A 125,838-nucleotide genomic window follows, 5' to 3' on the forward strand; every position below is an offset into this window, starting at 1 on the left:
TTTTTATTTTCCCTGAGGTTAAGCATCCGGGCTATGGATTTGGTATGACCTAGATGCTTTATTTTCTCTTCTTTTCACTTGGAGAAAATAATCTAAAGAAAAATTCTACAAAAAGAAGGTTCTACTATATAGCACAGAGAACTATTTTCAGTATCCTATGATAAACCATAATGGAAAAGAATATTTTAAAAAAGAATGTATATATAGGTATAACTGAATCACTTTGCTGTACAGCAGAAATTAACACAACATTGTAAATCAACTATACTCCAATAAAAACACAATATTGACCAAGAAAAAAGAAAAAGAAACAAAAAGAAAAATTCTACAAAAAGAGATTCCTTTGCTCTGGCCCTCTGAGACACACACACTTTCTCTCTCTCTCCCTCTCTTCTTCTCTCCCTCCCTCTCTCTCTCTCTCTCTCTCTCTCACACACACACACACACACACACACACACACACACACACACATACACACACACCCCTAGTGGCACACAGGCCTGTGGCCCGCCCCCAGGCAGCTGTGGGTAATCCCAGCTGCTCTGACTCACCCCTGCTCTCAGGGCTGGGTGACTCACTGCATCAGTGAGGCTAATGGGATGTCTGTCTGTCTGTCTGCACTGGTGAGTTCCTGTGGAAGGGATTATGCCATCAGAAGGAGATTTTGCTGGATCCAGAGAGATAGAATCATGTGAGAGGCTTTGAAAAGTACAGAGCAGTGTTTATTCAGGTTTTAAAAACTGAACCTTGTCCAGTGGCGGGTGTAGTCATCATGATGGGTAACTATAAGTAAATATGAGTAGCTCAGGACCACCAAGTTCCTTTGTGAGCAGAGTCCTGTGTGCAGAGGCCCTGAAGGCTGACGAATCATCGGCCAGGACTGCAGAGAAGAGGGTGTGGCCCGGGCCAGAGGATGGTACTCCTGGGTGACGAGGGGGTTCCTCTGTGAAGGGCTGCAGGAAGCTTCTGTTACGGCTGGTTTGCCTTTGTCGCCCAAAGGCCTGGGAAGGGGAACCTCAGCCACCTGCCTGGGAGGAGGTGCTTTTCCAGGATGGGCTGTCCTCCAGCAGACCGGCTGGAGGAGAAATCTGCCCACTCTGATGCTGGACGGGTGGACAAGCTTTCTCCCAAGAGCCCCCGGGGGCACAGTGGCCCAGCAGTGAAGGAAATTAACAGCTTCCAGGAAGGGTTGTCTCTTTCCTCTGCTCTCAACTGGGATGGTTTCGTAAAACACTTGCACCAGAAACCTGTGACTTAGGAATGAGTGCCTGTGTCCCCCATTTCATCCAAGGGTACAGAAAGCAGAGCCTGGTGGTGGCAGTGGTACCCGTCCATCGGGCAGTGCCAACTGGAGATGGAGGATGTCAGGTAAAAACACATCCAGACTTAGGTGGGGAAGACTTCTATCAGAAAGAAAGACTGTTGCAACAGGGGGAACTCTCAGGTCTCAGAAAGCTGCAAGGATCTCAAAATCAAAAAAAGAAAACACAGAACAACAATTTGTTTTTTAATAGGGTAAAGGAGGGGCGACAGAAATAAGCAGACTCTTTGGAGGGGAAGCTGGACAAACAAGGGGAAACGAATGGGGTCTGATGGGAAAAGGTCATGCTGGGGGTCAGGAGATTTCCCGGGAGAAGCTGATAAGCGGGACCTGGTCTGCTTTTTCTGTGTTTGCTCAGACTTGGAGGCAAGAGAGAAACCTGACTAAAGTTTGGCCAAGCAGAGTGTAAGAAATGGACACGTGAACACCTGGTCAAGGACAAGATAGATTGAGGGAGGAGGAATAAAATTGGTGAATACAAAACCAAACACAAATGGAGGCTGTTTCCATGGAAATGGAGTGCCTGGGAATTCCACTCCTGAAGCTCTTGGTCCAAAGGGCTCCGTTCTTAAATGTGAATAAATACTCGTGGCAGCCAATGCAATTCGAAAATCCTATGAAATCCGGGAAATTTAGAAAGTGGGGAGTAATAGGCAATCCCGCAAAGATTCTGAGGGACAGAGTAGTTCCTTCATATGCAAACCACTCCCCCCCACTTATAGAATGGGTGTATGGCCCTCATGAACAAGAGCAGTGCTGACTTTAAAGCTAGGAGGAGGCTGGCACCCTGATGACGATTGTAAGGCCAACTGGCCCGAGGCAGGGGAACACAATCAGATTCACAGGTTGCATCAGACCGAATTCTCCGGACCACCCAGTTCCAGAAACTGCCCTGGAGACACTCCGGACCACCCAGTTCCAGAAACTGACCTGGGGACTTTGAACCCGGCCCAGCCTTCCCGCCTTTCGCCTTTCGCAGGGCAGGACAAACCCTCCCCCAGGATACCCGAAAAGACCCCCGAATAAGGAATACCCTGCGCCCTCCCAGATTCACCACACCCCTTTCCCTTCTTCCCCTATAAAATCTTGCCCAACCCTCGCCCAGGTGCGACTTCTCTGGCCCCTTTCTCTCGGAGCAGTGAACCTCGCCCGGGAGCGCTCCCCAATAAAGCTCACTTGAAGCTTTCCTCGGTTTCGTGGTGCCCGTTTGTTAAGATCCGACCTTACAACGATGGAAAAGTACCTGCAGGGCTGGCTCATACCATCTGCCTGCAAACCTTGAGGCCATGGAATCTCTGGCTATGAAAGAATCCCGGTCACCAGCCCCTATCTCTGCAGCCCCTCCAGCAGAAGGACCCCCATCTGGCTGGCCCTCAATCATTAAAGACCGAACACTTTGTGACCCCAGGTGATTCTGATACTCAGCCGAGTTGGGGAACCCCTGACCCCCTGAACACAGCCAGTGCTGCTGGAAGCTCTGCGTCACAAGCCACTATTTAATTAGTTTTTATGTTGAATTAAAATCTGTGCCCCTTTAAGTCGATCACTAGTTCCACTTCTCCCTCTGGAGCAACACAGAAGGAATACACTTCCTCTTCTCCAGGACTATCCTGTAAACACTTGAAGTTAGCGCATCGAGTGCCCAATATCCATCTCTTATCCAAGAAAAATGCCTCTATTTCACTTGAATATTTCTCACCCATTTTATTTATTTCTCCATCATTTATTAAGAGGCGATAATGTGCACATGACATAACAGAGCCTGTCCACAAAGTGTCTGTTAAAAGAGTAAATAATGGGGGCTTCCCTGGTGGCGCAGTGGTTGAGAGTCTGCCTGCCGATGCAGGGGACACGGGTTTGCGCCCCGGTCCGGGAAGATCCCACATGCCGCGGAGCGGCTATGCCCGTGAGCCATGGCCGCTGAGCCTGCGCGTCCGGAGCCTGTGCTCTGCTACGGGAGAGGCCACAACAGTGAGAGTCCCGCGTACCACACACACACACAAAAAGAGTAAATAATGACTCTCATACAAATATAAAATAACTACATGTCAAAGATTTGATTTAACTCATGAATAAATGAGGGAACCAGTAGATATTAAAAAAAATAGTTTAAAGGAGAATGCAAAAGAACAATTAGGAATGCTGAATGGAATTTGTTAATAGATGCAAAACTGAGGGAGGGAATCCGTTTGATTGTGCTTCTACCCAAAGAAGTTCATTTGCATATACATGGACAATCATTATTTGCATTACTATCGATTTCTACAATGCACAGAGTAGTAAAATACCCTGAAGACTGTGAAAGGCACAGACCGCTGCAGATCTGACCTCTGGCAGGGTGATTAGTCTTCACCTAATTCCATAGAACACCAGGAATACTTTGTAATTCCAAAGACTTTTCAGTTTTTCCTGACAGATCATTGTTTCACTAAAAAATCCTGAATATTCAAATCTCAAACTGTCCTTCAAGATTGACTAAAATGCCACTTTATCTGGTCTTCCTCAGACTAAAAGATAATTAAAAAAAATAAAAGGTAAAATCATGACTCACATACGGATATAAAAGGAACAAGTTTTAAAGATTTTATTTAACTTATTAATTAAATGAGGCAACTAAGCATACGTTATGACTGATTCAAAGGAAAAGTCAAAGAGGCACAGATTTATATGAAGTAAAGAATAAAGAATATTGAAATGAATGTGCAAACGGACTCAACTGGCTTCTCCACGGTGGGGAGGGAGATCCTCCGCCCCACACTGAACAGAATTAATTTGCATGTAGAGAAAAATTATTTTGCACTGTTACTGTTATCTACAACTTTGGTTGTAAAATGACTCAAAAACAGTGAAAAGCTGGAATCAGATAACTTGGGAGGAGGTGCTCTAAACCAGACTTTCTCAGCCTCGGCATTACTGACATCTTGGGTGCTGACTAACAATTGTCACTTCCCATCTGGTTCTCAAAGTTGCTGACCTTCAACACCCGCTGAAAGGAGTTCAGGGTGGAGATCAGGAATGAGGCGCTCTGTGCTCTGAGAAAAACTGGCAGAACAGGCCTTTAGATAGTTAGATATTTTCAGGAGAAGATTTTATGAGCCCAATTTCTTGCACCTTCTCACATCTAGGAAAGCACTAAAACCATTCATGGAGACATCTCCTTGTGACTAGCTGCAGCCTTCTGCCAAGATGTGAGCTTGACTGTATGTATCCCCCGTCACCAAAATCACATGTGTACTGTCCTCCCACCTCTTCGGAGCAGTTCCTCAGAGCTGATAGGCTGTCTCCCAGGCTATAATTCTCATTTTGCCCCCAAAAAACTTAACTCACAGCTCTCACGTTGTGTTTTTTTCTTTCTTTTTTTCAGTCGACATGGACCACGTAATTCTTTGTTTTGTGGGGAGCCATCCTAGACGTCCAAGATGTTTAGCAGCATCCCTGGCTTCTACCCAATAGAGGCCAGTAGCACCCCATCATAACAAAAATTATCTCCAGACATTGCCAAGTGTCACCCAAGGCCGGGAGGAGGGGGCAAATTCACCCTCAGTTAAGAAATACTGCTCTAGGGCTTCCCTGGTGGCACAGTGGTTAAGAATCCGCCCGCCAATGCAGGGGACGTGGGTTTGAGCCCTGGTCCGGGAAGATCCCACATGCCACGGACCAACTAAGCCCATGTGCCACAACTACTGAGCCTGCACTCTAGAGCCCGCGAGCCACAACTACTAAGCCCACGCACCACAACTACTAAGCCCACGCACCACAACTACTGAAACCCGCACGCCTAGAGCCCGTGCTCCACAACAAGAGAAGCCCACACACCGCAATGAAGAGTAGCCCCCGCTCGCCACAACTAGAGAAATGCCACGCGCAGCAATGAGGACACAACGCAGCCAAAAATAAGTAAATAAATTTAAAAAAAATATTAAAAAAAGAAGTACTGTTCTAAACAGTGCATAGCTTTCCACTGAAACACGAATTCTTCCATATTAGCACAGAGCTGGAGAGGAAGGGACGACCGCACTCCATTCTTGTGTATGAGCCAAGAATCTCACGCTACCTCTTCAACGAGCAGAATGGTCACAATGGCCCCTAACACAGGCAGTGTTCTAAAGGCTTTACCAATATGGACTCCGTCCTCCCAGTTAAAAGTGAGTTTCAGATAAATAGCAATTAGAGAAGAAGAAATTTTCTTCCACCCTTCTATGTTCTTCCGGCTGGTCTAAAAATTAAAGTGACATGAGGCAGGTTAACAAGAGAAAATCAAATAAAAGTTTAATACCACGTATACATGGGAGAGAGCCAGAAAAACTGAGTAACTCGCCAAACTGGCTGAAGCCCTCTCCTTAAACACCATCTTCAGCTAAAGACAAATGAGGATGTTGGTGGTAGGGGTTTGGGACTTCAAAGGGGCAGAAGACAATTGACTTGGAGATGGAAAAGCAAATGTTTGGTAAACAGATGTTTGCTGGGCCAGGTGGAGACAATGGGACACAGGGAGGAATCTGGTCTCTAGGCCAGTCTTCCCCACCACAGTGAGCCCACATTCTTTGCACACATCTCTGGTGATGGCTCTCTTCTGAAAAGAGGCCCTTTATCTAAATTCTTTAGGCAGTTACCGGGAAGGTCAAAGCTTCTTCCTGCGTCTTTTGGGCCTTGACTGTTTTCAGCTCAAAAAAATCCACATGCCAGAGAGATATTTTGGGGTGGCAAATTTTGCTCCCCTACGTAGGAAATAATTTTTTAGTTTAAGTATGCCCCCGTGCAATATTTGGGATATACTTATACTAAAAATCATTAGTGTTTACCTGAAAATCAAATTTAACTGGGTGCGTTACCAAACGCAAGTTCATGTGCCTGACACACAGCGAGACCAAACAAACCGAAACAGAGTTTGGAGCAGAGAAAGATTTGTTGCAGGGCTATGCAAGAAGGCTGTCTCATGCTTAAAATGCCCCCAACTTCTCCAAGAAGTTCAGCAAAGCATTTTTAAAGGCAAGATGAGGGAGGGGCATGGTTGGTTGTTGCAAACTTCTTGGTGTTGGAATCCTTCCTTCTTGTAGCTGTTCATGTTGGTCAGGTGAAGATGTTCCTGTAAACCTCCAATGAAACAAAAGTTATTCTCTGTTTTGCAACTTTTTATCTCTATATGAATGTACTCTTAAAGGTCAGGGCCCTGAGAATAGGCTATCCTGTATATTTCAGGCTGTAGATAACATTCTTTTACAAAAGGTTCGGAGCCAGCATGACTAAACACAGGCAACAAAACAGGTCTAATATGGAGTCAGATTTGTTCTTTCCTATTACAGGTGGATGTATTTTTATTTGCCAAATCTAGCCACCCTATCTGTGATCATATAGCTAACCAGTAGCAGTGTGTAGCTACTGGTCATGATTGTAACATGCCTCTGGTGACTTAGAATTCCTGTTCTGCCTCTAATTAGTTGTGCAACATTGGATGATGTCATTGAACCTCTCTGATGCTCAGTTCTCCCATCTGCCAATTGGGACTATAGCGGAGGGACAACCTTCTCACAGAGCTAATTTAGTCCCCTGGAGCTCTCTCCCCGATCTTCTGACTCACAGGGTGTGTCCTGGAGAGTCAGGACAGCCCCAGCCTCGCGTTTCGCCCAGGGTTGGGTTTGAATCCCCACTTTTCCACCAGGACGCCCAGGTGCACGGCGCGAGCCGGCTCGTCCATCCCAGGCGCCGGCCGCAGGTAGCAGCACCGGACCCGTGGGCCGCCGCCGCCGTCCTCCCGCCGGCGCTGTGCAGGCGGCCGGCCGGCAGGGTCTAGGGCCGCGCGCCGAGCTGGCGGGGAGCGGCCAGGCCACGCCCCGACGCGCGGAGTGCGCTGCCCTGCCGGGTGAATCATCACCCGCGGCGGCCGCTCCCAGTCCCGCTGCCGCGCGCCGAACCCTGGCCGCGCCCCTGCGGAGCGACGCGCAGAGCAGCCGCTGAGACTCTCGCTCGCGCAGCGCGGACACCGGGCCGACCATGGCGGGCATCGCGGTCAAGCTGGCGAGGGACCGGGAGGCGGCCGAGGGGCTGGGCTCGCACGAGAGGGCCATCAAGTACCTCAACCAGGACTACGCGGCGCTGCGGGACGAGTGCCTGGAGGCCGGGGCGCTCTTCCAGGACCCGTCCTTCCCGGCCCTCCCGTCTTCCCTGGGCTTCAAGGAGTTGGGACCCTACTCCAGCAAGACCCGGGGCATCGAGTGGAAGCGGCCCACGGTAGGCAGCGGGCCCGCGGCGGGATGCGGGGCGGGCGGGGCGCGGAGACCGGAGGCGCAGCGACCGGGCCTCGCGGCAGCCGAGAACCAGGCCCAGCGCGCGGGGAGCCCGGGGAGCGCGCAGAGCCGAGCCCCGCAGCCGGGAGCCCCGTCCCCGCGCTGCCCAGCCGGGGACTCTGCAGGCGCGGGTCGGGGGAAGCTCCGCGGTCGCCCGTGTCCCCTCTGCCACCCACGGCGCCCGCAGGACGGGCCGAAATGCACGCTGCCCGTAAATCCCACTAGCAGTCCCGCCAAAAAAAACTCACAAAAACTGGGTTGATATAGGGGGAACCTGGAGAAAACTTGTTGGACTCCGGTGGGGAGAGAGTCTGCGGAGAAGGGAGGCAGGGTGCCGGGGGTGGGGTGGGGGTGGGGTGAGTGAGACACTATCCAACCGGGAAAAGTCGGTCTCTAACTCGGTTAGGCTGCTTCAGGAAGGGAGAAACTCCACGCCTGGCCTGGTCCTTTGTGACTAAGGATTGCCTCATGCAGCCACGGTTAGATTTATCCAGTCGGAGTTTCCTGTTTATTTTTCCAAATGGGGGCCGACCTCCCTGTAACATTTACCCTGGGGATTATCAAAAGGACAGGGGAGATGCAGCCAGGAGCCAGTTCCTGCACCTTACTCACCCTCCCAGAATCCTCACCCCTGCATCTCAAGGGCCCCTCGGTGTTCCCTTATCCCGCCCCGCTGGGTCTCTGTCCTCCTTGCCCTGGCAGGCCTTGGAACAGTTTCCTTCCTGATTAGTTTGTCCATCCTATTTCCCCTGGAACCCCTCCTGACCCCATGTCCTATGGGACACCTCACCGATCTTCCCCCACCAAACCTCAAGGAGGCTTCCTGGGAAATACAGGCTCCAGACTCCTGTTAGGGAAATAAACATTCCCGCTCTGCTCCCACTTCTCTGAGCCCCTCACCCCCACCCGCTAGTCACCTTCTGTTACTCCAAACCCAGCCCGTAGGCAGCAAGTTCAGTAGGAAGTGTCCTTGGCCTGGAGCACTTGAGTTCATTTCTTGCTAACCTGCGTGAGCCGTTTAACCTCCCTGCCTCCGTTTCTTCGTCTAAAAGAAGAGGCGATGCCTACATAGTTTCCTCTCCCCACTGGTGCACCAGGCCCAGCACCTTTTAGTTTCTCAAGGGCACCCATCTCTTTCCTGCCTCACCTGCCAGGGATGCTCTTTCCTGGTTTTCTGGGGTCTGGCTCACTTACTCTTTGGGACTTAGTTAGATGTCACCTCCCCAAAGAGATCTTTCCTGACCATTCTTAGCAGCCCCCTTCTCATCTTGTTATTCTTTATCACTGAACCCTGCTAATTTCCTTCATAGCATTTTCACAACTTATAAATGTAATTACATATATTTGTTTGTCCTTCCTAGTGAACTGCAGGGACCATGTGTGTATTGTGCACCAGTCTATCCCCAGTGCATTCAGAGTATGCATTCATTCGTTCATTCATTCATTTAACAATACTTATCGAGTGCCTGTTATATGTCAGGCAGTGTCTTAAATGATTGGGATACATCTGTGAACAAAGACTGACTATTTGTGGAATGAGTGAATGCAAGACTAATTAGCTTCAAACAGAATTACAGCTGTGAAAGTGATAAACGAGAATGTATTCGCCTTACATTTGTATAGCACTTTACAGTTTACAAAGTGAATTTACATACTTCTTTGCTTATTCTTTCATTCACTCAATAAGCGTATCTTGAACACCTACTGAATGCCAGGCACAGTGCATATGGTTTCTGCCCCTGAAGGCTTTAGGAGCTAGTGAGGGGACCACAGACAGGTCACCCAACAGTTGGAAATGCCTGTAGGACTTCCAGATGGGGAAATAGAGATCCGAGACCATTTTAGGGCCCCAGATTAGGGCGGGACAGGGTGTGCACTGCACACCCAAGGGGGAGGGTAGCTGTTATTGTCCCATTCAGCAGTTGAAGAAATTGAGGCCGGGGGAGGTTAGCTATTCGCTCATACAGGTGTCTGGGGTGGAGCCAGGACTGTGTCCAGCCTATGGGTGTCCGAGAGCCACAGCTCACAGCCGCCCTCTCTGCCTTCTCCAACACCACTGTGGTTCGGGTCAGGCAAGGCGAACAGACACGTGTCCACTGGATCTAGATGGAAGCAAGTCATTGGTAACTGTAACAGAGCAATTGCAGTGGCATAGAATTGCAATGGGGTAGAAGCCGGATGGCTGTAGACCCCAAAGTAAGGAACCGGAAATGAAGAGCGTGCCCAGCTAATTCCAGAAGGGGACCTGTGAAAGGAGAGGAGGAAAAGTGTCAGGGAGAGTGGGACCTGGGGCTTGAGAGGCTGGTTTTCAGATGAGAGCAATTGGAATGTGTTATATGTCGGGTCCCAGAGAGAAAAGCAGCGGGGAGACGGTGAAACGGAGCCACCAGGAAGTGAGAGTAGGGTTGCAGGAGGGAGGCAGGGGAGCAGGCCAGCCCTGGAGCGGGGGCTGCTCCTCTGGCCACAGAGGGCTGGGGGCTGGGAAGGAGGCTGAGGAGCACAGGGCTGCAGTCCCTGTGGCTGACGCAGAGGCACAGCGAGGAAAAAGCCGGCACCACCAGTCGGGTGGGAGCGAGGGCAGGTGTGTGAGTCCCCACCTTACCCTGAAACATCTAAGGCTTCTGAGTGGTTTATGATTTGTTTATACTCAGCTGGCTGAACTTAGCCTCACACCTGCATCTCCTGCCTCAAGTTCAGTGATTATGATCAACTCCTCCAGTAATAATTAATAGTAGGTGACTTTTATAGAGCTCTTACCAAGGCATGTGGACATAGTCATCTCATTTAACCCTCAGAACAACCTGATGTGGTAGGTACACTTGTCAGCGCCATCCCCATTATACAGATGAGGAAACTGAGGCTTAAAGAGGTGAAGTAACTTGCCAGGGTCATAGAACCCATATAAGAAGTGACAGAGCCAGAATTCAAACCCAGGTTGTCTGACTCCAAGGCCCAAGCCCTCAACCCCTTTCCTGGGACTGTTAAGTTCCGTATTTAATTCCATGCCCTTCGTGTTGTGGACAAGTTTCAATTTCCTGAAGCATCTCTAAGGGCCACTCTAAACTTTTCCTTCTTTGGAGAGGGTGCCAAAGGTGTGAGGAAGTTTCTCAAATATAGTGGAAAAATCCTTCTAGGGTAAGTGCCTGGCACACTGAAGATTGTCAGTATGATTTTTGGGCTCCCAGCACCAAACCCAGTCTCTTCCATCAGCAGGATAAGTGTTTGGCTGGCAGGCCTTGGGCCAAGCTGGCTTCATTTGCCTCCGCAGAAAAGCATTCTCACTGTCCCTGTCATTCCCCCAAACAGCCCAACCTTAACAGGGAAGGGACAGTGCAGAGGTGTGAAAGGAGTGTGTTCTGCTGCGGATTCCAAAAGAGCCTACAGCCTAAGCTGGGATGGCCAGGGTCTAGATCCAGGCCTCACCCAAGAAAAGCTGCTGCCTGACAGGGAGGGGGGTGGGGGGATGGGTACAGGGGGCTGGGCGCTCTGGGGTGGAGCTCTTACCAACCAAGGGGTCCCGGCCGAGGGAAGCCCAGATTCATGCCCTGACTTCCTCTGTGGTTTTGGGGTGGGGCTCTTCAGAATCAGGAAGCATACTCAGAGGGGGCTGCAGAAGGGCCAGCACTGTTCAGGGTTAGGTTCCAGCAGGCGACTTGTGGGACAGCCCTTGGAGGCTTGTTAGTAATCCATTAGGGGCAGGGCAGGAGGGAAAGAATATATGGTTTACACCGGTGAGTTCAAATCCCAGTGCCATCTGCAGCTTACGAGCAGTGTATCTTGGGATATGTGGCTTTATCTCTTAGCCTGTCTCCCCACCTGTGAAATGGTGTCGGTGTCCATCTGTGCTCCCGGAAGGGCTGCCTGAGATAAAGTACCACACACAGTATTGACACACAGCAGGCTCACGGTATGTGGACCCCCCAAGTATCATGGCCTGTGGACGAATCCAGAAGGCTAGATACCTTCCCCTGCCCTCAAGAAGCGTGTGAGTGTTAGGAAGACAGACTGGTACCCAGCACCACCACATAGCACACAACTAGCTGCTAAATTGCAGAGTACACATACTCTGGGATTCAGGATCAGAAGGATGGGTGAGGGCTGGACTGTGAAGGAGAGCTTCGTGGAGTTGGTGGCAGTGGGTCTTGAGATATGGTAAGATGTGGAAAAGGAGAGAAGAGCGTGGGAGAGGGAGGAATTCCATGCAGGAACAGAGGAGAGGGACCGGCATAGCGGGCAGGGCAGCTCCAGAGCGTGGACCGTCTCGAGGTCCCCAGAGGAGGCTGGACTTGGCACTGCCCTGGCCCTGGGAAGGTAGCGTGATGAAGTGGGCTGTAGGCAGTGTGGAGCGTTGGGGTCCCGTGGCAGTCTAACTGTAACTGCATAGCTTTCCCTAGAGGGGAGGGGAAGGGGCGGAGGGGGTCCGATGCACCTTCTGGGAACCGAGGTGTCCTGACTACAGAAGCACGTGGCAGGTGGGTTGACAGCACTTTGTGGGTCTCGTTTCCAGGAGATCTGCGATGATCCACAATTTATTACTGGAGGGGCCACTCGCACAGACATCTGCCAAGGAGCCCTGGGTAAGTGATGGCATCTCAAACAGGCTACGGGAGCTTGTCTGAAAGGCTGTGGGTAGAAGGCGTGAGGGATGATCTATGGCTCCGCTCCCTTGCCAGAGAGTTTGGCAATTTCCAGTTCTAGAAGCTTCCTGGAATGTCTTGTCCCCTGAGGACCCGGTGCTGCGGCGGACAAATGCACAGATGTGCGGTGAGGCCTCCTGGGTCCCCTGCCCTGGGCTAGTTGTTGAAGTTACAAAGACACTCCCACTAGAAGACGGAGGAGCTTCTGCATCTCAGCCACCTTTGGTGTCTGTATGTCCCGGGGCCCGTGTTGCTAGTGGCCCACGGAACAGTCAGGCTCTGGGCTGAGGGCCAGGTGGGAGGCCTAGCCCAGGCCCGGTTGCAGCACTGAGACATCAGTTCTCTGGGGTTCAGGGGTGGGATGGTGACTCAGTGTGTGGAGGAAGAGGAAACCCTCACACTCACTGCTGGGAGGAAGTTAACGTACCAGGGCATTCTCAGTGTTTGCAGGACGAGCTCACCATGGTATCACAACAGTGAATGTGGGCGCTTATTGTCACAGAGGCAACTGAAATGTTCATTTAAGTAAGTTCAACTGGAGTGGCTGAATCGTGAGGGTCTGAAACTTTGCCCTCTGTAGCTGAGCTCTGATTTTCTGGACATAGTGCCTGCTGAGATTGGAACCTGCTCCAGCTTTGGCATGAAAGCCCCCAAGTTTTCTTTTTTTTTTCTTTAATTTATTTCATTGAAGTAAAGTTGATTTACAGTGTTGTGTTAATTTCGGCTGTACAGCAAAGTGATTCCATTATACATATATTCTTTTTCATATTCTTTTCCATCATGGTTTATCATAAGATATTGAATATAGTTCCCTGTGCTATACAGGAGGACCTTGTTGTTTATTGCTGTACAGGACCCGAGGGTTCTGCAAAGAAGTCTTAACGATGGGGCCTGGGACCACTATTTAAGATTCTCATAGAATCCACGCTCATTTTTTTTACTCATAATAGATACGGGCCTATGATCGCTGGAGGATATTGTTTGCTGCGAATAACCAAACACTTGTTTCGAGCCATCAGCTCCAACTTGCTTTCCAGACCAGTCTATCAGTAACAAAATTAATCATCTTGAATTGTACCTTCTTTCCTGGCCCACCCAGCAGAGGTTCTGTCCTGGGAGTGACTTGTTTGAGGTCATCCAACAGCTGAAGTGAGGGCCTGGAATGCAAATGCAGAGCGTCTGCGTGTTTAACCCCTGAGCTAGGCTGGGAGTGACTTGTTTGAGGTCATCCAACAGCTGAAGTGAGGGCCTGGAATGCAAATGCAGAGTCTGTGTGTTTAACCCCTGAGCTAGGCTCCCCAGAAGGGGCATGGAAAGTTTTCAGTCTCTGAGGGATGTCAGGGCATTTGTGTGAATCGTTAGGACAGGCAACTGGGAGCCCCTTGTGAAATGGGTCTCCGAGAGCATGACCCAGGGCTGGGCGTGCAAACACCGCTCTCTGAGCTCAGCCTCTGTGTGCAAATTCCTGAGATGCCAGAGCACATTCTTACCCACAGAAAACATACCTCCCATTTCCCACCTTCTCTCCCCCACAAAAGAGAGATGCCCAGGGGGCCAAGGGCACCTAGGTGGGTGCTCCCGGAAAATCCATTGGTTAGAGAAAATGGAAGTTAACAGGGCTAGAAGTTGATGGAGACTTTGACCAACCATGGGGGCTTTAGGAAATCTGGAAAAAAAAGGACAACTGTTATACCCGGGCTAAATTCCACACCTCGACTAAACATCTACTTTAAAGTTTAATGACATCTTAAGGGCCAAATTGCAAGATTTAAGTCCTGGTTAAATACTGTCAGGCCATTTGGAGAGGAGACTCTCGCAAAGCTTACACTCCCTGGGGTAGAAATCCCCATGATATGCACCAAATCAAATAGAAACAAGATTAAGTGTAAGTCCTTTAAAACATTTCTCAGTAATCAGATCTGTGATTTCTAAGGGTTTTTTTACACCACATTGGCCGTTTTGTCCTCTTGGCCTTTTATTTTGGAGGATCTGGATTTGATTACGATCTGTGAAGTGTGGTGGACTGAACTCTCTCTGATTCTGGCATCCGGACACAGGGTGGGCATGGGGTGGTGACTGTCACCAGGTCCCAGCAGGTTCAGAAGCATCAGGAACGGGGGCTGCGGCAGTGACACCTGGCCACACAACCAGAGATATGAGTCAAGGCTCAGCTCTTAGTTGGCAGACGTTGGACACGTCATCACTTGGAACCTCAGTCTCTTCTGAAAATGGGAGGGAGGGGGAGAGTCAACAGGGTGACCTCCGAGATCCCCTACGACGGGGCAGTCAGCTATTCTAGAGTCGTTCCTCATGCCTGACACCGAGTGTAAATCTTGTGCTGGAGAATCAAAGCACCGAGGGCAGATCTCTTATCTCAGAGCAGGAACGATAACAGCCCCTATCACTGTATAACAGTATGCAACTCATGGGGCATTTTCATTGCATTGTCTCATGTAATCATCCAAGTAAATATTTCCATCTCCACTCTGCAGATAAGAAAACTTATCTTATCTGGAGGCAGGGGGTGGGGAGCCCATGCAAGGCCACAAAGCTAAAAATTGCCAAAGGAAAGAACCCTGATCTGATTGTAAAGCTTTCCACACTCTTCTCACTCCCATCACAAGTGGCCATGAGGCTATGTTGAGGGATTTTGGAGGTAAAATTCTCAAAGCAAAATTTATTTTCCTACCTGTACTTTCTACCCTGAGACTCACTCAGTTCACCAGTGAACCTGGGCGGGGCCCATCCTGGGACTTGTACATTTCTCAGCCTCCTGCCTCCCTTCACAGGGCTGCCCAGCAATGGTTAATCCACCAGCTCCCACCCACTTTCCCAGAGGGTAAGCTGGAAGCCCCACCAAAGTAATTCCAACCGTGGTTGCAGAACTGCTCTGATGTGAGCCATCTGCTTTGCAGACCCTGGTTGGGCTCAGCACTGAGTCAGTGAGGAAAAATCTGCCCATCTGGAGGAAGGGCTGGAGACCCAGGCTGAACCTCGGCCAGGCTGGCCCTACAGCTAAATACGGCTCTGGAGTTGCTGCTTTCAGCCTCTTCTTACAGGTGATGGCCGTGGAGTGGCCCCAGGAGCCCAGGAGGTCCCAGAGATGAGCTCCTCCTACCTTTGGTTTTCACTGGGCCACTGCTGGGCTTTAACCACTGCCCCCTCAGAGCCCCCCATGGGCCCCAGAGCCTTCAAAGCTCTCAGAGGAAGGTAGCTGCCCTGGCCAGGTTCCCCCATAGGCCCTCGGCTTCCTGGGGGAAGGCTCGAGGCTGCCAGCGCTGTCAGAGCTGTTGAAACCGCACAGCCCCGTGTCTTTGTAACCTGGCCCCTCAGAGGTGGATCACCCTGCCTCTACCCCTAAAAGTCACGTGGGCCCCCAAACACTAGGAGATGCTTGGCTACGGGGTGCCCCTCCCCACAGCCCGGCTCAGCAGAGAGTGGGGAAGGGCAGGGCCAGTGGGAAAAGCGTGCAGGAAGGAGGTTTCCAGTTCCTGCTTCCTCCCCTGCTTACTAGCCTGGGTGACTTTGGGCAGGTTACCCAAGCTCTCTGAGCTTCAGTTTCCTCTTCTATAAAATGGGAATAATGATAATACTCCTTTCCCAGGGCTGTGATGAAAAATGCGATTAATATAGGCAAACACATTGGCAAATTGTAGAGTCCTGAACAAATTCAACCTCTCCCTATTTTCCCATTTTTAAATACTGTAAATAACTTTTTAAATTATATATTTTTCTCAGTGTCTACAATCCATTTTATTTTAATATAATCTAAACACATACCATTTAGAAAATACCAAGAAAAATTTATGTACAAGAGTTGATGCGGTTGCATTGGGATAAAGCTGGCACGTTCTTGCTACTAGCATAGCCCAGGAAACACCACCGAGGAAACCTAATATATTGGAATAGACGTTGCGGTGTTTGGCCCACAGTTTGATAGCTCTCAGGGTTAACCTGAAGTTGTCAGTGTTTGGTACTAGATGTACAATTTCATCGGTTACCCTGCAACCATTAAGACTTCTTACGCATCTTATATTTAAATTTTTAAGCAGGCTGTCATCTCTTAAGCCCAAGTCTCCTGGAATAGTCTGCAGTGCTAATCATGCAAACAAAATATCAATCTCTATCCCATCAGAACACAGTCTGATAACTGGTACAAATGCTTCTTCAACAGCTCTTCAATCTTTTACTTCTTCCTGTAATTTCAACTTATCATAGAATGAGGTGAAAAAATCACTTCGATCAACGTGTCTTGGTGCGACACACACAACACACAACGCATTAATATCGGCACCTTTTGTACGTACTCGTAATCTCTAAGATCCAAATGTAAAACTTTTTCCACCACCATTTTCAGTTACAGATTGTGGAAGATTCTTGCTTTCACTGATTTCTCGTATCCACTCATTTATCAGGTTATTTAATTTTCCCCAAATTAAAAAATCCTGCGCTGCAGTTCCCCTTCCTCTTCAAAAACGCCAAAGGGCTTCAGAGTCTCAATTAGTTTCTGTGTAAGCAGGCAGTCAGTCTCCTTGGGGGCTGCTAAGCTGATGGGAGAGGTAATGCCATAGTGCTTCTGCGGCAGCTGTGTTTGCTGTGATCCCTGCGTTGTAACTGGAAACCGCATGGTCTCCTGCGCGGACACTGCCCAGTCATCTGCCTCCCCCGCTGCCGCCCTGGGCATGACCCACTGAGACGGGGGTGAGGGGTGCCTGCCTCAGCCCTGGATCCAACCCCCTTAAATTATAATTTTTAAAAGCCATTTTAATAGGTGCCTTTTAAACATTTTAATAGACTTTGTTAGAACAGTTTTAGGTTTACAGAAAAATTGAGATGATAGTACAGAGAATTCCAAACACACCAGCCCAGTTTCCCCTACTGGTAACTTCTTACATTATTAAGTGTGGGACATTTGCTACAGTTAATGAACCAGTATTGATACATTATCGTTAACTAAAGTCCATACTTTAGCTTTCTTTAGTTTTTACTTAAGGTCCTTTTTCTGTCCCAGGATCCCATCCAGGACCCCACATTACATTTAGTTGTCATGTCTCCTAAGGCTCTTCTTGGCTGTGACAGTTTCTCAGCCTGTTTTGGTTGACCTTGTCACTTTTCAGGAGTACTGGTCTGGGATTTTGTAGGATGCCCCTCTATTGGAATTTGTAGGTGCCTTTTTAAAAAAAGAGTGCTTGTAGTTAAAAAAAAAAAAAAAAAAAGAACTAGAAAATAAGTGTTGGCTGGTTTGGTGGGGAAAATAAACATATTTTTTCCTGTTTCTTAAAACAATGGCTTCACCGCCAGCCCCAGCACTGCCCTCACTGTCCCCGACCCCAGTGGCTTCCCCCAGCTCCTGGGGCAGATGTGTGCGGTCCGTGAGTCCTCCTGTCCTCTCCCCGGCAGCTCTTCTGGTTACAAATGCTTTTTCACAGCTTTTCTCCCCTGTGGCTGCTGCCTGGGCTCCCAGCTTCCTTTCCTGCTGCACCTGAGACAGGCCCATAAACGCGCCAGGGATGAATCTCCCGGCGGCCCCGTCCAGCCCTGGCTGCCCCAGCCTTGGCAGTCACACAGCGGGGTTCCTGCCTCATCCGAGGCCTAAAGTTGGGCACATCTCTCCTTGGCTGTCCCTGACCTCCTCTCCCCAGGGAGGAGAGGCAGTGGGAATCCTCCCCAAAGAATCCCCCCTCCCATTGTCATGTACATGTTCCTCCGAAGCCAGAGGAAACTTGCAAAGAGTTAACACGGTTCCTTGGCTCCCCGTGGGCCTGTGGGTCAGAGTGTGACTTTGCGCTTGTTCAGGTGCTGCCTGAGCCAGGCCGCATCCCCGTGTGGACTCTGCTCCGTTTCCGAGTTGAGGGGATTGGATCCTAGTTCCGTAAGGTCTCACTACTTCTGACGTTCTGTGACTTCCACTGGCAGTCCCCACTCTCCACCACACCCCGCCGGCACCAGGCTGCAGATCGTGTTTGTTGAGCAGTAACATCTCCACCCCAGGGCCTGAGACCCTTGCTCAGATCGTCCCCCACAGGATGAGCCACAGAGAGGCCCCCATCCAGGGGATTTCAGAAATAAGGGCCGTGTGTTCTGTGAGGCCTAGTGGGGTCCTGGGCAGCAACTGTGGGGCGAGGAAGCCCCAGGAGGAGGGCGGTCTGCTCTGGCTGGGCCAACGTTGGGTGGCCTGTGTGCAGTGGGGCAGGCTCTAGACCAGCACTGTCCACCAGCACTTTGAGCCGTGATGCGAACGTTCTACACTATCAATACGGTAGCTGCAAGCCACGTGTGGAGCATTTGAAGTGTGACTAATGCAACCAAGGGACTGAAGTTTTAATTTTCTTCAGTTTGGACGTGAAAAGCCACGTGTGCGTTATGGCCACTGCAGCGCTGGGATCCGGCCTCCCATCCTTGACTTTCCGGAGTGGGATGGTCTCCACACAGAGACAAGCAAGCCACGTACATCAGTAAGCATCTGTAAATGGCAAGGTCCAGAGTGAGGACTTGGGTGTCCGTCAGTTAGAGGCTGGCCTCGTGGTTCTGCCGCTTCCTGGCTCTATCACATGGGGTAAATCACGGTCCTCGTTAAGCCTCGGTTTCCTCATCCATAACATGGGGATGATAGTAGTATCTACCTCAGAGGGCTGTGAGGATGAAATTAAATAATGCATGGAAAGCTCAGAGTGCCAGAGGCTGACACTTAGAAGGGTTTAATCACTGCAAATTGCAAGTTACCTTTGGGGAGAGTGTGGCTTGAAGGGAGTACGGAAATGAGGCTGGGGAGGGGAGATGGAGCATGCCCTGCTGTGTCTTGAACAACCGATGGGGTCCGTCTCTAGCACTTGGCATTAGGAGGTGACCAAGGCGCTGATGTTTGGAGAAAAGTTCAAGAGACTCGGTGAAGTCTCCTGCTCCAGCTTTCAGGGCTCGTGCAATGGCCATTGCTCCCTGATGTTTCCCAAAAGGCCAGGAGGCTCCTCACTGCCACCACACTTGGGCTCTCTCCTCTCCCAGCACTCGCTTTGCCTGTAGCGCGCCTGCTATTTTCAGTCTCAAGCCTCTACTTACCCACCTGTGAAATGGGAACAAGGTGACATGTCTGTCCTTTCCTTTTCCCATGAGGCGGAGAACCTTAAGGCTGTATGACTGATGGTTTCTCTCTCTCTGGGGATCAGGACCAGAGTGAGAAAACCTCTAACGTTCACTCTTACCGCAATCCCCGACGTGATCTCTCCCCTGTGTTTTGCTGCCCCAGCTGCATTGAGACTTTACCTTTCGTTCAACACTGTGAAGGCCCCCAGGAAACCAGGAAAGTAGATCCTCACCCTCTGGTTCCTCCGGGAGGTGAGGAAGGAATTCTGAGGAGTAGGAATCGCAGATGGGGTTGGCTCCACCTCCTTGCCTGCTGGGGCCTCTGGGCACAGAGGGGTTGGGGAGGAAGGCGAGGTTGTGGATGTGGATGGCAGGAAGACACAGGGCTACGGTGAGCTGGCTGGTAACTCTGCCATCTGGTAGTGACCGCAGCGTCCACGGTCGCGGGGAGCTGGGGGGCAGAGTCGACACCTACGACCGGGAGGCTGTGTCCTCCCGGTCCAGGGCAGCCGAGGGCGGCACGGGGCAGGGCCTCCCTTCCGAGAGTCTGGTTCGTCCATGCAAGTTCGGTGTGCGACAGTGTGACCCTGAGGCCTCGGCGTCCTCGTCCGCCTGCATCCTCCCTTCTCCTTCTCCCTTTCAGGGCCCCGCTCCTCAGGAGCGGCAGGGGGAAGGGAGGGAGAGGGCACACATGTGGTTCGGATCATTTGTTCTGGCCACAGTCGCACTTGCAGCTCACGGAAGGAGGCTGAAGCCCCGTGTTTACCAGGGTTGGGATGTGAGCAGGACGGAGCACCTCCACCTCCCCCCGACAGTGCCGATATAATGAGACGTGATTGTGTGTAGGGGGTCATTCCGCTTTGGGGGTGCCCTTCTCTGGGCTGCTCCAGACAGCGAAGCAGTCACGGAAGGGATGGCCCCGTGGGACGCGTCGGCCGCCGTCGTGCAGGGCCGGGCACTGGCAGGGTGTGCACTTCCTCTGGGGAGCACCAGCAGCCCCGGGGTTGGGGGAGCGCCTGTTGGCTCCCAAGGACTTCCTTCCAAAGCTGAGACGCCCCAGGCTGCCTAGGCCAGGAGACAGTTATTCTGTCAGCAGGGTCTGCTGGAGACTGCTAAATACCAGTGTCTCGGGAAGGGTCAAGTTTCGCCAGAAGTAGCCTCAGTATCTTGGTCCCTTTATCATTTATCTGGCTGTCACCATGGAAAAAAGCAAAGGCACAGAGCCCTGCAGGGATGAAACACAGGACAAGCAGGACTTGAGAGGGAGAAGGGTTTCCCCGACCTCGGCCCTGCTGGTGGTCGCGGCCGGCTCATTCTCCGTCATGGGGGTGTCCCAAGGGCTGCGGCACGCGTGGCAGCGTTCCCAGCCTCTGCCCATTAGATGCACTGGCAGCCCTCCCCAAGCATGACAACCCAAGATGTCTCCACACAGAGCCAAAAATCCCTTGGGGGTAAGGGGAGCAAAAACGGTCCTGGGGGGCAACCCGTGGTAGATCCGGGGAGAGAAGGAGGCTATGGACACAGTAAGTACCACGGGGCAGGCGGAGGGCAGTCATTGGGCACCCAGGGTGTGATGCCTGTTCTGGCAGCTGGTGAAGACCAGCCCCACACACGTCCAGAATCACCTCCCCTAAGCCAGCCACAGTTGGCAGTAAGCGTCGTCCTGGGGAAGGAGGAAACATGGAGCTGCAGTCAGGGCGGCATGGCTGGGATGTTTGACCCCATGGAGAGGAGCTGCTGCAGCAAAGGAGGAGATCGGCCCCCTCTACGTCTCGGGACGCTCCCCTTGGCAGGCCGTCCGTCTCATCAGCTTCCCGGAGCAGGCATGTGTGGTGCATCTCAGGTCCTGGGGTGCCCCGGGGACCGCAGAGTGATTGGGTGTCTGGGCAGGCACGTCCCCCCCCCCCAGGGGCAGACTCTGTCAGCTGGCAGGGGCCTCTTACTGCCCCTGGCCAGGCACAGATTTCAGGAAGGTCCTGGTCTCCTTGCACCTGTATCTACTGCGTGGCAATCTGCCCCACCATCAAAGGCTTGAAACAACAGCAATCATTTTCTCATTCTCTCCTGTGGTTCTGAAGGATAGATAGCTGGGCTTAGCAGGGGGGACTCTCTCAGGGTCCCTCGTGGGGTTGCAGTCAGATGGGGACGGGCTCAGGTCACCCGAAGGCCCCCCACTCATGTGTTTGGTGCCTGGGCTGGAGGCTCGTCAGCTGAATCTCTGGGGTCTTCCTGCATCCTGTGTGGTCTCTTCCATGGAGGCTTTAAGGGAGCTCCACTTCTTACACAGAAGTTACAGAGAGAGAGCCTCAGAAGTCACAGAGCATCACTTCTGCCATATCTATTCACTGAGACAGACAGAGGCCCCACCAGGTTCAAGGGGAGGGATGCAGATTCCACCCCCTGGTGGGGAAGGGCAAGGTCCTAGAAGAACAGGTGAAACCGGAAATATCGTGGCTGCCGTTTTGGGAAGATGCCACAGTTCCTCCCCTTTGAATAATGGTCACCAGTGGTGACCCAAGGCTGCTCGGACACTAGCCCATCGTGGTTGGGGCAGGTGAGTCCTCTGTTCTCTGGGACTTCCCAGTACGCAGGGCGGAGGGGCACTCAGCGGGCTGGGCTGGTGGTGCTGAGCTTTCCTGAGACACCCTGCGGGCCCCGAGGCCCTTTCTGCTTCCACTCGGCCATTGGGTGCCTGTGACCGAAAGGGCAGTGGGCTGCGACTTTAGGCAGAAGACAAAAAACACCACGGCCCTTTCTCTGCACCAGACTCGTCTTGTCTCCAGCTCCTTCTCCCACATCCATCTGGTCCTCCCTGTTCTGGGTCCTTAATCCCTCGTCACGCCTCTCCCAGCCTCTCTACCTACCAAGCCCCCATTACTCCAGGTGGGCCCTAGTTCTCACCTGGATTCCTGCTCTGGGTACCTGCCTGTCACCGGTCCATTCTGACGTTACTGCCAGAGGCCCTGTCATCAGGGAAGTGACGGCCAGTGGGGGAAACTGTTAAACGGACAAATTAAATATAAATTCTGATCATGCTATAGTAGGGGTCAGCTGGGATGCAGTGTGAGGACACAGGAGGGGAACGGCAAGGGATGGGACAGTCCCCAAGGACGACTAAGGAGAGAGGCGGAGGGAAGGTGTGGGACAGAGGAAGCAGAGCAAAGTGTGTGCTTCCCCAGCAGGAAGAAGCCCATTCTGGAAAGTGCAAGTGGTATCTTCTTGTGCCTGGAAGGTCTGTGCACAAGAAGAAAGGGTGAAAGGGACCCTTCGTTTAAATTCCCTCGGGGTCAGTTCAGACTCTGCAGAAGTGTAACCCATCTCCAGACTCTGCCCTCCCTAGACCCCCAGGGTCCTCGCACCCCCTCTGCCCTGCTCCCCACCCTCCTGGACGGTGCCACGCCACCCCCCATACCTTCGGGTGCCTGCACTTGACCTTCTCTCTCCCTGCAAGCGCTTCCCACCCCACCTCCACCTCGCTCTCAGGACCAGTCCAAGCTGCCCTCTTCGAACCCCATGGCCCTACAGTCTGTGTGACCCGTTTGGACTTGAGTCCTGGGGCTCACCCCCGTCTTCTCTGATGGTGTTTCCACATTGTTCCCCATGCCAGCTGGTGAGCCCAAGCGTGAGAAGCATCCTTCACTAGACCCGGCTCAGGAGGGACGTCTGAGACCAGGTGGGAGGCAGAGGAAGCACGTAGGCCAGTCAGGTGCTCAGAGGCTCTCGGGGCGGCTGGTGTGCCCCAGGAGCCACGGGAAGCAGCAGCGAGGGGTGCTGAGGCCGGGCTGGGGGTGCAGAGCCCTACGAGGCTGGCCCTGGGCTTCATGTTCTGTCCACTCTTTCTCCTCCGAGATGAAGAGCTTCCTCGGCCTGTGTTGCTTCATGGAGCACGTGCTCCGCGTTGGCAGCGTCCCTGCCCTCACAGAGCTTGCCTCCTCCTGGGACTGTCAGCAGGCACCATGCCCTAGAGTGATGGAGCTGCAGCGGGACAGATGGGCCGGCAGCCAGCATCTCCCGGGTCCTCTGCTCCGCTTCCCGGTGGGTGGAGGAAAGACAGTGATGGTGGGAGGGAAAGGAGCAGAACACACACAACGAATATCACGCTCCCCTCTTGGGAAAACTTCCAGCAGCCACCAGTGTAATCCTCATCACCATTCCAGCCCCATTCCACCCCTCCCCAGTACAATGGGCCCCAGGCGTCCTCGGCCTGTGCTCAGCGCTGACCCTCGGGACTGGACACAGAGGCCCGGGGAGCACAGCTCTGGAAATGTATCGACGTGACTCTGCATGAATTTATCTTTTTAGAGGAGGGCTCCGGAGCTTAAAGGAGCTATTCATGAGGTCTGTCCGTGGGTGCTGTGTGCTCAGAGGGTGGGGATCTGGGCGTGCCGAGTGTGTGCAGTGGAGGGAAGCCTGTGTGTACATGGTCACGGTCACAGCGAGGCTGCAGAGGAGCCGGACAAGGGCAGCCCAGCTGGGGACAGTTAAACTTTTATCCAGGTAGCCTGGGTGCCCGAGTCCAGGAGGGTGAGGCAGCTGTGCTTAACGAACAAACCAAGATCCTGCTCAAGCCTCCTTTTCCCAAGCAGATTAGAAGGGGAGGGGGAGGTCTGAACTACGAGGGGGTTCCCTGAGGTCCCTTGAGAAAAGTGGCTTAAGTGATCTCAGCAGGTGCCCAAGGGTGGGCCAGAGAGAACGACACTACATAGGCATTGAACAAGTGAATAAATTCAGAATTAATGCATGAACGCTCTTCTGCCGTAGGCACAAAATACAGTAAACTTTTGTGTGAAAACCCACAGGAAAGGCCTGCGGGGAGAGAAAGTGAGTATCAGACTGCAGAGACGGGGGAGGCAGTTTGCTTGTTAAAGGAGCCTCTTGCCTTGTCTTCTGTGAGGGGACAGAGCAGAGTCCGCGAAGCCATCCTCAGCCCAGGGGGCGGGTATCGGGGCCCCTGGTCCTGCGCTGGGGTGGGGGTGGGCGTAGGGGGCAAAGGCCACAGTCCCGGGTGAGGCACGGGCAGGGGTGAAGGTGAGGGGCTCCATCACTGCAGGGGCCCTTCTTGGGTTTTGAGTAAATGCGTTCGCGTCTACATCCTCGTCAGTGCGCATCCTTTACCTTTATTTACCGTCCCCCCACCCCCTGCTTGCTTCTGAAGATTCGGCAGGGGCTCAAGATGATGAGACAGGCCCCCAAAGCACTCAGCAGGTCACAGTCCTCCCCGGTCTCACTCCCTCCTCCTTCCCACCTACGCGCACCCCCATCCTGAGCTGTCTCCCTTTCCGAAACAGGGCGTAACTCATCCTCAGTCGAGACTTCACCTCTTCTGGGCCTCAGTTTTCTCCCTTATAAACTTAGAAGATAAAAAGAGCAGACCCTCAGAGACAGTGTTCTAAATGCTTGACTTTTTTCCTCCCATTTAATTCTCAACTCTGTGAGGCCATTTCCTATCATGAAACCCATTGTATGTATGAGGAAATGAGCACAGAAAGAGTAGTTTGCCCTGAGTCAGAGCCGGAATTTGAACTCCATGTTCTGGCTCTGTTGTTTCTTAATTTTGGGGGTGTGAGGGGGGAAGGAAACCTGACTCCTCCCTACAAAATGCATATGTTTGCATACATACAAAATGTGCACACAGTGTTTTCGGGTTCCAGATCTCTGAAGCCCATCCAGGACCCCCAGTTTCCCTTTTTCATCTGATCCTAACAACCCTTTGAGGATATGTGTGTATTATCCCCCTTCCACAGCTGAGAGAACATGGGCTCAGAGAAATTAAGAAATGTGTCCAAGATTACACAATCTTAAGCGGCGGGGTCAGGATTCAAATCCGGGTCAGTCCTCCTAGCTCTATCCAGGGGATCTTTCCTTTCTGGTTGGGGGGTCACCTGGAGGCCCCGCGGGGCTGTGGGTGCCTGTGCAGCCCCTGCCCTGTGCCTGGGATCCGGGAAGGCCAGCCAAGGCGCACCTCCCCCTCTCACCTCCGTGGTGGGTCAGCACATCAGCCCAGCCGCAGCCTTCCTTGGGACCCGTCGGCACCCAGGCTGACGGCACCCAGGTTCTCATCCAGCGGGCCAGCGCTCCCGGTGGGCAGGCACCCTGCAGCGGGCTTGTGGACCTCCCTCTAGCTCAGTGCTGGCAGCGAGAGCCCCAGGACAACGTGGACTGGACTCGTAGAGGGGGTTGTGCAGGAAGGGTGATCCCTAGGGCCTGGGCTGGAAGGACAAACTCGGCCAAAGGGGACTGACAGGGCGGCCGAGAGCCAGCCTCTGAGGAACCCAGAGAGCGTGGAGTTGGTGCAGGGGCCTCCTGGTGCCAGGAGGCAGCAAGGTGCATGGAAAGGTGAGAGAATGGGTGCGAAGCAAGATGAGAAGGGCAGTTCTTTAAGGGAATGGGCAGGAACACAGCCTCCAGCAGGATACGCCTTTTATAGGGATCCAGAGGTCCCCCCTGGGGAGGGCAGGGAACCTCTGCGCCCACCCAAGTCCAAGTTCAAGGGGCAGGTCTGGCATGAGGTCCTGGACCGCCCCCGCCCCGGCCTCGGCTGGTTTCCTTTCTCTCGTGCTTTTTATTTGCTCCACCCCTACCCCGGCTCCAGACTCCCAGAACCCTACCTCTCCCTTTTCCCCACTAAGCTGCTCTCGGTCATTTTCATGTTAGGGCATGTAAATGCACGGGTCCCTTTCCCTCGGTACTTGCGTTTGAGGTCCCACCTCAGTGCAGGGTGAGGACTGTTCTGTCCGGGGAGTTTCGTCTGCACGTGATGCAGATGTGCAGAGGAAGGGGGCTGCGGGCTCCTGTAGGGAGGGGCACCCAGGTGGGCTTCTAGGATAGGCAGCAGGGCAGAAGGTCCCCAGCCTCACAGGCCTGTACTGGCCGAGCGTCTCCCAGGACAGAAAGGAGGGGCAGAAGCTTAGCTGTCGGGGGAGCCCAGATGTGGGAGCAGTCAGCCTGTCGAGCCTGCTGGCAGGCCTTCAGGGTGGTTCAGGAACCCCTGGGCAGGGCCCTGTGTGCTGCCTCAGTGATGGGCGGGGCCAGCAGCCACCTGCTGAAAGGAAATGTCGCAGGGAGCCAGGGTGGTCAAGGACCTCTAGTGACCCAGCTCTGACACTTGTCCCTGCTTGTGTGCAGGGCTCTGGACAGACCGAGGCAGGTATCAGGCTCCCAGAATGAGAAAGGCAGATGACAGGTGGTGAGTCAGAAGATGTTAAGTGTTTAGATACGCCTCGCCTCATTCCTCAGAAATTGTTTTGGCCTAAACGCCCCCCCAAGAAAAGGCATACAATGAAACCATGTATTACAAAGAAAAATAATCAGTTCTATAGACAGGACTTCCCTGGTGGCACAGTGGTTTAAGAATCCGCCTGCCAATGCAGGGGACATGGGTTCAAGCCCTGGTCCGGGAAGATCCCACATGCTGCGGAGCAGCTAAGCCTGTGTGCCACAACTACTGAGCCTGAGCTCTAGAGCCCATGCGCCACAAATACTGAGCCTGTACTCTAGAGCCCGTGAGCCACAACTACTGAAGCCTGCGTGCCACAACTACTGAGCCTGAGCTCTAGAGCCCATGCGCCACAAATACTGAGCCTGTACTCTAGAGCCCGCGAGCCACAACTACTGAAGCCTGCATGCTACAACTACTGAGCCTGCGCTCTAGAGCCCGCGAGCCACAACTACTGAGCCTGCATGCCACAACTACTGAGCCTGTGCTCTAGAGCCCGCGAGCCACAACTACTGAAGCCCGCGCGCCTAGAGCCCATGCTCCGCAACAAGAGAAGCCACCGCAATGAGAAGCCCGCGCACTGCAACGAAGAGTAGCCCCCGCTCACCGCAACTAGAGAAAGCCCACGCGCAGCAACGAAGACCCAAAGCCTTTAGCCAAAAATAAATTAAATTAATTTAAATTAATAAATAAAGTATAGACAATCCAGAAAGAAGAGGATGTCAAAACCTGGAGAGAGGAAAAAGCACACGGGTGCTGTCAGAAGGACCTCAGCCACTAGAGGTGAGCCCTGCAGCTAGTGTTGATGCCTGACAGCCGCTCACTGGGCCCCCAGGGAAGATCTGGTTCTGAGCAGCCCAGCTCCTGGAGCACCTCCCAGGGTGAGCCAGCGGCTCCTGTGCCCTCACAAGGTAAGCCAGCATCTCCAGTGAGCTCCATGGTCCCTGCCTATGTGAGATGTCAACAGCAAGGGTTCCAGGGTCAAATAAATTTGGGTAACATTCATATTATACCCCACTCCCCTTACCCCTGGGAAGGTCACAGTGTGTAATTATTGAAAGGCTCTGAGATGTCTCCACACTTGACCTAGTTAGCTTTGCATTTCCCAAACTTACTTGACCACAGAACCCATTTCTCAAGGAGCATCTGTTAACCCCAAGGAACTAGTTTCTACACAACACACTTTAGGGGACACAGGAATAAGTGACTTGATTGGTGGTTTGTTCTTACTGACTAGAGACCAATTATTATGGAAGACTTTACCAAAAAATAATCATTTTCATTTAGAAGACCTGATATTAAGCTACTTTTTTTTTTTTTGCTGCAAATACTGACATAACCAATTATCTATTGAAGGCAATAAACTAGAGTTTCTGGTAATAAAACTACGATTTAAGCACATAGGACACACGTTCTATATAATAAATCATCCAAAAATAACTTCAGTTTGTGAAGATATGAATTACAGAAGGGGAGCCAATACTATGTTCGCCCAGTTTTTCTTTTTTCTGTTTCCCCTTTTTTGTTGTTGCTGTTCTGTACCTTTTGCTTTGTTTCACTTGACACATCTTGGAGATTATTCCGTATCAACAGAAGCCATCTTCGTTTCTTTTCAGGGCTGCACAGAATATTGTCGTAGAGGGAGCATAGTTTGTTTCACCTGTTCTCTGTGGATGAACATTTACCTTTAGTCTTTTCTGTTGCAACCAATGCTGCAATAAATAACCTTACACATGCATTATTTTCACACATGAGTATGTCTGTAGGAAGATTACTACATGTGGAATTGCTGGAGCATATTGACGATATCCTCAAATTGCCTTTGTCGGGATTGAGCATGTACATTCCCCCACAGCCTCTCCAAATGATCATGCTTTGACCTTTGCAATCCGAAAGGTGAAAAATGGTATCTTAGTATAGTTTTACTTTATGTTTCTTTTATGATGAGTGAGGATAAATGCCTTTTACTATGTGTAAGAGACATTAATTTTTCCTTTTTCCATTAACTGTGTTTATATCTTTGCCCATTTTTCTTTTCTTTCTCTTTTTTTTTGGCGGTACGCGGGCCTCTCACTGCTGTGGGCTCTTCCGCTGCGGAGCACAGGCTCCGGACGCGCAGGCTCAGCGGCCATGGCTCACGGACCCAGCCGCTCCGCGGCATGTGGGATCCTCCCGGACCGGGGCACGAACCCGTGTCCCCTGCATCGGCAGGCGGACTCTCAACCACTGCGCCACCAGGGAAGCCCCCATATTTCTATTGAACTTTCATTTTTTTCCTTTTAAATACTAGGAAGATTTATATATCACTTGTGGTCTGGGAGCTGAATAACAGATATTTTTCCCTATTAATTTTTAGTTTGACCTTGCTTATTGTGATTTTTTTTTACCATGCAAATTTTCTTTACTTTAATGTAAAGTTTATCATTTAAAATTTTTATGGCTTCTAGGTTACAATTTGATAGCCTATCACCACTCTAAGATTATAATAGAATTCTCCCATTGTCTCTTCTAGGATATATAGATTTATAAATATATTATATTTATAATGTGAACATATTAAAATATAAATACATAAGCAATAAATATGTAAATAATACAAATGGCTAGATTTATATATAACATATAAATAATATAAAGTACATTGTTAAGATATATAATGTTATGTTTATGTAAATATTATTCCATTTACAATTTATCCCCATGACAAGATGAGCTATAACTTGATTTTTTTCTAGATGGCTACTCAGTTGTTCGAGTTCCAGTTGTGAATAATTTATCTTTACTAAATTCCTATGTTTGGAACTATTTCTGGACTTTCTATTTTGTGCCATTTATGTCTCTCTGTATACTCTTGCACAAGTTCTGTCCTATTTTAAATATGTTAGCTCTATATGTGTTTTAATAGCTAATAGAGGTAGACTCCGCTCCCTTTAGATTTTTTTCTGGCTAGCCTTTATGTTTACTTTTTCCTTGTAAATTTTAGGATCAGCTAAGTTCCAATTTTTAAAAAATCCTCTTGCTATTTTTATTGGGATTGCATTCAACTTACAGACTGACTTAAGAGGAAGCGCCAATTTTATGATGAATCTTTCTAGCCAAGAATGCGGGCCGCCTTTTGAATGGAGTAAATGACTGTCTACGCCTCTCCAGGCAGGATGGTGTCCTGGATGGATGACTAACTCACTCCAGGATGGAGTTAGCTATAAGGGTGAACAGCCGGTGGAGGACAGACCACAGTAGCCAGAGAAGTCTTGAACACTGTTGGATATAAACGGCGTGGCTGGAAGCCTCTGTAATCAAATGAGGAAGCATGACCATCCCTCCCAGAAGAGAGCCCTGATGTGAGTCGGAGGCAGTTGTCAGGATTCTAGAACTGGGTCGTGTACAGATGCCACCTTGAAGGAACAGTGCCTACAGCCAAGGGACGTAGCTCGAGCCGAGCTCACAAAGAAGGAGCCAGGGAAGAAATACACTAACCTCACTTTCCTCCCTCCCTCTGGTCTTTAGGGCTCCCTGCTGGCCAAACCCTCCCAGCAGCCAGAGGTCCCGGGAGCCCAGTTTCATCCACCGAGGTCAGCTCTGGGGCAGAGGGCAGGATGGAAAAGGGTGTAGGCTGGATGTGGGGAGGCAACCGGAAGGTACCCATCCTCACCTCCAGCTCACACAGTCCGGCATTCAGGCCCCCAAGACAGTTGTTTCTGCTCTGAGATAAATGGAGTAAATAAAGATCAGAAGGGGCTTCCCTGGTGGCGCAGTGGTTGAGAGTCCGCCTTCCGATGCAGGGGACGGGTTTGTGCCCCGGTCCGGGAAGATCCCACATGCCGCGGAGCGGCTGGGCCCGTGGCCGCTGAGCCTGCGCGTCCGGAGCCTGTGCTCCGCAACGGGAGGGGTTGCAACAGTGAGAGGCCTGTGTACCGCAAAAAAAAAAGAAAGATCAGAAGGTTATCACCTCCTTCTGCTCCTTCTAAAAGGACTTTGTACCTGGGCAGGAAGGCTAAAATCATGTAACAACTGGAAAACCCACCAGGAAGGGAAGGCAGGAGTTTCGTGGTGCACTGTTCAGTGACACATCCCCTGAGCAGTCTGGGCGGCCACCCTCACCCCTGCCAAAATATCTTCTTGTGTGACTGGAGAGCAGAGCCAAACAGACAAAACAAGTGAGCACGAGGAAGAAATACTTGCTAAAGTCCAGGGTCTCTTATAGATATATAATTTAAACACCCGTAGAAAACTACACACCGGATCTTTCTTTTTCAAGCCCCAACCACGTGGCAACATTCCAGGAGAGGCCTTGGTCACTGGCAGGCACCCTCTCAAACCAGTTTGCGCCACAAGTGGTCTGGAGCCTCGGAGGTCAATGGGTTGCCTTGCCCGGCCCGTACCATCTGGCCTGGTTTTTATCCAGACCAGGATGTGACTGACCCAAACAGGCTGTGCCAGGAGGAGACTCCAGTGACTTCTCCAACCAGGTCACCTCTACAGAAGCAGATCACCATGGGATTACCGGGAAGAGATGGGTTTTCATAAATCATTCTCAGCCCGGAGGAGTGGCACTGTGTGAGGCTACAGCTAATGAGGGTGTAGAACAGGTTTCCACGTGGGGAGAAAACCCTCAGGCAGACGTGGCCATCCAGGCGGAGCGAGCAGGAAGCTAGAGAGAGAACACTGTGCAGCCCAAACACTGAAACATAATGGAGTCACCTCTCAAGGACGAAAGCCCCTAAGACCATGTTTTGTGAACTGGGTGAATTAGAAACTGACACCTACTTGTAAAGGAGACTGTTCAGATTATACATTAAAAGCATGTGCTTTGCTCAGGCACGTCGGACAGCCACTCATTAGCTGGGATCTTGGGGTGAGCCACCCAATCTCCTTACAGAGGGTGGTAATAGTACGCATCTACCCCAAATTGTTTTGTGGCGAGGAAATGAGATAACTTCATGATAACTTTCGACTGAAAAAAACGCACCACCTAAAAGTTGCGAGTTACGTTTTATTCGGGGACCTATCTGGGGACTATAGCCTGGGAGACAGCCTCCCTGGTAGCTCTGAGGGACTGTTCCAAAGAGGTAAGGGAGGAGCAAGGTATATAGGAGTTTTTACTAAAAAAAATCACGTAGTGGACATCAAAAGATTACTGCTAATCACAAAACAGACATCTCAAGTTAATGACTTCAGTGTTTTTCTATGTATGGGAGGATCCAGGAGTCTGGACTCATTGAAATTATTCCCTAGATATCATATGCATCTTAACTATCTAGGACCAGTTTTTCTCCATCCTGAATCCCCTCAGGGTGCACTGTTTGGGTGGCTGCCATGGCTGATGGCTTGATGGCAGCAACATTGTTGTTTCCTGCAATGAGAGGCAATATTTTGTTGTTGTTGTTTGCAAGGCATGTAAAGCATTTCAGCACAGGGCCTGGCACACAGTAAGTCACATCTCCGTGAGTGTAAACTGCGATAACCGTTGTCTTCAGATCTTGTAACTGAGAAAGCTTATATGAGCAGATATTAAATAAACTTTAAAAATGGGCTCTACATAAGGGAGCTTCCCAACTTAGTTAAAAATATTTTGCTGCGTGGGGTGAGGGAGAAAGTTAAGAAATCAGAATAATACAATAGGATTTCAAAGCTTCCACCTTATTAGACATCAAGATGTTCTTCTAAGTGGCTCTAAGTCTCCCTCAACTCCAGAATTTGGAGACCTGATAAAAAAACTTTGAACCTTTGACTGTAAAATGCATCTAACTCTTGTTTCTTCTTGCTTGTGCTGTGATCTTAGTGCCAGGGTCTTGGCTGTGCAGTGACAGGCCATCCTCCTGTTGCTGTAAGGAATTGCACTGCATTGAATGGGTGATACGTTTTTTTGTTTGTTTGTTTTTTGTTTTGTTTTTGTTTTGTTTTTTCTTTTTTTGCCGTATGCAGGCCTCTCACTGCCGCGGCCCCTCCCGCTGCGGAGCACAGGCTCCGGACGCACAGGCCCAGCGGCCATGGCTCACGGGCCCAGCCGCTTCGCGGCACATGGGATCCTCCCGGACTGGGGCACGAAGCCACGTCCCCTGTATTGGCAGGCGGACTCCCAACCACTGCGCCACCAGGGAAGCCCGGGTGATACGTTTTAATATTTCTGAGCCAAGGATATTGGGGTATTAAGATACAATATAGGATTTCAGGAAGCTGCCAACTTGTTACCCCTTAGTTTTAAATTTGAATTGCAGTTGGATTTTCCTAGTTAGAAGTGGGGTCTTTCCCTAGTTAGAAGAATCAGATACTCTTAACCATAGGAAATCTTCAGCAAGGTATGGTTTTTAAACAAAACCCAGGATTTGTATTCAGAGGATTTACATGTTAAGACCTGCTAACTGTGTAGAACACAGACTCCTGAGCTTCGTCCAAAAAAGGTGATAATAATTAGGATAATCATAAGATTTCTGTAAGGATCAAATAAGATGTGGACCATGTTCTTTGTAATTGCAGAGTATTATACACAATGTTAACTACTTGTTACTTCTTTCATTCCTTCTGGCGGAAGGAGCACAGACCAGAAGTTAAGAGCCTAGATTCCTGTCCCTGCACAGGTCCCCCTTTCCAGGACCTGTGACCTCAAGAAAGTAACTTAATCTCTCTCTCTTTTTTTTTGTTTGGCCACACTGTACAGCTCGAGGGATCTTAATTCTCTGACCAGGGATTGAACCTGGGCCCCAGCAGTGAAAGCGCAGAGTCCTAACCACTGGACCACCAGGGAATTCCCTTTTTTTTTTTGTAACTTAATCTCTAAAAGGTACAGTTTTGTGGTCTAGGAGACATTCTAGGATTATGAATCCTTTCAGAGGAAACATGTTAGATTGGAATAGGAAGGGATGAAGAAAGCAATCCTCTCTGAAGGGCAGGGGGAGATGAGGCCTTGCTCCTCTCAGGATGACCAGGAAAAATACTTCTGGGACACGAAGGAAAAAAACAGGGAGCCGTGAAACTCTCCCGTGAAACAGGGAGCCGTGGCCACTGATTTCTGGGATGTCGCAAGAACGTCCAGGTCTGGTGGTGAGCGGTAATCTGAGACACATGTACGGTCAGCACTGACCTAGATGTATGACCCACAAAAAGAAAAAAAAAAAGGAAAAGGCATCACTACCTGAATTCAGTCACTGTCCCACAAATAGCACAGTCAGCCGTGACCTCCAACGCTAAAAAGCAACCGACAGGTCCTGCAGACACACACTCGTGTGTTGCCTACACACATGCACAAGGTAAAGGCATCGACTCTTGGCACCAAGGGAAAGAGAACCAGGAGGGCGTTAGAATGGCCCTCCCAGAGTCAGACAGAGTGGGCAGCTCTTCCGAGGATTTGACAGAAGAGCTACAGGAACCATGGGAATAACTGGTTTCAGGACAAATGTCGCTGAAGTTCCTACACTTGGGCCCACTTTATCCACACGCCTGTCTGCCTCCATGTATTGACAGACCCAAGTCATTTTCCAAGATTCCTAGAAAATCTCAAATAACCTCAAGGAAAATAGAATCACAGTCATCTCCAGGTTCTCAAAGAAGGACTAAAGTCAGGAGAAGATCTGAAGTTGGAGGAAGGGGAATAGATTGAAAAGGAGGATCTCATGACTCGAAGAGCAGCTGTCACTTGGTGTAGTCATCCTCCAGGGCAGACAGCATGATAAGGTCTAAGTGAGAGGGGGGTGGGTGCTCAGAAAAGGCCTGAATGTCGTCTGTTTCAATGACAGTGTGGTTCCTACAAGGCAGCGTACGGAATCAAGCCGGGAAGAGCTCCTCTACATAGATTTCCATCCTCACCAACCGGGGGCTGCTTCCGCAGGGCCAGTGCTTAAAACCCTCACTGCCAAGTTTCTCTGCAAGCTCCTATTCTCACTGTGTCAAAGAGTGTGTCTCTAGTTTGGTTTATATAAAGATCTAGTTGACCCAGAAGGTTGTCTCTGAGATCTGACAAACACCACACCTTTTAAACTCTTCCTTGCAGTGTTTTACTGTTGGCAGTGCACTTAACCTCCTAAGCCTTGTCATTCTCAGCTTTTAACATGGAGATGGTCATAGCACCATCCTCATAGAGCTGTTGTGAGAAATAAATGAAATGATGAACCTGCAGCTCCTAGGACAGTGGCTGGCACATAGGAAGGCCTCATCAGTCATGGCTATTGCCCAAGCTCCCCTAGCAGTCAGGAGGCAGGAACTGGTAGCCCTGGCTAATGGGTCAGGAAATAGGGACTTGACCAGTTCTTGGAACTGAGAAGTTCAAGGCAGGTGTGGCTTCAGGTACAGCTTGATACAGGGACTCAAGTAATGACACCAGGACATGGTTTCTCTCTCTCCAGCTCTCAGGCCCTCTCCCTCTGAGTTGGCTGCAAGACGGCTTCAGCAGTAGGCCGCCCCTCATTGTAGAGCCAATGCAGTAGAAGAGGGCACCTGTCCACTCTCTCTGAAGCCCCAGGAGTGGTCTCCTCGCACCTCCCTGGCTCTGGCTGGATGGCAGAACCTTCCCCAAGTGAACCACTGAAACCAGAGAACATGCAGCCCAGCTTGCTGAAGATCCACCTCTGGAACTGGGGGCAGGGCCAGCGCTACCCAAACCTCTCAGGCAGGGAGACTTGCTTCCCGGAGGGTCACTGGTGGCGCCAGGAGGGAAGAGATGGCCGCTGAGTGGAAAACTGCGGTGAACCCACAGCGGCCGCCCAACCTAAGGAGCAAAGGGATTTAACTTCCTTTGGCTACTGACTGGCTGGTTAGGGAGAGGTGTGCTTCCACTTCCCACAGGGCCGGCTTGAGCACCTAGAGGCCTCAGAGCTGTTCCCCCGTCATTGCTAAGTGTTAGCAGGTCAGTCGGTTCAGCAACTCTCAGGACACCAACTAGTCCACAGAATTCAAAGATTGCGGTGAATTTCAGTAACACTCTTTAAAAAGAGTTGACATTTAAAAAAATATTTTTTAACTTATTTTTATTTATTTATTTTTGTCTGCGTTGGGTCTTCGTTGCTGCGCACGGGCTTTCTCTAGTTGCGGCGAGAGGGGGCTACTCTTCGTTGCGGTGCGTGGGCTTCTCATTGCAGTGGCTTCTCTTGTTGCGGAGCATGGGCTCCAGTAGTTGTGGCTCACAGGCTCAGTAGTTGTGGCTCGCAGGCTTCAGAGCACAGGCTTGGTAGTTGTGGCGCATGGATTTAGTTGCTCCGCGGCATGTGGGATCTTCCCAGATCGCGGCTCAAACCTGTGTCCCCTGCATTGGCAGGCGGATTCTTAACCACTGCGCCACCAGGGAAGTCCTTCAGTAACACTTTTAATAGACCTGCCAATTACCCAGCCATGGAAATCAAACTCATCTGAGGCTATTTCCTATTCTTGTCATGGGAAATTGTAGGAAAGTGCACATTCCTTAAGAATGGAGTAAACTGGGCTTCCCTGCTGGCGCAGTGGTTGAGAGTCCGCCTGCCGATGCAGGGGACACGGGTTCGTGCCCCGGTCCGGGAAGATCCCACGTGCCGCGGAGCGGCTGGGCCCGTGAGCCATGGCCGCTGAGCCTGCGTGTCTGGAGCCTGTGCTCCGCAACAGGAGAGGCCACAGCAGTGAGAGGCCACGTACCAAAAAAAAAGAAAAAAAAAGAATGGAGTAAACTTCCTCATCCTCGTCCCAGAACGCCCCCATCAGTCGGGCCTTTTATCTCGTGGCAAACATGACCCCTCCCCGCCACCAGCTTGCTTCTGACCCCCTGAAATGGGTGTGTGCTTTACACACATGCTCTCGTCACACCTCCCAGTTACTCAACGTGTCGCAGAGGAGGGCACCGAGGCTAAGGGGAGGCCAGGCTGCCAGACAGCTGACCATCTGACTGTCCCCATCTTTGACTCCCACGTGTGGTACCCACACACCCGCCCAGAGGTGTTCCTCGCCCGTCCTCAGGGAGATAGCCCAGGGTGCCTCCTCAGATTCTGGCTCTTGCATTTGCGTCCATGGGGCTGCCTGCCGGTGTCTTCTTCCTCTCCCTCAAACTCGCCCACTTTTAAACCCTGTGTTGTCAGAAGCCTCTGCTGCTGAGTTGGAGTCCTCACTCCACACATGATCGCTGCCATGCACCTTCAGTGGACCAGGCCCAGAGCCGGCTGTGAGGACACAGTCCAGCCATCACCGGGTTCTGGGTTCTTCAGGGAATGAATTCTCCCATCTCAACTATCACAGCAAAAACATTTCTCCCTCAGCATTCCCTCAAAGCATCACCCCAGCCCTCCTCCATAGCCCTCGTGTGAGGACCGGGGGGGAACATCTGTGCCGGGCTCACCTTAGGCCTCAAGTGCCAGAGGTGGGCACAAGAGGTTTAGCATCCTCCCGGCACTGAACCTGTCTGATGAGAGCTCCTTACACCGTGTTCACAGGTGACTGCTGGCTACTGGCAGCCATTGCCTCCCTCACCTTGAATGAAGAAGTCCTGGCCCGAGTCGTCCCCTTGGACCAGAGCTTCCAGGAGAACTACGCGGGGATCTTCCACTTCCAGGTAACTTAAGAGTTGGCTCGAGCTTCTCCTGAGCAGGTCCTGAGGGCTAGGAGCAGGTGCTGGGGGCCAGGCAAGGACACTGAGAGACAGCAGGAAGCTGCCTGGCCTGTCGTCGCCCTGGGACCCTGTAAGGACAGCAATGCGGAGGAGGGCGGTAGGGCAGGGCACTCAGGAAGTAATTCCCACATTTCTTTAAGAAAGTTGACCATTTGGGGTCTGAGACAAAATGTTAAGGTACCGCTCGCTGTTCTCCTTTTATGCCGGTAAAGGAGAAATAGCATTTTGAAAAGCGTAAGGCTGGAGGGGCAGGTGTGGCCTGGGAGGGAAGGGCAGGTGCCTCTGCGCTCGTTTCTCAGCGAGGCTGTACCTGCAGGAGGAGGGCTAGAGGGGAGCGTCTCCTCGGGGATGCGATGGGCTTGGGGAACCGGCGCCCAGGGGCCGGGCAGGGAGGAGCCAGCTGCAGCTGAGGCTCACGACCCCCCGCACACTGCCGCCACCTCCCCCTCCTGCAGTTCTGGCAGTACGGCGAATGGGTGGAGGTGGTGGTGGACGACAGGCTGCCCACCAAGGACGGGGAGCTGCTCTTCGTGCACTCGGTAGAGGGCAGTGAGTTCTGGAGCGCGCTGCTGGAGAAGGCCTACGCCAAGTAAGTGCCTGCCGTGCCCGTCCCCCCGCAGCCTGCCCCCAGCTGCCCTGCATTCTGGGAAGCAACACGGGACTTAGGCGAGGGCTGTCCCGAAGAGAAGTCCTCTGGTACAGAAGGACTACTTTGGACAAGATTGGGCTCTCAATTCTAGGAGATAACGCACCCAGCTCTTGCCGTTTTTAACCAAATGCACAGGAACAAGTCATGGTACTGATCGTGCTGGCCTTGAGAAGGGCCTCTGCTTCCTTGGCAGGTCATGTTACATTTTTGTCAGCTAAATACAGCAAAGAGTTGCTGCCCGTGGGCAAAACTATCCACTGCAGAGGTATGAAAATGATGCAGACTTGCCCACAGTACATAATACGCTGAGTAAAACTGGTTTCCCCAGCCGGGCCCCCGCCCCCCCCAGGCTGCCCGGAGTCGAGCCTGTCCAGCGCTCAGCACTGCCCGTTCTCAGCGGGACGCCCACGTCGGCCCCCCTCCAGAGTGGCCGGGTCCTGGCCCTGCTGTCTGGGCTCCCTCTGGGAAAATGACCGGCTCTCAGGCATCAGGAGGATTTCTGTTCCTTCCAGCCCCTGCCAGGGAGGAGGGCCAGGAGTCACACACCCAGCTGTGAGAATCTGGGGCCTGAGATGCTACTAAGTCTTATGCTTTAACAGTAGAGTTAGGGAAGCCACAGGGCGCCAACATCGCCATGGGGAGAGACCAGCCCCTCCTAACACAGCACACGGAAGCTGCTTTCATTACTGAACTGTTTTCTTTTAAGCTATAAATGCCAAACAGCCAATTTAGCAGACCTCCCCTTTCCTGCCAGGATGTAGAAAGAATCAATACAGGAGGTTGGGCCAGATAAACACCGAGGTCCTTCCTAACTCTTAAGGTTCTGTGAGATTTTTCCAAAACCTTCACCAAGTACCAGGCAGTGGTAGCTTTGGCGACAGTCACTGGCCCTCGTGGGCACCCGGAGGTGGAGACAAACCAAGGCAAGACCGAGCAGGGGGTCCCTGCAGCATCCAACAAAAGAGGCGTGGGGGGAGGGGCACTCTGAGAAGAGAAGTGTCCGCACCAGGTGGCAGCGGCATCTGTCCCCTCCCTGCAGGATCAATGGGTGTTACGAAGCACTCTCCGGGGGTGCCACCACTGAGGGCTTCGAGGACTTCACCGGAGGCATCGCCGAGTGGTATGAGTTAAGGAAGGCCCCTCCCAACCTGTTCAGGATCATCCAGAAAGCTCTGCAGAAAGGCTCTCTGCTTGGCTGCTCTATCGATGTAAGTCCAGGCCTCCCTCCCTGGCCGCACCCCCATCTGCTCTAGCTGAAGGGAGCCTCCGCCAACAGTGACCAAAGAGACCCACTGCCCTCATTCCCCACACGGTTGGCGCATCCTTTGTCCACCATAGTGCACCTCACCCAGAGCCCAGGGGCGGCTAGGCAACCACCCGGCTGGCTGGGGTACAGCCGCTGGGGCGATGGTGACCCCAGCCTTTCCTTCTCCCACCTGCTTACAACCCTCAGCCTCCTCGGACTCACCACCCCGGACCACAGCTTCCCTGAGAGTCCCCTGCCCTCTGCTGGGCCCAAGGCAGGACCATTCTAGACACCTTCTGCCCCACCTGCGGGGCCTATGACCGCAGGGAGCCCAGCAGCCTTCCCTCCACTGCTGCAGGGTTAAGGGGCCCGTGGCAAGACTTCAGAAGGCACAGGAAGGAACCATTCCCACGTGCCACCCTTGCTGGTGAACGTCACCAGAGGAAGGGAGGTGGGCACAACCCCTGTCCCCAAGGAGCCTCCAGGCTTTGCCTGTGCCCGGCACTGGAGCCCTGTCCTAGCTCTGGTCCCTGTGGGGACAGGGGTAAGAAGTGTGGCTCTGGGGGCCCAAGTCTCTGTCTGACTCTAGGCAGGGATTCTCAGACTTTCTCTGCAAACCATGTTTGCATGGCAGAGACCCTTTCTACTCCGACACAGCCCTTCTCATTGACCCAGACAAAAATAACAACCTCCATCAGAACAGATGGGGAAGGAATGACTGGGGAAGTTCTAGTAGAACAGAAGCCAATTCTGAAGTCAGGCAGAAACGAACGGCTGTCCTAGTGTAAACCCTGCAGTGGGTGGGGCAGCCCTCGCAGTTTCAGGGGACTCAGCGCACCTGGGCCGCCGATGCCGTCCAGGTGTGTGTCCTGAGTCCCCTCCACGGTGTGCCCTTTCCTGCGGGAATTTGTGACCGCGCCGGGCACACACGAGTGCAAGCGCTGCTCTCCCAGAGGGCTGCCCTCGGCCTCTTCTCTGGTTGTGAATAGCCGGGCAGCGCCTCAAAGAAGTAGTAGGTGGGCCTCCAGGCGGGAGCGAGAGCCCTCCACCCGGGCCAAGGCCCTGCTGAGCCCTGAGCGACAGAGGGAGGGAGGGAGGGAGGGAGGGAGGGAGGCGGCCGGCCTGGGACTGATTCTCCCACATTTCCAGATCACCAGTGCTGCAGACTCGGAGGCCATCACCTTCCAGAAGCTGGTGAAAGGGCACGCGTACTCGGTCACTGGCGCCGAGGAGGTAACGCCTGGCAGGCATTTTCGGGGGTCTTTCTCTTGTTCGCCCGATGGCGAAAGCCATTTTTGCTGCTTGCTGAGGGTGGGGCCCGTGTTCCCCAGTTCTCGCTGCAATTCAGGGCCAAGGGGATGGGCCGGCCCTCTCCAGCCCCTGCCGGCCACGTGCTGCCCTCTGCTGGCCACAGGTTGGTCCAGGCCCTCTGTGCCACTGAGTTCCAGAATTGTCTCGCTCTTCTGGACCAGGTAAGATAATACAACAACACTGCATCTGTGTAGTGTTCCGTCCTCTTCAAAGTGCTTTCATGAGACTTCCGGGAAGATGGCAGAAGAGTAAGACGCGGAGATCACCTTCCTCCCCACAGATACACCAGAAATACATCTACACGTGGAACAACTCCTACAGAACACCTAATGAACGCTGGCAGAAGACCTCAGACCTCCCCAAAGGCAAGAAACCCCCCACGTACCTGGGTAGGGCAAAAGAAAAAAGAATAGACAGAGACAAAAGGATAGGGACAGGTCCTGCACAAGCTGGAGGGAGCTGTGAAGGAGGAAAAGTGTCCACACACTAGGAAGCCCCTTCGTGGGCAGAGACTGCGGGTGGCTGAGGGGGAAGCTTCGGAGCCGCGGAGGAGAGCACAGCAGCAGGGGTGCGGAGGGCAAAGCGGGGAGATTCCTGCACAGAGGATTGGTGCCGACCGGCACTCACCAGCCGAGAGGCCGGGGTGGGCGGGGCTGGGAGCTGAGGCTCGGGCTTCAGTCGGAGCGCAGGGAGAGGACTGGGGTTGGCGGTGTGAACACAGCCTGCAGGGCGTTAGTGTGCCACGGCTAGCCGGGAGGGAGTCCGGGGAAAAGTCTGGACCTGCCGAAGAGACAAGAAACTTTTTCTTACCTCTTTGTTTCCTGGTGCGCGAGGAGAGGGGATTAAGAGCGCTGCTTAAAGGAGCTCCAGAGACGAGCGCGAGCCGCGGCTAACAGCACGGACCCCAGAGACGGGCATGAGACGCTAAGGCCACTGCTGCCCCCACCAAGAAGCCTGTGTGCGAACACAGGTCACTATCCACAACCCCTTCTGGGAGCCTGAGCAGCCCGCCACTGTCAGGGTCCCGGGATCCAGGGACAACCTCCCGGGAGAACGCACGGCACGCCTCAGGCTGGTGCAACGTCACGCTGGCCTCTGCCGCTGCAGGCTCGCCCTGCACTCCGTGCCCCTCCCTCGCCCCGGCCTGAGTGAGCCAGAGCCTCCGAATCAGCGGCTCCTTTAACCCTGTCCTGTCTGAGCAAAGAACAGACGCTCTCCGGCGACCTACACGCACAGGCGGGTCCAAATCCAAAGCTGAGCCCCTGGGAGCTGTGAGAACAAAGAAAAGAAAGGGAAATCTCTCCCAGCAGCCACAGAAGCAGCGGATTAAAGCTCCACAATCAACTTGATGTACCCTGCATCTGTGGAATACCTGAATAGACAACGAATCATCCCAAATTAAGGAGGTGGACTTTGAGAGCAAGATTTATGACTTTTTCCTCTTTTCCTCTTTTTCTGAGTGTGTATGTGTATGCTTCTGTGTGAGATTTTGTCTGTATAGCTTTGCTTCCACCATTTGTTCCGGGTTCTATCCATCCGTTTTTTTGTTTTGTTTTTTTTCCTCTTAATAATTATTTCTTTATTTTAATAACTTCATTATATTTTATCTTTATTTTATTTTACTTTGTCTTCTTTCTTTTTTTCCTTCCTTCCCTCCTTCCTTTCTTGCTCCCTCCCTCCCTCCTTTCTTTCTTTCTACTTCTACTAATTCTTTCTTTCTACTTTTTCTCCCTTTTCTTCTGAGCCGTGTGGATGAAAGGCTCTTGGTGCTGCAGCCAGGAGTTAGTGCTGTGCCTCTGAGGTGGGAGAGCCAACTTCAAGACACTGGTCCACAAGAGGCCTCCCAGCTCCACATAATATCAAACGGTGAAAATATCCCAGAGATCTCCATCTCAATGCCAGCACCCAGCTTCACTCAACAACCAGCAAGCTACAGTGCTGGACATCCTATGCCAAACAACTAGCAAGACAGGAACACAACCCCACCCATTAGCAGAGAGGCTGCCCAAAATCATAATAAGTCTACAGACACCCCAAAACACACCACCAGACGTGGACCTGCCCACCAGAAAGACAAGATCCAGCCTCATCCACCAGAACACAGGCACTAGTACCCTCCACCAGGAAGGCTACACAACTCACTGAACCAACCTTAGCCACTGGGGACAGACACCAAAAACAACAGTAACTACGAACCTTCAGCCTGCAAAAAGGAGACCCCAAACACAGTAAGATAAGCAAAATGAAAAGACAGAAAAACACACAGCAGATGAAGGAGCAAGATAAAAACCCACCACACCTAACAAATGAAGAGGAAATAGGCAGTCTACCTGAAAAAGAATTCAGAATAATGATAGTAAAGATGATAAAAAATCTTGGAAATAGAATAGAGAAAATGCAAGAAACAGTTAACAAGGACCTAGAAGAACTAAAGATGAAACAATGATGAACAACACAATAAATGAAATGAAAAATACTCTAGATGGGATCAATAGCAGAAGGCAGAAGAACGGATAAGTGACCTGGAAGATAAAATAGTGGAAATAACTACTACAGAGCAGAATAAAGAAAAAAGAATGAAAAGAACTGAGGACAGTCTCAGAGACCTCTGGGACAACATTAAACGCACCAACATTCGAATTACAGGGGTTCCAGAAGAAGAAGAGAAAAAGAAAGGGACTGAGAAAATATTTGAAGAGATTATAGTTGAAAACTTCCCTAATATGGGAAAGGAAATAGTTAATCAAGTCCAGGAAGCATAGAGAGTCCCATACAGGATAAATCCAAGGAGAAATACGCCAAGACACATATTAATCAAACTGTCAAAAATTAAATACAAAGAAAACATATTAAAAGCAGCAAGGGAAAAACAACAAATAACACACAAGGGAATCCCCATAAGGTTAACAGCTGATCTTTCAGCAGAAACTCCGCAAGCCAGAAGGGAGTGGCAGGACATATTGAAAGTGATGAAGGAGAAAAACCTGCAACCAAGATAACTCTACCCAGCAAGGATCTCATTCAGATTTGATGGAGAAATTAAAACCTTTACAGAGAAGCAAAAGCTGAGAGAGTTCAGCACCACCAAACCAGCTCTACAACAACTGCTAAAGGAACTTCTCTAGGCAAGAAACAGAAGAGAAGGAAAAGACCTACAATAACGAACCCAAAACAATTAAGAAAATGGGAATAGGAACATACATATCGATAATTACCTTAAATGTAAATGGACTGAATGCTCCCACCAAAAGACACAGATTGGCTGAATGGATACAAAAACAAGATGCATATATTTGCTGTCTAGAAGAGACCCACTTCAGACCTAGAGACACATACAGACTGAAAGGGGATGGAAAAAGGTATTTCATGCAAAAGGAAACCAAAAGAAAGCTGGAGTAGCAATTCTCGTATCAGACAAAATAGACTTTAAAATATAGGCTATTAGAAGAGACAAAGAAGGACACTACATAATGATCAAGGGATCGATCCAAGAAGATGATATAACAATTGTAAATATTTATGCACCCAACATAGGAGCACCTCAATACATAAGGCAAATACTAACAGCCATAAAAGGGGAAATCGACACAAACACTTTCATAGTAGGGGACTTTAACACCCCACTTTCACCAATGGACAGATCATCCAAAATGAAAATAAATAAGGAAACACAAGCTTTAAATGATACATTAAACAAGATGGACTTAATTGATATTTATAGGACATTCCATCCAAAAACAACAGAATACCCATTTTTCTCAAGTGCTCATGGAACATTCTCCAGGATAGATCATATCTTGGGTCACAAATCAAGCCTTGGTAAATTTAAGAAAACTGAAATTGTATCAAGTATCTTTTCCGACCACAACGCTATGAGACTAGATATCAATTACAGGAAAAGATCTGTAAAAAATACAAACACATGGAGGCTAAACAATACACTACTTAATAACGAAGTGATCACGGAAGAAATCAAAGAGGAAATCAAAAAATACCAAGAAACAAATGACAATGGAGACACGACGACTCAAAATCTATGGGATGCAGCAAAAGCAGTTCTAAGAGGGAAGTTTATAGCAATACAATCCTACTTAAGAAACAGGAAACATCTCGAATAAACAACCTAACCTTGCACCTAAAGCAATTAGAGAAAGAAGAACAAAAAAAACCCCAAAGTTAGCAGAAGGAAAGAAATCATAAAGATCACATCAGAAATAAATGAAAAAGAAATGAAAGAAACGATAGCAAAGATCAATAAAACTGAAAGCTGGTTCTTTGAAAGGATAAACAAAATTGATAAACCATTAGCCAGACTCATCAAGAAAAAAAGGGAGAAGACTCAAATCAATAGAATTAGAAATGAAAAAGGAGAAGTAACAACTGACACTGCAGAAATACAAAAGATCATGAGAGATGACTACAAGCAACTCTATGCCAATAAAATGGACAACCTGGAAGAAATGGACAAGTTCTTAGAAAGGCACAACCTGCCAAGACTGAATCAGGAAGAAATAGAAAATATGAACAGACCAATCACAAGCACTGAAATTGAAACTGTGATTAAAAATCTTCCAACAAACAAAAGCCCAGGACCAGATGGCTTCACAGGCGAATTCTATCAAACATTTGTAGAAGAGCTATCACCTATCCTTCTCAAACTCATCCAAAATATAGCAGAGGGAGGAACCCTCCCCAACTCATTCTACGAGGCCACCATCACCCTGATACCAAAACCAGACAAGGATGTCACAAAGAAAGAAAACTACAGGCCAATATCACTGATGAACATAGATGCAAAAATCCTCAACAAAATACTACCAAACAGAATCCAACAGCACATTAAACGGATCATACCCCATGATCAAGTGGGGTTTATTCCAGGAATGCAAGGGTTCTTCAATATACGCAAATCAATCAACGTGATACACCATATTAACAAATTGAAGGAGAAAAAACATGATCATCTCAATAGATGCAGAGAAAGCTTTTGACAAAATTCAACACCCATTTATGATAAAAACCCTGCAGAAAGTAGGCATAGAGGGAACTTTCCTCAACATAATAAAGGCCATATATGACAAACCCACAGCCAACATCGTCCTCAGTGGTGAAAAACTGAAAGCATTTCCACTAAGATCAGGAACAAGACAAGGTTGCCCACTCTCACCACTCTTATTCAACATAGTTTTGGAAGTTTTAGCCACATCAATCAGAGAAGAAAAGGAAATAAAAGGAATCCAAACTGGAAAAGAAGAAGTAAAGCTGTCACTATTTGCAGATGACATGATACTATACATAGAGAATCCTAAAGATGCTACCAGAAAACTACTAGAGCTAATCAATGAATTTGGTAAAGTAGCAGAATTCAAAATTAATGCACAGAAATCTCTTGCATTCCTATACACTAAGGATGAAAAATCTGAAAGTGAAATCAACAAAACACTCCCATTTACCATTGCAACAAAAAGAATAAAATATCTAGGAATAAGCCTACCTAAGGAGACAAAAGACCTGTATGCAGAAAACTATAAGACACTGATGAAAGAAATTAAAGATGATACAAATAGATGGACAGATATACCATGTTCTTGGATTGGAAGAATCAACATTGTGAAAATGACTCTACTACCCAAAGCAATCTACAGATTCAATGCAATCCCTATCAAACTACCACTAGCATTTTTCACAGAACTAGAACAAAAAATTTCACAATTTGTATGGAAACACAAAAGACCCCGAATAGCCAAAGCAATCTTGAGAACGAAAAACGGAGCTGGAAGAATCAGGCTTCCTGACTTCAGACTATACTACAAAGCTACAGTAATCAAGACAGTATGGTACTGGCACAAAAACAGAAATATAGATCACTGGAACAGGATAGAAAGCCCAGAGATAAACCCACGCACATATGGTCACCATATCTATGATAAAGGAGGCAGGAATGTACAGTGGAGAAAGGACAGCCTCTTCAATAAGTGGTGCTGGGAAAACTGGACAGCTACATGTAAAAGTATGAGATTGTATCACTCCCTAACACCCTGCACAAAGATAAGCTCAAGGTGGATTAAAGACCTAAATGTAAGGCCAGAAACTATCAAACTCTTAGAGGAAAACATAGGCAGGACACTCTATGACATAAATCACAGCAAGGTCCTTTTTGACCCACCTCCTAGAGAAATGGAAATTAAAAACAAAAATAAACAAATGGGACCTAATGAAACTTAAAAGCTTTTGCGCAGCAAAGGAAACCATAAACAAGACCAAAAGACAACCCTCAGAATGGGAGAAAATAATTGCAAATGAAGCAACTGACAAAGGATTAATCTCCAAAATTTATAAGCAGCTCATGCAGCTTAATAACAAAAAAACAAACAACCCAATCCAAAAATGGGCAGAAGACCTAAATAGACATTTCTCCAAAGATATACAGACTGCCAACAAACACATGAAAGAATGCTCAACATCACTAATCATTAGAGAAATGCAAATCAAAACTACAATGAGGTATCATCTCACACCAGTCAGAATGGCCATCATCAAAAAATCTAGAAACAATAAATTCTGGAGAGGGTGTGGAGAAAAGGGAACCCTCTTACACTGTTGGTGGGAATGTAAATTGATACAGCCACTGTGGAGAACAGTATGGAGGTTCCTTTAAAAACTACAAATAGAACTACCATATGACCCAGCCATCCCACTACTGGGCATATACCCTGAGAAAACCATAATTCAAAAAGAGTCATGTACGAAAATGTTCATTGCAGCTCTGTTTACAATAGCCCGGAGATGGAAACAACCTAAATGTCCATCATCGGATGAATGGATAAAGAAGATGTGGCACATATATACAATTGAATATTACTGAGCCATAAAAAGAAACGAAATTGAGCTATTTGTAATGAGGTGGATAGACCCAGAGTCTGTCATACAGAGTGAAGTACGTCAGAAGGAGAGAGACAAATACCGTATGCTAACACATATATATGGAATTTAAAGAAAAAAAATGACATGAAGAACCTAGGGGTGAAACAGGAATAAAGACACAGACTTACTAGAGAATGGACTTGAGGATATGGGGAGGGGGAAGGGTAAACTGTGACAAAGCGAGAGAGAGGCATGGACATATATACACTACCAAACGTAAGGTAGATAGCTAGTGGGAAGCAGCCGCATAGCACAGGGAGATGAGCTCGGTGCTTTGTGACCGCCTGGAGGGGTGGGATAGGGAGGGTGGGAGGGAGGGAGACGCAAGCGGGAAGAGATATGGGAACATATGTATATATATAACTGATTCATTTTGTTGTGAAGCTGAAACTAACAAAAAAAACAAACAAACAAAGTGCTTTCACATTTGATCTCACAGAAGCATTGGTGCCCCATTACTGTAGTGGTCAAATCTGACTCTGCTTGCCAGCTGTGTGGCCTTGGGCAGTTATTTAAGCTCTCTTCTGCCCCCTAGTTTCCTCAGATTTAAATTAGAAACAGTAATAATAATATCCATTGTAGGGACTTCCCTGGTGGTGCAGTGGTTAAGAATCCGCCTGCCAGTGCAGGGAACACGGGTTCGAGCCCTGGTCCGGGAAGATGCCATATGCTGTGGAGCAACTAAGCCCGTGCGCCACAAGTACTGAGCCTGCGCTCTAGAGCCCGTGAGCCACAACTACTGAGCCCACGTGCCACAACTACTGAAGCCTGTACGCCTAGAGCCCGTGCTCCACAACAAGAGAAGCCACTGCAATGAGAAGCCCACGCACTGCAACAAAGAGTAGCCCCCGCTCGCCGCAACTAGAGAAAGCCCACGCACAGCAACGAAGACCCAACGCAGCCAAAAATTGATTAATTAATTAATTAAAAAAAAATAACATCCATTGCAGGTTGTTGAGGTGATTCAAACAAGTTAATATATGTAAAGCACTCAGACTGCACCTGACACATTGTGTCCAAGCAGGTCGCTGTCCTGGATTTTGCTGGCGGTTTTTGTTTGTTTGTTTTTATACTATAAGGTAGCCACCATCCACTGTTAATTACAAAACCCGGACTAGATCCCAGGTCTTCTGACATGTGCAGTGCCCTCTCTCTCTCTCTTTTTTTTTTTAACACCACCGCATATATCTTTTTATTTCGAAAAATTTCAAGTCTACAGAAAAGTTGACAGAATAGTATAATAAACATCCAAATGCTATTTCTCCAGATTCAACAGTGGTTGAAATTTTCCACATCTGTTTTGTCTCTATGTATGTGTACTTCCTTTCTGAACCATTTGGAAGTAAATTGCAGATGTCACAACAGACGCTTCACTCCTGAATACTTCAGCATTTATCTCCTACCCATAAGGACACTCTCTTACATAATCCCAGTACTATTTTCATGCTGAAGAAATAAACATTAATTCAATAGCATGATCTAATATATAGTCCATGTAAACATTTTCCCAGTTGCTCCAAAATGTCCTTTAGAGTACCCTCAATGCCCCCAGTCCAGGGTTCAATCAAGATTCATGCACTGCATTTGCTTGTCATCACCAGTGTTCATTTGATGGAGCTCCCGTGACTAAAGTACATGCTATTATAGTTAGTTAAACTAAGGTTCAGAGGTGACGTGCCAATTCAGCATCTAGAACAAGCACATTTGTGCCTCAGACTCAGGATAGAGGTTAAAGAGCCCTGGTCCTTGTGGCTTCCCTGGTGGCGCAGTGGTTGAGAGTCCGCCTGCCGATGCAGGGGACACGGGTTCGCGCCCCGGTCCGCGAAGATTCCCACATGCCGCGGAGCGGCTGGGCCCGTGAGCCATGGCCGCTGAGCCTGCGCGTCCGGAGCTTGTGCTCCGCAACGGGAGAGGCCACAGCAGCGAGAGGCCCGCGTGCCGCAAAAAAAAAAAAAGAGCCCTGGTCCTCCAAGGGCCAGACCCTGGGAGCTGACCAAGACGAGCAGCAGCGAGGGTCTGGGAGTCAAGGCCCTCTCCCTTTTGCGATCCCCCTTATTACATGGACTTGACGCCTCCTGCCCCTGGCTCATGGAGAAAAAGGGGCTTTGGGCCGGAGAACCTCCAGGCCTGGCTTGAACTCAACATCTCTCTCCTCTCCTTCCCCCACCCCTCCTGCAGGTGGAAAGCAGAGGAAGCCTGCAGAAGCTGATCCGCATCCGGAATCCCTGGGGAGAGGTGGAGTGGACCGGGCAGTGGAACGACAAGTGAGTAGGGCAGGTTCGGGAGCCGGCGTGCGGGCACTCTTTCCAGGGGTCTCTGGGGAGCTGAGGAGGGGGGGCATGGTAGCCGTGCTGAGAATAAATCCCCGAGAGCACAGGCCACCCCGAGTGGGACCCCGGGGGCTGGTGGCCCTCTAGGCTCTTAAGCAGTGCACTCCAGCCGTCTGGGTGCCTTTACAAGGGCTCCTGGGATGCTCATCCTTTCATCACCTCATGGTTCCTCCCTTCCCTAGCTCGGCGTCACCTTGCTATTGGATCTTCAGGGAAAAAATACACCCTTCCTCCCCTAAGCACTCGTTCTATCCCAAGGATGTGAACGTTGTGCCTGTGACCAGAGAGAAGTCCTTCTGTTGATGTCCAGGGTTCCTGGTAGGCCTGTTAGACCTTCGACTCTCTGGGGTGAACTCTGTGAGCCCCTCTCATGGTCTTCCTCTGCTCCCGTCTCCCCGTGCCCCTCCACAGCCCAGCACCCACGGTTCTTCACCTTTTCCCTGGCAGCCTCTGCCATGGCATAGAGACGCCTGCCCGGGACTGCAGGCCAGCCACAGAGACCAAGATGAGCGCCCCTCCCCTACATCGAATTTCCAATCGCCCCTTAAAAGAGCTGACAGGCCCATCTCAGTTTGGGCCACTGATGCTACTTCATGTCTCTCTGATGGGCTGTGTTCATCTTCTGGAATCTTCCTTGCCACCATCTTCCAGGACAATGTATCCTCTCACCTTGCTGCCCTGTACCTCTCAGCCACCCGTGTGTTACTTCCCTCCCTTACTGGGGTCTGAGCCCTCAGGTGGGAGACCATGTCCCCGGTCCTCAACTTTGGGGCATCTTGGGGAGAAGTCATCGTCCCACACTAGTTTCTAATGCCTCTCCCATTGCTTGGTTTTCCAGCTGCCCAAACTGGACCACTATTGACCCAGAGGAGAGGGAAAGGCTGACCAGGCGGCAGGAGGATGGGGAATTCTGGTAAGATTCTTAGGCGTTAGGGAAAGAGGTGTCTGATCTTTACTAGAAAATGAGTGAGATTATCGTGTTGAGGGAGCAGGGGCGTGGGATCCTGGTTTTGTTGTTGTTTTAAATTCACTATAAGACCTTGAACAAAACAATTCTTGAACCTCTTCAGTTTGTCCATCTCAGCAGTAGGGTTTCAAAGCTGAGCAGCTCAGCAGAGAAGGCTAAGAATTCCTGCAGGCATGTTCAGGTCCCAAGAGAAAAGAGGGGGAAGGTGGGCCTTTCTCCCAACCAGTTCCTAGAGATTCATCCCGAGGCCTCAAGAAATGGCTCCCTTGGAGAGTAGCAGTGGGGCCCACGCGGCTGTGTCTGTGCTACTCTGGGACCACCTACGTCTGCACAGTACTGGCGTTTTACCAAATGAGCAGCCGTATTTTGTCTCATTTGATGCACGTGGCCCCCATTTTTACAGATGAGGGTTCTGAGTTTCACAGAGGCTTAAGTAACTTGCTGAAGGTCACCTGGCTAGAAGGGGGTAGCACCAGGACTAGAATTGGCGCCTTCCAGTGGCGGACCTGGTGGCCATGTGGCCCTGAGGTGCTGTCTCCTAGCAGCTCTGCCTGGCCCTGACTGGGTGCTAGTCTGGCCTTGGGCGGAAGGTCCAGGCTTATCATCGTGTCCTCCGGCAACCTGGGTGCTGCGTCCCTGCTTTTGCAGGATGTCTTTCAACGACTTCCTGAGGCACTATTCCCGCCTGGAGATCTGCAACCTGACCCCTGACACGCTGACCAGTGACACCTACAAGAAGTGGAAACTCACCAAGATGGATGGGAACTGGAGGCGGGGCTCCACCGCGGGCGGCTGCAGGAACTACCCGAGTGAGCACCCTGCCACCGTCCCACCCTGGTGTGCTGCACCCCATCCTGGCCGCTCCTACCCTCCAGGACCCTCTGCCTCTTCTCCCTGAGTCTCCACCTCAACACCCTTCTTGTCCCCTCAGCCCCTTGCCTTCTGCACTCACTTGTCTCCCTGCCCACGCAGAACCCAAGACGTGCTGTTTCTGTGATTCCTCTCCAGCTTCCCTGATGCCACGGCCTCGCCCACTGAGGCAGCGTCAATCCCACTTCATACCCATGGGCAACTTTTTTTGTTGTTTTTTTTTGTGGTACGCGGGCCTCTCACTGTTGTGGCCTCTCCTGTTGCGGAGCACAGGCTCCGGACGCGCAGGCTCAGCGGCCATGGCTCACGGGCCCAGCCGCTCCGCGGCATGTGGGATCTTCCTGGACTGGGGCACGAACCTGTGTCCCCTGCATCAGCAGGCGGACTCTCAACCAGTGCACCACCAGGGAAACCCCCATGGGCTACTTTATCCACACGAAGCCCACGCGGCCTAGCCCAGCAGGGGGACCTCACCCACTGGACCTCTGCACATCCAGACCCTGGTTGTTGCCTGGCAATCCTCTTGTGCCCAATTCACTCAGCAGATGTTGATGGGGTCCTGCTCAGATGGGGGCAAGGACTCCTCCTCTGGTTTATCGTTTGTTTATTCCCCTGACCCTTCTGCCTCAATGGCCCAGTCCTCCCCTGCCCTCTCCCACTCAGAAATTGTCCCATCATGATGACATTTGCCAATTATGAAACATACATTGGGTGCTAGGATTTATTGTGCTAAGTGATTTATTAATATATTTACTCCATTTAATCCTCACAACAGCCTTCTGAGGCAGGCACTTTATTATCATCTCCATCTTTAAGATGAGGGGACTGAGGCTTGGAGAGGTTAAGTGACTTGCCCAAGGCCTCACAGCCTTCACTGTGCCTGGGATTTGAACCCGAGCAGTCTGACTGTGGAGTCAGTCTTTAAGTACTGCAATGGCAATTCATGGTCATATATTGATTCTCTTGTTGCAGATGAGGAAACCAAGGCTCTCAGTGGCATACCTGGGCCACAGAGCAAGTAGTCAGACTGGGACTAGCAGATTGGTGCCTCTAGCTCTGGTGCTTTTTTTTTTTGGCTGCATTGGGTCTTTGTTGCTGTGTGCAGGCTTTCTCTAGTTGTGGCGAGCGGGGGCTACTCTTCCTTGCGGTGCGCAGGCTTCTCATTGCGGTGGCTTCTCTGGTTGCGGAGCATGGGCTCTAGGCACGCAGGCTTCAGTAATTGTGGCTCTAGAGCACAGGCTCAGTAGTTGTGGCACACGGGCTTAGTTGTTCTGTGGCATGTGGGATCTTCCCGGACCAGGGATCGAACCTGGGTCCCCTGCATTGGCAGGCAGATTCTTATCCATTGCACCACCAGGGAAGCCCAGCTCTGGTGCTTTTAATCCTTCATCTCATGTATGCAGCCACCAAGCAAGTTCCAGAGGTGCTGGGATGGTCCTCTGCCTCAGATAAGACTATGTCTCCTACCCACTAGATCAGGGGTTGGCAGACTCTCTCTTAAGGGCCAGAGAGTTGACCCTTTAGGCTCTGTGGGCCATCTAGTCTCTATGGCAACTATTCAAATGTTGCTGTAGCCCGAAGGCAGCCATACTTAAATGAACAGATAGGATGACTGTGTTCTAATAAAACTTTACTTGTAAAAACAGGCAGCCAGCAGCCCATAGAGCCATAGTTGGCCAAACCCTACACTAGATACCTTTATCTCCACAAGTAGAATGTTAGTAGGTAAAGGAAGGAGATCACATTAATTATCCTTAAGATGAATGAATCTCGGCTCCTTCCTGCAAGTTGGTTTTGAAAGTTGGGAGGGCAGAGACACCATGGGAGTGGGCAAGGGGACAGGCCCAGGAGGACGGGGACACAGAACAAGAGGCTGAGACGGGGCACAGGATGTTCCTGGCCCCTGGGTTCATTGAGGGGGGTGCAAACCTAGTCCCCAAGTCCCCCCAGCCAGGCCAGCTGGGCCATCTCTAACCCCCGAGTTAGAGCCTGGTGAGAAGATACCACGGGGAGATATCACAGCTGAGCCAAAGGAGATCTGGGCCTCAGCTCTGACCACCCTGTTCCAGGATGCCTCCAAGCCCAGCCAGCCTGAGGGCGAGCGAGAGAGAACTGCAAAGGGGAGTTTCTAATTTAGGTTCCCGTGAGGTTCAGACAAACCCCCAGCCCTCCACTGCTCATGGCCTGTTGCCACCCGGACGGGCTGCCAGCCAGCCCTGGTCTCTGGTTCCTCTGCCCTGCCATACCCCCACCTGCCCATCCTCACCCCTCTCCCAGCAGCCTCCAACCCCTGCGACCAGCGCAGCCTCGTCCCCTCGTCCCCCCATGCACACCTGTTCACGCTGGGCTCCTGCGGTCTGAGTGACTGATCCCCGCCCCTTCTGGCTACAGATACCTTCTGGATGAACCCTCAGTACCTGATCAAGCTGGAGGAGGAGGACGAAGACCAGGAGGATGGGGAGAACGGCTGCACCTTCCTGGTGGGTCTCATCCAGAAGCACCGGCGGCGGCAGAGGAAGATGGGCGAGGACATGCACACCATTGGCTTTGGCATCTATGAGGTATGGGAGGGGCGTCCACAGGGCTGGGGCTCCTCCTTCCCTTCCACCTTGGCTCGTGTCAGCCCCTGCGAGGAAGGCCAACCCCAGAGGCAGACCTGGAGATGGGACCCCAGGCCGGGAGCTTGGCCAAGGAAAAGCAAAGCCATGGGCCGGGCCAGTCCTAAGAGACTCATGCAGGGAGGTCCCTGCAATTGGTCTGGGTCACCAGGAGCCCCCGCCCCCCTTCCCCTGCAGCCAGCTTCCGGAGAGTCCCGCTCTTTCAAGTGGCCTCCGTGTCCCTTCTCACTTCCCCCAGGCCTGGCACTCTGGCTGGCCACCAATCTCCAAAGGACAGAACAGATGTAAGGCGAGGACAGAGTGTGCTGGACCATGTCCGGAGCCACTGTGAGGGCAGGAACTGAGCCAGCAGGTCCCGTCCCGCTGGGCAGAGCCCGTGCTCGGGGCAGGGGAGCAGTTGGTCCTCTGCCCCCACCAGGGCTCAGCCGGCTAGAGCCCCACGCCCAACACAGGCGCTCTCACTGCCCCCATGTCCTTTCATTCCGAACCAACTGACCCAACACGCTGGGCCCGGTCCCTTCCCCTCTCCCTTCTCCCGCACAGAGAAGAGCTGCTCCTGGCCTGGGGTGAGCAGTGGGAGAAGCGGGGTGCAGGAAGACTTCAGAGCCGCTCAAGTGGGGTGCACTTTGGTGTGATGGGCGGGCCGCAGTGATGTGCTGGAACCGGCCCACTCTTCCCAGCCTGACATTCAGTGAGGTCACGTGGGCAGCCTGAAGACAGCCACGGCAGGGAGGGGGCAGTATGTACAGCATGGAAATTAGCAAATACTACACATCAGGTCTCCCACCGAACCCTGAGAGCCGGGCTCCCAGCACGGCGCGTAGGAGTCAGACACAGTGTCGGGGAGAAGGCTGTCTGCTCACTTCACCCAGCAGGGAAACGCGGCTGCCGCCCGTGGGGCGACGATCTGCCTGCTCACCCACCAACAGGTGGAGCTGGGCAAGCACCATCATTTCTAAAAATGCACATAAGGGCTTCCCTGGTGGCGCAGTGGTTGAGAGTCTGTCTGCCGATGCAGGGGACACGGGTTCGTGCCCCGATCCGGGAAGATCCCACGTGCCGCGGAGCGGCTGGGCCCGTGAGCCATTCCGCTGAGCCTGCGCGTCCGGAGCCTGTGCTCCGCAACGGGAGAGGCCAAAACTGAGAGGCCTGTGTACCGCAAAAAAAAAAAAAAAGCACATAATTCCAAGCTTCTCAGTCTCTGAAGTAGGAGCTGAGGACTTCAGATCTAGGACAGAATAGCTGCAAGAAAAATGCAGACTGAATTGTGACACACAGCCCGGACTTGGAAATCCAGCCATGGGCTTTCAGAGCCAAGAAGCACCTGTCCCATTTTAGAGATAAGGAAACTGAGGCCAGAGAAGGGAAGCGACTTGCTTGAGGAAATACAGATGGATGTGGCCGGCAGCAGCTTCGAACCAGCACCTGCTGGCCCCCAGCCCCGGGGGGCAGCTGTGTCCCTGTGCTGCTTCCTCCAGCCCTGCTTTCCCTGGCGGCGAGGGTGGGGTGTGGGCTTTGCTACAGGCAGCTGGGTGACCTCAGCCAGGTCAGCCAGGTCACTTCACAGCTCCAGGCCTCGGTTTCTTGCTCTATAAGTTAAGCACGGTGCTAAGGGCTCATGTACATTATCGCCGGCTCATAAGATTTTTTTTTTTTTAAGGGAATTCCTTTATTTTTATTTTTTACTTATTTATTTGTGGCTGTGTTGGGTCTTCGTTTCTGTGCAAGGGCTTTCTCTAGTTGCGGCATGCGGGGGCCACTCTTCATCGCGGTGCGCGGGCCTCTCACTGCTGTGGCCTCTCCCGTTGCGGAGCACAGGCTCCGGACACGCAGGCTCAGCGGCCATGGCTCACGGGCCCAGCCGCTCCGCGGCATGTGGGATCTTCCCAGACCAGGGCTCGAACACCGTGTCCCCTGCATCGGCAGGCGGACTCCCGACCACTGCGCCACCAGGGAAGCCCAAGATTTTTTTTAAAATGTGGGAATACGTTGCGTTCCTTGGGAAATAATTACTGGGTTGATTTAGTTCCTATTGGTAAAGCTACAGAGAAAGGGGGGTAGCAAAGGAGACCATCTCAGTGGTGACATTTCTTTCTGGAGCTTTTCCAGAGTCTGAATTCAGCGTGTTCTCCTTTATTTGCAGATTCCAGAGGAGGTACGTCTGGCTCACGTCAGCCGCTGTCCCTGCGGGCTCAGGTTCACCAACAAGGAAGAGGCTTAGACTGCTGGCTCGGGGGTCTTGTGAAGCCTGGGCAGGGGCTGGTGGCGATGAAGGATGAGTCCCCAGCCCCTCTGGGCTGCAGTGAGGTTGCTCAGGTCCTAGATCCCAGGGTCTAAGCACAGGGTAAGGCAGCTGGGGCAGTTGCCACGGGGCGTGCTGTCTCCCCAGACCTGGCAAAGCCGCTGCACACATTTAGTCCCGGGTGGAGGGTCCGTGGTCCAGGGGCTGCAGGAGACTCTTCCTGGAGTCCTGTAGTGCTCTTAAAACAGGCCTAAAGGGAAATGATGAGCCCTGCGGTGGTATTATAAGATGGGGGAGCACAGAAAGAGGCCTGGACCCCATTCCCAGCTCTGCCATTTGCAAGCTGTGTGACCTTGAGCAATTAACCTGTCCTCTCTGGACTTCAGTTTCTTCGTCAGTAAAACTGGTCAACCATCTACCTTGCCAGACTATTGGGATGCGCGGTGATATGTGAGAGCACTTAGTAGGCCCACAGTTAGGCTTAACCGAGCTGGTGAGACACACAGTCGCAGTGTGTGTTTTTAAAGGCCACAGTTATTCAAGTCGACACACAGGACAGGGCAGTTGGTGGCGTGCTGGGCCTTTGTGGATGCCGTGGTCAGACTGACACCCCACATTTGAGAGCTGGGCCCCCTCCTCGCCGCGGTCCTGGCTGCTTGCGTCAGTGTGTCTATACCACACAGAACTGAGTGGATCCCGGCCGAGGGCACTTTAATGCCCCTGAGTCATAAGGGGAAGGCTGAGGACCTCTGTCCTCCGAGTGGAGAGATAGGGCATCTGAAGACGGGGTGAATGTGGGTCTCCTGCTGTGTGTGCCTCTGAGCTCGTGTTTGGGGTAGAAAGTTAGCTTTTCATCTAAGATGATGCAGAGTTGTCGCCGTGAGCTTCTTGTCTCGATGAGTGGAGAGGACGGTGCTTGGAGCCCTTTCCACCCTCCACTCCGTCTTGCTCCTGTTTCTTCACCAGTTGACAGGACAGAACAACGTCCACCTCAGCAAGAGCTTCTTCCTGACTCACCGAGCGAGGGAGCGGTCGGACACCTTCATCAACCTGCGGGAGGTGCTCAACCGCTTCAAGCTGCCCCCGGGGGAGTACATCCTGGTGCCGTCCACCTTCGAGCCCAACAAGGACGGGGACTTCTGCATCCGGGTCTTTTCCGAGAAGAAAGCTGACTACCAGTAGGTCGTTCAATCCTCCTCGTCCCCACGCCTTGTTCCTGCCCCGCCTGGACCCCCGCGTCAGCTTCTTTTTCTGTAGTACCCGCCCGCTTCGAAGGCTTAGCGTGAGGACTTGAGGTATCGAAGAACGTTAGTGCTGTCCTCGGGTCAGCAAAGAAAATAGACACTCGGGATCTTTCTGATGAGAAAGGGATGGTTGTAGAGCAAATTGCAAATGCCTGTCATTTGGGGCAGTGCTGGTAGAATCCCTGCGTCCCCAGCCCACCAGCCTGGCAGAGCCGAGGGTCTAAGTGCCAATCCCAGCGGTCCCTCAGATGTCTCCAGGCGCTCCCCCGTCCTCACTGGAGCCCCGCCGTTCAGGGACCATTTTTGGCTCAATTCACAATGGCTGCTGGCTTAACCGTGTCTGTTCAGCTGGGCCCTTGACTGCGTGAGATGTAATCAGCCTTGGGCAACTTAAGCACAAGATTTACTGGAAGGCCCTGGAGACCCTCTAGAACTGATAGGAGGCTGGACGCCAGAGGACCAGGGTGTGGGAAGAGGGGGTGTGGCAGCTGCCATGTCCCCCTCTGACCTTGGGCCACATGCTCAGATCCATGTGGGATGGAGGGGGGCGGGCAGTGGGCGGGAGGGGCAGGGATCGCCGGGCTCCAAGACCATGCACAGCAGAGAAGGAATTTCCCTCTCTGTGGAGCAGAAGGACCCAGCCCTGCACACAGGACTGTGTGTGGGATAAACTAGCCAGGGCCTGAGCTTCAGCTGAAATCTTACCCAGGCCTCCCTGCCTTCTCCCACCCTCGGCAGAGCAAGTAGGCAGCAGGGTACACTGCAGGATTCTCAGTGTGAAGATTTATGACGGCAAAGGGCGTTTCAGAGGGAGCCTAAAAGCTGTCCCTCCAGGCCAGAGCGCCAGCACCGTAGAGCCTGGGAAGCCTGTGCTCTTCGATGAAGACTGAAAACTAGCAAACAAAACAGTTCTGACTCTCAAGTTGTTTTAGCCAGGACACTTCCTTGGATCATCTCTAACTGTAATTTCTGCTGTAGGGGATGTGTTGTCACAGAAACTTGGGATGCAGAAAAAACCCCTGTGCCCACCCCATGCTGGGTTTAACGGCGCAGTTTCATTTTAGCCGGGATTTCTGCAACGCTCCCTTTTCAGTGACACGTAGTTTCCTTCTGTTTCCAGAGTTGTCGACGACGAAATCGAGGCCAACCTTGAAGAGGTACCGTACTGTTTGAGCTTCACCCGCTCTGTCCTGAACAACCCAGGAGCGGTGGAGCAGAAAATAACCCCAAGGGTTCAGGAGGCCCCTAGGATTTCACGAGCAGAGCTTGAAACTAGGGTGCAGCCCTGGCCTGGGAGTCCGAGAGCGCCTCCTGCACCGGCTGTGGCCGCTGCGTGGGGCTGGACGGTCCCCTGGATGTAGCCCACACGCACGGGGTGCCTGGAGGATGGGACACCAGGCTGCTCTGAGCAGTGGGCGGTCTTGTCACTCCCCTTTCTGGCCCTCAGTTTTCTCATCAACAAAATGAAAACGTTGCATGACAAGATTTCTCAGGTTCCCTAGAGTTCTGGGAGTTGTGATTCAGTGGTAAATCCTGAGGGCTTTGAGGACTGCAACTCAGGAATTCCAGACCCAACCTAAGCGTCCAGATTTGAGGAAGGATAGCACACAGATGGGAAGGAGCGCTCTTCCCCCTGTCCTGGTGCCCGCAGCGGCCTGATGATGGTTATTCCTCAGCTGCTGAAGCTCCGTGTACTCAGTGAGACGTGGAGCCATTTCCAAGGGCCTCACGGCTGTGCTCTCGCCACGTTCAGAGTCGTTCGAGACCCCGCCAGCTCGTCTTTACACTTCTGAGTCCCCATTACTTAGATCATAAAAGGCCGTTTTGGTGGAATGTTGGAGAAGACGCCTATGTGAGAAATTAGAGTGTAACTCCTTCCCACATAGTTTATTGTCCCTCTTATGTGTTTTAACTGGAAAAAAAACTCCTTCCTCACACTGTCCTATGTCTCAATCCCAGTAACCTTAGAATTCAGGCCTGAGAGGGAGAGAGGGTAACTGAGGTGGCGGTGGAGGCCACCTCGGAAGGGAGAGCAGGCGCCCGCTGGTCACTGCGTCTCACTTCTGTGCCTCACCTTCCAGATTGATGTCAGCGAGGACGACATCGATGATGGATTCAGGAGGCTGTTTGCCCAGTTGGCAGGAGAGGTAAGTGCTCCCCAAACCTCTGTGCTGTGCGCCCTGCTTGACGCAAAGGAAGAGACCATCTTTGCCCTCAAGGAGACTTCAGTCTAAGGGGGGGAAAGGAAACAAACTGAACAAAAAGCAAAGAGGAATTACAAACATAACTGGGATTTCCGCTCAGATTCCTTACCCAAGGCCTCCCCAGGGCCTCTGCACGTCAGTCGCCAGGGGCTTCTGCCGTCGGGGGTCGGCTCTGGCTGTGATCCTCCTGCCTGAGGACTCTGGGCCTCTCCTTGTGGCTGTTTTGTTTGCTCTGTGCCGCTGCAGCTGAGACGTGGAACTCAACCCCTTCTCTTTGATTGCCACGAAAATATTTGGGGACTTGGAGGGTTTTCAAGTCTCAAGGATGCAAGCAACAGAGAGAGTGTCAGCCTTCCCTGTCCTTAAAAAAGAAATCCCTCAGGCATCTAGGCTTCCGTCCGCTACAAAGTTAGCAGGCCTCTTCCTCCAACGACTCCAAACAAAGTCATTCTCCTCCATATATGGAGCACACTAGCTCTCTCGAGTGTCCACCATCGGCTTACCTGGGCCTCCTCATCAGAGTTGAAGCAGGTGCCACCTGCCCCATGCCTCCGCCCGCCTGTCTGCCTCCCTCCCTCCCTCCTGGTTTCTAAGGGAAGGGGCATCGTAGAGACATACTTCCCCACTGATTGAAACACACACGCACACACACACACCCCAAGAACGCACAATGTCAGTCTTGGTCTTAAATAATGGGGCTTGTCCCCCAGTTACACAATATGTGTAAGTGAACAGAGGTACCCGCACCACTTCTGAGGAGCTGTGACATCAAGGGCCACAGAAAAAGTGCTGGGCCAATTCTTGGAGACAGCCGGTCCCAGCCAGCTTTGCAGGAAGCCAGATCTGGGTTTTAAAGGGAGAGGAAGGCATGCTGGGTGCGAGGAAGGGTATAGAGAACTGAGTCAAAAGACCACAAACATGGGTAGAATGGAGAATTTATTCTTCATATTCTCTACAGCAGAGCAATGGCGAACGAACTCTGCCTGGAGCACGCTGTGTATTAAAACACTATCAGAAACTTGGGCTGTGGCTGTGCTCCTTGTGCGGCCTGGGGGGTGGTGGCAGCAGCGTATCCCGGGGACTTGTTAGAAATGCACGCCCACAGACCCCTCCCCGCCCCAGCTCTAATGCACCTCGCGGGCTCAGCCAGAGTGGACACCCGTTACACGTCCGCTGCTCCGCGCTTCACGCAGCCCCAAGGGAGCCAATAATGACGCTCTGGTTGCATCTCCACAGGATGCAGAGATCTCTGCCTTTGAGTTGCAGACAATCCTGAGAAGAGTTCTGGCAAGGCGTAAGTACCCACCCCTCGCACATCCCTCATCCTGCTTCTGCAACGTGAGGGGACACGGTGACCCTTCCCCTTCCCCGGCTCAGCGGCTGTGGCTGAACCGTCACCCCCACTCCTGCTTAAACGCCACCGTCACCACCAAGGAACCGGATGAAGGAGGTTCTCCCCGATGTGATAAAAAAGGGCGGAGGTTTCTGGAGTCTAGAGGTCAATGATCACATCCGGGTTTCCACCACTTACTAGCTCTGTTAGATAATCTCCCTGACTCTTGCTTCCTTATCTGCAAAATAGGCATATTATTACTTAACCTCTTCAGAGTGGTTGAATGTCTTAAGTGAGATGATGTGTAGGAACAAAGCCTGGGCTCTGTATATACGGTGACTCTTATGATGATTAATTGCTAAGAAAAAGCGTGATGGGAGCCAGAAAGCATCCCCTCCCTGGATTCCCGGCCGTATTTAGTGGGGAACCACTGACAGAGTGACGACAGCTCACTGATGAGCCAGAATGGAAAAATAAGGGGTCCGTCTTCCACTCCAGCTAAGGGGGTGGCATTAAAAAGGCTCATCTCCCAAATGTGTGTTTAAGGGAGCCTGGTCGAGCCAGTTCTTGATGGGAGAAATGTCACTTCCGTTGAGCCAGTGGGCCAGGCAAGTGGCTTCAAGGCTCCAGAAGTGACGGCCCTCAGCCCAGGCCGATGGGCGTCTATACAGAACGGACAGAACTGGGTGGAGACTTGAGAAGGAGCTGGAGAGCCATGGTCCTCACGCACCTTTTCAGGTGAAACTGTTTCTTAAGCAAAAAATATCAAAGGATGGACCGTCCACCTCCCCAGTGTTGATCACCGCTGCAGGGGGTGGGGAGAAAGCACCCCCACACACTGCTCTTCTCCCCCTCGAGTTAGCACCAGAACTGTGCTGCTGTGATAAGACAGCAGTCCACTGAGCAGGGGTCTGTACGGTATCAGTTCTCAGCCTGGATCCGAAACCAGAGCGTATGTCGTCAGGGCCGAGCGTCAGCCTGGGATCGTCTCCAGAAGTCCCGTGGACTTCACTCTGGCCCAACCCCAAGAGATAAAAATCCTCCTCTTGAAGCCAAAGAAGGATCCAGGCCAGTGGGGTCTTCCATCACAGTGCACGTGAACGACACGCATGTGGTCCCTCACAGGAACCACGTGTGACCGATCCATGCCCGGGGGCCTCCAAACAAAAGGCTGCCTTTGAGCTTCTTCGCAGAGCTGCAGCCAGGGGGTCCAGCGGCCAGGGTGGGGCTTCCCCAAGGCGGACCCTGGTCCTCGGCGCCCCTCCTCCAATCTGGGGGTGATGAGAAGATGGTGTTTACCCTCGAGGCCACCAGGCACGAGTGAGGTCACAGCCTGTTAAGCTGTGTGGTTGTCATGAACCCAGGGACACTGAGCCCCATTGTTTCTGCACAGATGCGGGGAGGGGGAGGGGAGGGATCGGGCCACGCTGGGATTCTGTTGCTGCTTGTTGGGGGCGCGGCAGTAGCCTCACCCGAGCCCCGGAGCTCGGTACCCTTCCCCGCTCCACACCCAGTGACGACTCCTGCCCGAGGGCCCCAGGCACAGCCCACACCCACACCCCAGACGGGATCAGAGCCCAGAACAGCAGCTCTGAGACAGGTTACGTCCTAACCTTCCACAAGGACATGATGAAAAGGGTGGGCTCCCCTGAAGGCTGTGGGGACAGACTCACATCTGTGACAAGGCTCTCACGCCACCTGTCGACCACCAACTAGACGGGACTCAACCAGTGAGTGACTCGCCTAGGAGAGCACAGGCTGCGGACAGGCTCTGGCCCTCTGGCTAACCCAGCTGGGGACACAGAGGTCCCCTGAATGCCTGCAGACAGGCAGTTAAGTAAACCTCTTCCTCTCTCAGGGCCCTGCCTAGAATAAACACGCGGGGCGCCCGCTAGCTCCACAGGTGACTCTGCATCTTATGAACACTTCAAGGCCCAGACTCTTAGCATTCTCTTACTTATTTAAAAAGCACTTATTATAACTCCGTATGCCCATGGCCAATATACAGAGAAGTCAGGCAGATGTCACACAGCCTCTGCACTGTCCCAGTATGGTGGCCACCTGCCTCGTGCAGCTATTTAAAACAATTTAAGTGGCTCCCACATGGGAGGGTGCAGATGCGGAATATTCTGCCATCGTAGAAGGTTGTATTGGACAGTACTGCTCTAGAAGATGTTCCTGTCACACTTATTTTTGTCTCCTAGGCCAAGATATCAAGTCAGACGGCTTCAGCATAGAGACCTGCAAAATCATGGTTGACATGCTCGACGTATCCTTTAATGGGCCCCGCAGGACAGAGGCTGGGAGAGTTTGAAACTTCACTCCGGGAAGATACAAACACAGGCCTCCTCCCCTGCACAGCGGCCAGCTGTCCCTACTGGCCGAGGCGTAGGACCGTTGTCAGCGCTGACCTCCCTTAGTAGGGAATTCGAGGGACTTCAGCTGAGGGAATGTGAGATGCCACAGGCGGAGGGGTTCCTGCAGGGAATTCCTGACAGCATGCCCGCTGTTCTCTGCCCAGCGCAGCTTGGATGTGTTACCTCTAGGGAAATAGTCCCTAAACCATGATACTTTTTTTTTTTTTTAATTTATTTATTTTTGGCTGTGTTGGGTCTTCGTTGCTGTGCATGGGCTTTCTCTAGTTGCGGCGAGCAGGGGCTACTCTTCGTTGCGGTGCACGGGCTTCTCATTGCAGTGCTTCTTCTGGGCTATAGGCGCGCGGGCTTCAGCAGTTGTGGCACGTGGGCTCAGTAGTTGTGGCTCGCGGGCTCTAGGCACACGGGCTCGGTAGTCGTGGCGCACGGGCTTAGTTGCTCTGCGGCATGTGGGATCTTCCCGGACCGGGGTTCAAACCCGTGTCCCCTGCATTGGCAGATGGATTCTTAACCACTGTGCCACCAGGGAAGTCCCTACCATGATACTTCTGATGTGAATGCTTTCCCCAGTCATGATTTTCTTCCTGATTCATAAGATAGGGGCCTACCCTCCAAGAGCACTCTCCTTCCTCTTGCTCTGGCTCCTTCCCAGGCCACCACCTGGCCCTGAGGCCGACTCATCGTCCATCTGCTGTCCCTGCTGCTTACTGAGAGGTGCTGGGCAAGGATGGCCTGGATGGCTTAAGCTTCTATGAAGTTTCATCTGGTGGGCTCATGGCACCTGCTGTGTAGCTCCCCTCACAGAAGGCCTCTTAGAAATAATGATACTCCCTAAATGGGCAAGGGCGCAGCCATTAGAAGCCATCTGAAGCCTCTGCATATCCTCCAACAGCTCCTTCTTAGCAGGAACTGGGGCCAGCTGCATAGCACCCCCAGACCCATCAGCACACAGTGTCGGGGAACCAGCAGGTCTCTATTGGGCCCTTCCACCAGCCCTCAGATGGAGGTCTAGCCAGTGTGAAGAGCAGGAAAAGGGTCCTTCTGCGAGAGCTTCTCGTGATTGAACTGTGGTTACCAGATGCTCCAGGGGAGAGGACAAACCAGGTGCCACGGCCCACGTGAACCCAGACTCTGGGAGCTTTCCTTAACTGCAGGCAGTCGGATGGGAGTGGCAAGCTGGGTCTGAAGGAGTTCTACATTCTTTGGACCAAGATTCAGAAATACCAAGTGAGAGCCCAGGAGGGCCGGGCGGCAGGGGCGGTGGGTCTGTGTGGGCAACGCGCCATGCACGTACTTTTGGACGCAGCAGCTCTTTAGGACGGTGGAGGAGCATCTCCAAGCAGAGGGGATTGTACTCATAACGGAGCTCAGAATGGGTGAAGACAGGGCTGGGCAAATGCAAACAGGAAAAACAAAGACTTCGCAAGTGACGTGGTTTACTCCCTGCCTTACTGACCGGAAAGGGGGTCATCTAAAAGCCACCATCAAGTGTCCTGAAAAGGCCATGTAGCCGCTTGTAGTTGGGGTTTTTGACAGCTAAAGTACAAAAATTACAGAGGATAATAACAGGGGCTTATGTAGTTGGCTAGGTGATTTGATGGGCGTATTTATAAACTAGCTCATGGAGAGACAAAATACTCTTTAAGGCAGAAACATGGGTGATGCTTCCAAGGCCAAACTAGAGGCATGGAGCTGGAAGAACTTCAGCCCCACTTAGCACACAGCACAGAGAGGTAACTTGCCACCTTCTGGGTCATGGTTTTCTAACTATTTTGCATGTTTCAGAAAATTTACCGGGAGATCGACGTGGACAGGTCCGGAACCATGAACTCCTATGAGATGCGGAAAGCATTAGAAGAAGCAGGTAACACTTCCTAACTGTATTTTCTTTCTTTTATCTGTAGAATATGTGAAAACTTATTCTATACGATACAAAGTTTGGTAAGCTATGAAATAGAGTAGGTGCTGGTTCAGTACAAACACATCCTTTTCATTCGCCTTTTAAAGACTAATTGGTAAAATGAAATGGAGTCCAGGACGCTCTGCCCTCTAAGCCGTCTGGAATCTCAGTTTCCCTCCAAGGGCCCCAGCGGGTCGCAGGCAAAGCCAGTTTTCAGCAGACCCACACACCCTGCCCTCGTCCGTTCGGGTGCAGGGCTGGTCAGGCAGAAGTGCGATGTCCAGTTCCACCCTTGGGTGAGTCCTTAGCAGCATGTGATGTCAGTAAAAGGGACACCAGCTGTGGGAGACCAGCAGAGTGGGAGACTGGTGTGCTTAGGGGACAAATATGACAGTATGAGGTTGTCCATTCGTTGGGATGTAATGCTGCAGCAGAGACCCCAAATAAGTGGTTTAAACAAGATACACCTTCCTCTCACATAACGATTCAAGCTCAAGCCATCCAAGGCCAGACGGTGTCTCCTGCTGTCAGGGACCCAGGCTCCTTCTCTCATACTGTGTCACCAGCCCTTAGATCGTCACCCGTATCTGCAGGACGGGGACAGCTTGTCACCACAACCACGTTCTAGCAATGGGCTGACAGAAGGAGGGAAAGAGGGGCTCCTTGCCTTTAAGGGCACATGTCACTCTGTACACAAATCCCAGTGCCAGGACTTAGTCACAAGGCTTCAGAGGGCTGCCAGGGAAGCTGGGAAAGGCAGCCTTGATTCTAGGCAGCCATGGCCTGTTAAAAATTCTACAACTATGGAAAAAGGGAGAATTCATATTAGTTTAGCATGAACAGTTTCTGCCACATACATCCAGGAAGAATCTAGTCTCCAAGGTGATTCAGAGAGAGACAGACAGAAAAGGAGATAGGATCGATAGCATGAAATAGCCTGACCATGAAAGTAGGAACAGGCAAGGAAAGTCTTACGTGTTAGTAAGGAGACGGGACTTCCTGATGGTCCAGTAGGTAAGACTCCGCGCTCCCAATGCAGGGGGTCTGGGTTCGATCCCTGTTCGGGGAACCAGATCTCACACACATGCCGCAACTAAGACCCGGCGCAGCCTAAATAAATAATATATAAATATTAAAATGCAAAAAAAAAACCAAAAAGGAGAGAGGCAGGGTGGAGGTGAACAGTGTGGAAACAGAAGCAATGGCAGAAGGCACTGGCTTTGCAAAATAAAGTCTCACAGCAGAGCAGCCAGGGGACCAAAGCCATCATAACTCTCATCTTCCGGGTCCAGAGCCCATGAACAGAGCCCCAGGGTGCAGTCGAACACTTGGCAATTGGTCTGCATGTCCATTTAACTGCAGGTTTCAAGATGCCCTGTCAGCTCCACCAAGTCATCGTTGCTCGGTTCGCAGATGACCAGCTCGTCATCGATTTTGACAATTTTGTTAGGTGTTTGTTTCGACTGGAAACACTATTCAGTAAGTGCCCACTTGGGTAAAGGCCCATTTCAGTTCTCTCGGTACGAAAGCAGCCTGCCTTTCCCCACGGGTGAAACCATCCTCACGGGTGAGCCAGAGACGTGTCTGTCCAGTTGAGAATGAAAATCCTTCTTTAATTTGGGGACAGAGGGAAGGAATCGTAACTTGTGTCATTCAGTGAACTCAGCTGCCAGGCTGGGGAAAAGGATAATGTGACCTCTGTTGCAGCTCACTTATATGACATCCTGTTTCTGCCTCCACAGGGATATTTAAGCGGCTGGACCCCGAGGATACTGGTATGATCCAGCTTGACCTTATCTCTGTAAGTCAGCAGCTTCCCAGCCCCTACTCCTAGGGGACGGAGGGGAGAAGGGCTGCAACTTGGGCGACAGAGATCTGTGGCTTTTGGTCTGTCAGGGTCAGGCTGTAAATTGTTGTAAGATCCCAGAGTGCACCTCTACTGGCAGTCATTTCCCAACTACCCATTGGTTCTCGAGTCCAAGAAAACACACCTGGTCCCTCCTCCCAGAAGCTTTGCCTTGAGAATAGCACAAGGTTAAAAGAAGAAGAGGGTGGCTGCAGAATCCCTCTTAGAAAAATGACCTGCTAATTCGCATGCATGGGAGAAGATGCTTATTATGCAAAGAAACCCTGTGGATGAAATGTAAGTGGGTCTTGGGAAGAGCTGTCATTCTTAGATCTACTTAAAATACTTTCTGCACAAATTACTCTTCTCTACTTCCTCCACCTTTAAAATAAAATAACAATAGTAGATAAGCTTACCATATATAATGATTGTGCTCATGTGTCTGGAACCCCAGCAATGGGCACCTCTGAAACGATCACTCGAAATTCAGTTGGCATGCTAATTCCACAGAAAGCAAAGCGCAAAAATGTTCTCTTGTCATCTGAAGACAGAAAGTTCTCTCACTTCAAAGAAGGAAGCCAGCTGGGCTTACTTTTCATCCTTGCCCGGCTCCAGCTTGCATTTCCTCTGTCCAAGGGGGAACTGAGCTTGGAGCAACACAGGCTACAGAGACTGGGGTTGGGTGGCCAGTGCTGGGTAGGAACGACCAAGTCCCAGGGACCAGAGAGGAGCAGAGTGGTAAGAAGGACGAGGGTGAGGGACTGGCGCCGCCTTCCATTGAATTTCGAACTCTGGAGGAAGCCAGCAACTAAATAGCTCTTTCACTCTGGTATCAATGCATTTTAAAGTAACGCGAGCCAACTGCAAAATACGTTTTAGCTGCTTCCAAAGAACACTAACTTGCTTAAAACTCTGTGTAGCTCAGGAAATAACCCTCCCCTGAGACTGCAGTCTAAGGTAGAGGCAATACAATTGGGACCTAAACATGCCACGTGTGAAGTTTGGGAAACTGCAGCCCCCTTTATCCTTCTGGCTGGAAATCTCATTCCTCCCACTATTTTATGCGGCCAGCCTACTCAGACCATCCTCCCATTTCCTCTGAGAAACATCTCACCCACCGGCTTTCCCTCCTTTCCTAAGCCTCGCCTTTCACAGGTCCCTGGAGTTCCCCACACTCAACTCTCTTTTCGCTGAGGCTGCGACAGAAGAAGACCTCTCCTTCAGTTTGCAGCGATTGTTAGCCTGGCCTGCAGCTTGCAGTCCTGGGGAGCTTCGCAGAAGTCCTGATGTCCAGGCCCATCCCAGACTAATTTCATTAGAGTCTGATTTAAAGTTCGCAGATTACTCCAGTAGAGAACCGAGGTTGAAAACCACTAGTTTAAGGGCTATCCAAACTACCCTCTGATGTGACACTGAGGCAGGGATACAGAAATGCTAATTCGTGTTTTCCACGTTTCACGTGTTTCAGTCAACCCTGTAATACGATTCATGACCACCTAATTCAGATTTACGATCCTGTAAAAAGCTAGACTCTAGAAATCAGGTAGAAAAAATGTGAGTTAATACTCTGATATCTTAACCCTTGATCAGCTTTTCTCGTACAACAGTCAATCTTCCAGAATAATCTGTAGGTACTCAGATAGCCTTTTAATTCTAAGAATGCTCACTGAACTGATTTGGTTTTTTTCCTTCCCCACAGTGGCTGTGTTTTTCAGTACTTTGAGGTTATAACTGATCTGCCTGAAGACTTCTCATGAAAGAATCAGCCACGGACTAAGCCTCCACAGAGAAACTTTTTATCTGGATCTTGAACTTATGGGAACATTTACTTAAACTGATGATTAGAGCTGAAAATGATGATACTATCTGCTTGAGAAAGCAGAACTTTCAGATATCAATGTAAAAGATTTGCATATAATCGTACTAAATGCAAGCGAGTCACTTAACCCTTGAAAAACTTAGAGAAAACCTTCAATCTGTACATAGGATACACTTTACTTTTACACACTTTCCTGTTTATAACAATATTAAATCAGGAAAAAAATGCAGGGAGGTATTTAACAGCTGAGCTTAATTTAACATTCAGTCAAACCTTAAAGGACATAAGGTCCTTGCCGGCAATATTTAAAGCAACTTTGAGTTTAAAAATACAGTTGTGACATGTACCAAAGAGCTGTCCAGGGGTTACCATTTCCCTTGAGTAAAATGGAAAAATATGCTGCATCACGAAGGCACCTGAAGAGGCCAGGTGAGAAGCACATCTCTCATTTGGGCTAAATAAGAGACAGATTTTATATAAAACTGATTGGTTAACAGTGTGTCTGTCTCAAGTCCTCGCACACGTCTGGTCTTATAAACTGAGCGTTACGATACTGAAGGGACGCTCCTGTTGCTCAGCTGAAGTGATGACCCAAACCGGGGGTCCCGTCTGCAAGCCCACGGTGACGGAAGACAGCAGAGCTGTTCGCCGCCTGCCTCGAACCTTCCCAGACTTCACCGCTAGCGTTCGTGCATGGATTGGGGGGGACGCCCGTGGAAACCACATGAACGTGTTTCCTGGCTTCACCTTGGGTAAATGCTAGCGACACTGTACAGATACTGCCTTGTTGCCTTATCTTCTTGCAAATGTACTGTTCAATAAAGAGTCGCTCAGGCAATCGCACGTGGGTGCCGCTCTTCCTGAGGGCCCAGCGGTGAGCACACCCAGTTACATCCCGTCCCACTCTAGCCAGGCGCGCTCCCTCCCTCCCTAAATGCCGGTATTGAGAGGAAAGGGCAGCTGGCCTCCATTTCAGTGTGGAACTATAGAGCTTTTAAAAAATCCAATTCAGAAGCTTTGATAATGGACCAGAAAGTCAGCTCCAATTTCTACTGCTGCTTGGTCTCTGAAAGAGGTACCGGCAAGTCTGTGCTCCACCTGCCACCTGCCTGTCACTTTGGTGGAGGGGACAAGAGAGAGCCAGGAAGACATGCAGCTAAACCACAGGTCGGCTGCTGGGGAATCCTTGAGGAATCGCAGGAGGGAAAGATGTCAGACGACTAGAGAGAGGCAAATGGCAGCCTGCTATCTCATGAAACGATAGGAAGATGGATTTCCCAAATTCAACTCGCAGGAGTTTAAGTTTTCCTGCTTGCGGAGCATCTCAGGGCCCAGAGGAAGCGGGAACCAAGAACAGGCAGCACTTCCCCTGGTGGGGGGTGGGTGGTGATTTTCTCCATTCAGTAGAACTGGGTTTGGGAGGGCTGGATGCTCCCAGTGACATGGGATTGCTATGGGAGGGGTGGGGTGGGGGGAGGGTAGGCTGACCACTGGAAGGGGAGAGGAGGGTGCTAAGACGGTTGAAATACAGGAGTGGTAGAAATTGGGAGGGGAAGGGCAGGCAGGCTCCCCCCAGTCCACCCAGGCTGCTCCAAACCTTTCCCACTGTTCCGGGTGCTCTGCCCCTCCCGGTGCACTTTGACCTGCCGCGCTGCCTGAAGCTGGAGTTCACAACTTCACTTTTAGTCACAGGATAAGAAATAATGCTTAAAAAAAAAAAAAAAGATATGTTATATGCTTATCGTAGCAAATTTAGAAAAGATTTAAGAGAAGGGGAGAGATTTCACGGGGGGAGAGAACCAGATGATAAAGTAAATGCCCCCCAGACTTCTGCCCCGAGGAAGTCACCCTAATCTAATCCCCCATTGCTCCCTTCCCTCCAGTCCAAAAGAAAAGCCCTCCCCGTCTCTGCTCTGAACTGCAGTCTCAGCCTATCAGCTGGCCCCTCTCTTCACACTCTCTTTCAGGTGCCTTAGGCCTGCCACCTGGTAACACACAGACCACCCACCTCCTCCCCGCCTCCCCTCCTTCCCCCAGAGCCAGGCTTCCCCAGCAGCTACGCCCCTGCATCTTTCTGGGACTCCTTTACCTTCTGCGATCTGGCTAATGGCCTGACCACTCTCCTGAAACTGCTTTTGATGATCACCACTTACCTCCCAAAGCCAAAAGCTATGAACACGTATCTGTCATCACCCTCCCCGACTTTGTGCTGCCGTCCCTGCCGTCCCCTCTCCCTCTCGGAAACCCCTGCTCGCCTGCCTCCCTGGCTGACTCCCGTACTCCCCTGGTTAAAACCCCTCGGTGGCTCCACTGCCTTTAGACTCCGAGCACAGCTAGAGTTTACACCCTACCCTCCTTAGCAAGGCCCATTCTCCAGTTGCTTTATCCCCACTTGTTTTTTCAACAATCTAAAAATTCTGCTCCCATAAAGATGTGAGCGCAGCATCGATGATAACACAAGCGAAAGGCAGCCACGCGTTCAACACAAACGACTGGATGAATGACGTGGTGGAATACTACACCACCATTAAAAATCATGCATGTGATGCAACGTGAAGCATAGAACAGGACAATACAGAATTGCTTAAACAGTGTGCTCTCAACTATGTGAAGAGAAAATCATAAGCAAGAATAGAAAGAAACAGGCCCGAATGTTAGTTATGGTTGGCTCCATAGTGGTCTTTTCCCCCCTGGCTTCATAACCTTTTTCTATACTTTTAAGGAGCTTTTTTTTTTTTTTTTCCGGCTATGCCGCGTGGAGTCTTAATCACTGGACTGCCAGGGAATCCCCTATAGGGAGCTTTAATATACGGATATTCTGATAATAAAACAAGCAAGTAAAAACACCCCGAAAGGGAGAATAAAAACAAATGATGCTCTAAGTTTCGGACTAAGGAAATAAAAGTGAGATGATCACGTTTTCCCAAATTTTCCCATCTTCCCTTTTCATACATTGGCGCAATTTGTTGCGGGTTTCCAGGTACCTACACGTATAGTACTTAGTATGGTTTCCCTCGACCCCATCTCAGATTATACACACAAGGCTGAGTGTCCCGGGCAAGGTCACAGGATGGATGAGTTAAGTGCACCAGCCCAGGATGAGAATCCATTGTTTTTTTGGCTCCTGTGCTGCTGTAACATGTTAGCACAAACTTGGTGGCTTGAAGAACACCCACCATCTCCCAGTTCTGTAGGTTAAAGTCCAACACCTCTCTTATTGGGTGACGCATTCTTGCTGGAGACTGGAGGAGGATCTGTTTCCAGGCCCACTCAGGTTGGCAGAATTCAGGTCCATGTCGTTGTAAAAACCGCGGTCGCTGTTTCCTTGCTGGCTGTCAGCCAGGGGTTTCCTCAGTTTCCACATTCCCTGGCTCATGACCCCTTCACCTTCAAAGCCAGCAATGGCAGGTCGAATCCCTTCACTTCAAATCTCGCTGACCTCCCCTTCGGCCTCATCTCTCCTGCTTTGAAGGGCTCAAGTTGGGCCCATCTGGGATGGGCCCAGGATAATCCCCCTATGGTCAGGTCAGTTGATTAGTAAATTTAATTTAAATCTGAAAAATCCTTCACGGCAGTACCTGGATTAGTGCTTGATTAAATAACCAGGTGTCTCAGTCCGCTCAAGCTGCTGTAACAAAATACCACAGGCTGTGTGGCTTAAATAACATTCTCGTGATTCTGGAAGCTGGGAAGTCCAGGATCAAGGTGCCAGCAGGTTCAGTGTCTGGTGAGAGTGGCAGCCTTCCTGGGGTGTCCTCACACAGTGCACCAGACTCCTCCTCTTATGAGAACACTAACCTCATCATGCAGACCCACCCTCAGGACCTCACCTAAACCTAATCACCTCCCAAGGGCCCCACCTCCAAATACTATCACACTGGGGGTTAGGGCGTCAACATGAATTTTAGGGGGACACAGACAGTCAGTCCACAGCACCACAGGACAGGAATATGAGGGGCTGGAGGGGCATCTTTAGAATTCTGTCTACCACACAGGTCTTCTGATGTTTCATCCATGTTGTCACTACTTCTGCATGACTCTGAAAGGCATCATATGTTCTGTCATTCATCTATCTTCCTTTTTTGCTGGAAGTTAGCTACTCATAAAAATGTATAAGGAAAAGGGACCACGGGTTTTTCTCACCTGTATCTTCTATTAAATGAAACAGTTTCACTAAGCAAAATGAGTTCCCCCAAAATTCACAAACTTGGTAACATATTAATAAAACGACGTGCAGACTGTTTCCACCTAAGTTTTCATCCCGTAAATGTATATAACTCTAAGAAGAATCTGAAATAAAACGAGGACACTGAAACAGCCTATCAGAAGCTCTAGGTAAAGGTACAAGTTTGGCCTCTAGGATCTTTAAAAAGCGTCTTAATTCTATAACGAAGACCGCCACGAAACTCACAAATTGCAAAACTGAGCAAAGAAATACTTACGTTTAATCACATGGCTGGTAAAGAAGAAAATTCTTATTATTTTTCAGCAGGGTACGATATTCCAATGGCTTAGGAACGTTAAACAAGGCTGTTAACGTGACATAAAAAAACTAAAGCCGGTAAAAAGCTTAGAGTCAAAAAGTTTAACTTTATTACAATTGTTTTTAAAGTCAGCTATGATCTTGACAAATATCACGGGTAAGTCTATATAGCAAGTCTCTAATTTCCGAGATACAAAAGACAATAAATATAGATTCAAACTTCGGCCTAAAAACAAAAGTCTAAATCTAATTACCTGTAGTGTAGTGTGGTTTCAATATTTTGAATACATGACGCTACAAGAACTCATACCATAAAGTTATTGCTCACTGACAACCAACAAACAGTTCTTCACAGACGACACGCAAGTGTGCGGCACCTTCGAGCCTCCATGTGAGTCCCCCACGGGCCTGCTGGTGCTGGGGGACAATCTGAGATGGCATCATGATGGCACTGCTCCTTCCGGTGGGAGGGCAGGGACAGGGGCAGGCAATGAAAAACGCCCATTTAAGCAGGCCCCGCAGCTGATCTCCCAGGAGCCCAATAAGTGGTCCCGTTTCCTGCAGAGAACAGGACGGTCACCGTGTATCTTTCGGAGTGTGACACGGAGTACCTGTATCCAGCGCAGAGTGGTCAGCTTCCTGCCAAGCTCCGTTCATTCCGTCGTGCTGAGTATCCTCCACCAACAGTGGCTCTGCTCCAAGCCTTCATTTGCTTCCAGAGCCCGATCTTCATTGCTTTCAAGTTAGTTTGTCATTAAAATAAGTCTTACAAAATTTTTGCCACAAACAATCATATTATTTCTTCTTATTGGTAACAGATTAATTCTTCATTAACTAAAAGTGTGCAAAGTTTCAAGCCAAGCTCCTTTGTCTTGGTTTAATTCTTGGGTATAGCTGTAAAAAAGAATTTTAAAAATATTTACATACCGCACAGACGTGGGAGTATAACACATTTTCAAGAAATATGGGGGGTAGGGACGGGTGCTGATGTCACAGGAAAGAAATTAAACCAAAGAAAGAACTCCCTGCCATGTGAAACACCCAGAGCTGCCCAAAGATTCATATTTACCAACTCTTGTACAAAGGACATTCAAAGGTCACAGGGGTTCCCTCAACAGGGACAACGCCATGGTGCAGTGATATAAAATCCAGGATGCGGGCTTCCCTGGCAGCGCAGTGGTTGACAGTCCGCCTGCAGATGCAGGGGACACGGGTTCGTGCCCCGGTCCGGGAAGATCCCATATGCCGCGGAGCGGCTGGGCCCGTGAGCCGTGGCCGCTGAGCCTGCGCGTCTGGAGCCTGTGCTCCGCGACGGGAGAGGCCACAGCAGTGAGAGGCCTGCGTATCGCAAAAAAAAAAAATCCAAGATGCTCTGAGCATTAACTCCATCTACACAGCCTACTGAACCGTAAATCAAGTCCAACAAGGACCACAAAGGACTAGAGGTGATTTGCAATACGCTATAAGCTCCAATGCTGGGCGCTTCCATTCCACGGGAAAAGATAAGAGGTTAAAAAGTCTCTATTATAACTTTATTTCACAATGGACGTCACACAGACTTGAGGCTATCAGGAACCAAATGCCACAGACTAAAAGTCTACAGATTTGAGGAAGGATAAGTGGAGTTTTTTGTTTTAGGATTTGGTGGTTTTGTGTTTTCCATAACAAGAGCTGGCAAGGAGGGTGTTCAGGAAGCCAAGAGCAACTCAAACTAGTCATTCAACTGGCAAACAGAACAAAACCCTCCTCCCCCTCCCCTAGACAAAGGGAAAAAAGGGTTTACTGAAACAAAGTCAAGCCAGACTTCCAGCCCAAACTGCAAAGTTAACTGAGGGATCAATGTTGTATCAAGGGCTGTTCTTCTCTGTGAGGAAAGATATTTTAGCCAATATAATTTTCTACACTTGTATGTGAGCCTCTGACTAAAACATTTATGCAATTTCCTTTTTTAAAAAAAAACCTCAAAAGGAACCCAAAGAAGTTGTGTAGAGGCCACTTCTACCCAGGAAAGATCTCCAAAGAACCGAGAATATTTAAATGTCCGATTAAAATGAAAATCTGCAATCCAGTCCGCTGATTACAGAACCTCTGAAAGCCACCCAGGAGGCAGAGCTTGGTCTCTGACCAGCTGCTTCCACACTTGGGAACAAATCATTCTCCCCATGTTTCATTCACCACTGGACCTCTTTGTCAGAAAACTAAAGTTAAGACTCAAATAAGCAACTACTTCTAAGAGGTAGAGCTTTTCCCAGATAAGAAACTACAAAAAGCAGAAGTGCGTGCCTGTTTGCTCTCGGTGTTCATTAAAGAAGGAAAGAGGCTGCACGCAAGAGATTATGCTTCTCTGGCGCTAAAGACTTTGTAGAAGCAAACAGGAGGGCTCAAAAGAGAACTACCTTTACGTTTCTGCTTTCGTCTGGTAATTGGAAAGATTTTTTTAACGGGCTCCATGGCTTAATTGTTTTTTTCAGTTTCACTACTCTTTATCGTTTATAGTATGATCACACGAATGAATACTGTCCAAACCCCAAATGCTTATCTAATAGTAAATTTTGCTACCAGGAAGACAGCAGTCAGGATATATGATGTCATTTACACTGCACATCAAACCACAAAGGAGAAGAGTCAGGAGGAGGAGATACAGGCCAGAATCCAAGCTCCAGGTCTCAACACCGGGGTCATTTTAACGAGCTCCACAGAGAGTAATGTCCGGACAGCGGGATGATTCCAGACAGAGCCCTGGTTCAGGGCCTCGAGTGGGACAGAAGCTCTCTGCGGACACAGACCATGTCTGTCTGACAGCTGATGAAAATACAGTGAAAATATCTCCCATTTTTTGTATATTAGACTCTGTCCAACTATACTAGCCTTTCCCTGAAAATACTCCCCCCACCAAGAATGTCTGCCCACTGACAGCAGTCCCTTCAGACTAATACAGACATGTTATTGGATTACATGTGCTGATATGGTTTGATTATTTTCTTGGTTTTTATGAAACTTAAAATCCAAAGGTAGAGAAAGAACAAAGAATCTTGTCTCTGGTGCCCTGTTCAAGTTCCCTAGCAGATCCGGAAATCCTGACTTAAACAAATCCAGGGACTTCCCTGGTGACGCAGTGGTTAAGAATCCGCCTGCCAATGCAGCGCCCTGGTTCGAGCCCTGGTCCGGGAAGATCCCACATGCCGCAGAGCAACTAGGCCCATGCGCCACAACTACTGAGCCTGCGCTCTAGAGCCCGCGCGCCACAACTACTGAGCCTGCGCTCTAGAGCCCGCGAGCCACAGCTACTGAGCCCACGTGCCACAACTACTGAAGTTCACGCGCCTAGAGCCCGTGCTCCACAACAAGAGAAGCCACTGCAATAAGAAGCCCATGTACCGCAACAAAAAGTAGCCCCCGCTCGCCCCAACTAGAGAAAAGCCCGCGCATAGCAACGAAGACCCAATGCAGCCAAAAATAAACAAATAAATAACATAAAATAGATACAACATTAAAGAAATAAAAATTGTTTTTAAAAAAACATCCTTCACTTACTCCCAGCAAATTGCGTGGAACGTATCCCTCCTTGTCATTCAGGCGGGCCCACCACCATTCAATCTCATCTTCGTCCTCCCTGCGGATGATTGTCATGCAGTCTCCTTCTTTCATGGGTAGCTCGTCGTCATTCTGAGGTTCATAGTCCCAAAGGGCATAAATGACCCCTTTATTCATTATGCCCATCTTCTCCTGAACTCCTGAAATCATGTAAGATACAGAACAGAATATATGTAACTCAGAGGATACCACGCTCAGAACCTGTCACTCTATAAAACCAAATGAGAAGAAATCGGGACCTGCTGGAATGGTAGAACTACTACATTAAACATTCAATAAATAAACTTCCCGGGGCCAGGGGGAGCAGAGGAAGGCCAGCCGTGTAGAGGGAACATATAAAAGACAAGTTAACATATGCTATCATCTCTAAACCAGCTCTAAAAACTAACCAACACCTTATAAGCAGCTCTCAAAACTTCTCTTACTCAGAATACAAAACGATTACAAACCCAGGAATAAAAAAGAACTGTTCCAGTCTAGGATATTAAAAAAGTTAATGAAACATCTGTCCAATTTTAGCCTATTCACTAAGTGTAATGACCAAGGAGTTCTGGAATCATTTTCGTTCTTTACCTAAAACTTAAAGCAGACAGAGAAAAATGACCAGAGTGTTGTGCCTATTAAAGTGGTCTCTATCAATTTCCAAATGTGGAAAGATAAAAGAAAAAAAATTATAAAATGTTAGAATATAGAAATATGGCCAGGTATATTAGACAGGATATAGAAGTCCACACAGAGTCAACTCTAAAATGATGAGAATCAGAATTCTAAAAGATACTGAAATCCACAAACTGGGGAAGGAAAACAAATCCCCAAATGTCCACTTCTTACCAGAGTTAATAACAGATTTGCAAATGAACTACGACCTTAGGTTGTACCTTTCTCCATTTATACCTTCCTATCCTATAAGGCGACGCTAACAAGCGGTCACAATCGTCAACGGGCAGGCAACATGGGGAAAGGGGAGGAAGAATTAGACAACAACGTCCTGGGCAAGTCAGAGGTCATTATTATCGTCACCGTTTTAGAAAAGCCAGGAAAATACCTGCTTGCCTGTGAACAGTTGGGTTTCTCAACTTATGCGAACCTAAATTATTATGAACTTATTTTTCCTGTGTCAATTAATATGACATAGCACACACTACCTCTCACTCTGGGCAAAACAAGAAAGTAAATCGTTCTTTTCCAAAAGAAGGCTCTACCTATCTAAATGGTCAGGTTTCTACTCATGGGGACAAGTAAATTTCCAACTTTCAAGTTATATTTGATAGAACTGTAACTCCACCAAGTTTTAAAGCACGCCAGACTCGTCATCTGGTTGGGATCAGAATGGTGCACTCAACATGACAACTTGAGTCTCATTTCCAGGAAACCATTAGGCATGGAAGACAATTTCTCATTATTTTGCTATTTACCAAACTAAGAGTTATGAATCAACAATTTTCAAACGTTTCTGAGGGTCCTAAAAACATGCTCCATCTCACTGGCAGTTTGGGAAATGCAAACTAAAGGCACAGTGAGACAGGCTTCCACATCCACCAAAGGTCAAAGAGAACACAGAGCAAAAGGTACTCTCTGCTTGACGTATATTCCTGTGACCTGGCTATTCTACTTCTAGAGAGACACCAGAAGATGAGGACAAAAATGGTGGCCGAAGCCATGTTTATAATTGAATGCATGAATGGATAAATAAATAAAGGAAATAACTCAACATCTGCCAGAAGTAGAATGGAAAGATAAACTGTAGTAGAGTCCCCAAATGGAAGAGCAGCGCAGTGAAAAGAAACAACAGCTACATGCAACAACACAGATGCATCTCAAAAACTATGGGGAATGAAAACAGCAAGCCACAGAATCACCAGTATGGTTTATTTAATATGAAGGTCAAAAACGGGCAGAACTAAACAATATCAGTTGTAGGATTCATGCAGAGGTGATATACCTATTTTTATAAATTCAAGGGGGCAGTCACCACAGATGTGAGAGGAGCTACAACAGGGCAGGGCCCCTGCTGACGGCAGACAGAGCTCATGGTCTGTTTCCCAAGCTGGATATCTGGATGTTTCACTGTGTTAATCTAGGATCATCATTACTTAAACTGCACATCTATGTCAGAAATGCTCTCGGTATCCACGATATATTTCATAAATTTAAAAAATCTGATCAAAGGTCCCTAAATGTTTTTTAAAAAATCATATCCCATACTTACATATAGCTCGATCGCCAATACGTTTAATGTAACAAAATACATACTAATATAACATACTGATTTCAAAATGTGTCCATATGTCAAAATTATTCTTTGATGTAAAGTTGAGAACATAAACAGAGAGTGATCATAAATATCAACGATAAAAACTAAGAGTTGAGAGATGAAGAAGAGAACCTGCAGTCTGTGGTTCTCCCTCTGACCCCTCTCCCTTCTCTCCGAGAGCCTGAAAACAGGCCTAGTGAGACTTGGAAAACAGTCAAACAGAGAAGACGTTTCACCTCAGGCATCTTTCCATGCCTGATGCTTGAGTGGTCTGGGGTCCTGGGACGTACCTCCTCATTTGTCTCTGTCTTTTCCCCTTCTCCACTTCTCTCAAGCCAGACTAAAAAGAAACATTAACCTCAACTTCTAAGACTTGTAAATAAAAAAAATTTCCCTTGTAAATAACTGTGCCAATCAACATATATCCATCTAAAACTTCAAGTCCCTTTTTCTCTAGGGACAGAGCTGATGGGATGCATCAGAATCATAAACTCAAAAACAAGAGAACAAAAGAGTAAAAAAAATCAGTTCTAAAATATGGTGTTGCCTTTCTTTTCCTCTGCGACAAGTTCGATTTAGCAGGAAACCTTGGATCTGTGGATTCTTATTCCAACCCTGCATTTCTCTTGATCATCTTGCGGGGGGGGGGGGGGGGTTTGTTTACTTATTTGCACAGATACAGCATCACTCGCTAAGTACTGAAGTCTTACTAGAGGATCTTTCGATGGTCAAAAGCTATTAACCCTGCTAGGTCCAAGGCTGCATCACTGTCTTTTGTCTTTGAAGATGTCCCTGATAACAGCCGCTTCTAGGCACACACAAAAGCTGCATTCATGTTTGTGATCGAGGCTGCCTTATCTTCAATGCCCAGGACTATGTACAACACAAAATGCATTCCCAAATAATAAAAACCCTTTGGAACGATCCCCTAGAGATAAAGGATAAATGAACGCAGTAATCAGTGCACGTAAATCGAACTGTTCCGTACCGTAAAGAAACTGCGAGCACTGGGTGTAGCCTTCCTCCGTTTCCTCACATTTATCCGCAGCCGTCTGCATGTCACTGTAGGTCATGGCAAACACAGCGGCTCCGGACTCCACCAAAAACTTACACACCTGGACGCTGTTACAGGACGCAGCGCAATGCAGCGGGGTCCTGCGGACAAGGGCACAGCAAGGACTGGGGGTGCCTTCCTACCCGGGACGACACCTGCCGCAACACGGCATCCGCAGGGAGAGCTCTCCAGCCTGTCACCCACCAGGCCCTTTCTCCTGAAAACCGCTCTCACAGATTTTTAAAAATGAGTTAAACATAGATGCTTAAGCCCATCCGAGAATTCCAGCCACAAAGAAAAATGTCGGGACGGCACTGGGGCCAGGGCAGCACCGCGGGTGAGAGGGATCAAGGACAGGAGTGAAAGGACATGCAATTTGTATACTGATCTAAAGCAAGATAGAATATATTTAGTTCCATGTTCTGGAGCATCCAGCCTGATTATTTCCGCCAGGATGGAGGACCTAACGTCTTTAAATGATAGGCCCCCCCCTCAAAACACGTGCCTGGGCTTCCCTGGTGGTGCAGTGGCTGGGACTCCGCCTGCCGACACAGGGGACGCGGGTTCGTGCCCCGGTCCGGGAGGATCCCACATGCAGCGGAGCGGCTGGGCCCGTGGGCCATGGCCTCTGGGCCTGCGAGTCCGGAGCCTGTGCTCCGCGGTGGGGGTGCCACGGCGGTGAGAAGCCCGCGTACCGCAAAAAAAAAAACCAAAAAAAAACCCATGTGCCTGTAAATGTTCCTTTATCACCACCAATTTTGAAGGAATTAAGTTGCACATAAAGAACTACCTTTACCCAACATTTTTTTTAATCCTAATTCAATTTTAATTGGAAAAAAAAATTGCCAATTCAATTCAGACCAGAAAAATGACTGGAAAATACACATTTCAATCTATATTAGCAACCGGTTAGCAGGAACTTAGGAATACCATGACAAAGAATCTTCTCCACCATCTCAAATGTTTCATAGTGTATTATAAATGACTCCAGATTCATGGTAAAGGTGGAAGAGCCGGGACCACTGCCCAAACTCAGAAGATGGGCTGGAGGATGTTAATCAAGCCCTGAAGTACATGAGATTTCTTTACCCTTTTCTTCCCTCCCCTTTTCATGTTATTCCACTTGGGTCTTTCACAAAAGAAATTTATTTCCCACCCCCCATATCCCCAACACTATCACTAATAATTTGGTGAATATTACTACAGACTTTTTAACTGCATGGCTTTTTAAGTTTTTTAATAGTAAAAAATTATAATCTAAACTCCCAATATTAGGAAACAAAGACATTGTGACACATTAAGAGTTTGTTCTGCTTATGCTGTGAAGGTAAACTAAAAAAGTAGGCATCAAAAAGGCCAATACTGTTTGTTATCACTTATATGTAGAATCTGAAAAATAAAACAAATGAATGAAGAGAACAAAACATGCAGACTCACAGGTGCAGAGGACAAATCAGAGGTTACCAGTGGGGAAAGCCAAGCGAGGAAGAGATCAAGACGGGGATCGGGGACTAAGAGGTACAAACTATTATGTATAAAATAAATAAGCTACAAGGATATTTTGTACAGCACAGGCAATGTAGCCGATATTTTAATAACTTTAAATGGAGTATAACCTATGAAAATTTTGACCCTGTGTTATACACCCGAAACTAGTATAATATTGTAACTCACCTATACCTCAACTTAAAAAAAAAACCTATTGAGAGCTAAACTAAAAAAAATATATAGGCATAAAAAATTATACATATAGGGCTTCCCTGGTGGCACAGTGGTTGAGAGTCCGCCTGCCGATGCGGGGGACATGGGTTCGTGCCCCGGTCCGGGAAGATCCCACATGCCGCGGAGCGGCTGGGCCCGTGAGCCATGGCCGCTGAGCCTGCGCGTCCGGAGCCTGTGCTCCGCAACGGGAGAGGCCACAACAGTGAGAGGCCCGCATACCACAAAAAATAAATAAATAAATAAATAAATAAAAATAAAAATTATACATATATACACATACATAAATGAGCTTGAAGGAAACATATTAAAATATTGATGGTGCTTACTTCTAGATTGTAGGATACAAATGGCTTGTTTTCCTCTTATTTCTCTATTTTGTACGTTTTCCACAATGGGCTCACATTACTTTTATAAATACAATTTTTTTAAAGTGCAACCAAAAATGCTTCTCCAAGAATTATTTATAACAAAGAATTGGAAAGCAATCTAAATGTCTAGCAAGAAGGAGACAGCCACAATGAATGAGTCACAGCCATGTGGTAAGAGATGAGGCTTTTTCAAACCTATGCATATGGGTGTCTGCAACTTATATGTGTATACATGTAAATTTGATATTACAATTATTTCCATATTGAGAGAAATACAGGCTATAAAATTTAAATACTTGCATAAATACAGTGTGATTATAACTTTTTTTTTTTCATATAGAAAGAAGTAAATCTTTCCTAGGAATCATTATTAATCATTAAATCATAATTTAATTAATAATCATAATCATTAAATCATCATCCCAGGAATAATAATATTCGTCATTTACAATAATATCTCCTGGGTTTTAGCCACACACCAGTTCCACAAGATGCTCCATGAAAAATGGATTCCACGGTCAAAACTATTGGGAGAAGTTTACAAATTATAATCCCCTCTTAGACACACAGTAGTTTCAGGGAGGTGGGGGGACCCTGCTTAAATCAGCATTTCTCATATTCACTGAAGCATGCCAATGAACTGTGTACCACTTTGGGACATTTCTTATTTTTATTATTTAACTACTAAACTTCTGAAACTCCATCTGGGAAATTCCCTGGCGGTCCAGTGGTTAGGACTCTAAACTCTCACTGCCAAGGGCCTGAGTTCAATCTCTGGTCGGGGAACTATGATCCCATAAGCCATGCAGTGTGGCTAAAAAAAATTTTTTTATATAAAAAAACAGAACTCCATCTGCTTCCAGAACGGGAGTGAGATGACTATTACATGAAGACATATTAATTCCTTAAAAATGTCTCCCACGTCTCTCCTTCTAGATTACAAGCAGCATTGAGGACACGCACTGACATACTTCTTCCCTTCTAACAGCGTCTACTACACTGCTCCTCCGTTGCCTACGCAGCAGATACAATTGACGTCTGAGTGGAGTTTAAAAGAAAACCTTACCATCCATCACTGTCAGCAGCATTGACGTTTACACCAAACTGTACCAGGAATTTAACAATTTCTGTGTGTCCTGCACACACGGCGTTGTGAAGAGCTGTGATACCTTCATCATTAGGTAGGCTTGGGTCATCAACCTGTAACATCAATAAGAACAAGGGTGATCATCACTCAAATTTTTTGTCACCTTAACTGTCAACTATTAACTGGCTCTAGGATCAAGAGAATTGAAAGAGACTCTTGTAGTTTTTTTTTTTTTTAAACATAATTAAAACCTTCAGAAGCCAAGAAAACTATACCAAGTACAGTTCTAGAAATACGACATTAAGTAGGCACTCCCTATAAAAAGGGTTTTAAAAGCTGAAAAAGTCCCAGAAACTATATATCCTTATAGTCACTTTTGCTTATTTATCCTCCAACTTCCCACCACAGATAAGCATCTACGGAGAAGTCACGTTTGCCATGGAAGGGAAGAAAGGTCAACTAAAAATATTTTAAATAGCAGGTTTCTGAAAAGTAGGGACCACATCTGTAATTTAACACTGCAGGGTACAAATCCATACTTGAGCAACTTTTAAAGGAGGGTCACGATGTCCCTAAGGAAAGTACCCCCAGTGAATAACTGAACTTCCGCACTATTTATTGAAAGTGTTACAGCCACACCTTTAAAACAGAGAAGCTGGTTTGGGAGCATGCTCAAGAGTTCCTCTCAACAACCCCACCTCCCAAAAGAGAAAACAATGCAAAAGTACAGTTTCCCTACAGTAGCCTTCTGATTAGAGCTTTAAAACAAAATACAAGGCGGTATATAAGAAACGTACTAATTCAGTCGTACCTCATAGATAATTCTCTGTACAAGGTCGAATTCTCCCTCCAAAGAGGAATCGAGAAGTAAAGCAAGGGGGTTGAATTTCACCCTCATTCCGTGAGCAATCCGGTCTGAACCAGTTTTACGCAAGTTTGTCCTTTTGCCCTGCAAAAGAAATGCACGGAAGGTTAAGGATCCCGGTCTAAGCAAGAGACCAAAAAACAACAAGAAGGGAGGAATAATATCTCAGCTGAGACAGTAAAAGGAGCTTTGAAAATACATATATATATATATATAAAATTTTTTTTTTTTTAGCGCTTAATGAATAAACCCACGTAACTAAGTGGGAAGAACCTAATTCTTTAAAGCCTAGTGAAAACTACATTTGGGTAACATGCGCTAAGAGTATAATCTGCAGTAGGAAGCAGGCTGGTTCTCTGTCAAGGATCAAAATCAGCCAAGATTGGTCTTTAATTACCTAATACAGTAGCGCTAACCCCACATTAATAAACTGGGCAGGAGCACAAACTGAGAATTGCGAGAGCTGACATGTATTGAATGATTATTCATTTATTCCTCTTGAAAACCCTATTATCCCATTTTACAGATAAGGAAGTTGAGGCACACAGCCAGTAAACATCAGAGCTGGAATTCAAATCCAAGGAATCTGGCTTCTTCAAAGCCCCTCCTCTTAACCATATCCAACATAATGCCTCTTGGGGGAAGGGGAGTGGAGCGTATTATGAAAGTAAAAAATAAAGATTATTAGTCTGTCTTAGACATACCAGGGAGGAATCCTACAAGTCTTAAAATGCTATCACTATTTTATATTTAAAAATTTAACTGTACTCCAAGACACATGGGTAAATTAACCATCTTTTCTACACTTTAATATGTCAGGCTTAAAAAACTAAGGCAAATGTTAAAACTAGATCTAACATCCTATAAGACAGGTTTCTTAAACACAGCCAACAGAGTGGAAACATTTCCTAGGGTATGATATGCTGCACATACTTCTCTTTATTTTATTTCAGGGGTGGAAAACTACTGAGTTTTGAAAAACGTTAAGTAGCAATGAATATATTTCATAAATGTACAATGGCTAAAATGTTTCTGTCTCTTGAAAAAAAGAAAACAAGAGTAAATATTACATGGCTGAGATAATACAACTCACAAACAGTACAATCATACCCACTTTCAAACAACAGCACGAGACAGTGGCTTCTATTTCACTTGAACCAAGAAGAGAAGAGTTTATAGATCACCTTCCCAGGAAGAGAATAACAGAATCTCGCATGTTTAACTCAAAGAGAATCACGCCTCAGGATGGAGCAGCACAGAACTGTTAAAAAAGTGTTAACCTCTATTTTAAAACTTTTTTCACTAGAATTCAATGTTTACCATACAGAATTTTTTTTTTTTTTTGGCGGTACGCGGGCCTCTCACTGCTGTGGCCTCTCCCGCTGCGGAGCACAGGCTCCGGACGCGCAGGCTCAGCGGCCATGGCTCACGGGCCCAGCCACTCCACGGCATGTGGGATCTTCCCGGACTGGGGCACGAACCCGTGTCCCCTGCATCGGCAGGCGGACTCTCAACCACTGCGCCACCAGGGAAGCCCTACCATATAGAAGTTTTAAACAAATGTCAACTGTAAACTAGTAGTTGAGACAACTTTGGATAATCATTATCTTTGACTTCTACCACATCTAAAAGATGTAATAAGGGATCAAACATATAAAGCACTTAAAAAAAAACCCTTACAATATGCTATGGTGCTTCTGCCCAGGTTTTAAAAATTCATAGCTTGGCATCCTACTGAAACAAAATGACTTCAAACTAAACTCTGAAGAAAACAACTTTGAAGACATTTTGGGATTCTGATCTTCTCTCACCTATTTCAAAGTGACAAAATAAACTTCCAAAGAAAAGCTTAACATTTGGAAGGAGTGCAGAAGACACGCCCAAGTCAAAACATACAAAGCTTCAGAATAACTTAGCGTCATCCAAAACCTATGGGATGCGGCAAAAGCAGTTCTAAGAGAAAAGTTTACAGTGATACAAACTCACCTCAGGAAACAAGAAAAACCTCCACCTAACCTTATATCTAAAGCAACTAGAGAAGGAAAAACAAACAAAACCCAAAGTTAGCAGAAGAAAAGAAATCATAAAGATCAGAGCAGAAATAAATGAACTAGAGACGAAGAAATCAACAGAAAAGATCAATGAAACTAAAAGCTGGCTCTTTGAAAAGATAAACAAAATTGATACACCTTTAGCCAGACTCGTCAAGAAAAAAAGGGAGAGGGCCCAAATCAACAAAATTAGAAATGGAAAAGGAGAAGTTACAACCGACACCGCAGATATACAAAGGACCGATAAGAGACTACTACAGGCGACTACATGTCCATAAAATGACTGTCCACACTAGAAGAAATGGACCAATTCTTAGAAAGGTACAATCTTCCAAGACTGAACCAGGAAGAAATAGAAAATATGAACAGACCAATTACAAGTACTGAAATAGAATAACAATGTCAGAGCACAAGGACACCTGAGGGATCGCCATGATACCCAGAGACTTCAAACCAGGCTGAAGGAGAGGAAGAGGCTGAAGAGGGTCCACCCCACTCTCTGCTCAGTTACCTCCCCCAGCCCCCATTTCATCTAGAACCCTTCCAATTTTATCAGCATTGGAAGTTTGAGGTTCCACCTAAATATGACATTGAAAATAAATTTCACTGCTAGAAAAAGAAAAGTCTGAAAGAGTGGTATCACCAATGAGAGAAGTTAAACCATCTGCCCGATTTCACAGAGCTAAACTAGTGATCGAAAGTTCCAAATCCAGGTCTTTTCATTCCCAGTGTTGCCTCCCATAATATGTGACACCAGCTAGAGAAGAAACAGCAAACATGGTGTTTATAGGTATAAGAGCAAAACTCTGTTTCCTTCATAAAGAAAGGGGCTCGTCCCCCAAAATTAAAATGTTTGTGACGCTGAATATATTGTGTTTTGATAACATTTATAAGATCCACTCTGTGCCAAGGGAACTGTAAAATGAAGGGCAAGCTGTAGAACACATTTGCTACAACAGGCAGTTTAAACACAGACCATCTTTGGTGAATGGCCGGCTGTAAGTACTCACTGGTGTTTCACTGAGTAGTGACGACTAGCCACCTAGAAAGCTGTGACAAGACAAAAGGTTTCTGCAGTGACCACAAGACACCACAGTACTTACAGGAGGCAGAGAAACCTGCCCAGTGATCTCAGGCGGACGCAGGCTCACAGGGTCTTCTCCCGGGCCTTCTGGCTCCCCAGACGGGTACGGCGGGGGTGGGTAGGGGGGGTACTCTTCGAGGTACACTTCAAGCAGAGGGGGAGCCTCTGGGTTTGGCTCTTCCACGTTGTTCTGGAAACTTGGACTGCTGTCTGGGACTCCTTCAGGCTCATACTCAAGGCCCGGAGAAGGAGCGGGCAGGTCACTGCTCTCTGTACTGGCGCTCCCTGCTTCCCCCGGGGATACCGGCTCAGGGGCCAGAGGGAGCGCCTCCTTCTCTGGCTCCACGTGCAAATATGGACTCTGGGTCTCCAGCGGGCTTTCCGGGCTGGCAGTCCCAGAAGCGGACTTGGATGCGTGTGCCGGGACAGAGATGGTCTCCATGGCGGCGATGGTGGTCCTCTGATACAGAAGTTTCTGAATATTCGGCCCATTAGGACCCTCTGGTTCTGTAATGGAGCTGCGTTTCTTTAGTGGCCGTGGTGCGTTCGACAGTTTCTTTCGCAGGGCTTCTAGGTCAGCGTCGCTCTGGTTTCGGTAAGGATTCGATAAGAAAGGCAGTAATTTGGTTGGGCTCAGTGGCCTAGGAATTCTTTCGTTTTCATGGGTCTCCTGAACTGAAGAAATGGGCTCTGTTTCAGGTTCCGGGCTGCCAGGTTTGCCCTGGGTATTGGAATAAATGTTCTCTGGGAGCTGCTGTGGGTTCTGGGCAGTAGCAATCACAGGCTTGCCATAAACTAATTGGAAATGGAAAAAAAAAGCCCTGATTAGTATTAATTAAACAAAACTAGCAAATAACAGACATAGCTAACAATAATTAAAGCCTCTTTTAATTTCAGTTATTACATAATACCCTTCAATACAACTAATTTTTAAAAATAACAAATGACAAAGCAAGGTTTCCATCGTTGCATAATAAACTTATTACAGAATCAAAACCCTCATTGATTGTAAAGAGGTACCATTATTTTATGTACCAATGTGAAAGAAAATGTTGTCAATTATAATTGTAAGAAATCACAGACCATAGTATCCAAATTTAAAATGTAAAAATGTAAAAAAAAAAATTAAAATTAAAATAAATAAAATGTCAAAATGTGAAAAGAATTTAGAATCAGTGAAAACTGGTGATCCTTTCACGTGTCCAGATTAAAACTAAACATGCACTATCCCATCTTTCACAATTTTCAAAAGGAAATCAATGTGACAAATCATTTGGCTTACAAAATTATTAATAACCACTTCTATTTACCAAAACTATTCTCCTTAAACATTCTGATTACATCATCATTATCTAATTCCCGAATTATTATATTAGCAGTTTTCACCAGACTCATGAAAAAGAGTAAGATGTAGCATATATACTAATTCTCTGCTGTGTAATTACTTTCATGACATTCTGGGCCACAATTACGTGCTTATTTCATAACTAGAAAGCCATTTTCATTCCATTAAAACACAGTGAATTTTATTCCGGTCCCATAAACTAATGACTCTTAGAAAGAACCCAACAAGTTACCAAATTATGTATGTTGAACACAAAGTAATCTTTTTGTGTTTTATATTTAACTAGTAACTGTGTCCTCATTAGAACAACTTAAAATATAGTAGAGAACATTAAAAAAAAAAAATACATATACAGAGGCAGTTGTCTAAACCTCTAGGCACCAAGAACACCTGGTCAGACCTAGAGTGAAGACACATCCCTCTGCACAGCGATCCCCTGCAGGCACTTTTCCCCACTCACCGAGGAGCTCGTCCGTGAGCGGGAAACAAACGCACACAGGAAATTCAACACAGAAGGCTATGTCATCGCTATAGGTTTCATGCATCAATTTTCATATTTATTTCATTTTATTCACCTACCATCTTCAGCTACTACAGTAGCTGACATTTAGCACAAACTCTTTGAAACTCCCCATGAAGAACAGAAGCCATAATGAAACAAATCTCTTAGGACAAAAGCATCAGTCAAAAGAGGTACACGTCACTGTGCTGTCTACTGATCGACGGCAGCTCTGGTGTAGGATGGAAACACATCCACGCAGGTGAAGATGAGACCAAGAATCTTACCGCTCGGAAAGTGGGGCCCTCGGGAATGGGACTTGGTCAAGGCGCTCTGCACGGCCTGCTGGAAGTTTTTGCCGGGAGCCTGGTGCTGGGTATACATGGAGTATATGGAGCTGGCAGCCACGGTCTGGGGTTTCCTGAAGGGCGGAAGGAGGGTGTCCTTGGAAGGCTGAGGCGTGAAGGGCCGGACGGCAGCAGCAGGGGGACTTTCTTGCTTAGAACCTGGAGGAAGGGTCTGGTCCGCTTGGCCAACTGAAGGCATGCTGACAGCCAGCAGGACCCTCTGCTGCTGCCCCGCTGGTTTGGGTTTGTTTCCCATGGATGCGACAGCCGCTGACAACTGCTGAGGGTTTCCATCTGGCTTAACGTCTGAGGGCGACTGATTAGTTTGTCCAAAATAAGGCAAATTAATCTGTTTTGGTTTTGATGGAACAGGAGGTGGTACCTTAGCTACATTCTTATTTGCAGCCTGTGAACACACACGACAGCCAATTAAAATACTGTGTAACTGGGTGTACAGGATGTTCCAGACACCCTGAACTGCACAAATGCTAAGTACAGACTGAAAAGACTAGCTCTGCATTTAAAAAGCATTAAAAACTCTTAAATCTCTGAACTAAATCACGTGTAAAAGGCACTTCGGTAATGCAATACAAATCCTGCCCCGTATGATTTCCTCCGCATTGCCCCTTCCTATTTGGGCAACTATAAGTGGCCACTTGAAAACTTTTAACTGCCATTTTTCATATTCACGGGTGACACCAATAACTGAAAACCATTCTCGTTCATCGGAACGTCACGCAATCTGGGCCACGTGGTTAAAAAAAAACTCCTAACTTGGAGCATGCAGCCATAGACTGCTTATCAAAGGGTGGGATCCTAACAGTTACGGAAGATTCATCATCAGATTGCTTGACATAACCTAAGCTCCAAATTTTGAAGAAACAAGGTAACTGAGCAGCACAAATACAATGTTCTTCAATGCACCAGTATTTTTTTTAGAGAATCATACAAAATATGACCCAGAAGCAAGCATGTTAGTCATGTGCCAGTACGATGTAAGACCACAAATATACTCCAGCAACAGAATTTAAAATAACAGAATGCTGTTGTATTTTCTAATCTTCCACATAGATTTTTTTTCTCTCCCTTACATAATACTTTCTCTCTTCTAAAAAAAAAAAAATGTATATAGAATTACCATTAAATCTTAAAACTGGGATACTCTCAAGTACCTGAGCATCCCGCAAGATATCTTCACTGCTCTGGTTCTTCCTGAGGGTACCAAAGGCAGGTGGGGCAGCAGACTGGTCCACGGTGTCAAACATTGAAAAGGGACGCACTTTCTTCTCCTTCTCCCTCAGCGGAACCTCCCCATCATCAGCTGAAGAAGACAGGGAAAAAAAAGAATCACGCTGATAACCAAACTGCTTGTAATAAAATTTCTTATTCACACATGTTTCTCTCTCCTCAAGCGTATACCCACTAAATGCTCTTCTATTCTTAAATTAAGTTGATTAAAGGATAACCCAACACTACAATGCTAGTACCTTAATTCCCTGGCTAAATGAAGCTGTTCTGGAAATAAACACAGTCCCTGGTCTTAACACACTAGAAAATAAGCTATCTAAAAAAGGATACACAGAACCTTTAGATGCCCAAAACAGCATATTCTGGAACAGCACAAGTAAACCTCACCTTGGTCTGGAGCATTTCCAGAGCTTTTGGACACAGAAGCAGAGGCTTGTTGGCTCAAGAAAAGATCTGCATTCGGAGGAGTCCAATCAGGGCCAAGCAGATGGATTTTAGAGCCTAGAACACAGAAAAGCAACTGCAATAACCTGGCATTCTAAGGAGATGTTTAATGGTTCACTTTGCTGCTAAGAAGTTAAATCTCTAAAAATGGGTTTAAATCTCAGACTCACAAAAACCCCAGTAAACTTACTTAGAAAACATCAGATTTTATACTTGTAATTGAAGAGTGCTCCTGCTGACTCAAATAAATTAATCACCATCAACAGAAAGTCCGTTTGAAGCAGCAAGGACGCATTACTCCTCACCAGGTAAGAAAACGTCACCATCCCACCCAGAAAACGACTTCCAATCTAGCAGACCAAGGGCTCTCTGGTGTGTCTTACGTAACCACCACAAGTGATGCACACACAACAAAAGCAAAAGCACGGACTTTCAGCCCATGACTCTGACCACAGTCTTGGGTAAATCAGAGTATTCAGGTTTTTTCTACACTGGTATTTAAGTTTCAAAGCCATAGCTTTTATTTTTCCTTAAAAAAACAAAACTAACTCTTTCTACAATAAAACCCAGACCATGCAGCACTACTGCTTCACAGTGGCAATTAATCCAAAATAATAAATAATTTTAAAGTTAGCTATTATTTACACATGATAGTGGTTACGGAAAAGAGACGATTCTATTTTTTTTTCTCCAGGGGGGAGTTTAATAAGCTCATGAAAGGATGCTTTCTGCCCTGCTTTTCCTACAACTCTCCCTTCATTTTTTCCTCCTATTATAAAAGTGTGGCTTGCACCTGCCCCCCGCCCCCGGCCAAGTATCTGAGGACTACACACAGAATGCAAAGACCACTAACACAACGAGCCTCTGTTACTTTCACTTTTATCTCCCAATATGTTTACCTTTATTCTAAAAATTATCATCAGGCAAATTCTCACACGGAAACATATACGAATAGCAAACACCAATCATCAACAGAATGGACCTACTGTCTCGCATTCTGTGGAGACAACAATATCTGGAGTTTTTATACCACAAGGAAAGTTCTCAAGTTATTAACATCAGATCAAAACTTCCTTATTGACGAGAAGGAATTCAAAACAATTTCCAGGTTTTTAAAAACCTGATGTTTTATTTCATTTCCTGAACAGAACCCTAGAGTACTTAGGGTTAAGAAAATGATCATTTCTTAACCCCAAAGAACACAAGGAGATTCTTAGAATTGCCACATGAACAAGAGATAGGAAGACATCTTTTTAAACTCAAACCTGGAGGAAAAAAAAAAAAATCTAAATTAAAAAAAAAAAAAAAGACTTGCTGTGAAGCACAAATAAAAGAAAGGTATACAAAAACAAACAAATAAATAAATAACTCAAATTTGGGGGAAAATCATAGTGAGCACGGGAGCAACTTAGCTCTGGAAGGACTTGGAAATGCCTGGTTTTACCTTTCACTTGTGAAGCGGCCCCAGATCTCATGTTGGGCAGTGTCTGGACTTTCATGGACCCCTCGGAAGCCTGCGTGGCCCCAGGCCCATCGGGCAGGGCTGGCTTCACCAGCAGCTCAGGCCTCGAGGCAATCCGGGGCATAGTTGACGACTGGATATAGGGACCGACCGCAGCCACTCGACTCGGCCCCGACGCCCCCGGCTGGGGCAGGTGTCCATCAGACGAAACCTTAGGAGAAAGCACAGAGCCTTTAGTATTGCAAGTCAGGCTGGATCTGACTCAGAAAAGCCCGTGACGTGTTCCTAATTTTGTTAAAAATCGGCACTTTCAGGATCTAGCCATCAAATCTACAAGAGATATCCCCAAACAAAAACACCCCATGGTGAACTCTCACCCACACTTTATTACAAGAATTAGAAAAAAGAGCAGAGCTACGTAGGTGATCATATTAAAAGTATAAAAACAGTGGATTCTCTTTCAAGAAGTCACAGGTCCCGTCCCTTTCCGGAGGACGCACCGAGCAGTGATTCTGAAGATGCTGCTGCAAGTACTGACCTCATTGGGATGGTCATCGTCCCCTCCTCCCGCCCCCTGCCAACAGCACACTTACTGGAAGGTTCTCTTTCTGCTGCAGGGCCGCCTTCTTCTTCCACAGCCGGTCCCTGAGCTCATTAACACGCTTGTCCATGACCGCCACTTCTGAATTGCGCTTATTCAAGCACTCCCTCTGTTGTTGCAGCTTGGCATTCTGCTCCTGGTTCAGTTTGTTTCTTAACTGAACAAAATTAACGGAATAAAAGGTAGCCAAGGAGTAGGAAGAAAAATTTCTCAAACAGATAATCACATGGTTCGCTATCATACAATTTCTAAAAATGTAAGGTCCCCCCACACTTCTCATCTCACGGTTTAAAATTAAGTGTTGGACCACCAGCTGTGGTTATAAGGAACACCTCAGATTTCCTGTCTGAGGTACTATAAAGTTTATTCTGGATTCTGCGGGGTTTAGGTCTTCCTCCCCCTCCCCGCTTTAAGGAAAAGAGGCCGAAATCCAGGACTTCCTGCTGCTTATGTGGACAATGCTGTCGTCCTAGAGAGGACGTGCCACTGAATGTCACGGGAGGCCACAGTTTACCTGCAGCTCCTTGTACAGCCGATCAAGCTCAGCCACCGCGGACTGGTTGTCATGGTGACCATCAATCCTGCCGTTCTTGAGCATCTCTAGCTGCCTTGTAAGTTCCTCTACTTTTGACACAGCCAGAACGAGCTCCCTCTGCTTTTGCTGGAACAAACTATTCATCTGTTCAATTTCCTCCACTAAAGTAAGAACAAGAAAAGCAACAGTAGTTGAAAAGAAAAATGAGAATGGACTGCTTTCTGGGCAACCAGGATGTACCATAAACTTTCTCATAAAAAGTAGAGAAAATTTTCAGGAATGTCCTAGAATCAACCTATTCCTTTATAAGCACCTCTATCAAACAGACATCTCTAAATCAAATCACTAAAATTTTAATTAAAATGGTATTGTAATAGATGGAGCCATTATATGCATAAAAATCCTTACCTTCATCAAATTTTCAGTCAAAAATTAGAGAGAAGAAAGAGAACTTCAGTGCAGGGGGCCTGGGTTCCATCCTTGGTCAGGGAACTAGATCCCACATGCATGCCGCAACTAAGAGTTCACATGCCACAACTAAGGAGCCCTGGAGTCGCCACTAAGGAGCCCGCCTGCTGCAACTAAGACCTGGTGCAACCAAATAAATAAATAACTAAATGGGAGGGGGGTGGAAACTACTACTACTACTACTACATTTTCCAAAGGGAACCTGGAAACCTTGTCTAAAACATTCAACAGCTGAATTCAATTCAGGGGGAAGCAGCAGCATCAAAACTGCAGTGAATTATACTTTTCCAAAAAATCCTTTGAAGTTGATCTACATACAGAGTCTCATCTTATTCTTCTTACTTACTGCAAATTCACATAAGCTTCCTACACCAACGTGTTTTCTTATACCAATGCGTTTCCTTACACCCAAACAGTTTAACACTGCAGCATTTAGCACTGAGGTAAACCAAATGGGAGCAACTCACCAAGTTTCCCGTTGCTTAGCCTCTTCTGTTCCACGTGGCCTTTAAGGGCTCTCACTTTTTTCAGCTTAGCTTCCTGATTCTCAGCTATTTCTTTGAGCCTCTTAAGCTTTTCCTGTTCAGCAGCTTGTTGCTGCTGACGCTGATCTTGCTGTTTCAAAAACTTTAAGCGCTGCTCCTGAAGATATAAGCCATCATCAGACATGTCATTTTAAGCAGCAGACCACTAACCCACAATTAATCTAACCACACCCAGAGGTGCCCAGGCTGAGGTACACCGGTGGCGTTGCTCTGGTCTCACCATCTGTCCTACACACTGCTATGAGAACCACCTGGGGAGTCTGTGAAAAACAGCCTCTCCCGGGCCCAAGCCTAGAATCTACCTCTTAGGGGGTAAGATCCAGGAACCAGTATTTTTATCCAAGTGGTCCTTGTGCAGCAAGCAGTGATCCTTGAACTAGTTTTCATGAGCTGCGGCTATAATTTTAAGAAGGAGCTCATGTAGAGGGGGAAGCAGTAAAAGAAAGCTATTAAATGATACACTTCCAAGTCCAATTTGGATTCAAACCCAAGCTCTGCCATTTATTAGCTATGAGACTTTGGGCAAATTACATAATTTCACCAAATCCACAAGTCTGTCTCTTCACCTATAAAATGAGATGATCACTAGTCCTCCTAGGGCTACAGTGAGGATTAAATGCAACGTGAAATGTAAATCTCTGTCAACAGTATTGTACATAGTTAGTACACACTCAATACACTTAGAAAAGAGCTAAAGAACTACTTAGTGCCTTTAGAAAACTGCAATAATGCAACTTACAATTTTATTTCTATTATGTTAAAATTTTTAACTGAGTAATATAGCCACACAATTTATAATCAAGGGTAAACTTCACAGATTAATACGGCTAAAACATACAAATAACACAGAAATAGTTTCAAAATAAGACCCTGAGGGTAGAGAGTTATTCTGTTAACAATCAACCTTTTTCTTTGAATTCATGTCCTTGCAATTCAAGGAATGCTGCGTCAGCATCACATGGGACCTTGTTAGAAATGCAAAATGTCAGACTCCAACCCACACCTACTGAATCAAAATATGCATTTTTAACAAGATCCCTAGGTGGTCTGTATTCGTATTAAAGTCTGAGAAGCAATGATACACATGATTTTGAAAAAGCTGGTGTCTGGCATCAGAAGTAGAAAGGATGCATCGGAACCCTAGGAAGTATTCCAGGGAAGGCCATCGCGCATGTTGAGAACCACCTTAAAGAATCCCTGGCCATCACTTCAAAGCCCTGCTGGGGACCTTGCTACTCAAACCCTCAAGTTGTTCACCCCAAGTGAACTTACAGTCCCTCAAAAACTGGTCGGCGGCAGAGACTGGGTATTTAGACCAGGGGCTGGCAGACCTGCAGGCGAAATCCAGCTTGCTATCCGTGTTGTGAGTAAAGTCTTCTCGGCACACTGCCATACCCGTTCGTCTATGGCTGCTTTCCTGCTACAACTGCAGAGCTGAGACAGCACAGCTTGCAAAGCCTAAAATATCTCAGCCCTTTACAGACAAAGTCCGACAACATCTGGCTCAGACTAGAAGCCCATGGCTGGCAGAAGCAGCAGCAGGGAGACTGGTTTAGATAGCAGTGGAGAGGCTTCCCATGTTTTCTTTGTCCAAGGACAGGATGAGAATTAGGTGGTGGGTGAAGAATGTCCCCAGATAAGGGCAGGCAGCCTGTTACCAGTGCCAAGCAGCAGCTGGGGACAGGTTTGCGTGAGCAACAAGCGCCTCTTGCTGTAGTAATGATTCAGGAGGAGGTCAGCCCAGAGCTGCGCCTACAAGCAAAGCCGAAAGGTTCTTTCCGCTGGTCCTGTTTTACTGATACTCAGCATAGCGTGGTTAACTCTGATCAGAATGATGGTCGGGAAGAGGAACAACTGGGTGATTTAAGGTTTCTACAAAATGCTGCAGTAAAGAGAAGGAAGCAAGTACCTTTCGGTTGATGGTATCAACACGTATCTAGGAGATAACTGGTTTACCAGTGAGGATGGAACGTAAACGGCTTTACACACACATGAACAGGAGTGGCCCGTTAGGTCTTTGAGAACAAGATATTACCTTAGTGGCCAGCATTTGTTGCTGGGCCTCAATCTGTTGCTGCTGGCGAGATGCCATTTCCTGAAGTTCAGCAAGTGTCAGGTCCATCCTAGGACTATTAACCTACCAAAAAAAAAAAAATGCAAACAATCCAACTTAGTACAAAATGATCACAGAGACTCCTCACTCAAAGGCCCATTATAAGCATCACCTGAACCAATCAGGACAAAATTATTTAGCCATTTTTCTTCCATAATATTAAAGAAACCATTAACTTTTATATTAATACCCCACATTGACTTATTAACATATAAAACATACTAACATACAGACCAACACTCTTCTAAGCTGTAAATTTAAATTAACTAGTTTCAATAGTCAGTAACACAGATGGAACAACTTGGAATTACCTCGTTCTATAGTTAATTTAAATTAGGAAGGCAGTGTTTGACCATATTAAACGTGATACTGGCACACTGGCAGCAAACCTAGAATACAGTCATCAAAACACCCTTTAAAACTATGACACTAGAATTTTACAAATTCAAGATACATTGGGTCATCAGGGACAAAGCAAGATGTCCACTCTCTAAACATCCGTTGGACATGGTCCTAAGAGGTTTAACCCGTGCCACAGAACAAAAAAGTAGAAATAAACTGTGTCCAGACTGAAAACGAAAACGTTTCTTGGATGGGGCTAATGGCGGACTGTGGGAGGGCTCACGCCAAGGAGTACTCCCCCAAACTTTTGTTGCCAGTGTCCTTGTCCCTGTGGTGAGCCACAGCCGCCCTCAGACTCTGCAGGAGACCCTCCAACGCTAGCAGAAAAAGAAGAAAAGAAGAAAAGTAGAAAAAGGAGATAATGAAGGAACAGCCATTATTCAGTCATTTTTCTGCAGCTTTACCTGAAAGGAGAATTGCGTCTATGTGATTCATTACAAGATACCAACAGCATCAGATACATCAGAAATACATCTACATGTGCAACAACTCCTACAGAACACCTACTGAACGCTGGCAGAAGACCTCAGAACTCCCCAAAGGCAAGAAAGTCCCCACGTACCTGGGTAGAGAAAAAGAAAATATAATAAACAGAGACAAAAGGATAGGGACGGGACCTGCACCAGTGGGAAAGAGCTGTGAAGGAGGAAAGGTTTCCACACACTAGAAGCCCCTTCGCGGGCGGAGACTGCGGGTGGCGAAGGGGGAAGCTTTGGAGCCGCAGAGGAGAGCACAGCAACTGGGGTGCGGAGGGCAAAGCGGGGAGATTCCCACACAGAGGATCAGGGCCTACAGGCACTCACCAGCCCGAGAGGCTTTTCTGCTCACCCTTCGGAGCGGGTGGGGCTGGGAGCTGAGGCTCAGGCTTCCGGCCTGAAGGGGTTAGTGCACCACGGCTAGCCGGGAGGGAGTCTGGACCTGCCGAAGAGGCAAGAGACTTGTTCTTCCCTCTTTGTTTCCTGGTGCGCGAGAAGAGGGGATTAAGAGCGCTACTTAAAGGAGCTCCTGAGACGGGCATGAGCCGCGGCTAACAGCGCGGACCCCAGAGACGGGCATGAGACGCTAAGGCTGCTGCTGCCGCCACCAAGAAGCCTGTGTGTGAGCACAGGTCACCGTCCACACCCCCCTTCCGGGGTGACTGCAGCCCGCCACTGCCAGGGTCCCGGGATCCAGGGACAACTTTCCCGGGAGAACGAACGGCGTGCCTCAGGCTGGTGCAACGTCACGCTGGCCTCTGCCGCCGCAGGCTCGCCCCGCACTCCGTGCCCCTCCCTCCCCTTGGCCTGAGTGAGCCGGAGCCCCGGAATCAGCAGCTCCTTTAACCTCATCCTGTCTGAGCGAAGAACACACGCCCTCCGGCGACCTACACGCAGAGGAGGGGCCAAATCCAAAGCTGAGCCCCGGGAGCTGTGCGAACAAAGAAGAGAAAGGGAAATCTCTCCCAGCAGCCACAGAAGCAGCGGATTAAAGTTCCACAATCAACTTGATGTACCCTGCATCTGTGGAATACATGAATAGACAACGAATCATCCCAAATTAAGGAGGTGGACTTTGAGAGCAAGATTTATTATATTTCCCCTTTTCCTCTTTTTGTGAGTGTGTATGTGTATGCTTCTGTGTGAGGTTTTGTCTATATAGCTCTGCTTTCACCATTTGTCCTAGGATTCTATCCGTCCGTTTTTTGTTTTAATTTTTCTTAATAATTATTATTTTATTTTAATAACTTTATTTTATTTTACCTTACTTTATTTTCTTTTAGCTTCTATCTTTCTTTCTTTCTACTTTTTCTCCCTTTTATTCTGAGCCGTGTGGATGAAAGGCTCTAGGTGCTGCAGCCAGGAGTCAGTGCTGTGCCTCTGAGGTGGGAGAGCCAACTTCAAGACACTGGTCCACAAGAGGCCTCCCAGCTGCACATAATATCAAATGGCAAAAATCTCCCTGAGATCTCCATCTCAACACCAGCACCCAGCTTCACTCAACGACCGGCAAGCTACAGTGCTGGACACCCTATGCCAGACAACTAGCAAGACAGGAACACAACCTCACCCATTAGCAGAGAGGCTGCCTAAAATCATAATAAGTCCACAGACACCCCAAAACACACCACCAGACGTGGACCTGCCCACCAGAAAGACAAGATCCAACCTCATCCACCAGAACACAGGCACTAGTCCCCTCCACCAGGAAGCCTACACAACCCACTGAACCAACCTTAGCCACTGGGGACAGACACCAAAAACAATGGGAACTACGAAACCTGCAGCCTGCAAACAGGAGACCCCAAACACAGTAAGATAAGCAAAATGAGAAGACAGAAAACCCACAGCAGATGACGGAGCAAGATAAAAACCCACCAGACCTAACAAATGAAGAGGAAATAGGCAGTCTACCTGAAAAAGAATTCAGAATAATGATAGTAAAGATGATCCAAAATCTTGGAAATAGAATAGAGAAAATGCAAGAAACATTTCACAAGGACCTAGAAGAACTAAAGATGAAACAAGCAACGATGAACAACACAATAAATGAAATGAAAAATACTCTAGATGGGATCAGTAGCAGAATAGTTGAGGCAGAAGAACGGATAAGTGACCTGGAAGATAAAATAGTGGAAATAACTACTGCAGAGCAGAATAAAGAAAAAAGAATGAAAAGAACTGAGGACGGTCTCAGAGACCTCTGGGACAACATTAAACGCATCAACATTCGAATTATAGGGGTTCCAGAAGAAGAAGAGAAAAAGAAAGGGACTGAGAAAATATTTGAAGAGATTATAGTTGAAAACTTCCCTAATATGGGAAAGGAAATAGTTAATCAAGTCCAGGAAGCACAGAGTCCCATACAGGATAAATCCAAGGAGAAACACGCCAAGACATATATTAATCAAACTGTCAAAAATTAAATACAAAGAAAACATATTAAAAGCAGCAAGGGAAAAACAACAAAAAACACACAAGGGAATCCCCATATGGTTAACAGCTGATCTTTCAGCAGAAACTCCACAAGCCAGAAGGGACTGGCAGGACATATTTAAAGTGATGAAGGAGGAAAATCTGCAACCAAGATTACTCTACCCAGCAAGGATCTCATTCAGATTTGATGGAGAAATTAAAACCTTACAGAGAAGCAAAAGCTGAGAGAGTTCAGCACCACCAAACCAGCTTTACAACAAATGCTAAAGGATCTTCTCTAGGCAAGAAACACAAGAGAAGGAAAAGACCTATAATAACAAACCCAAAACAATTAAGAAAATGGGAATAGGAACATACATATCGATAATTACCTTAAATGTAAATGGATTAAATGCTCCCACCAAAAACACAGACTGGCTGAATGGATACAAAAACAAGACCCATATATATGCTGTCTAAAAGAGACCCACTTCAGACCTAGAGACACATACAGACTGAAAGTGAGGGGATGGAAAAAGATATTCCATGCAAATGGAAACCAAAAGAAAGCTGGAGTAGCAATCCTCATATCAGACAAAACAGACTTTAAAATAAAGACTGTTAGAAGAGACAAAGAAGGACACTACATAATGATCAAGGGATCGATCCAAGAAGAAGATATAACAATTGTAAATATTTATGCACCCAACATAGGAGCACCTCAATACATAAGGCAAATACTAACAGCCATAAAAGGGGAAATCGACAGGAACACAATCATAGTAGGGGACTTTCACACCACACTTTCACCAATGGACAGATCATCCAAAATGAAAATAAATAAGGAAACACAGCTTTAAATGATACATTAAACAAGATGGGCTTAACTGATATTTATAGGACATTCCATCCAAAAACAACAGAATACACATTTTTCTCAAGTGCTCATGGAACATTCTCCAGGATAGATCATATCTTGGGTCACAAATCAAGCCTTGGTAAATTTAAGAAAATTGAAATCGTATCAAGTATCTTTCCCGACCACAACGCTACGAGACTAGATATCGATTACAGGAAAAGATCTGTAAAAAATACAAACACATGGAGGCTAAACAATACACTACTTAATAACGAAGTGAACACTGAAGAAATCAAAGAGGAAATCAAAAAATACCAAGAAACAAATGACAATGGAGACACGACGACCCAAAACCTATGGGATGCAGCAAAAGCAGTTCTAAGAGGGAATTTTATAGCAATACAATCCTACCTTAAGAAACAGGAAACATCTCGAATAAACAACCTAACCTTGAACCTAAAGCAATTAGAGGAAGAAGAACAAAAAAACCCCAAAGTTAGCAGAAGGAAAGAAATCATAAAGATCACATCAGAAATAAATGAAAAAGAAATGAAGGAAATGATAGCAAAGATCAATAAAACTAAAAGCTGGATCTTTGAGAAGATAAACAAAACTGATAAATCATTAGCCAGACTCATCAAGAAAAAAAGGGAGAAGACTCAAATCAATAGAATTAGAAATGAAAAAGGAGAAGTAACAACTGATACTGCAGAAATACAAAGGATCATGAGAGATTACTACAAGCAACTCTATGCCAATAAAATGGACAACCTGGAAGAAATGGACAAATTCTTAGAGATGCACAACCTGCCAAGACTGAATCAGGAAGAAATAGAAAATATGAACAGACCAATCACAAGCACTGAAATTGAAACTGTGATTAAAAATCTTCCAACAAACAAAGCCCAGGACCAGATGGCTTCACAGGCGAATTCTATCACACATTTACAGAAGAGATAACACCTATCCTTCTCAAACTCATCCAAAATATAGCAGAGGGAGGAACACTCCCAAAGTCATTCCACGAGGCCACCATCACCTTGTTACCAAAACCAGACAAGGATGTCACAAAGAAAGAAAACTACAGGCCAATATCACTGATGAACAAAGATGCAAAAATCCTCAAAAAAATACTAGCAAAAGGATCCAACAACACATTAAACGGATCATACACCATGATCAAGCAGGGTTTATTCCAGGAATGCAAGGATTCTTCAATACACGCAAATCAGTCAATGTGATACACCATATTAACAAATTGAAGGAGAAAAAGCATATGATCATCTCAATAGATGCAGAGAAAGCTTTTGACAAAATTCAACACCCATTTATGATAAAAACCCTGCAGAAAGTAGGCATAGAGGGAACTTTCCTCAACATAATAAAGGGCATACATGACAAACCCAGAGCCAACATCGTCCTCAACGGTGAAAAACTGAAACCATTTCCACTAAGATCAGGAACAAGACAAGGTTGACCACTCTCACCACTCTTATTCAACATAGTTTTGGAAGTTTTAGCCACAGCAATCAGAGAAGAAAAGGAAATAAAATAATACAAATAGGAAAAGAAGAAGTAAAGCTGTCACTGTTTGCAGATGACATGATACTATACATAGAGAATCCTAAAGATGCTACCAGAAAACTACTAGAGCTAATCAATGAATTTGGTAAAGTAGCAGGATACAAAATTAATGCACAGAAATCTCTGGCATTCCTATACACTAATGAAAAATCTGAAAGTGAAATCAACAACACACTCTCATTTACCATTGCAACAAAAAGAATAAAATACCTAGGAATAAACCTACCTAAGGAGACAAAAGACCTGTATGCAGAAAATTTTAAGACACTGATGAAAGAAATTAAAGATGATACAAATAGATGGACAGATATACCATGTTTTTGGATTGGAAGAATCAACATTGTGAAAATGACTCTACTACCCAAAGCAATCTACAGATTCAATGCAATCCCTATCAAACTACCACTAGCATTTTTCACAGAACTAGAACAAAAAATTCCACAATTTGTATGGAAACACAAAAGACCCCGAATAGACAAAGCAATCTTGAGAATGAAAAACGGAGCTGGAAGAATCAGGCTCCCTGACTTCACACTATACTACAAAGCTACAGTAATCAAGACAGTATGGTACTGGCACAGAAACAGAAAGATAGATCAATGGAACAGGATAGAAAGCCCAGAGATAAACCCACGCACATATGGTCACCTTATCTTTGATAAAGGAGGCAGGAATGTACAGTGGAGAAAGGACAGCCTCTTCAATAAGTGGTGCTGGGAAAACTGGACAGGTACATGTGAAAGTATGAGATTAGATCACTCCCTAACACCATACACAAAAATTAGCTCAAAATGGATTAAAGACCTAAATGTAAGGCCAGAAACTATCAAACTCTTAGAGGAAAACATAGGCAGAACACTCTGTGACATAAATCACAGCAAGATCCTTTTTGACCCACCTCCTAGAGAAATGGAAATAAAAACAAAAATAAACAAATGGGACCTAATGAAACTTAAAAACTTTTGCACAGCAAGGTCATAAACAAGACAAAAAGACAACCCTCAGAATGGGAGAAAATATTTGCAAATGAAGCAACTGACAATGGATTAATCTCCAAAATTTACAAGCAGCTCATGCAGCTCAATAACAGAAAAACAAACAACCCAATCCAAAAATGGGCAGAAGACCTAAATAGACATTTCTCCAAAGAAGATATACAGACTGCCAACAAACACATGAAAGAATGCTCAACGTCATTAATCATTAGAGAAATGCAAATCAAAACTACAATGAGATATCATCTCACGCCGGTCAGAATGGCCATCATCAAAAAATCTAGAAACAATAAATGCTGGAGAGGGTGTGGAGAAAAGGGAACACTCTTGCACTGCTGGTGGGAATGTGAATTGGTACAGCCACTATGGAGAACAGTATGGAGGTTCCTTAAAAAACTACAAATAGAACTACCATACGTCCCAGCAATCCCAATACTGGGCATATACCCTGAGAAGACCATAATTCAAAAAGAGTCATGTACCAAAATGTTCATTGCAGCTCTATTTACAATAGCCAGGAGATGGAAACAACCTAAGTGTTCATCATCAGATGAATGGATAAAGAAGATGTGGCACATATATTCAATGGAATATTACTCAGCCATAAAAAGAAATGACATTGAGGTATTTGTTATGAGGTGGATGGACCCAGAGTCTGTCATACAGAGTGAAGTAAGTCAGAAAGAGAAAGACAAATACCGTATGCTAACACATATATATGGAATTTAAGAAAAAAAAAGTCATGAAGATCCTAGGGGTAAGACAGGAAAAAAGATACAGACCTACTAGACAATGGACTTGAGGATATGGGGAGGGGGAAGGGTAAGCTGGGACAAAGCGAGAGAGTGGCATGGACATATATACACTACCAAACATCAGGTAGATAGCTAGTGGGAAGCAGCCGCATAGCACAGGGAGATCAGCTTGGTGCTTTGTGACCACCTAGAGGGGTGGGATAGGGAGGGTGGGAGGGAGGGAGACGCAAGAGGGAAGAGATATGGGATCATATGTATATGTATAACTGATTCACTTTGTTATAAAGCAGAAAGTAACACACCATTGTAAAGCAATTATACTCCAATAAAGATGTAAAAAAAAAAAAGTTTCTTTTCTGTCTTTACACAAAGACAACACAATCATCTATGAAGAAAATCCTATGGAATCTACAAAAAAGCTACCAGAATAATTTATTTAGCAAGAATGCAGGATAAAACATCAATATGGGAAAATCAATTATATTTCTATATATTAGCAACAACCAGAAACTGAAGAAAGTATTTTTAATACCATTAACAATAGCATAAAAAACATGAAGCACTTAGGAATACATTTCACAGAAGATGTGCCAGATCTGCACACTGGAAACTTCAAAACCTGGCTGAGAGAGAGAAGACTTAAATAAACGGCGAAGTGGAGCTCATGAACCGAAAAGCTCAATACTGTCAAGACGGCAGTTCTTCCCAAACTGACTTACAGAGTCAACGGAATCCCAACCAAAATCCCAGCAGGCTTTTTTTGTATAAACTGACAACCAAATTCTAAAATTCCATATGGAAGTGCAAAGGACATACAATAGCCAAAACTTTGTAAAGAATGCAGTTGAAAACATACACTACCTGACTTCAAGACTTACCATGTTTCAGTAACCAACACAGTGTGTTACTGACATCATGACAGATAAATAGATCAATTGTGCAGGACACAGAGTACAAAAATAGACCCGCACATACATGGGGTAATTGATTTTAGAAAAAAAGGCAATTGAGTGGAGAAAGTTTAGTGTTTTCAACAAATGCTGCTTGTACAACTGCTATCCATATACGAAAAACAAAATGAACTTTAACTCTCACACCATATGCAAATGTTACTGCAAAATGGATCATAAACTTAGATGTAAAATCTAAAACTACAAAACTTCTAAACTGATCAATTATACTGTATTAAAATTAAGAACAAGTCATAGACTGGGAAAAATATTTGCAAATCATCTATGTAATAAAAAACTTGGATCCAGAATATATAAAGAAGCCTTAAACTCAGTAATAAGAAAGTAAACAACCCAATAAAGAAAAAATTAAGCAAAAGAGGTGAACAAATACTTCACCAAAGACAATACACAAATGGCAAATAAGCACATGATAGATGCCCAACATCATTAGCCATTAGAGAAATACAAATTAAAACCAATGTAATACCACTACACACCTATTAGACAGCCAAAATGAAAAGGAATGACCATACCAAATGTTGGCAAGGATGTGGAAAAACTAGAACTCTCTGGTGGGGAATGTAAAATAAAACAATCACTTTGGAAAACACTCTGGCAGCTTTTTAAAAGTTAACATACAACACACCACTGTAAAGCAATTATACTCCAATAAAGATGTTAAAAAAAAAAAAAGTTAACATACATCTACCAAACGACCCAACCATTCCACTCCTAAGTATTCACCCAAGAGAAATAAAAGTATATGTCCATACAAAGATGTGTACCCAAATATTCATTGTAGCTTGATATGGAGTAACTGGAAACAACCCAAATGTCCATCAACAGATGAATGGATAAGGAGTGGTGTAACCAGACGATGAAGTATCTCTCAGCAATAAAAAGGAATCAACTATTGATACACACAGCAAAATGGATTAATCTCAAAATAATTATCCTGAGTAAATTCAGACAAAAAGAGTACATACTGGATGGCTCCATTTATCCTAGATTCTAGAAAATATAACTAATTTGTAGTAACAGAAAGGAGACTTGCTAGCAGTTCCCTGAGGATGGGGAGGGAGGCAAGAAGGAAAGGATTACAGAAGGACGTAAGGAAACTTTTTTTGGGGGGGAGGGGGTGATGGATATGTTCATTAGCTTGATTATGGTAATGGCTTCACAGGTGTACACATATGTCAAAACTTATCAAATTGTATACCTGAAATATGTGCAGTTTATTATATGACAATTATACTTCTATCAAGATGTTTTTTAACAACCCAGTGATGGGACTTCCCTGGTAGTCCAGTGGTTAAGACTCTGCATTTCCAGTGCAGGGGGCATGGGTTCGATCCTTGGTCGGGAAACTACGATCCCGCATGCTGCATGGCCGAAAAAACAAATAAAAAATAAAAAACCCAGTGATAAGATGTGTCAAGATGCACTGAAATCCTGTTAATGGTTGAGACCATTTCTGTTATCGTCATATCAACCTTTCTTCACTGTAAGATAAAAATGAGATCAGAGAAGAGAAACAGGAAGAATTTTGGGGGGAAAAACAAAGAATATGGGGAAAGGCAGAGTAGAAGCAAATGTAGGTTGGAGAGAGGTAATTTAGCTAATCCTTAACAGTATTAAAAAGTCTAAGCTCTGAAAAGAAAATGCCTACAAGGAATCCCAAGGATACCTGCTAAAATTCATATGCAGTAGCAAGAGTATTAATATATCATTAATCGCTAAAAACGACGGCAACAAATAAAATCACCAAAAAAACAGACACTTCCTCCAACCTGCTCAACATCTGTTTTGTTCTGAATTTAGGGTACATTCAGCATTTGAATTATTTCGACAGCCACGTGGAGATCATTAAAATTAACCATTTTTGAAGAAATAAATTTAAAATAGGCCTTTTAAAAAGGGCCATCCTTAATAACCCACTGAAAAACAAAGTAACAGTGAATGAGATTTAAAGGTTAAAAAAGCAGTATCACTGTGGTCCATACATGGCATGGGTAACAATGATCACTTACGCCATTCTCCTTTCTTCGATGTTCACCTGGAACTTTTACACCATTTCTTTTTAAACTTGGATCCTGAGACCTTGGTCCGCTCACTAGGCACAAAATTCAGAAAGCAGGCATTAACACTAGAGTTGACAGATATTTTAAGTCCCAGTTCATTTCTCAGTTCCCTGGTGGCGCAGTGGTTGAGAGTCCGCCTACCGATGCAGGGGACACGGGTTCCCCGGTCCGGGAAGATCCCACATGCCGCGGAGCCGCTGGGCCCGTGAGCCATGGCCGCTGAGCCTGTGCGTCTGGAGCCTGTGCTCCGCAACGGAGAGGCCACAGCAGTGAGAGGCCCGCGTACCGCAAAAAAAAAAAAAAACCGCACTAGAAAATGTCACATGCTAACCATTCCCATGCGTCAGATACCACAGGAGGCGAAGTTAAGAAAATACATGTACTTCTGATTACGGGTCATTCACACCGTTTGCTTAAGTGGCTCCTCCCAGTTCTCTATTTAGCTACTCAGCAGTGAAATTGGGAATAGTTTCATTGAAAGAAATAAAAGTGAAAATTAAATCAACCCATCCTTGTACTCGTTAAAGAGTTTGTACCTTACACGGGAAGGAAGCAAATGAAAACAGAACAAGTGGCATTTCGAACATTTGGTCATTTTGCGATAATTCCGAAGTATTATCAAGTATTTCCCCATTTATTTAAGTAAAAAAAATTCCATTTTCTTAGCTTGGGAAAGTACTAATTGGAAAACACTGTGCATTCTGCTTTTTTGGCTAAAAAGAATTTTTCAAGCCCGAATATATGGGTCTCTCAGTACCACTTAAAGCATCATGAAGGGAAAATAGTCTTAAACTGATTAAATTATAAGAAACAATATCAAAGAGAATTTCTTAAATATGTGAAATTAAGCTTAGACCTGTACTTCCCAGAAGTTAGAAAATTTATTAAATTATCTCCCAAGAGGTTTTAGATTAAAATTTCTTTTGAATCAAATCTCTATTATACCTGCCTGGAAGCTTAGCACAAATTTCCAGTAAATAAATTATGTCTATCCTCAGGGCCACGTACCACACTTAAATCTAACTCCAATGAGTTAGCTTTACTTTTTTTTTTTTTTTTGCGGTACGCGGGCCTCTCACTGTTGTGGCCTCTCCCATTGCAGAGCACAGGCTCCGGACGCGCAGGCTCAGCGGCCATGGCTCAGGTGCCCAGCCACTCCACGGCACGTGGGATCTTCCCGGATCGGGGCACGAACCCGTGTCCCCTGCATCGGCAGGCGGACTCTCAACCACTGCGCCACCAGGGAAGCCCTACTTTTAAATACTGTTCAATTCTCTGACAAAACAGCTCAGGTAACCTGTGACAATATTTCCGTAGAAGAAAAAAAAAAATCTATCACTTAGGAATAACTGCTTTCTTTGCTGCCTCAAAGAAAGAGCACTCCACCAGTTTCTCCTTGGCATGTTCAGTTACATAATCAGAGTAAAAAGCAAGAGTTTTTAAATTAATGTCATATACATTCTGGGTCACAGATCCTAGTTAAACTGGAAAAAGAATACAGTAACAGTCTCCTAATCTGTAATCTAGAAGTCTACACCACAAAGGCTGACACTGAACAGCAATCCTGTTTTATCCCAGTTTCGACACTATGTGGCACTGGTGTTTTGCAACAATGTGAAAACAGCGTCTTTATCTTCAGATTATATTTCTCACATTACAGACACACTGAAACTGCGTACTGCACTATTGAGAGGCTGTTTAATAATTTACCCGGTACGACAGAGAAAGATATTTGAACTAGTAGATCAACGGGGAAAATTCATCTAATTTACTAAAAGAAGATGTATGCGGTAATGTAAACAAAGAACAAAATAAAAATAAGATGCAGATGCCAACTTAAAACCACAAAAAAGAAGGCTGCTTTAGGGAAAAAGAAAAAATGCATGCTTATTTAAAATAAAATTACAGACACCAGAGACACTGAAAGGCCTGTGAGCCAGCCTGGCTGAAGTGACTCAGGTTCCACTCCTGCCTCTGCCTCTAGGGACGTGGCCTCTGACAAGTCATTTAACCCCTGAGTATCAGCCTTTCTCATCTGTAGAGTAAGAGGCCAGACTAAGTCAATTCTGGGGTCCCCCACGGTCTGAATGTCTAATTGCTGGGTACCATGTGGACATCTGTACTAAAGGAATAAAACTGAGATTCTGTGACATCTAATAATTAACCTCTGTTACCGACATTCTTACTCCCAAGAATTACACATATACTGAAGTCACAAACCTTCCATTTTAAAAGTTCCAACATTTTTAGAAACACCTAGTAATCATGCTCCGGCCAGTGGTTTCCCACTGAGAACAAAGTTTCCCCACAGATCTCAGACCTGAAACTGCCTTTTCTCCCATGTCCTATGAGATCTCCAGGGTCACAGGGATAGCTGTGTCCCGATGTCTAGGGCTGCTTTCAGCCCACTATTTCTCCACCTTCACATATTACCTTCTACCCTTTCCTCACTGTCATCTATAAACTCTGGTCACAACCCTCAGTCACCGCAGATGTGACCACCTGACCCCCCTGTTCTCCCCACTCCAAGTTCTGCCTTCATGCTGGATGACCTTACCACCCAAAAGCTCACCTCTAGGATCCGTGGCCTCCTACCTCCTCTCTAATTCAGGATCATTTCATGGCCCGGTGCAGGACCACGTCACCTAGAGGTGCTCTACCCCTGAAATCTTAAATTCAGACTTTCTACTTTTTGACCATAATTTCCTCTCACTGCACCTGTGCATGAATCTGAGACATGCAGTTCCTTAGCACTGGTCTGCTCTTGCCCTGCAGCCCCCCTGCCTTCACTTCGCCCCCACCCAGCTTAGACGTCATCTCACCAACATCCTCGTCTTCCCTGTCCCACTGACTCCACTGAACTGGTCTGGTCAAACCCCAACCTTGGGTCAATCCAACCATCTCCTCTTACAACCCTCTGGGCTGCAGAGCATCGCTGGGGAAAAAATCACCCATGGTCTCCTGGTCTCTAGTCTCAACCGGCCTCCAGGGGACCCTGGTCCCCCAGCAGCACTCTCTCCTGTTCTCCACCATGGCTCCAACCATCACTTTCACACGGCTGTGCCTCCTATCTCAGAGAATACAAATGTTCTCAGATGAGAAGACCCTCCCACTGCTCCCACAGGGAGCACACATTTACCTCCATCTGCAAAGTTTCCCTTCCACCCAGTTAAAATGGAAGAGAGAATAAAGACGCAGACTTAGAGAACGGACTTGAAGACACAGCAGGGGTGGGGGGCAGGGAAGGGGAAGCTGGGATGAAGTAAGAGACTAGCATGGACATATATACACTACCAAATGTAAAATAGAGGGCTAGTGGGAAGCAGCTGCATAGCACAGGGAGATCAGTTCGGTGCTCTGTGACCACCTAGAGGGGTGGGATAGGGAGAGTGGGAGGGAGACGCAAGAGGGAGGAGATATGGGGATATATGTATATGTATAGCAGATTCGCTTTGTTATAAAGCAGAAACTAACACACCATTGCAGAGCAGTTATACTCCAATAAAGATGTTAAAAATAAATTTTAAAAATAATAAATAAATAAATAATGGAAGAGAGACCCTTCCCCCGCCACCTCCCACTGGCTGACTTGCCCATCGAGCATTCCTCCTTCTTGTATTTCAACCCGCTACTCTACTGACTCTTTCCTTCCCACCCACATTAAAAACTGTCGCCAAACTTTTCCCATTTTCCAAGAAAACAGAACAAACTGAACCACACCCCTTTCTCCCCACCCCCCAGTCAGGGCTTAGAGGAGCTGTCTATTCCCACTTCCTTACTTCTCACTTACCCCCCAAATTACCTGGCTCCTGATCACGTGCTACACCCGAGCATGAAATAAAACTTCAGATCTTTGTTATGACTGATAGGATGCTACCTACCAATGTCCCTGCCAGGGGGGCGTTCGTGGCGAAGGAAGAACCGAACTTCACTCCTCTGACTTCCAAACCGTTGCAGGACATCAAACATTCGCTCATTATCGGCAACTGGACGTTCTAAAAGAAACAAATAAATGAGGTACAAATCATGTTATCTGCAGGTAAAAAGAAAGACGAACATATCATTTACTGTCTATCCTTCATGCAAATTATGCATTATGAATGCAGAAGTTACTTAGCATCTTACATCTTTTTTTTTTTTTTTTTTTAGAAAATGAAGCATCACCAGCTTTCCACCCATATGATCAGGGTCAAGCGTGGGTGGAGTACTGGGGGGAGGACTGGATCCAGGCCGCGAGCAGGAGCTCAGGAGTCTAATTCAGCGGCCCCTCACTAGCCACAGGCAGGCTGGGAAGCTCTGCGGGTTCCAAAGCTCCTGTCATCTATTCCATAGGACAGTCTCTGAGGTCCCTTCTAACTCTAATGGCTCTATGATTCTCTAAGTATACACATGAAACATTAAAAAACAGCTTTCTAAATAGTGTAGTCTTACTGTCTATTGTTTTTTTTAATTACAATTTTATAAACTACGTTAAAAAAAAAATCAGACACTTGCATTTCCAAACAAAAGCCTCTTTACTGCCCTGAAAATATGCTTCTTTGGCCCTTCTTCCGATGAGACTGCCAGTTGTCAGAACTTTTCTAGAGACAAAAAGAAGGGCATAGATAAATACCCTAATAAATGGGAACTTTAGGAGAAACCAGATATCTTAAGCTCCCCTCAAAAAATCTTCCAATCTTGAGGGCTTCCCTGGTGGCGCAGTGGTTAGGAACCCGCCTGCCAATGCAGGGGACACGGGTTCAAGCCCTGGTCCAGGAAGATCCCACATGTCACGGAGCAACTAAGCCCGTGCACCACAATTGCTGAGCCTGCACCCTGCAGCCTGCGAGCCACAACTACTGAGCCCACGTGTCACAACTACTGAAGCCCGTGCACCTACAGCCTGTGCTCCACAACAAGAGAAGCCACCGCAATGAGAAGCCCATGCAACGCAACGAACAGTAGCCCCCTCTTGCCACAAGTAGAGAAAGCCTGCGTGCAGCAATGAAGACCCAACGCAGCCAAAAATTAAAAAAATAAAAAATAAAAATCTTCCAATCTTAAGGGATCTGGATATAAAAACCAAATATACTGTCTGAGGATGCAACTGTTTAAAACGAAAGAACTCCGGTAACATCGATATAATTTTTAATATAAGAAAGTTGAAACAGCCTAAGAAAACTCAATGCACTTGTCAGTAATCAAAGACACTATCTGAGTACCTTAAATAAACAACACGGGCAGAGAATGGGGCAGCCAAGGGTTCAGCAGCCAATTCTGTGAACTAAGCCCTGAACTTAATCTGCTCGGTTGCAACGAAGTACAGCTCTGGTTCTTGACATACTGAGTTGACACAGATACCCCTCTCTCCTCTAAACTGGGGAAATTCTAACTAAGACCACCCCGCAAAAGGAAACACCCATAGCTGAGTACACACCCTCCCAAAAGAAACTCTCAGCAGACCCTCCACCTCCTCACAAAAAAACCAAAACCACACACACACACACACACACACACACACACACAGACACTTTATTTCAAAAGAAGTGAAATCCCCAGGTTCCATAAGGAAAGAGGGAATTCAAAGGAAGGGAAGTAACTTCCAGTCCACGCTGGGTTGGACCGTCTTACAAGGTCTAGGAGCTAAGGTCCTGATGGCCTATGACGACAAAAAATCAGGCTTAGGCCAGCAAACGCTGAAATACACTTCAAAGGGTCTCAAAGCCGCCTATTCACCCCATGCTCTGACCACACCAATCCCCTTGTCCTGGCATCCGTGCCTATGTGACTTGGAACAAGCCATTCCTAGCATTGAGAACTGTCCCCATCACTCTTTTCTCCTTCTGCAGATGGAGCACATCCATCTATTCCTGCAGTCATCGCACTGTATGATAAATGTCTGCTGATTCCTGCTTTTACTTGAAGGCAGGACACTGTCATCTCTCTATTCCTCACAATCAAGCACAGTTCCTAGTACATTATAGGAATCCAAGAAACGTTCTCTTAGCAAACAAATGAGTGGGGAGTAAGGAAATGGAGATGGCAAATAAAAGCTACATATTTTGAAAGACTGTCAGTTAAAGGAAATGGGAAACTTGAGAAGCTAACAAAGTGGAAGCAACAAATTTATTATGTTTATTTTTTAAATTTTACTTATTCATTTATTTATTTTTGGCTGCACGCGGGCTTTCTCTAACTGTGGCGAGCGGGGGCTACTCTTCATTGCGGTGTGCGGGCTTCTCATTGCAGTGGCTTCTCTTGTTGCGGAGCACAGGCTCTAGGCACGCAGGCTTCAGTAGCTGTGGCACACGGGCTCAGTAGTTGTGGCTGTAGAGCGCCAGCTCAGTAGTTGTGGCGCATGGGCTTAGCTGCTCCATGGCATGTGGGATCTTCCTGGACCAGGGCTCAAACCCGTGTTCCCTGGACTGGCAGGCGGATTCTTAACCACTGTGCCACCAGGGAAGTCCAAATGTACTATTTTTAAAATGGGGCACCTTGAACAATTTACAGCAAAAAAAGAGGAGTTGAAAACATAACAGCTATTACTTGCTGAGAGCTAACATTAAGTGCTATGCTAACAGGGGCTATGCTAAACCCCCTTCAAATGTCAGCTCCTGGGATCCTCACACAATCCTATGCAATAGATTCCATTATTATCCCAATTATGCAGGGAAAACACTTGAGGACTACTGAGATTAAGTACCTTGTCTGAAGTTATAAAGCTAGTAAATGAAAGAGACAAGATTTTGATACCTAAGACCTTGATCTTAATCACACCATACAAACAACCCTCAAATGAATTATGAATTCACTGTAAGCAATCAAAAGCCCCAAAGAATTTTTCATGGAACATTTCAAGGTAATTCTAAAACATACCTGAAAAAGAAAATACACAAGAATACTACAGGATAACAATGAAATAAGCACTTGCCTTACAATACCAAACCTTTTATAAAACTATAGTAATTAAAACTATTTGGTCCTATCATAAAACTAGAAGAAAACAATAAAAGTAACTGACTATAAAGCTTATAGAAACATAACTTCATATAAGATACAACAAGAATTCAAAGTGACATTTCACATCAGTAAGGAAAAAGACAGCTGTTCAATAAGACACTTAAAAAAAAATTCGCGGGGGACTTCCCTGGTGGTGCAGTGGATAAGACTCTGCACTCCCAATGCAGGGGGCCCGGGTTCAATCCCTGGTCAGAGAACTACATCCCACATGCATGCCGCAATTAAGAATTCACGTGGCACAACTAAGGAGCTGGCAAGCCACAACTAAGGAGCCCACGTGCTGCAACTAAGGAGCCCGCCTGCCGCAACTAAGACGGTCGCAACCAAATAAATAATTTAAAAAAAAATTCACGGGATTTCCCTGGTGGCGCAGTGGTTAAGAATCCGCCTGCCAATGCAGGGGACACGGGTTCGAGCCCTGGTCCGGGAAGATCTCACATGTCACGGAGCAACTGTGCACCACAGTTGTGACACTGTGCGCCACAACTAAGCCTGCGCTCTAGAGCCTGCGAGCCACAACTACTGAGCCTGTGTGCCACAACTACTGAAGCCCTGAAGCCCACGTGCCTAGAGCCCATGCTCCACAAGAGAAGCCACCGCAATGAGAAGTCTGTGCACCGCAATGAAGAGTAGCCCCTGCTCACCGCAACTAGAGAAAGCCTGAGCGCAGCAACGAAGACCCAATGCAGCCATAAATAAATAAATAAATAAATTCATTAAAATAAATAAAAGAATTCCATCAATAATCAAAAACAAGGAGACCATGCCAGGCTCCCAGAAAAAAAATAAGTTTCAACTCAGATAGTGAGCCTTGGCAAAGTGAAAGAACACCTCTTGCTCTAAGAAAATCAGCCAGAAGGGTAGGCACACATGCAGAGAAACCTGAGGTAAGTACAGAGGAAGGAAACCGAGGAAGCTCACAATGCGTGGTTTCAATCATCCTGGGAAAGTAATTTGCAGAATGCAAGGAGGCCACCAGAGCAACGAGAAGCTCATTTATTCATTCAGTAAATATTTATCGAGCACTCCCTCTGAGCTGGGGTGCAGCAAGGAACAAGACAAGCAGGTCTCTGCTCTTAGGGAGTTTACATTCTTGTGCGTGTGTGTGAGGCTACGGGGATTAAAGAGGCAATAAACTAATAAACACACACAAAAAACCGGACACACCTCACGCAGAGGATCAAATCAGGATGGAGCTGTAAAACAGAGAAGCTCATGCCTGCTTTAGTAGGAAGCTCGGGAGAAGCGTCTCCGAGGAGGCAATGTTTTAGCTGCAATCCAAATGACCAGAGGGAACCGGCAATGACAAAATCCGGAGGGAGAGCAATAGAGGCAGAGCGAACAGCTGCCGCCACTGGCTCTAAGGCGGGAAAGAGCGTTGTTTATCCAGGAATATAAAATAGCTGCAGGAGGCAGGCAAGGAGGAAAATGGTTCCAGATGACATCAAAGACCTCACAATCTCAGATCAAGACTTTGGATTTTATTCTAAGTAGAAGAGAAAGCCATCAAAGGGTTTAAACAGGAAAGTCGAACTATCAGATTTTTTTTTTTTTTTTTTTTTTTTTTTGCGGTACGCAGGCCTCTCACTGTTGTGGCCTCCCCCATTGCGGAGCACAGGCTCTGGACGCACAGGCTCAGCGGCCATGGCTCATGGGCCCAGCCACTCCGCGGCATGTGGGATCTTCCCAGACCGGGACACGAACCCATGTCCCCTGCATCGGCCGGCGGACTCTCAACCACCGCGCCACCAGGGAAGTCCGAACTATCAGATTTTTATTTAAAAAGGATCACTTGGGTTTCTTTATGGGACTGGTCTAATCTAGCTCCTATGTGAAGTAAGCAGTTCGGGGAGAGTGTAGAAGACCTTCCTGAACACACAGCTGTAGGGAAGTCAACGGAAGATGAGTAAGAGGACTGGCCTGGGAAGCAGCGGACGCTCAGCTGGAGTCACATACCATGAACGGTGTGAATGCAATGAACACAGTGGGAAACTCGTGCTGGGACACTGCACCCCCAGGGGAGAAAAAGGAAACAGTGGGAGCTCACCCAGGCTGTACAGAAACAAAGCAGAAATCATGAAAACTTATTCCCGCATCTACAAACTCCTAAGGGGCCAAAAAGAAACCAGGCTGTCCCATTTCAGGGCTCCAAAGAACTAAGTAAGGGGGTTGATGTCAAGGCTTAAAATAATGCCTATGTCTCCTGCCACCACAGTAACTCAACACCGAAGAGCTTTCCCGAAAAACCTACAGAACCTCAGAGAGGGCAAAACAATCAGGACACCTCAAATTCCTAATTAAGTGCAGCTTAAGCATACAAGAAACACTTGTGAGCGCTATACATTTTACCATAACACCCCAGAAGCTTCCACCCTGTGTATCAGCTGCCCATCTTTTGACCTTTTATACTGGAGTGTCTACGGTGTCTTGCAGAAAAAGAAAACAGCAAAGAGACTTTGTAGGTCGCCACAGAACTGGACTGAGAATACTATCTCTGATGGACACCCTATCCTGCAGTTTCTCCACGGATAAACGCGTGCGGCACACAGCGCCTCGTCTAAAACCGATGACAATGAAAGACGGCACGACGGAAGCACGCATACCGGAGCCGCACCACACTTCAGCCAGGTGGCAATCACTCTCGCCAGGTTCTTTGCAAAGATCCACCACGTCCCTGCAGATGGTTTCCGGAGTAACTGGGACTTCCGTGAAGTGCTGCTCGTTGTTGCTGAGGTACACGGTAAGAAACATCTGGAAACAAAAGGAGAAACACAACAGTTATCAGTACTGTCTACACTGGTGCTGGTCACTTTTTACTCACCTCGGATTCCTTTCCCCAGATGGTCTCAGTTGAAGTGCAAATGCACAACAGGACCGTCTGGCTGTTCCCTGGCCTGAGGAAGGGAGGGACCTGGAGCTCGGCCGATGGACACCGGCCCCCCTCTCCTGGCAGCGCCTGCAGAGCCCTTGGGGATCCCCGGAGCACAGGCAAATCAGTGCATACAAAAGGTCGTATTAAATTTTCTTCTGGGAATTCCCTGGCAGTCAAGTGGTTAAAAGACTACCTGCTTCCAATGCAGGGGACATGGGTTCAATGCCTGGTCAGGGATCCCACATGCCCTGTGGTACGGCCAAAAAAAAGTCTTCCTCTGACATTTTATTCATGTTATTTGTTTACCAAATACTTATGTAGTTCTTAGTATGATGTGCCGGACCCATACTACAAATAGATCTTCTTATCAATCCTGTGAAGATGATCAGGGGCTGATGATCTCACACACACACACACACACACACACACACACACACACACACACATTTATGCAAAGCCTCTTTTGGGAAGGATACACAAGAACAAAACATGTGTTGCTTCTGAGGGTGGGGATGTCTTTTTTTATAAAAAGAAAAGATGCAGGGCTTCCCTGGTGGCGCAGTGGTTGAGAGTCCGCCTGCCGATGCAGGGGACACGGGTTCGTGCCCCGGTCTGGGAGGATCCCACATGCCGCGGAGCGGCTGGGCCCATGAGCCATGGCCGCTGAGCCTGCACGTCCGGAGCCTGTGCTTCGCAACGGGAGAGGCCACAACAGTGAGAGGCCCACGTACCGCAAAAATAAATAAATAAATAAAAAAGAAAAGATGCAGTATCTACTTTTACTGGAAGAAAGACTGCTATTGAGTTTTATTTATTTATTTATTTATTGTGGGGTCTTCGTTGCTGCGCACAGGCTTTCACTAGTTGCAGTGAGCAGGGGCTACTCTTTGTTGTGGTGCACGGGCTTCTCACTGTCGTGGCTTCTCTTGTTGTGGAGCACAGGCTCTAGGCGCGCGGGCTTCAGTAGTTGTGGCACGTGGACTCAGTAGTTGTGCCTTGCAGGCTCTAGAGCTCAGGCTCAGTAGTTGTGGCGCACGGGCTTAGTTGCTCCACGGCATGTGCGATCTTCCCGGGCCAGGGCTCAAACCCGTGTCCCCTGCATTGGCAGGCGGATTGTTAATCAGTGTGCCACCAGGGAAACCCAATACTGCATCTTAAAGACACTGCAACTAAAGAATTCAAGTTTAAAAAAAATAAATAAAAATGCATGACAATTAAAAAAAGGAATACAAGTTTTCATACCTATTAAATAACCAAAAATAACCCAAACAAAAAAACCGTTGTTAACTCCCAGTACTGAAGAAACTGAGTGAATCAACAAACAAATTGATGGCGGCAATGCAAGTCAGCACACTCCCATGCTCACTCACTCAGTGAGGACCTATGCCGGGAAGATTAGTGTGTATCAGGATAAAACAAAACAATAAACAAACAAAAACACCAGACAACTTGAAAGCGTAATCCCACTGTGAGAATTTATCCTGTGAAAATAACTCTAATCAAAGAGAATACAAAGCCTGTGAAACATGAACTTGATGGACCATTATACATTCTGTAAAAATAATTAATGAGACTATGCCAAACACTGGGGGAAATTGGGGTTTTAAGGCTCTAACAAAGCAGAATGAGTAGGATCTGCACTGTGACCACACTGACACAAGGACATCATACGACAGCTGTAGCACCTGCCAACAGTCAGCCACACAGCTTCCCATCCAGCTTAAACCTCGCTGCCCATTACCCCCGAGGTGAGACAGATGCATTAGGCTCTTCTTTTTTTTTTTTTGGGGGGGGGGTGGGGTAAGGGGGGAAGGAGGGGGAAGGCAGTGCCTCATGGAAACTATGACGGAAACTGGCTAAAACAGCAGACTGGGTGCCTCAAGGATCCGGTCCAAGTAAGGGGAGAAGACAACATGCGTAAGAGAAGACGGCCCACTGGGTCAGCAGGCTCAGCCCCCGGGGGCTTCCCACCTCCTCCCTGCACTAAAACCATGAGTTCTTAAAGTAAGCCAAGTCTCCACTTCCTGCAACCAAAACTCTTTAACTCACATAAACATGTGTAGCATAGAAAGTAACCCCCAAAACTAGAAACCATTACAGCTAGAGGGTAACCCAGAAAAAAAAGAGTTTAAGTGGATAATGTTGAAACAGTAAAATATATAAAATCAAAACTAGAATTTGCCAGGATGAGCTCAGAAGCTTTCACGCTGTTATCAGGTTCTTCACATTCTGATCAACTGTGCTACATATAGATACATAGTTCTAGGCCTCAACTTAGTCAACACTTTCAAACTGTTCCACAAAATGAACACAGGTTTCCACCCTGCTGCTGCTCTAGATACATATACAGTGCATTTAACGAGAGAGATAAATAATTTACACTTCAGTACTAAACTGTGCTCCTCCTCAATGTTCCTACCCACACCAATACTTTCTTTGAAGTTCAACACTTCAAACACAGTAACTGTTTTCTTCGTAAATATGAGACCTAGAGGCATTTATTAAATTACAGAAATATTTAATATACAGTATATATACGAAACATACTGTATCAACAAATAAAAGGCTATTACATAAGACAACAGCACCTTATTCAAACGATCCTCCCACTAAGGACCAAAAAAAAAAAAAATCTGGATGAATATGTTTAAATTTAAGAGCATTAAAAGCTAATGAGGGGGGACTTCCCTCGTGGCACAGTGATTAAGAATCCGCCTGCCAATGCAGGGGACACGGGTGCGAGCCCTGGTCTGGGAAGATCCCACATGCCACAGAGCAACTAAGCCCATGCGCCACAACTACTGAGCCTCCGCTCTAGAGCCCGCGAGCCACAGCTACTGACCCCACGTGCCACAACTACTGAAGCCCGTGTGCCTAGAGCCCGTGCTCTGCAATGAGAAGCCCGCTCGCCGCAATGAAGAGTAGGCCCGCTCGCAGCAACCAGAGAAAAGCCCGTGCACAGCAACGAAGACCCAATGCAACCAAAAATAAATAAATTAAATAAATAAATTAAATTTTTTTTAAAAAAAAAGCTTATGGAGAGGCTTTACCTGGGTTCAGTCTCCAGGCTGCGTCCTTGGGCAGCTTCGAGCTCGGGGGAAGGCAGGTGGAGCGCACATTCCAAGGACAGGAAAGTGAGTGCACGGCCTCCAAGCCGGGGTCCAGCTTGCAGGTCAAACCTGTGGTCACGCCTTCTTAATGACCTTCCCCAACAAATGTTCTTCCCTGTGTGCCAGCACGGCCTGCCCCCTCATCTCCCCAGGTCTTTATACTCCAACACTGCCTTCCCAGAGAGGCCTTCCCTGGCCATCCTGCCTAAAATCCCACCACCGTGCTCACACGTGCGCACACACGTGCGCCTCCACTGTCTCTCCTTGGCACAGTGACCATCATACCAAATATTATATTTATTTCACTTGCTTTTAATATCTGTCTTCCCTGCTAGAACATAAGCTCCACGAAGTCCAGGGCTTTTTCTGTTCCATACAATATCCTCGGCCCCTTGATCTGTGCCTGGTCTGTGACAAGCACACAATAAGTATGTGTTTATGAATGAATACGTCCAGTAGCTGTTACTGCACTTGACAGATTCACCTCTGATTTATTTTCAGAGTAAGTGTTCCCTCGGGTATTGACAGATGGTAGAGCAGATAGTATACAGCACAGCTACACGCACTGACAGAAATTAGCTTCCTCTCCTCATTTCTTCAAGCTTACATCATGCTACGTCCTCCTACTTCTGTTTCAACATTCTTTTCATTCATGAAAGATATATAGGCCATCTATTTTTGTTTTTTTTCTTTTTGCCACACCGCCCAGCTTGTGGGATTTTAGTTCCCCAACCAGGGATCAAACATGGGGCCTCGGCATTGAGAGCACTGAGCCCTAACCACTGGACCACCAGGGAATTCCCTATAGGCCATCTATTTTATGGTTTAAGTTCTAATGTAGAAATCATCCTCACTAAATAGTTATTATAGCACACAGCACAAAATTCAAGAGAGAGAGAGAGCACGCTGCGTGGAGAGGACTCAGCCAGCCCAGAGGAATAAATACCCCAACCTGGCTCCCTTCTTCTTATATCATCCATCCTACCACTCCCCACTGGATAAACCCAACTAGAAGTCAGACGGCAAGGGAGGCCATTTATGTGGCTTATAGAAGTCAACCTCCTGGGGCATAAAGCAGGGTAGAGACAGGCCATGCTCAAACTCAATTACTTCAACCTCTATGTGGTTAGAGAGGGTCCTTGAGCCACAATCGAAACAGAATGAGAACACACGATATAGGAAAAGAATATCCCAAGCAGAGGAAATAGCAAATGTAAAGGCCCTGAGGAGGAATCAACTTTGTCACATCTGTGGAAGAGGAAGGTCACTGTAGAGAGAGCAAGAGGAAAGGATTATAGGAGATCATTTCAAAGAGTCCAGATGATGCAAGACCTTAGAGGCCACTGGTCCTCGAGATGTGGTGCGGAGAGAGGGTCTTTAACTATGGATGGCTAGGTCCCATCTTCAGAGCTTCTGATTCAGTAGATCTAGGATGGGGACTGAGATGCTGCATTTCTAACGAGCTGCCACGTGATGCTGGTACCTGCTGCCCTGGAAACCACAAGCTGAGAACCACTGTTCAAATGCCAGAGCAAGGAATTTGGATTTTAATCTAAGAGACCATTGGAGGCAAATCATTAGAGACAAAAAGTGGATTAGTGGTTGCAAGGGCTGGGGGAGTGACTGCTCAGAGGTACAGGGCTTCTTTTTGGGGTGATGAGAATGTTCTGGAATTAGTGGTGATGGTTGCACCATCTTGTAAACACACTAAAAAACACCGAATTGGATACTTCAAAATGGTGGTACGTAAATCATATCTCAACTTTTTTTAAAAAAAAGAAGTCACTGGAGGATTCTGAACAGGGTATTGAAGTCATTTTTATGTCATTTTTTAAAAAATCACTCTGGCTACTATATGAATAGACTACAGGGGGACAGGCACGGAAGACCAATCAAGAGGAAATGTAGCACATAAAATGAGATATAATGGTAGCACAGACTGCAGGTAACAGCAAAGGTAGTGAAAAATGGCTGGATTGGGGTTATATTTTGAAGCAGAGCCAGCAAGACTGGCTTAATGGACAGAATATGGGATGTGAGTGTAGAGAGAAATTAAGAGTGAACGTGGATTTGGTGTCTAAGCAACGGAGTTAAGAGTAGTGTGACTTACTGAGATGAGGAAGGTGGAACGAGCTGGGGAAGGGCCCACAAGTCAGGGGTCTCGTCCAGAAGTCCTACAGAGAACAAGGATCCAGCAAAGGACTGGGAAAGATCCATCCATAAAAAAACCAGAAAGAAACCCAAAGGAGTGTGGGGTACCAGAGACCAAGTAAAGACAGCGTTTCAGATGAAGCTTAGAGACCTCAGAAATGAGGGCTGAGGACCGGTCCCCAGGCTCGGCAAGATGGAGGCTGCTGGGCGCCTTGACCAGTGCTGTCTGAGGAATGAGATTGAAGGCCTGGTTGAGACAGGCTGAGAACCTGAGGGAAGGATGCAGAGACTCAGAACAGAAAGACGGAAAAAACGGAGCCACAGATGGAAGGAGACAGAGTGAAAGGGGTGCTTTATTTCTTCTTTATTTCAACATGGAGTTTTTACAGGACGCTTTAATGGATGGAATGATCCAGTCAAGAGGAAATGATGTGGGTGATGCTGAATCTGTATCTCTAGCCACTGTCTGCTCCCTAGACTGCCCAGCGGTGATCTGCGTCCGGAGAACCCACAAACACTTCATGCTAGGCTTGGCCAAAGCAGTCCCGTTCTCACTTATTTTCTTTGTTGTAGTGATTTTACTTTTTAAGTTACAAAGATAGTTTACCTTTATTTTGAAGACTTCTTAATTGGACACCACAGCATGGTGACAGCGATATAGCTGGAAGAGGTGTCTTTGAGCCATGACAGTATGACAGCTCATGTGCAGCTGAGAGCAAGTGTCTTCCCATCCACACCAGAGAAGGGGTGGGGGAGAGGGACCACCCACCGGGCCCAGCTGCTCCTGATGGCCATAATACCTATAACTGCTACACTTCCCCCTAGAAAATTCTGATTAGAACACAAAGCATTTGAAATCAACCTTTAAAACTCACTTCACCCATCTTTAAATTTATAGACTTTAAGTATGTCCCCAAGTTATAAAGGTTAAATATCACTTGCATTTATATATCACTTATAATTTTAAATCTTTTCATTATCATCTGCCCACAATTATGGGCTTTACTGATAATTTATAACTATTTCAAATTTTATAGAGAAAGTGAAACGGGCATTTTCTCAATAAGTATCAATTCTCTTCTTAACTTTACTTGGAAAAGGAACAAAAAAGAAAAAAGATGTGGTTGTCAAGTGGTGGGGTGGGGGGAGGGATGGACTCGAAGTTTGGGGTTAGTAGATGCAAACTATTACACTTAGAATGGATAAACAACAAGGTCCTACTGTATAGCACAGGGGACTATATCCAATCTCCTGGGATAAACCATAATAGAAAAGAATATTAAAAAAATAAAAGAAGAATGTAAAGAAAAAAGAGAAGAGGGTCAAAACAGAGGGCTGGTTAAACAAATCTATCATGTTAACCTGAGAAAAAGTAGGCACACATGCTCTTTATATTGCTACTTTCCTTTCATCTTTGTTTCATAAGTGTACTGTGCTACAAAAGATAAAAGAATTCTTCAAAATGTAATTTAATTACCTAAAAAATAAAACAAAATCAAGATGAAGCTGTTTTTATTTCATTTTGATGAAGCAGTTTTATCAGCATGTCGAAAACTTACTAAAGAAAGAAATTTTAGCCTATTCTATCAACTAAGTCCTTCTGAAAACAACTGTGGCCAAGAATTCATGATCTTTAATGATAAAAAATAAAACTGCTAAATCTTAGAAGTTTTCAGCATCTGATACCGAAACATTTTAGAAGGAAAAAGCACAAAGAGCAAAACTTTCAAAAATGTGTCAGTTGTGTATTGTTTTATTACAAAACAGTATTCACCATATCTTACTATACAACTGAAAAAATATATGTGCATACATACATGTCATACATGCAAAGAAAAAAAAAAGGGCCTGGAATTAAATTCACCAAATTAACAGTAGTTATGCCTTGGTGATAAGATTAAGAAATAAATTTGGGGGAGCTTATCTATGCTTAAGTTTTCTAGAATGATTAAACATCACTTGGATAATAAAATTGATTTTTTTTTTTTTTTTTTTTTTTTGCGGTACAGGGGCCTCTCACTGTTGTGGCCTCCCGTATTGCGGAGCACAGGCTCCGGACGCGCAGGCTCAGCGGCCATGGCTCACGGGCCCAGCCGCTCCGCGGCACATGGGATCCTCCCGGACCGGGGCACGAACCCGTGTCCCCTGCATCGGCAGGTGGACTCTCAACCACTGCACCACCAGGGAAGCCCTAAAATTGATTTTTTAAGGAATCAATAATGAAATTAGTAAGATAAACATAAAGTACCATTTTTATTCCCTGGGCCCTTGCTGTGAGATATGTAAGGCAAATAAATATCTGTCTGACAATGCTTTTCTAGGGTTACCATACTGCCTTAACTTTAGCCGGGGACTAAAAATAAACAATCAAGAAATATATCTTAAATGTCCATTAGAATGGAATATTATTCAGCCATAAAAGGAATGAAGTACTGATGCGTACTACACGTAGATGAACCTTGGGAACATTATGCTAAGTGACAGAAGCCAGACACAGAAAGAAACATCCAGAAAATTCAAATCCATAGGGACAAAAACGAGATAAATGTTTAGCAGCGGCTGGGGGGCAGGCAGAATAGGGAGTGACTCTGGAGGATGGAGTTTCTCTCTGGGGTGATAAAAATGTTCTGGAATTAGTGGTGATAACCTTGTGAATACACTAAAAAAAAAAACCCTACTGAATTATATACTCTGTAGGGTGAATTTTATGGTATGTGAATTATATCACAATTAAAAATGCCTACTACATACTTACTATGTGAGAAATATAAAAATCTCTTAAAAGAAATAAAATTTACTCATGAAAAGATTAGAGAACAATTTAGTACCAAATTACATGAGTGAGGCTGTAGGTAAAATGGAAATTCAGAAAAGAGAAAGATGAATGTGATCTGAGGTAGACTGAGGTTTCAACAAAGAGGCATAAATTAATGGAAAGCATTAAGAAATAATAGAAAAATAATAATCTATAGTAACCTTACTTCCAAAATGCCATCTTTTCCTGATGCTTCAGATTTTTTTTTTTTTTTTTTTTTTTTC

The 125,838-nt window shown here is 47.4% G+C and overlaps 2 protein-coding genes and 1 pseudogene across 8 annotated transcripts in view; 1 reads left to right on the forward strand and 2 right to left on the reverse strand.

Annotated features, from left to right (window-relative positions):
- Positions 1-7,091: 7,091 nt before the first annotated feature.
- On the forward strand, positions 7,092-69,821 carry CAPN2 (calpain 2). Of its 2 annotated transcripts, XM_027122278.1 has the most exons (21): positions 7,094-7,550; positions 12,114-12,183; positions 36,925-37,043; positions 37,556-37,689; positions 38,789-38,957; positions 40,145-40,228; positions 49,409-49,494; positions 50,399-50,473; positions 51,176-51,336; positions 53,789-53,958; positions 56,159-56,170; positions 57,224-57,435; positions 58,622-58,658; positions 59,583-59,648; positions 60,942-60,999; positions 63,243-63,307; positions 64,572-64,640; positions 65,199-65,277; positions 66,676-66,792; positions 67,056-67,114; positions 68,859-69,821. In XM_027122278.1, exons 1-21 carry the CDS (start codon positions 7,314-7,316, stop codon positions 68,880-68,882), a joined length of 2,103 nt encoding a protein of 700 aa, XP_026978079.1. In that variant the 5' UTR covers positions 7,094-7,313; the 3' UTR covers positions 68,883-69,821. The 2 variants fall into 2 exon arrangements, with proteins under 2 accessions (XP_026978080.1, XP_026978079.1); XM_027122279.1 differs by lacking the exon at positions 40,145-40,228 and having other exon boundaries at positions 7,092-7,550.
- LOC113628544 (poly(A) polymerase alpha pseudogene) lies at positions 15,978-17,955 on the reverse strand (annotated as a pseudogene).
- A 3,727-nt stretch (positions 69,822-73,548) lies between the features above and the next one.
- Positions 73,549-125,838, reverse strand: part of TP53BP2 (tumor protein p53 binding protein 2) — a 67,391-nt gene continuing 15,101 nt past the window's right edge. For 2 of the 6 annotated variants that reach the window (XM_027122273.1, XM_027122272.1), the window contains exons 2-18: positions 117,270-117,417; positions 111,549-111,662; positions 107,617-107,699; positions 97,070-97,171; positions 94,957-95,131; positions 94,001-94,182; positions 93,479-93,643; positions 92,868-93,096; positions 91,367-91,480; positions 90,904-91,052; positions 89,672-90,137; positions 87,560-88,335; positions 84,352-84,489; positions 83,520-83,653; positions 80,298-80,464; positions 76,996-77,195; positions 73,549-74,355 (exon numbers count right to left, since the gene is read on the reverse strand). In XM_027122273.1, the coding sequence (XP_026978074.1) occupies positions 74,314-74,355; positions 76,996-77,195; positions 80,298-80,464; positions 83,520-83,653; positions 84,352-84,489; positions 87,560-88,335; positions 89,672-90,137; positions 90,904-91,052; positions 91,367-91,480; positions 92,868-93,096; positions 93,479-93,643; positions 94,001-94,182; positions 94,957-95,131; positions 97,070-97,171; positions 107,617-107,699; positions 111,549-111,662; positions 117,270-117,417 (3,384 nt within the window). In that variant the 3' untranslated portion in view covers positions 73,549-74,313. Of the gene's footprint in view, positions 74,356-76,995; positions 77,196-80,297; positions 80,465-83,519; positions 83,654-84,351; positions 84,490-87,559; positions 88,336-89,671; positions 90,138-90,903; positions 91,053-91,366; positions 91,481-92,867; positions 93,097-93,478; positions 93,644-94,000; positions 94,183-94,956; positions 95,132-97,069; positions 97,172-99,288; positions 99,308-107,616; positions 107,700-111,548; positions 111,663-112,161; positions 112,248-117,269; positions 117,418-125,838 lie in introns of those variants that run through there. The other 4 variants (XM_027122274.1, XM_027122276.1, XM_027122275.1 and 1 more) reach the window with 4 other exon arrangements.

Source organism: Aethalodelphis obliquidens, unplaced genomic scaffold, assembly GCF_003676395.1.
Source record: "Aethalodelphis obliquidens isolate GAN/ISIS:26980383/991018 unplaced genomic scaffold, ASM367639v1 scaffold24, whole genome shotgun sequence".
Taxonomy (NCBI): domain Eukaryota; kingdom Metazoa; phylum Chordata; class Mammalia; order Artiodactyla; family Delphinidae; genus Aethalodelphis; species Aethalodelphis obliquidens.

What these genes read in the sequence shown, in the direction of transcription:
- CAPN2 (XM_027122278.1), top strand. Translation starts at nt 7,314, where the DNA reads ATGGCGGGCATCGCGGTCAAGCTGGCGAGGGACCGGGAGGCGGCCGAG. An exon ending in TCGACTGGAAACACTATTCA is followed by an intron (nt 66,793 to 67,055) that starts GTAAGTGCCCAC and finishes CTGCCTCCACAG; the next exon opens with GGATATTTAAGCGGCTGGAC. An exon ending in TCCAGCTTGACCTTATCTCT is followed by an intron (nt 67,115 to 68,858) that starts GTAAGTCAGCAG and finishes CCTTCCCCACAG; the next exon opens with TGGCTGTGTTTTTCAGTACT.